This window comes from Bos mutus, chromosome 2 (assembly GCF_027580195.1).
Source record: "Bos mutus isolate GX-2022 chromosome 2, NWIPB_WYAK_1.1, whole genome shotgun sequence".
NCBI classification, from domain to species: domain Eukaryota; kingdom Metazoa; phylum Chordata; class Mammalia; order Artiodactyla; family Bovidae; genus Bos; species Bos mutus.
The window spans coordinates 131,342,981-131,487,159 of NC_091618.1; the positions used below are offsets into that span (position 1 = coordinate 131,342,981).

Genomic DNA, 144,179 nt, shown 5'->3' on the forward strand with positions numbered 1-144,179 from the left:
GCTTGGACATCCAGATTTTTTTTTTCTTCAGTGTATAATTTTCCATTTGCCACAGCAGGTCTAACTAATAAGGCTTTGAATCTAACTTCAAACCACATTATAGTTTTGAAGTATTTTTCACTATGCTACAAAAGTAAGTGTGACAGAATGGCTAGATAAGAATTTGTTTAAAAACAAAATTCACAGATGAGTTAATTTAGATGACTTAGAGATTCCCATCAAGGATGTTCACAAATGTAAGCAGTAGTTGTACACCTCTCAGCAGACCGGATGCGACGGAAACTAAAGGTTTCCTTAAGGCAAGCACTTGACGACTAGTTGTTTTCTGTTAATTCTTGCGTAAATCACATTCTGTATTCATACAAAAACAACTTAATGTTTTTTCTCTGACAACTGTACATATAGAAACAAATTTTCGATTGGACATGAACTTAAATTTGTGGAGGTGCTCCATGTCTCGTGACACTTAAAAAAAAAAGATTCCAGCTTTTATCTTCACAAACCCATGTGGGATTTCGGGCAGTGAGGGTGGACAGGACAAAACAAGGCCAGCTACTCTGGGTCGCCAGCAGCAGTCTCTTCATCTTGAAGACCTCGGTAGGGGCTCCTGGGATTCAGCTGCCCAGAGAGAGTTCAGGGCCACACGGTGCAGGTCTCCTTTTCTTTCTCTTGGAAAGTCCGCAGAAGCTCTTAAATACTGTCCAGAGAGGCCTAGGGGGTTTGAGCCCCAACTTCTACCGACCCCTCCCACCCCCCCTCGAAGCTCCTCGCCTTGGTGGGCCAGAGTTCATGTTACTCCCTCTACCCCAGTTACTGCCACTCCGGCCCCCTCTAGAAGGGGTACCACTGCCTGGAGGGCCCCCAAAAGGTTCATCTCTGTGGTATCCATCATGGTGGTCTCCATCCAAGGAGCTGGAACGTCCGGACTTAGGCACTCTCTGAGAAGGTCCTGGGCCCCCTCGGCCTGAAATGAAACAGTGGTTTTACATGTGACTTTTATTTCAACTTTTTAGTAACTCCTGGTACAAACATTTACTCTACGATGACAGACACTGCAACATTTCTGGTTTTGTTTGTTTTTTAAACAGAGTTCTGAGAACATTAACACGGTACTCAGAGCAGTAGAAGTTGTGCCTCCACTTCTCCTTTTCTCATCCCCGTCCTGGCCTGTGGCTGTGCCCCTCAGCATCAGCTAGACGCAGTGTTCCCCAAGGCTGTGATGGAGCCGCTGGGGAGCCAAGAGATACATACAGAGCCCCATGCTGGACTGTGCCTACAGCCTATGAGAAGTGTATCTTCACCTTCCTATGCCACCACAGCTGTTCTGGGGGAAGGTTTGAAAAGCACTAACAATATTAGAAGCAAGTAAGAAATACAAACTGCTGATGATGTTAATTACAAGTGTTCTACAGAATAAGTATTTACTATGATTATCCTACAACTATATGGCACTTTTGATTTCTTGTTAAAATACAAAAAGAAAAACACTAGCTTTTAGTGCTTCTCCCAGGGATAGTTTTAGTTGTCCCAGGATTAGACACACAAACCTCTAGGTATCATTAAAATTCTGACTTTTAAAATTTTTTTCCTGAGATGACAGCGTTTAGTCACATCTCCCATCATGCACTATCAGAAAACTATTGCCAACTTTGTCTTAAATTTTTGAATGGAATCTGAATCCAGCTAAGACGAGGTGAGGAAAGATAGCCAAAGGAATTCTGGCTTCTTTTCTTACAAAGCTCAGCCTAGGCCCCCTCATGGTACCCTGGCAGAGAAGCTGTCAATTAGGGTATCACTTCCACACTAGCCATGTGGCCGCAGCCTGGGACCTACAAAGTGCGTCCTGAGTGCCCACCCCAGCCAGCAGCAAAATGTGCATGTGGGTGGGCACTGGTGACACGAAGTTATTTCTGAGAGCTTTGCACTTAGAAGAACCAAACTACCAAGAACGAAAGGCAGAACTCTGTAAAGAAGGGATTCAACAGGAGGCAGGTGAACTGGAGTGGAGCACAGGCTGCGGCGCAGGGGCACTCTTTCCAGCAGCCTCCAAGGCACACTCCTTGTCTGTCAGCCCAGCCTCACCTGAGCCCACAGCTGTAGTTAGCATTCAATAGCTACCACTCCGGGCTGAAACTCATTGCTGCCTCTATAAAATAAAGATCCAGAGTTTCAAGTGGCAGAAATAATCCACTGCCCTCATGAAAAGAAAACCACTTCCAGACCATGTTCCCCAAAGTCTTTGTGACTCTGGCCACAAGCAGAGCTCCTTCTAAAAACAAAGGCACAGAACCTGAGAGAAGATAATCCTCCCTGCCCCTGACAATGGCCCCGAGGGCTCAGAGCAGTCTTTACCAGAGCACGTCTGCCAATCAGAGCAAGAGTCTCACAGATCAGCAGAGAAAGTGCTGGGACAGTCTGAAAAAGAGCCGTAGTGGAAAACGTGAACAAACCAGGCACTCCTGGAAGCAAGTGGAGGAGACCTGTGCAGAGACTGAGCTTGCAGTCATCCACTGGCTGCACCACAATTGGGAACACGTATCTCTGCAGTCTAAGCCCTGGAGGGTAAAGGACCCCTAGTACCCCAGTGTGGGGTGCCCCAGTAGGGACAGACAGAACAGGCATACACTGGGATGGGGCTTCCAGTAACCCTGAAGCCTTCCTGGCAGGGCTGTAGCACCCACAGCTCCCAAGCTGTAATCACCAGCCTCACTTACCTTTGCCTCCTCGATCCTCAGAAGGACCTCCTGGGGCATCCATTTCTCTGTGCTCAGAGGTTCCCGGCCCATCATGCCAGGGGCGCTTTCGGGGTGGTAAAGATGCCATGTCCATGCCTTGGAGAGAAGAGGACCGTTCTCTGCTAGCTGGGGAATGACCGTCGTGAGGGGGATGATCAGGGCGGGGAGCATCACGGAAATGTTCATGTCCTGGCCCTAAAATAGGAAGCACAGATCCACAAGGCTAAGAATCTGACAATCTCATTATATTTAAGTACATTCACGCATGCTCAACTGCTCAGTCATGTCCAACTCTTTGCGACCCCATGGACTAGCCCGTCAGGCTCCTCTGTCCATGGGATTCTCCAGGCAAGAATACTGGAGTGGGTAGCCATAACCTCCTCCAGGGAATCTGCCCAACCCAGGGATCGACCCAGATCGCCTGTATTGCAGGTGGATTCTTTACCGCTGAGCCACTGGGGAACCCCATATTAAAGTACAATGTGATCAAAAGACGACAGAAATTATACTGTTAAGCAGCAACTTGAAAACAAATATTCATTCACGCAAGAAACATTTCCTAAATACCCGCCGTAGGCCAGTGACATCATGAATACACAGAAAGGTCAAGATTAGGAATCAACACACCCCCTAAAATAAGAGGAGTTGGGAAGGTCTACAAAAGTGATTCTCAGATTTTTTAGTTTCAGAACGTCTTCACACTCTTAAAAATTATTGAAGACCCCAAATAGATTTAATTTATGAGAGTTCTAACAACATCTGCCATGTTAGAAATTAAGACTGAGAAAACTTTCGTTCATTTAACTATATTTTCCAAAAACAAAACTGTTTAGTGAAAAGAGTGGCATTTTGACAAATCTCTTTAATATCTGGCTCAGCAGGAGAAAGTCCCCACCTGCTCCTGCATTCAGTCCACACTGTGGGTTGAAGATATGAAGACAACCCAGCCTCCCAGGGAGAGGTGAGCTGCTGAAGAGAGAATGCAGTGGACCCCTGGGAGAGTCCTCAGACCACACTCTGAGAACTGTTGGTCAGAGGAACCCTAAGGCACAAGCAGCTCTATTGCCTTACCTGGCTCTCTATTTCCATCCCAGGAGTCTGGTTTCCGTCCTCCTTCAAAGCGAGGGAACTCATCAGGAGTGGGAAGCAAACCCTTCCTTCCTCCTACACAATGAAACAAACCACCACCACAGTCACAGACTATTCCAGGCGTGCTCACAACCACCTAACTCTTCATCCCTGTCCTTCCCAGACCCATGGTTCTCAGCTCACCTCGGGGGGTACCCCGACCTCGACCTCTGAGATCCCTTCCTCGGGCTGTTTCGTCAGTAGCATCAAAATTCTCCTCTGGTCCAAAGTCTTCGGGCCCAGGAAAGCCATCTCTTCCTCTGGGGGGAGCACGGCCCTCATGTCTTGGGGGTGCTCCTCTTCTGAAGCTGTTAGGGAAAATCAACAGGATATCCATCTAATGGAATACCTTGTAGGTCGAAGTTCATGTTTCAAAAAAGCCTAATTATGTGAGGAAATATGATACAATGTTGAATGAGAGAAAAACAAAACAAAATTAAGTATTTTTTAAAGTACCCATTTTATAGTATGGCAGGTAAATATGGGCAAGAGGGCAATGTACTAAAATGTGGGGTTATTTTAATTTTCTTTTAGGCTTTTAGGAATAATAACAGTGAGCATTTTTAAAGTGCTTATCTCATGCCAAGTGCTTTACAGTGTATTATTTCATTTGTTCTATCGTCACAACCACCTTATGAAAGTGACTATTCTACCCTTGAGTATTTATTTACACAGGACTCAGAGAAGTTAAGTCACTTATTTAAGGACACATGGTTAAGTGCTGGGATTTAAACTCAGCCAGTTTTGACACTCAGTGCAGGCTCTTTACCTCTGCCTCCCAAATATTTTTCATTTTACCATTCACATTTTTATATATAAACATGGCTTACATAATCAGAAAAAAAAAGTGGGGGGAGGGGGCAGAGATCACTAGAGATCATGCCTACTCACTGTACTTGACTTGTTTGGGGGCATCTGTTCTGCCATGTGCCCTGGTCCACCTCTCTACTCAGGGGCAGGCCTAGGGGCCATAACCTGCACCAGTGGCCCCAGCCACATCTGACCGATGGACAGGAAGGCATCTGGTTTGTGGGTGGCTCACCACTGCCAAGGTGACCATCTCATGCCTGGGCTAGTGGACCATGTCACCACCTCTCAAGAATTCTGAACTGGGAAACTAAGTGGGCCAGGAGTGCTACTGAAGCAGGACCATTAATGAGGGGTGCCAGAGCTGCAGCAGAAGCCTGTGAGGAAGCAGAAAGAGGGGCCTGCCAGTAGGAAAGGTGCGTGAGCAACCAAGATAGGCCACAGAAACTGGAGAAAGGATCAGAGAGGGGCAAGGGCTTAGGGCCCACCAGGCCTTCTGCTTTCTCCCGAGTTTCCATTTGTTTATCTTACACTCCAACATTTTGAAAAATTTCATACAGAGCAACAAATGCCCAGACATTCTTCACCACAATTCATTAATCGGTTCTTAAGATTCTGCCACACAAACCTTGTCTTTTCACTATCTATTTACTAATTCACTTTCTAAGCCTTTTCAAAACCAGCTGTGACATAATGCTTCACCTCTTCATCCTTCAGTAGATTTCTTCTAAGAATAAGGACTTTCTCCTACATAACAACACTACTATCATTCTAAATAACATGTAATAGTATTTAATACACAATCCAATTTTAATTTCTCTGTCCTCAAAATGTCCTTTACAGGTGTCTTTATAGTTTTCAATCATACACTGTTTTTCAGCGGTCCCATCTCTTTGGTCTACTTTAATCTACAACAGTCCCCGTCTTGTGTTTTATCTTTTGTGACCTTGACTTTTTAATTTTTATTGGAATAGACCTTGACATTTTTGAAGGGTCCATACAGGGGTTTTACATAACATTCCACAATTTGAATTCTGATTTTCCTATGATTAGATTCAGGTAAAACGTTTCTGGTAAAACTTCTTATACCTTCACAGTGATGCCAGTCTGTCTCACTGTTTAGGATGTAAAAGTGATATGGCAACCAAATTTCACTGTTGTAAAGGTCCACTTTCTCCTTTGCAATTAAGTAATCTGTGGAGTGATACCTGGGCAGTGTGAAAATATACTGATTCTCCACAATCCTTTTATTTGATGATGGCTTTCCGTATCTGCTGAGGATCCTTCCCTGAATTAATTATGACACTGGTTGCTTAAAATAAGTGATTTTCTAAGTCTGCATCTGTAACTTGCTGTTTTACTGTAAAGAGCTTTCCTTGTTTCACTCCACCATTCCAACGATCTAGATGTGTTCTTAACACCTGTTTTGTAACTTAATGAGCCATGCTCCTGCAAGCCAAGGAGGGGTACTCCAGATGCTGGGAATTTACCACTCAGGGTGAGGGCAGAATTGACAGGGGCGAGAAGTGGAGCAGGAGTGTCAGCAGAGGGCGCTCCTCCCCCGAGGCAGATTCAGGGAGGAGTCCCCACACATGGCAGGACTCTTCTCTTGTCCAGGCATCCATTAGACAACTGCTCTGACTACAGAAGGACAGAGGGAATCTAATCTGCCCTAGTTAGAAAATAGTTCCTGTTACAGACTAAATGTTTTTGTCCCCTCCACAAAATTCATATGCTGAAGCTCCATCCCCCAAAGTGACTTTGGAAATGGACCTCTGAGAGCTATTTAGGTTAGATGAGGCTCTGCAGGTGGGACCCCATGATGGGATATATGCTCTAATAAGAAGAGATACCACAAAGAGCTTGCTCAGTCTCTTTCCATCACGCAAGGACAAGGGGAGACGGTGCCTGTACGCAAGCCAGGAAGAAAAATCTCACCAGAAACCTACACTGCTGGGCCTTGATCTGGGACTTCTAGCCTCCAGGACTGTGAGAAAAATCAATTTCTGTTGTTGAAACCCCTCAGTCCGTATCTGTCAGCTGAGTAGTGTATCTGCTAACAAGCTGACCCCTCTAAAATATATCTCCCTCTGTAACAGATTCATGTATTCAACAGTCACTGGGCACCCACAGGGCGTCACCACTACTGCGCTAGGCTCTGAGGACCTCCCTTCAGGAATGTGCCACGGTTCTGAGAGATACAAGTGATACACAGATAAATATATCACTTCATGTCAAGGACTGCTAAGTGCTCTGAGGAACATAAAGCAGAGGAAAGGGACAGGAAGAAAGAGCCAAGTGCAGTGAGCCACAAACACCTAGGAGACTGTATTCCTGGCGAAGGAAAAAGCAAGCACAACATGAGCAGGATACGCCTGGCATGTCAGAAGAGGAGTACAAACTGTCAACAGCACGGTGTCTAGGTGTGGGTCTGTCACTGACAAATGAAATAAAACACAAACAGAGTAAAATCTAAAACTGTGCACAGACAGAGATTCAAGAAATCAGTGAACGTTATGTTGGTGCCAAGGCCACTGGAAATGGGGCTCCTGCAGACATAAAAAGCCACTTCAAAGAGTGAATTCTTGGATATCATTTAGTGAGCTCTTAAATCTTTTTATTAAAAACTCCCCTCCAAGAGCTGCTTCCCTTGACCCCTCCGTTTCACCCTCCCTGGACGTGTTATCAGCCACTCTTTTCTAACATACCCATGAGAACGGAGATCACCAACCTTCACCTCAATTACCTACTAGCAACAATCATAGAGTGATGAGAAAAGACGTGGGAGAGATGACTGAGGCAGGAAGACAGGGGTGCTGCGCAGCAGAGCATGGCTCTGCCAACTGGATGGCCAGACCGGGAGCTGCTCTTACACGTACCATCCATGGGACCTCCCAAAGTCAAGCAACTGCTCTCTCAGTGGCATCCCTCACCTGTGCAGGCTGACAGTAACACCTAAACTCACAACTCACTGCAACAACTGAATGAAGTAACATCTGGCAGACAGCAAATAATTATTATCATTGATTATTTTGAGTCTCACTTGAGATTTCACTAATTCTTTTTACTCCCTACTTCCTCTATTCCTTTTTTTACCCCAAACAAGTCAAGTGTCCAAGCCTGACCTCAGCCTATTTGAACAGCAAGATTATTCTTCAGCTTGATTGCATTTTGTTAACATCTTTAAGCAATTACACAAAAACTATCTACTCAATAATTCCTTTATTCTCTGTCTAGATGTCTCATATTTCATCATTCTAACCAAGAGAACCTGGAGATTTCTATTCAAATCCAAGTAACTTTATAGTACACAGGCCCACCCATCTGTTTAAAAGGACCAAGAAATAAGCAAAAAGATTTCTAAACTGCAGAGATAATAAAGAACCACATAGATGTTAAAAGGCATATTAGGTCTAAACACAAAACCTAGAGAGGGGAGGGCACTCTTCCCCCAGTGAAGGAGGAAAGAGATCCATGTGGACAGAACAGATGGGAAGCTCCAGGGAGGAGGACATGGACCCATACAGTGTCTGGCCCACCTTTCTTCTCTGCGCCCTCGGAACCGCGGGTCCTCAGGGTCCCGGGGGAAGCGGTCGTCTCCAGGTCTGCGGCCTTCCCACGCCCCTGGGGGGCCCCGGGCTGCACCCCGGGCATCCCCTTCACTGAACTCCCTGTGGTCAGGGGGGAATGGAGGCCCAGGGCCCCCACGCCTCCACTTCTCTTCTTGTGGTAAAGGGCCTCCTCGCCCCTCAAATTCTCGTAACCGGTGGCCAAAGCGCTTGTCGGGGTGGAAGTCGTCTGGTCTGCTGAAGTCATCAGGGAATTCGGGGTGAGGGCCACGCCTATCAGGGGGACCCCTGCAGTCCTGGCTGCCCCGGAAAGGCCCCCTCTCGGGACCGTGCTCAGGGCCGCTGCTCTGCTCGTGCCGCCTCTCTGACATTGGGCCCATGTGATGGTTTGGAGGGCCGCGCGAATCACCTAAAGGAAACAAAACTGATGTTTACCTTGTCTTCCAGGAGTCCTGTCAACACAGGTCTGATTTTCAGCATCTTAAAATTTCAGAATGCAGTCTTTTATTGAGAGTGTTTTCCCTCCTTGGTTCCCAGCGTACTTAGGAGACAAATGTCTCTAAGGCATCATATAATGAAAAGAACAAGGGTTTGGGGATACAGATTTCAACTTCATCAATTCACTGGCTAAGCAACTCAACAGCCGCAGTGAAGGCTCATTTAGAGCACAAGAACATCACAGGTATAAGGATAAGCCTCCCTTCCTGCCCCCATTCCTTCAGAGTGTTGCTGGGCCCACTGCTCCACACCCAGGGAACTCATGCTGAAGGTCGGCCAGGAAGCCAAGTAGACAAATTCACCTCTGCACTCGTAACAGCCTGCAAAGCCCACCACAGGGCCACTGGGCCCACACTGCCCTGAGGTCTTTCCTTTAACTCCTAGTCCATCTAACCTGATTTGTTAGCTGATGCTTTGATTCTTAACAAAATCCTCTGTAGTGTACGTGGAAGCATGGGCTTCTCTAATAACTGCTGGGTGCCCTGCTGTCCTTCAGTTTCAGGGTTTATATAAACACTTTTTCTGGATTCTTCATCACAGTATCATCACCATTCTTCACAGTGTTTGGAAATTAAAGATTTCTTTTAATAAATATTTTAATATATGCTGTATAGTTACTGAATAAAAACGGAAAGAGACCAATTACACTTAGTTTATCTCCCAACTGTAAAGGGGTTTGTTTTCCTGGCTACTGAATGATGACTGCAGCCATTGTAAATGTGCATCTCTTTTCTGTCAACATACAATTTAAATCAAATATTTTTTTAAGGTACGTAGCTAAAGGGACACTCTTGCTTCTAACTTCTAAAAATGTCATCCCTGCACTTTCCCAGCTCATGACTTTTACTGTTTTTTCCCAGCAATAAAGACAAACTTCCTTTCCTTACGTCACAGTCGTAATCCTTACCCTCCCAACACCTTCCTCTTTCATTTTTACTCATCTCTCTTAGCCATTTCAATTCCTCTTCATCATTCAACATGGGTAAAAAACTTGGAAATCTCAGTAGAAAAATACACCATGAGAAGTGTTTTCCTTCTAAAAACATCATTAGACAAGTCTCTTCTCTTTAGCTTTTTCCATCCCCTCTGCCTACTTTCCTTCCATTAAGCCAGTCCTCCCACGCTGAGGAAAGTGTCTTCTAAGCTGCCATTTTGTTCAAATACCTCAAGGCTCATTTCCTCCTGGTAAACAGCCCCTCACTTCCCAGTGTGATCCTGCAGCTAATGGCTCATTCTCTGACTTCATGTAGAGTGGTGTGACCTCAGACACTGCAGACCTTTGACCTGAGGAAGCTGAACACATCCCATTTGGACTTACCCATGAATAACAATCCTCCCATTACCTCTACCATGCTTAAAAGTACCCTGGCTCCTCCAAGGAAAGAAACCCACCACTACAAATAAGAAGGGATGTGGCCGCCGGTGAGCGGGCGGCGGCGCTGGTTAATCCAGTGGGGGATGGCAGGGCCACTTTCTCGGCTCCCCCTTCTCCCTTTGGTCCCTGGGAGGAGAAAGAGAGGAGGAAGAGGAGAGGGGTGGGGGTTGGGGGGGAGTGAAGAGAAAAGGGGAAGAGCAAGGAAGAAAGGGAAGTAGGTGGAGACAGACACAGGTAGGGGAGAGGGAGAGAGGCAGGCTCTCAGTTTGCTGATGGCTGTACCTTGTGGGTAACAGACTTCTTTTCTCAGGGTCCCCAAATCCAGAGATTGGCTCTTGATGCTTTCTTTTTCCCTGGTGGTCACCACTTCCACTTGGTAAGACTAGAAGAAACATTCTCCTAATTCTTTTACCTCTCCCTTCCTATTTCTAACAAATCGCATAAATTCACAGCTAAGCTTTAAATTCCCAAAGCCCCGGGGTTGAATATGCTGACAAGGACTTTGCCTAATCTGATCAAATCGGGGCAGAACCTCACATGTACTACAAGGTGCTGTGGGCTTAGCCAATTACAACTGAAAAGGGGTCTCGTTCTCTGCAGTGATGTCTCCACGATATTCATGATTCTCTGGTGTGTTCCTCCGTGAAAAGGCAGCAACTCCATCCATCCACGTCCCTCCCAGCCCCACCCTCTAACTGCCTCCAGCGCTGCCCCTCCCCACTACACTCCTGCTCTTCCCACACTCCTGGGAGAGCTGAACACCTTGCAAAACAAGACGGTGGCTCCTGCACGTGCCCCCTGTTGATACTCAGGGTTGATTCTTAATGTCCACAGAGCCTACACTGAAAATTCTTAACTCTGCTTTTCACAGTATCCACAACCTGGGGCACAACACACTGGAACACAGCTTTCGTCCTCTCAAAGGTACAGAACAATGCCACCAGGAAACACTGCCTGACACAACTTGAGGGGAAGGAGGATAATACTAGAAACACTGCTAAAACTGAATTCCTTATCCCATCAAAAACTCAGACCGAAACAGTTCAGTTTTCTGGCATGCTAATAAGATACACTTGCATTGGATTAACACAGGAACCACTCCCATTCCCAGGAGGACAAGGCTGGCTTGCAGCACAGGCCCTGCTCTCCTGGTGGCTGTCCAAGCGGTTTCATCTCCCGCCTCTGGTAGTGAGGAGTTGTGCCCTCTGCGCAGCATTCAGGCTAACCAAAGCAAATCTATGAAGACAGCATAAGGCAAAGCTATGACCGAATTGACTATGCTCTTATTTTTCCTAGAGGTTCAAATGATCACATTCTATCAATTACTTACCAGTAAAACTATTGAAAAATTTACCCAAAGGAGGTAGAATATAATCTCTTATTCAGCCGAGCAGATATTTACCTTTGTTAGGGCCAGGTCCTTGTCCAGGGTTAAGAGGGGGGATGCGACCTTGTGCTCCCTGCTGCCCTAGTCCTGGTATCAGGGGTGGGGGGCCTGCGTTCTGTCCTTCCTGAAAAGATGTGTTTAAAGCGGGGGTGTGAAATCAAAGGCTTATGCTTCATGAACAGCAATTTTATCATAATGTGACAAGATAAAAATACTACGTTGCCGCAAATCTTCCAGCAATACATAAACAGCTAGCAGAACCGTCCTTATATCGGGGGAAAGAAGATATTTCTCTGACCATAATAAAAGGAAACATATATTTCAAACCTGCTGATAGGTTTATTTAAAGCTAGATCTTCAGTTGTAATTCCAAGCCAAAACCTCAATGGAAAGTCGGAAATCATAACATAAAAACAACACTGCACAGAGATGGAATTTCTGGCAAAAGTAAAGACCTGGAGACCTTCCAGGACAGGTAAATTCTGCTCTTGCATCCATAATCCCTTTCCAGCTACAGAAAATAATTCATCCTCTCAAAAGGTTATGAGTAGGTTTAAAAGATGGGGGCAGGAGCATAGGAAAGGGCCCCTGCTGAGCAAGGCGCTCACTCACTGCTCTCTCCTTTCACTGCCTTCTCTCTACTGGCTAACTCCCCTGAGCCCAGCACCCACTGCTCGCTAGGGCTCCTGGGTTCTCACAGCTTCTGTCTGACATGTACTTGCTGCTCTGATCCTCATAACCTCCTTGCTCTGCAGCCCCAGAGCTCAACCTTAGCTTGTTCCTAGTCCTTGTTCCACAGAATAAATAATATTCTGTATTTTTACCTAGCCATTTCTAAATTCTGATTCCCCACACTGTCCAGTGATCTTGGATCTGGACTCTTGACAAATAATCAAATATACATCTAGTCATTCCTTCATATAAAAAATGCATTAGTGACTGAACCTACCATCAACAGCAAAACTGCGTTCACATTCCAAACTAGCTACAAGAGCAGCCTCGGCAGGACTCACTCAAGCTCCGCAGTTAAACACTGCCACCATGGACTCAGTACCACTAACGTCCACACGCCTTTGTGTCCTGCGCCTTTTACTGGAGGGCAGCTCTTTTCAACATCTTTCATGTTATCACCTTAACACTTGAAAGCAATTCCATTAAATTTAACCAATTATAATGATTGGCTTAAATAACTGACCTGATCAAGGTGAAGAAAGTCAGATATCAGCATAAGAAATATAAGCAAAGCTTTTCATCAGACAACTTCTGAGACGTGAAATGCCCTCTAATGTATTAATCCTCCATTTTCACTCCAGTATTTCTACAGGTAAATTAAATTTTAGAGCCATTTTGCTTTTCATGTCTAAAATCTTCTACTATATGATACAATAAAAACATTAAATTGTTCCCACAGACCTGTCCTCTGGAATCTGACACGTTTATATAATTTCAGTCGCAAAGTGATAGCTAAAGTTCATCATATTTTTAGCCTACAAAATGAAAGCTGTTCATTCACTAACATAAGGTTAGGTAGGTAAATATTATAAATATTTATAATATAAATATAATATAAAAACTCCGGGAGTTGGTGATGGACAGGGAGGCTTGGTGTGCTGCAGTCCATGGGGTTGTAAAGAGTAGGACACGACTGAGCAACTGAACTGAACTGAATATAAAACACACACACAAATATACACTGTATTAATAAAATATAAAATATTTTTAAGTTTTAGGACAGTTCTGGATGGTAAACTTAGATTTATTAAACATCCTAAGTTCTGAAATGTGCCCAATAAATTCTGGAAATAGATTCAAATGCCATCAAATTCTTCATTGCTATGCCATTTTTAACTTCTGGAAGATGTGCTGAAGAGGACCATAATCTAGTTATTTTAATTCGGTGAATCCACTGGTCACCTTCACATCACAGACACTCAGAGGTGGTGTATGTTCTACACACAGCATCCACAACAGGCCCTCTTCGGCGGGAATCAAGTGCTTTTCAAAAGGTGAAGACCCAGGGAATCAACAGTGGTTCATTCACTCACTTTGGTCCATGACTGACTTCAAGGACACAAACAAAGTTGTTCTTACCCAAATAATTCTTTCAGACTATGAAATTCAGTAAAACATAAAAACCCACAGAGCCAAACAGTGCCCATGCATTCTTCTGTAATTCGGCCCAAGAAAACTGAACTTCCACTACCTCTCAAGCACAGCTCAGCAGATGGGTTTAAAAAAACTTGGCTGACAGTAACAGAATTCTCTAAAGAGAGCCAAGAAAATTTCTGCAAAAATACTTCCTCTTGAAAATATTCTTATACGTGAACTAAAAACAATTTGAATAGAGTTTCATCCAAAGGGTCACCATTTGAAAACATGCAATTCTGAACTCATATCTCTAAAAGTATTCAACGAAATGAAAATAGTGAGAACATAGTCTACAGTATATTCAAGAGTTAAACATCCCAGACTATCTTAAAAGTAGAGCTGGCAGGCAGTGGCTCAGTTGTCTGGAAGCCCATGAAACACCAGCCTATGAAATAAAGAGCCCAGAAAAGGCAGCAGAATAGACCTGGAGCCCCCATGCTCCCTCCTCAGCACCACAGCTCTTTTAGAGCCCTGAGACAAATATGAACTGTATTCAATCGGGAGTTCTTCTGGAAGAGGCTGAGAGTAAAGATTCTGTTGCAATATATTTAATGATCTACTTAATTACTCTTTCTTCCTTCAGTCATGATGCTATTCTCAAGCCACTGTCACTACTTGAGACGTCTACACCAGCTGTTCCTTCCTTTCACAGCATTTTGAAGTGCTGCCTCAGTGTGGAGTGTATTTTCCCAAAGTGTAATGTCTACAAGTTGGAAATAAGTAATACCTGGTTGAAGGGGGCCCGGGGCCCATCACCTAGCAGAGCTGTTTTCTGCTGCTGGAATGGTATTGGCCCTTGAGATGGATGTGGCCCTCTTGCCGGGTTCTGCTGTCCCTGAGGTCCAGGGGGCCCTTGCATGCCACCCTGGGGTGGAGGTCCCAAAGAGCCCTGGGGCGGCCCCTGCTGACCTTGTGAGCCTGGAGGCCCCCTCAATTCCTGGGGAGGGCCCAGCATCGATCCTTGGGGTGGAGGGCCCTGCATGCCTCGCATCTCCTGAGGACCTCGCATCTCCTGAGGGCCATGTCCCAGCAGTCCACTTGGAGGATGAGGACCTCTCATCTCTTGAGGTGGGTGACCCAGCATCATCCCTTGGGGAGCAGGACCCTGGTTCTCTCGGGGGCCTGGAGGACCCTGCATTCCTCTTGGATTCAATCCCATCAGAGGTCCCTGAGACACAGGACCTTGGATCCCTTGAGACCCTGGCCCGCCTTGTATCCCGTGAGGATGGGGAGGTCCTTGCATTCCTCTGGGACCAGGTGGTCCCTGCATACCTTGAGTACCAGGAGGTCCCTGAGGGCCCAAGTGACCCTGGGGACCAGGTGGGCCTTGGGGGCCTATGTGACCTTGTGGGCCAGGTGGGCCCTGAGGACCCATATGACCCTGAGGACCAGCATTACCCTGGGGTCCAGGTGGTCCTTGAGGTCCCAGAGGGCCATGAGGTCCAGGATGCCTTTGTATTCCCTGGGGCCCATGCATGTCCTGAGGCCTTGGCAACCCCTGGGGCGGTCCCTGGGGCCCTTGTGGTCCCATGAATCCTTGCGGCCCCCCACCCCCTGATGCAGTGGAGGGCCTTGTGGTCCCATTTGTCCCTGTGGTCCAGGGGGTCTAAACTGTCCCTGTGGACCTGGAGGCCCCATTTGAGCCATGTTCATTGACAGCTGCTGAGATGGATGAGGCTGTTGAAAACCTTGAGGAATCTGAGACATTGGACCTTGTCCTGGAAAGGGCTGGGGTCCCAGGAGAGGGGTGCCAGATGAAGGAGGAGGCTGAATCTGCTCAGCCTGTTTCTGTGCAAGTCTTTCAATTTTAAGTTGCTAGAAAGAAAGAGAGAAAAGGCATGCTAATAAATATGACATTATTACTATCACTTATTTTGTTTGGGGAATCTCAAAACAAACATAAAGACATTATTGATTGACCTCTTAATGCCCCAACTATAACTAGAATCCATATGATATTCATATGTTCTGAAGGTACTCAGGCTTCCAGACTCTAAAATGCTTCTTTCCAGGTGCTGGGAAACAGCAGCCAGGACTATTCATATCCATCTTGATCGGGGAAAGCACAACAATTTACTAGTGTTTTATCATTCTAAGTAGCTTCCAAGGTAGAAAAAAAAAGAACAAACCACCTGCTCTAAAGCTAACAGAAAATTCTTTTATCTATGGATAAATATGTGACTCCAAATTGAAACTGTTGGTTTTACCTTGTCTATTAAAAATGTATGTTCAACTGAGGTCTACTCATTGCTTGACTGGTCTGGTTTTAAAAGTCTTAGAAACAGGATTCTGCTAGAAACTAGCTTCCTAATGTAGCAATAAGAAATTATACTGCTCATCTGACCCATGTAAGAGTTCCTTTCCTTCTCCTCAAGGGCAGATCAATAAAAAAACATTAACCACTACTTTCTTAGATCATCTTGAATTCCCTCAAAAGTGTCACGCACCTCCAGAAGTTGTGGGTTAGTATACTGTAATGTGGCCATCTCTTGTTCGATTTCTGCTTGTGTTTTTTTCTTCTCTTCCAATTTAATGTCTTCTTTTCTGTCATTCAATACCTCGTTTGGGGCAGGAATTGGAACTTTATTTTGCATCCATGCCTTGGGAATGAAGAGAACATTAAAGTATACCCTAAGTGTGTAAATTATAATGACAGAATGAGAAAACCTTTCTATAATATCACCAGCTCATTCCAACCTGGTGAATACAAGTTCATGCAGCTGGTAAATTATCTTTATTTCTAACTCTAATTCTCTAATTCTTAGTGACACAGGAATAGAATTAGGCAAAGCACATTACTAGGTAGAAACTGCCAAGTTGAAAAAGCTGCAAGATTTCACATGCTATTAAGATGCAAAGCCTGCCTGCCTCTTCAAAAGGGCGTGTACACTTTTGCACGTTGTGTGAGGGACAAACAAAGTGGAAGACAGAAAAAATATGCTGAAGAGTGTCAACATACTCTTTCCACTCCAAGTCTCTTTTCTTCTTCCAATAGCTTGGATAATAACAAGGTGAGAATAAAAGAATATCCAGAGAAGATTCATGACAAACTCAGCACTAACTGCAAAGCAGCAGATGGAGACTATGTCTAATAATGCCTGAAATACGTGAAGAAAGCTCCAGAAAGTCTATAGTACAGACAGACATACCTTCAACAGATGAGATAACATAAGGGAGACCTATCCTTGCACATCAGTGAGACTCACCAGTTCCCCAGCGCATGAGGAGGGCATAGGGAGGGGATGAGGGTGCCCTTGGAGTTGCTCACCTGCTGGAACTGAGCAGGGATAGGTTTTGCATACGGAACCTTCTTCTGAGGCACTTTTTTCTGATCCTTCTGCATTACCTCCTCCATTCCCCAATCTAAACCTGGAATTGTCATTTCAATTTCATTTGATTCATCTTTCCCTGCAACCAAGAAGAGAAGCGGTTAGCCAAGGAAATGAAAGAAAATGGCCACCTCACCAGTGAATGTATTTTTGAAAGAACAAATTCTAAATATTATACAGCTTATATCACTTTTATCAATGCTTCTCAACATACATCATTTTGACATTTTCAAAATAACTTACTATCACAATTATAGGAAACAGGTAAAATTACAGAAAAAGTTAAATTTATAGCAACAACTTCTCTTACCCATCTGTTCTTGTTCCATAGCTAATTTTAGTTGTTCTGGTATTCCCATCCCTGGAATTACTGCCAGACTATTAGGTTCAAGGTCATCTATAAATAGGAATATAGCCATTGTCAATAGAGATTTCATGAATGTAGTGGGCCAATAAAATTAACACTTGATAAAAATTGTTAGAGATTCATAAATCAATAAACTATAAAACTAAAATTCATTTTACATAATCTTCTCAATACTTAACACTTTTATTACAGAATATCATATTTCAAAGAAGAATAAACATGCAAGAACCTCACCATATTCCACTCCATCTTCAGACATTCCAGGTAATAGGTTGAGGTTGTATCGATCTCGCATTTTATCACCTGGTCGGTTTCGGGTCCAAAATTTGCTGTCAAAATAAAAGTATTTGGAGGGAGGAGGAGAGGAGCAGAGTTTCAGTGTATCTCTGGTTTTTAACAGTAGTAGTAAGCAGTCCTCTGGCAAAAACAACAAAGTTTTAAAATGCCCTATTCTAAAAATTTTTAATGTAGAGAGTTTTTTTCAAATTAGAAGGTAAAACAAAATTCAAATAACAAAGTCATATTCAATACTCAATCTCCTTGTAATATGTGTATTTATAAACCACTGCGAACATGTCCTTAAAAGTAAGTTAGAAAATAAATAAATACATTCATCTATGAATGGACTAAATATGCATTTATCTCCAGCTGCTCCATAAACACAGCAATTCCTTGTTACTTTTGACATAAAGCTTACCTAGTATGGTCATTTGAGCCTGAGCAGAGAATATGTCCAAGGGGATGCCAAGCCAGACTCCAGATCATTCCTTCATGGGCCATCTCCATTCCACCCACTTCTTTCTCTACTCTGTAACGGCACCACAGAAAGCAGTCTTTTTCACAAAAGTTACTCAGCTTCTCCTCTGCCAAAGAAGGTACTTTCTTTTAGCGTAATACAAAGCTACCAAACTTGGTAACTTTGAATCTGGTCAATTCCACATGTTTCAGAGGTACCCAGTTGTGATCAATAACATTTTTCCAAAGAGCACTTCAGAGGGGAAGTGCCTTAGAAATTACCTTATCACAGGAAACAAGGAAGTTGGTCTTCCTCTCCCTTTATGACTTCCATAGCCAGAAAGAGAAGTGCTATGTTTTCTATTCCAAACTGGGTTTACAGATACAGGACATATGAACACTCAGAGAAAAATACAACACACTATCATTTTTTTCACTTTCGGGTGTGGTCTTCATATAATTTACAACTTCTTTATGTAGTGAGTGCCACATACCCAACATGCCAAAATAACAAAGAGCCATCAGACCCTCCACTGGCAAAAAGTCCTTCATGAACAGGATGCCAGGCCACAGCTGTAAACAAAAACATAGAGAAAAACAAAATTATTAGGATGTCAGAATTCTACAGTGATAGAATGAGAAGCATATCATAGCTACTGACCTGTAGCTTCTTTCTTATGACCTCGGAAGACTTGAAGCTCTTCTTTCAGATTTCGGATGTCGAAAAGTTTACAGAGGTGGTCACGTGATGCTGTGAGTAGCCAGTTGCCATTGAGATTTAATTTCACTTCCATTACTGTGTTTTTATGGGCATGACTAGAAACAAAGTACCAAGAAAATAATCCTTGGTCAGAATTCAAAACAAGTGTAAATCAATGGTCATTTTCTTGAAAAGCACACGGTAGTCAAGATGGAAGAAGTTTGGCCTAGAAGTAAAGCGCATGTAACATTACAGGACTACCGTTAAAATATACATGAAAGAAATAGGTCAAAGACAGAAATAATGTCCATTATCTAAGCAGTTTTTACTGACCAATTTAAAACAGCAGCAGAACTTCAACTGGGTAGAAAATTTTATCTGTGAAGCAAGGAAAGCACTTGAACACATAAATTAATATACAATAAAACTCATTAAATTTTAGAAATTCAATAACCTGCTCTTATTAAGTCAAACGTTAAAAAAGAACTTGAGACAGTTTGAGGGTTAATTTGAACTAAAGACTCTGCAACTGCTGAGGCCAGGACAATACACGTCTCCTAGGAGCACCATTAACAACGTGTTCTATTTGCTCGTGGCCACTGGAGCTGTGCAACAAAGCAGCCTTGCTGCCAACCAGCTCACTCTGGACATGGCTCAGTTCTCAATCAGAGGGACTAGGAAACAGCTGCTTAGTTGGAAAAAAAAAATCAACAACAATCAATCAATATTAAATGAACTGTGAATGTTCACAGATGAGTCAAAGAGAAAATTTTACGATGTGGCTGCATTGTAACTAAACACCTCAGAAAAAAAAAATTAAAACTGATTTAAAAACAGAGGGAAAACTTCTCTGTTTCCCTCTGTTTTTTCCCTCCCTACCTCTGAAGAGCTGTAGGGAGAAGGAGAAAGGGGGCTGTCTCACACGTGGCACACATATCAACTCTATATAGTGCCAAGTGTATCAGTGTTATGAGTAACCTAGAGTGGTAGTAATAACCACCTCCTCCCTACCCCTCACCCCCACGATACCCAAATTAAATTTACATGTATGTGGGAGAACAAACATCAAGCCTGACTTGATGAGGAATTCAGAGAGAAACCATATTTAATAAATAAAAGGCCTATAGATAAGAATCCATCTACTGTCTACACTACTTTTTCAGGAATACATGAAAGGAAAGAAGGCTAAGAGTTAACAATCCAGTCAGCTGTGCTCCCCTTTTTTTAAGGATCAAGGTGGGGTTCCTATCACTTACAGTGTTGCAAGACTCTGCCCAGTCTTGGGATCCCAGAACTTGATTGGCTGTTGACTATCTTTACTTCCTGAAACAACTAACCCTTTCGTTGGATGCCAGTCTACACACTTCACATCAGCACCGTGCCCTGTCGGAAACAAGTTAAGATAAAAACCTAATCAGCATAGATATTTAAAACAGGACTCCATTCTAATTTAAACCAAAGTAGAGAAATCTATTAAATGCTTTGATCCTAGTGCTCAGTCTTCTTAAACTTTAAAATGCAACCTGTCCTATGCCACAAGGCACAGGAACCATTTCTCTTCTGGAACTATTCTCACTTACTTGCTGGTAGGCCAGTCAAGACTTTTTGGAAGCTTTACCTCTCAGGCCCCTGTATATAAAGCTTTTCAAACTTTTCATGATCTTCTGTGTATTATCCTAAGTATTAGAAACAACTCTTGTTCACTTTAGCTTTCCTACTTTGCAGCAGTCCCTACAGATCTTAAGTTATAAATCCAGACATCATCACTTTCTAGACGTGACAATAGGAAAAGCATTCCATCTTTCTGATATCATTTCCTGAAATATAGAATGAGAAAAATAATCCCTGTTTCACTCACACTTATGTCAGATGAGATGATAATAAAAGCTAGACAATCAAGTGCTCACTATATGATAGGCAGTGTATGAAGCACTTACAATCATCACCTCTTTAAATCCTCACAAAATCCTGAGGAAAGCTGTTCTCTTCAACAAGAACAGGAGCTAGAATCTGAACCCAGTCTCCTGGATTAGGGATAGTAGTTCTCTTAACCACTGTAGTTACTTCACACGCGTAATAGACTAAGCTTACTAAAAATCACTAAAGCAAAAATCAGAATTTACAAAACTGAAAAAAAAAAAAAGAGCATGATTTTTGAAAACTTGGTTGCCATACAAAAAGAGCTTCAAGAGTATTTTATACAGCAAATGCACTAAGAAGCAAATGGAGAGAAGTAAACAGCATTTGAAATAGCTCCTTCTCTAACCTGGATCAAATCCAGCTTCTATGAAGTGGGAAGGAGGAAGGATACAGAAGAACAGAAAAATCGGGAAGGAAGGAAGAAGAGATGGTTCTAGAGGCACTGGAGAGAAGGGGAATTCGCACCTCAAATAGGCAAGGACTTAACTAAAGACCATCCCTGTGCTAGTAAGCACTCAGAAGGTACCAACTATCTGGAGAGCAGTTTGGCAATGTGTATGAAAAAGCATGAAAAAAAGAGTATGACCTACAACCCAATAACTCCATGTCTCAGAAATGATCATAAGGATATAATGTGTGTCCATAAAATTTGATTTGTAAGGATATTTACTGATATAGTTTATTTTTAAATGCTCTTGAGTAGGAAATATACTACAAATTAAATTTTAGTATGGCATATGTGCTCAATAGAACATGATACACCTATTATAAATGATTTTATAGATAACAGCATGATTAAAGTGATCATGATACTAAGTTTATTAAAAAAACAACTGTGTATAGCATTCCTGATGCTATCACTGTAGAAAGCAAACAAATTAATAACATGAGGGACTGTGTGTCCAGCTACATAGAGGAAAAAGGCAAGAAGCCTCGATACCAAGCTGTTACAATATTAAACTGAACAGTAATTTCAAGGTAATTATTTCTCTGTCTTCTGCTTTTATATTTCCTACAATTAATATATATTATTTTGTAACCAACAAAGGGAAAGGGAAAAGAGGTTTTGTTGTTCCCTTAATTTTTTTCATTAAGAGCTAAGGATGGAAAAACTGGATAGAAATATAAATCAAGCTCCCAGCCCCTTGCTTGCCTTAAGAACTTTAAATCTTATTAATAACTTTATCCTTAAAAGATATGACCAGAGAATTTTAAAACTTTATGGGTCACTATCACCTAAAATTTCATATTGTATAGATATGTATTTTCATATTGTATTTTTATCAAATTTGAGTAGAAAGTGCATGAGAAAGTATTTTTTTAAATGTGATGCACTATGCAAAAAAAGTTCATATTCTCAGCAGTCACCTCTACCTCACTTTCTCTGAGACACTTTTACTACATAAAGAAAGTATATCTGTTTAAAAACGTACATGCAAAAACAAACCCCCCCTAAAAAAAACCCTATCAACCCATAAGAAAGGAACAACAAAGTATATTTTAGTTGCTTTACTTTTGTTTTTGGAATTTTTCTGAAATATTTAAATAGAATTCAAACAAGTGAGAAATCCCATTCATCCCTTTTTGTTAAATGAACTTGAAAAGAAAGTGAAAGTGAAGTCGCTCAGTCATGTCTGACTCTCTGCGACCCCATGGCCTGTAGCCTACCAGGCTTCTCGGTCCACGGGATTTTCCAGGCAAGAATACTGGAGGAGTGAGTTACCATTTCCTTCTCCAAGAGATCTTCCTAACCCAGGGACTGAACCTGGGTCTCCCACATTGTAGGCAGACGCTTTACCGTCTGAGCCACCATATTCATATATATCACTAATATAAGTCAAATTGGTCTGGACTGATTCTTGAATATTATTTTATTGGTCACTGTCCCTAATAATAAAAATAATAGCAGTAGCAAACACATATACTCCTTATGTGTGGTACTACTCTAAGCAGAGTATGTATACTGAGCCATAATTTTACATCTGATTACAAAGCACAGATAGGCTAACTAACTTGCCCAGAATTATACACTTGATATGTGGCAGAGCCGATATATGAATGCAACAAGCTGGCTCCTAAGCCACTGCTCTTGTCGTCTACTCCATACTGCCTTATTACATGTGAAAGGTCAGCTTGAGAGTTACAGAGGAAAACAAAAATATGTACCTTACTACTGAATATCTGCTTTTCTATGCATAAAGACTCACCAAAGGACGGTATATTTCAGACAGGGTACTGAAATACAAGGGGGACTATGCAAATCTTTTCATTATTTTATCTTTGAAAAACGTACATATATTATCTACTTAAAAAAATAAATACAAATAATCTAAGAAGATATGTACAATAAGTATGTGTAGCTTGCTAACCTTTGTGGCTTAAATAGACACACACACACAGAGGACACACACGTGCTGAAAATACAGACCATGTGTCTGAGAGGACACGCGAGAGTGTGGTGACAGCAAGTGCCACAAGCGTGAGGGCTGGGCATGGAGGGAGCACGGGCAAGGGCAGCTCGCTGTGTGTCATCTGCTAACTTTAAAACACTGAAAACAAATGGTCTTTGGAGAAAAAAAGTCAATTAAAAATTTTAATTTACTTAATGGATTGATTACCTTTATGAAATCTTTACAAGTAGTGTAAGTCATTTTCATAATTTTTCATGAAAAAGGAGAAAATAGATTGAGCTGGCATAGAAGGAAACTAATATGCAACTGATTCCTTCCCCAGGAAAAAAAGTTACTGAATTCCCAATGAAGAGACAAAAACTACTTCAAATGATGAAATTCTACCCTCTCCTGTCAATATGACACATTTAAATCCAGAAGAATCAAACAAGTAGAAATTTATCCTAAGAAAATAATTTTAAAGGATTTTTTAAAACTTAGTTTCAAAACATGGTATTTGAAGCCTTGTTCATAATAGTAAAAAAGTATAAAATAGTTTAGAAGTGGAATGACTAAATCAACTGCGCCACAGCCCCCAAACAGAAGAAACGTACAACTACTGCAATGAAGCTTCTGGGGACAAAGACAAATGCCCTGAAATAAAGTGGACTTTTAAAAAGCAAACTATACATGCACAAACTATGCATATGCTGTAAAGATGATTATAAAAATGCACATAAACAATTATTATAAAAATGTACATACAGATAAGCGGGAAAGGAAAATTATACTGGAAATTGTGAGAATAAAGGTAAGATTTTTCTATCCACATTTCCTAAAATATTGTGGTTTTAGTCATAAACAACATGGGTAGATACTGTGTGTATGAACTTTCTGATGTGCTTTTAAAATGAGAAAAAAATGCAAGCTACTTTGCTAGGTAATATCTTATCCATCAAATTGGCAAAAATTAATTTTGGTGACACAGTGTTAAGATGGTTGTTTAGTCACTAAGTTGTGTTCGATTCTTTTGCAATCCCATGGACTAGCTCTCCAGGCTCCTCTGTCCATGGCACTTCCCAGGGAAGAATGCTGGAGTGAGTTGCCGTCTCCTTCTCCAAGGGATCTTCCTCACCCAGGGGTTGAACCCATGTCTCCTGCACTGGCAGGCGGATTCTGTTAATGAGTTATAGACATTTTATACACAACTGGTTGAAAAGGAAATTAGCACAACTTTCTGGGGGCTTTTGGCCCAATCAAAATGTTTTAATGCTTACAGCCTTTAATTCTGTAATCCCTCTGGTAGGAATCCACCATGTTTGCAGCTGTAAAAAGCACACCAAGATTTATATTTAAAGGTATTTATTGGACCTTATTTGAATTCTAAAACTGGAAACAATCTATATCAATAAAGGGCTATTTAGAAAAATTTAGGTACATCAATATAATTCAATACAATACAGCTATTAAAATTGAGGTTGGAACTGAAAGAGGAAACGTTTTGGAGTGACAGACTTTATATCTTGATTATGGTGATGGTTACAAAAATGAAGCAATTGGAAGGAACTTTTTGGAGGGACAAAAATGTTATATATCTTGATTATCATGCATATATTTGTTAAAATTCATAGAACTGTACACCTAAACAGGGTAAATGTTACTATACATAATTTATATCTCAATAAACCTGATTTCTAATATCTTAAGCAGATTTTAGCTCCATTTGTAAAGAAGAAAACATAAGCTGTTAATAGTGTAGGGAGAAGAAATGGTACGGGTTTAAGAAGCAATTTACTCTTCTATACTGATTGAAATCTCCAACATGTGCTTTTATTACTCTATATAACGGCAACTGCCTCTGGTTTCCTTCTATTCAAAACTCAAGGACTGACTGACGCCAGTTAGCACTTGGGTTTGCCAGTACAGAACTAACCAGTGCCTAGGGTCCCAGGGAGATACACTTCAGAGCCTCGGTGGGAATGCAAGTTTTCATTGAAAGCTTTTGGACTTGGTATGACTGAATTAAGTTCAAAGATATTAGGTTTTGTGACCTAGCATGCCATATATAAAAACTTAACCTTATATAAATTATTATCTCATGGAAAAATGACTTGAGTCCCAAACACATGGCTTATCAATTTCAACCATTATTCCTACAGAATGCCTATAAAATAATTTTTATTATTTCAAAGATAATTTCAGGATAGAATCATTCAAAGTGCTTTGTTATCCACAAACATGGAAATTTCAAGAATGCAGTATTTTTAATGCTAAAGCAATTAATATATATATATATCCACATGACGAATTTTTATTGGCCTAGTGACCTAGATATTTTAGAAGTAAAAACATCTTGCTAATGGCTCAAGATTTTAGGACTAAAAACTTCTTAACAATGAAAGACCAAATATTTTTTAAAGCAACATTTAAATGTTTCAGGTTTAAGCTTATAAAAAATACAAAGATAAAACTCTCAACAACACCAAACCTGCTCCAGATACTATAAAGGAACAACGTGTAGATCTGTAGGGTACTGATGGGAGTCTACAGGTAGATTGTAGCAAACACATACAATCATCATTAGGATGGCAGAGCTTTAAGAAGCCAGTGATGCAGGCACATGGTTGCCAAATAAGAACTCTAGGATCCCTGAGAAAGGTAACAAGGATCTTGGTTGTAGTAGCAGTAGTAGTGTTAGTCGCTCAGCAGTAGTGTTAGTCGCTCAGCCGTATCCAACTTTTTGCAACCACACAGACCACACACAGACAGAGTAGCCTGCCAGGCTTCTCTGTTCAGGAACTCTCCAGGCAGGAATACTGGAGTGGGTAGCCGTTCCCTCCTCCAGGGGATCTTCCTGACCCAAGGACAGAACTCAGGTCTCCCGCATTATAGGCAGATTCTTTCCTCTCTGAGACACCAAGGAAGCCCAGCTTGGCTGTATTTGACAGCAACTAGAAATGGAGGCTGTGCTTGAAGAAAGATTTCAATATTGATACTTGGAGGTACAACTGCCAAATTCTAATATATCCCAGTTGCAACTCATCAAATGAAAAATAAGACTGTCATGATAAATCTACATGTGAGACTCCTTTTGAATGCTTATAAACACTTAAGAATTTAACCTGCACTGTTCAACATAGTAGCTATTAGCCACATGTGGCTATTTAAATGTTTTTATACATCCCTCAGTCACACTACCAACATGTCAAGTGCTCAACAACCCCATGTGACTAATGACTAGCATATCGGAAGCATAAATATAGAATATTTCCATCACCACAAGAAGTCCTATCGGACAACACTGATTTAGACATTTATTTTTTAAAAAAACTTTCTTCTTAAATCTCCATAATCACATTATTTTTATTTACTATCTCAGTTACAAAATGATAGCAACAACAAAAAATTATCTTCAATCAATACTTGAACTAGTGAAGACCTGCAAAGTTATAAAGTCTTGTAAAAGTTTTACAAGAGAAAACTGAGGCCTATTTGGGTTAGTCCACTGACCACTGGTAGCCAGGACTGCCTCCTTCCCATGTCCAATCTTCCCTTCACCTCACCAAATATAAAACATCCATATAAAGGGGCAAAGAGTTTCTTTTGTTTATCAAATTTTGCTTGCACAAATGTAAATGAGGAGGGTGCAGAAGGAAACCTTCTAAATATCTTTCCATCTTGAAAATATGGAAAGAATTTAGGGGTGAAACCTAAACACAAAAATAAGAATTACTTTTACCTGAGAAGTAATCACATTGACCTTGAAGAGCAAGGTCCTGTTAAATGTGACAACCATGACTCAACTCCACCCAAAGAAATTCCATATTAATCTAATCATACATTATCAAACTTAAGTTTTGAGGGCAGTGAGTTCTGCATCATTTCTTCGGTAGCTAAACATTCCTTCAGGATCCTCGCTAAACGAATAGTGACAGAATTAGCATCTCTGGGAGACAGGTAGCATTTGCTTTGTGGGTTAACCAGTGTCTGACACCCAGAATTGTTTAGCTTATTACTTCATACACTTGTTTGCAGAAAGAAACCATTAATTGTGCATTAGAATTTATACTGAATGGGGAGATTAATAACTTTACTTATTCCACCTGATTACTCTTTCACGCATTCATCTATCTTTCACTTGTTCACTAACTCAAAATAAAGGTGCTCAACAGTACTTATTGGGCTCCTATTACAGGGGCTCAATCTCTAAAGTAGGTGATTGGCAAACAAACAGAACTGAACTCTGGGGAAGTATCTGTGGAACCACAAAGTCCAGGCACAAAAGCTTTTAAGAAAGTTAATGCTTAAAAAAGTTTTCTGAATATAGATGGAAATTAAGCCAGCAAAAATTAATACAGGTTTTTTAGAGATAGCTGTCCACAAAACAAATAAAAAACCTTTTTAAATAAGTGTCACGTAACTATCTTGAAATAAGGTGCAGAATGCAGGAAAAAAAACATTTTCCTAATGGTAAAATGTTTAGATGTTATTGTTTTTAAAGGCTATCCTAGAAATATAACGCGGAGACTCTTAATAAATCCTAAAATTTTAGGAATAACAGGATAGATGTCCTTAGCTATTTGGTGAACAGCTCTAGGCTTATTTTTGTAGAAACTGGAGGCTTCCTGTTTATTAATAATTTCCTATCCCAGAATCTGGCGTGCTGCAATTCATGGGGTCACAAAGAGTCGGACACGACTGAGCGACTAAACTGAACTGATTCCAGAACCATAAAGTATGGTGCAGTGAAGGCTAGAAGCCAACAAAGGACTAAGGTCTGTTTTTGGATCTTCCCTTATAGGAGCTTCCCTGGCCTCTGTGAAACTGTGTGTGAATTTAGTACCCCTATGCATTTTAAGAACCTCATCTCTCTTTCACAGCCTCACCAGACCCTAAGGGACCTATTAGCCCACATGGGTAAACAGCCCTGCCTTAAGACAGTGCATATGTCCCAAGGCTTGGTGAACAGTCTGAAAAGCAAGATACAGAATTTTATTTGAAGGTCAGAAATAGCGTCCATTTCCCCATTTTATTTTTCCTGGATCAGATCATTATGTGAACAAATCTTAAGAAAGTTTTCTTTCATACATAGCTTACAAAACACCAAGATTTTCTAATACAGGAAGGGAAAAAAGCAAACAAAATTCAAGTACCACTTTGCACAACATTAACAGTTGAAGAACTGCTATTCAAGAAAGTGTGTCAAACATTAACAACAAACTTAAGCTACTTTCAGCCACAAAAACAGAAAATATAACAGTTCAGTTTAAGGCAAAGGGAATGTGTAGTCATGGTCCATAGCCAGACATTTCAGCAGATCAGCAGAATTAAGAATTTTAAAAATTAAGGAACATTAAGTTACTTGTACATTGGTCAATGAATATGCGATTTATTAGCACTTTTACCTTCCTTTTTTGTAGGATGATTTTAAACTTGATCCAACACTGAACATCAATTGGGAGTAATTACTATCTTTGTCTTTTAAATCTAGAAAGGTATGTTAGTTTAAAAAAAAAAAAACCTATAAAATTAAATGGAAAAATAAATAAATTAAAATTAAATTAAATTAAATTAAATGGAAAATAAATTTTGGAAAGAGTACACCTCTAGGCAGTGCTTACACAAAGCATCTCCTAAGCAGCAACAGTGTACATAATCATGGGTAAAGGGTTTCTCTGGTCAAATAGCTGGGCAATGCTGAATTTTAAAGACTGACAAGTTTCTTTCCATGTCTGAGGGCCTTACAAGGCTTTCAGTGTATATGACACATCTGTAGGTGAGAATTTGACCATGAGTCTTTCTTCCTGAATACTTCCAATACTTCCAAGCCCCTCAAAAGACTAATCTGCAAAATTCTGAAATGCTAGCTGAAATGATGAATGGAAATTCAGGTTAGCAGACAGTTTTGGAGCAGGAGAGGAACAAGTAAAAGGCCCTTTAACCATATCTGTAATGTGTACTTCTTTTTAAAATTCATAAATATGTAAGCCAAAAGGTAAGGGTTTGACAGAGCTGAGTGGTAACACAGAAGTGTTTATCAGGTTATAAAAAACTGTAGAAGATATAGTGTCAGAAGAGCATCGGGTGTACAAACAGAAAAACTCATACGGAATAGGAAGTAGATACATCATAAATTTGCCAAACTTCTACTTAACGTACATATTTAATTTGCATATGCAAGGAAAATGGTTTCTGTATGTTTGTACCATGTGCTTATATAGTACTGACAAAAGCTGACCTAAAAGAAATTGTCAAGTACTTTAAAAATTGAAATCAAACACACATAAAATTAATGCCATGTAACTACTTCTGACAAAATGAAAAAAAAAAAAAAAAAGAATATATGACTAAGTGCATAATTTGAGTCCAATTAAAAATTTAAAGTATTCAAAAAAAAAATTTAAAGTATTCAAAAAATACAAGGCTATTTTGGAGAATATTTATCAAAGAAGATTAAAGAGAAGGAATGCAACAACCAAATATTCTTTCAGCCTCATTGCTGATATACTCCCCCATTGATGAATGTTAACAATAAATATTATAAAGCACTTCAGCCATTTATTTGTCTAAGATGGGAGATAACTGGTGTCTCATCCAACACAAAAACCAGCAGCAAAGTCCTTTATAAGAAAGGGTACACTGGGGTGGTGTCTGTGTGTGTGTGTGTGTGTGTGTGTCTGTGTGTAATTAGCTAGTCAAAGGTTCTCTAGCAAACATTTCTATGCATATACCCAATTCAACAGTAATATACAGATGGTACAATATTCTTTTAAAGGGTCAAGAAAAAAGCATAGTCATTGTTTGAAAAATTGAAAGAAAATGTAAAAAAAGAAAAAAAAACTTTAAAAGAATCAATAGGACTACCAGAAAGAGCAGTCCTATGCAATATTAATAATAAAGCTAATTAATGCCAGAAGATACCTTGGCCAAGAATGAAGATAACTCCTAATTGAAGCTCCTAATAAAGAAGAAAAAACAAAACCATTTACAATGATACCTTTGGGTACTTCAAAGGTAAGCTTTCCTTCTGAAAACAGGTAAAACTATGATTCACCCAGCTGAATGAGACCATTTAAAGAGACCATTTTTTTTAAGTTGAAAGTTTAGATAGATAAACACAACACATAATCCAGGTCAAAGTACAGTTTATTAACCCCAGGGCAATCATAGCCATGCACAGTATCAACTGTACTCTGAATCTCTTGAGTTTTGCCAGAATCTTTTTGGGAATATTTGCACACTTTTGGTAAATGTGGTTCCCTATATAATTCTGCCCATCTACTACTACTCATGCCTTGGAAGAAAGGAAGGTAACAATGGCAAAGTTAGAGAAATTTATCTATATCAGAACAAAAAGGTTATGTGAACCCCTAAATACTGCTGGGGTAAGTGTATATCACATGAGTCCCAGAAGGCTGTGTAATTTCTAACTACAATTAGGAGTTTTTTCCTACAAAAGAATATTCAGATACAGCCGTACACTCTAATTGGATCTTGATCATTATTTTCATTTCTATTTCAAAGCAGAAATAGATAATGGAGAAAACCTCAACTGGAAGCTTGGTCATGTTATCTAGTTTCCATCATAATGAAAACATATTCCAATAAAATAAATATCCATTAGTTCACAGTGATATAAATAAGAGGAGGAGAGCAGCTGAATCACTCATACATGAAAATTCCAAACAACTTAGGTTTACCCTCAAGGATGTGGAGCATAATTCCCAATGCTTTAGGTGTGGGCTGTGCTTCATGACTTCCTTTCAAAGAGAACTGTATGGAGAAACGGGAAAGAAGTCGCCTTACACTGGAGAACTCTGACAAACACTGCTTCAACATGGTGATCAAAGTCAACATTAAGTCATGCTGACAGTATACACCTCATATTCTGATGTGACAGAAGTGGCACTTTACCTCTGTGAATCTCCTCCCCAAATTCCAGAACACCACACCAAAACCAGTCATGAGAGAAATATCAGATAAATCCCAATTGAGGGCCATTCCACAACTACCATAAAACTTCTCATCAAAACATTGGCAGCAAGAAGACACAGAAACAAAACCTTGATAGTGCTAAAATGAGAGGGGCAGGCAGCTTGGAATCTAGGATTCTGTATCTAGCCAAAGACTCACTATAAATGAAGACATATAATAAATTTTCAGAATTTCACTCATAGATCTCAGAAGTAAAAAAAAATTAACTATTCCAGAAATGTGGAAACCAAGTAATGCTTATTAGGAAATGTGAAAATCCAAAACAGCTCAAATTAAATGTAACATATTATAAAGAACACCATGATTTCCTCATGGAGGTGTTTAAAATTTGCCATCTTCTTGTACTTGAATGAATGATGAAAAGCTCAGAGTTCAAAAACAAACAAAACAAAAGAGTGTTCTTGGGGAAAACAACAGATGAGTGTTTTATTTTGCCTCCCTCTCTGAGCAGTGTCAAGAGTGAATTATACAGATTCTCAACTTCACGTACAATCTACTATATTTACTTCCCTCTGGAAGAAATAATCAAGAGATAAAATGAGATTTGTCCAACAGGCCCACAGGTACAGTGTCAGAACAGTTTCATTTGGAATCAAGGACATATTAAATATAATTTATGTAGGTACTATGTTTAGTGTTCATGTGCTATACAAGGGTTAATAGTGAAAAGATTTGTAGTAAACCATCTGTTTAAACCTCAGATGTCATTTACCAGTTCTGGCCTTATATAATTTACATAACCCTTGCTAAACCTTAATATTTTCATGTGTAAAATGGATTACTCAATTATTGGGGGCAGTTTCAAGAATGAAACGAAATGTATGAAGCATTTAGCACCATGCCTAGCACACATTTTGAATAGTCAAATTATAAAAGTTCTTTATTTTGATTCAATCTCTTCCTGGAAAAAGCTCACCACAAGGACAGATTTCCATGTAGAGTTAGTTGTTCAGCAAGAGCTGTCACTACCATGGACAGAGTACGGGAAAGCAGAAAATGGTCCACTGGAAAGTACTTCCCAAAAGTCAGACTTCTTAAGATTTTCCTAAATTTCAATCTTCAAATAACCCATGAGTTCTAATTACCAATACCCAACCTAAGTATTAGACTTGATCTAATGCCATTATTTTCTCAGAATTGGAAGACCTACAAAATTGAAGTCATCATTGCATTTATTATATTATGACTGTATTTTAATTAACTAAGAAAAACAGGTAATACATTTGATGACAGATAATAGAATAAGTAAAATTATGTACCCAAGCTCCTTCCTAAATTACTTTTAAAAAATTTACAGTGGATGTACTTATTCCAAGACTGTCACTGACTACAAAATTTATGAAAATTTCAAAAAACTTCAACTTAAATGTTGACATGCTCCAAAAATAGATGGGTTCATGATGAATAAACCAGAGCAGAAAATAAAACCCATAATACAGAATGGGCTGCTGGGGCCTTAAAAAAAAAAAACAAAACAGGCTCTAGGGACAGCTCAGTGACAAAGGCTGTGATACTATAATGAGGGTAATTACAGAACTCTCCATAGAGCAACTTGTCCAGGCTCTCCTCCTGCCTTCCCATTTATATAGAACAGCTGCATTCAACTAAAGCCAGACAATGGCTTTCTAAACAAAGCAAAAGGTAGCTGGGAAGAAATCCCAGACAGGACTTAAAGTTGGAGAGGAAAGCACAAAGCTTGTGCCAATGCCACACTATGACCCTGGAGAGAGGAAAAAGAAAGGAGAAGTGAAAAAGAAAGAAAGGGCAGGGGAGATTAGATAGGAGAGGAGGAGGAAAGGTGAGGGGGAAGAGCGGAGGCCCATCCAACCAAGAGTGAAATAAACTGAGGACTCCATCTCAGAACACAACACACTTACTCTGGCAATTGTGGTAGTTGCCTGTTTACGCCAAGACTGTTCTTCCCCATTTAGTTCACTACCCACAAACATACACCCGTGAGTGTGGCACACACAGAGTCTATAGTGAGGTCTACTATGGACAGAGGAGTGTTCTGGGCAAGTCGACTTTCTCAACTGCAAAAGAAATAAAAGACTGACTTTTACTAACCAACATAAATTTTCATTTAAATATTTGGCCAACTAAGGATCACTGGACATTTGAGAAAAATCAAACAGGAAGAAAGACCAGGAAAAAGAAACAAACTCAAGTGATTCTAGGGACAACACAGGAAGAACAGACCTAATCGAACTAAAGACACATATACACACACCTGAGTTGTTATGTGAAGAGTTTTAAGGGTACATGCATTTCAAATAAACAACAAAACAAGACTACCATTAAAAATGGAAAGGCCAGAGAGCAACGAGGTCTTGAAACTAAACATGAAGTGGATAAAATAAACATTTCACCAGAAGGGTTGAGTATCAGATTGGGCATGAATGAAGACTGTATTCTGGAAGATAAAACAGAAGAAATCCCCCAGTTCTTAGAGCAAAGGACAGAAGCAGAAAATATGAAAGAAAAGGTAATACAAGGCAGATAGCTCCAAGAGGTGAACACTGAGATCCCTAAGACAGCAGAGATATTGGGAAATGATAATCAAAGAAAGACAAAAATTGTTTGAATGGAATAAAGATTTGAGATTGCACATCAAAGTGAGAGAAAGAAATGAAATTTAAATTAAAAAAGAAAAAAGTCCACAGAGAAAAAGAGATGATTTAAAAAACATTCAGAAGGGAAAGCCAGGTTACATACAAAATAATGAGAACTGGAATAGCATATGATTTCTAATCAGCAGAACTGAGAGAAGGTAGTGGAGGCCTTTAAAATTCTGAGGGAAAAGGATTTCAAATTCACAATTCGAAACCCAAACTATAAGTCAAGTATGATGACAAATTATAGACCTCTCCAGATGTAAGAAATCTGGTATTTACCTCTCAAGCACTGTTTGAAGGTGGTGAACAGAGTATATCTTTTACTAAACTGGGAGGCAGGGAGTGGACTTAATAAGGAAAGGCAAAGAAGTCCCAGTGTGTCTGCAGTTGCAGGCACAGAAGACAATCAGTCCAAATCAGAGCAAGAAGTCAGAGAAACAGGTGAAAAGTATCTTCAAAAGCAAAAACAAAATATTTACTGTCATCGCAGAATTTAAAAACTTCCTATGATAAAGGCTTTTAGTGCCATTAAGAAAAGAAATTAGAAATTTTCAGAAAAACTAAATTATGACATTATTTTAACAGTTTATAAGACAACAGTTAAGAAAACAGACTCACTTGATCTTGACATTCAAGTAGGACAACTTTTAACTGCCCACACAGTTTATTATAAATCTGATAACACTGAGATCAGTAGGATCATTCATAGTCACAATTCTACTTATTGGTTTCTTTTTTTTTTAAGAATGTTCAGTAGTTAAAAATCCTTGGGAGTGTTTGTTTGTTTTTAGTGTTTATTTTTAAATAAAGACAGATAAAAAAAGGTAGAAAGACATTGAGGGCATAGATTTCCTTAGGTAACAAAATGGTGAGTCAAGGAATGTTGTATAAAGGTCACGGCCCCAAAAAATAAAGAACTAAGAACATTTAAAGCTATATGAGAAACTATCAAAGCAACCATAATTTAAAGGGTACATGCATTTCAAATAAACAACAAAACAAGACTACCATTAAAAATGGAAAGGCCAGAGAGCCAACAGGAGGTCTTGAAACTAACAAAGGCATGACTGGTGGTGTCAATACTTGAAATTCTTCACCTTTCATGATAGGAAGTAAACAGGTACTGTGTCAGGCAGATATACCAAGAAATGTATTATTTTAAATTCTGATGGTAACCACAGAAATAAACAGTTTAGGAGGACTGTCCAAATTCCATCCCTCTGTGGTGCCGGAGAAAATTCTACAGGTGCATTTTATTTATAAATTTGTAAAATAAGGTTAGGAATTTCCCTGGTAGTCCATTGGTTAAGATTCTGAGTTTCCACTACAGGGTGAGTGAGTTTTATCCTTGGTCAGGGAACTAATTAAGAAACCACCTGTCTCGAGGCACGGTAAAAAAGAACTCCCAAAATAAACGTAAATAAAATAAGCTTACATTTTTAAATGGTAGAAATTTTCTAAAATGTTAAGCCTACAGAATCTATAATTTTTGGCTGGACCATAATAACATTCTTAATCATTAATGATTCGAAGATGGTGAGGAATCTCAGAAGTATCTTTCAAAAGAAAGTTTGAATGTTATCCATTAAGTTTCCTGTTAGGATTCTATCATAAAGGAAAATTTACATAAGTGGGAACAACCAAAAGGTACAGAAAGCTTGGTGCACAACTATGGGAAAACTTCTTGCAATTCCTAAACGCCTATCAATGATAATGGTGAAATTAGCTATGATCGACACATGCTATGAAATGTTATAGAGCAGTTACCTGAGAAAACGGGAATAGTAACAACATGAAAACATGATCATGATATACTGTGTTGTGAGGAAAGCAAATAGCCGAATAATACATGTAGTATAACCTCATTTTAGTAGGTTTTCTTCAACGTCTTTTTATAGATGCATAAGAGTTGCAGAAACATTCACACCAAACCATGAAGGAAATAGTGATTATCTCTCGAGGAGGGGGAAGACACTGACTTTTTACTTCTAAGTGCTTGAATGTTTTATGAACCTTTATTACCTTTGTAAAAGGTAGAAAATTCTAAAGAAAAGTTTCAAAATTAATCCCACCCAATTCTTTCCTTACCTGTCCACCCCTCCCTTCCCCCAACACTGATGTATCATAGATCTCAGCCTTCCATGTGGCACAGGGTGGGAATGTGTGAATCCAGACATTACAGTTCTCTCCAAAGCTCACCTCCATGTGTTACACAGAATATACTTGTTGCCATGAACAACTGATGGAAAAAAATGCATCGTAATGTTGCATGTGGTCTTCAGCCTGGTTGGTTAGGGAATGGTGCGGCTAACAAAGCCAAGGTTGCAAACGATATCCACATGTAGGTTCAGTAAGTGTTAGGAAGTCAGCCTGAATTTGTATTCATCATTTGTAATCTTTCTGGTGACAGGACAAGATGTGGAAAAGTCAACATAAACCCATATTAACTAGTGAGGACACCTCTTAAAAGGTAAATACTGACAGTGGGCTCCAGTCTCTTGATTGTATTTTGAACACACTTGTGTAAATGCATAACCACAGTTTATGTATTTCTTTGCCAGTCAGTCACACTAAGTTGAGTCATCAATGTTTCCCAGAGAGAAAACGTAGGTTAGCCAGGTATTTGCAGCAACACCGCCTGTCTGCACTCTGTGGGACCAGTGTGATGGTGAGGAGTGTGGGACCACGCAGTTCTCAGTTTCTGGTATTTAATTCTCATCTTCAGCCATCACACCAAACACAAATAAAAGTAATGTGGCAGAATGAAGGTTTCTCAACCTTACTGTGCTTGAAGAATGACTTTTCATTTACTAATTTTCAGAAAAGGCAAAAATAAAAGGAGAAAATCAAAGACTGAAGAAAAACAGAATAAGGACTTATAATGTGACCACATTGACAGTTATATAAATATCTCTAAAACTGGAGAATGTGATTTCAATCTAAAGTAAAACGTCTATTTAAAATGCTCAAATAACTCACACCACAGAGATGTATCATTTTTTTGGCCTTTATATTTTTTCAAGATATTATAAACCTAGTAGTAATAAGATTGGGACAGAATATTCTGCTGTATCTATGGAATATCTCAGTATATTTTATATATTCACCAAGTATAAATTTACCTAACCAGAACTCAAAAAACCAGCTAGTGATTCGTGTCTGACTCTCTGCAACCCCATGGACTATACAGTCCATGGAATTCTCTAGGCCAGAATACTGGAGTGGTAAGCTAGTCCCTTCTCCATGAGATCTTCCCAACCCAGGGATCGAACCCAGGTCTCCCGCATTGCAGAAGGATTCTTTACCAGCTGAGCCACCAGAGAAGCCCAAGAATACTGGAGTGGATGGGTAGCCTATCCCTTTTCCAGGGGATCTTTCTGACACAGGAATCAAACCGGGGTCTCCTGCATTGCAGGCGGATTCTTTATCAGCTGAGCTACCAGGGAAGCCTAGTGATTCTCAGGAAAGATTCAAATATAGTATCTATTCAAAAGCCAAACAAGCAACCAAAAAAAGGAAAAAAACAGAACTTTGGACACAGTGCCTGGGGAATAATGGAAGTGAACAACTGCCTTAAGGTAGTGCTGTGGTTCTAAGATGACAGTGGAAATAAAGTATGAGGACTTATATAAATAAAGCTTCAAAAAATAAGTCATACTTCCATTTCAGTAGAATGTTATTTATTTAAATATGGCTTACAATACAATTAATTTTATCAATGACACTTCTAAACCTAAGAATCACTACCGAAATAGGATAATCTTATATAACCCATCCCAACTCTTGATCTAGTAATCGCCTCATAAATAAACCCTTTATTTAATCTTTCCTAATCAATTTCAACCTCCTCTTAAATCAAATTAACTTAAATGTTACGTTCTTTATATCCTCCACGCTTTCCCCATCTTTCCTAGCACATATATGATTTAAGCAACAAACATTTGCTTCAAGCCTACAACATGAGAAGTGCCTTCTGTGTACTTCTGGGACCCTCACAACAACCCTGTGAGGTAGGTATCATTAGCCCCACTTTACAGAGGAGGAAACACATACAGAAGAGACTGACTTGCCCAGTAGCAGAGCTGGGATTCAAAGCCAGACCTGCTGCTCTTAAGTGAGTAATGTTTAAGGTACTCTGGAGGAAAAACGAAGACTGCCCAAGTAGAAACTGTGAGTGTACCCAGAATTTTGGAACAGCTAGAAGGAGGTTCAGTAACATTAATGATTTCTTCTTCCTTGTCCCTTAACCACTGGAAATAGCAATTACACTATACTGTCCTATATTTTAAAGGTAACAATACACATAGCAGAGAATTTACCCCTCTGTTTTTTTATAGAAAAAAATGACATTACAAATAAGATTTGCACACATCATTGACTATGAAAAGACATAGTGTACTTGTACTATTCTGGTACTTCTGTTAAGTGGACAGCTACAAAGAAAACATAAACGCAAATCTACTGGTTACAGTAAATAACAGTAGAGTCAATTTTGTGGAGATCATGAAAGTGGGATGCTGCCCAGATAAATTATAAAACCTTTAAATCAAGGTTACTTTAAATCAAGAGAACATATCATAAACCTTTGTGCCTAAATTACAAGGAGATATATTCTGGCATCTACATGTAACTTACACACAGATTAAAAATGGTACCATAGTAAGTTCCCTATCAATCTTGAAATCTGTGATAACTCTGGAATACTCTTTCCCATGCAAAAATATTTATTGTACTTATTAAATAAAATCTAAATAGTTCATTATAGAGTGTTTAAAACCACGATTAAACACATTTTTTTTTAAATACATTTTTTTATGTTTAATGGTCTTTAAGAAAAAACCTTATTTTGAAAAGTTATCATCCTTAGTTTGGTCCAAATCAACCATATTTTTTATGCTACTAGTGTTCTCCTAAAAGCATCAAGATGTCAAAAGTTTTGCAATCTAAATTCTTTCTTAAAGGTTTTTGAGATTCTCATAAACATTCAAAGCTAGCATGAAGATTTTAATGACAAAATGTGATTATATTCTTTTATCTATAGGAAAATTCTATACACCAATGGCAGAACTAGTGATATCACATGAAGAGACTAGTTTACCTACAATGTGTCTGCTTGTCTAATGGAGCTAAACATTTTGAATTCTATCATGTGACACTACCCAAATGTGCTCTATACTTTTAATAAAGTCTTAATTACAAACCTAACTTTTCCAGTATTAAAACTTACTAAGCTGTTATCAAATGATAAAAAGATTCAGTGTTAAGGCAAATACTCTTAGTTTACTGTTCAAGGTAAAATACAACAGAAAAAGCCTATTCTGCAGTTTCCTAGGAGGCAATTTTGTTCTGAAGACCTTCAAATTTTAAAAAGATTACCTCTAGACTTGCACAAGATGTTCTAAAATATCTGATTTTAAAAAGTTACCACTTTAAAAACTGCAAACCTGTAAGAACTACCTCATGAATTAGAGTGATACTTTTTTCTGCACTATAACAACACAGTGCTTACAGGGAACTCAAACAGGGACTCTGCAACAATCTAGAAGTGTGGATGGGGAGGGAGACAGGAGCGAGGCTCAGGACGGAGGGGACATGGGTGTGCCTATGGCTGGTTCTTGTTGATGTTTAACAGAAAACAATAAAATTCTGTTAAGCAATTATCCCTCAATAAAAAAATATATTAAAAAAAAAACACTTGGAAGAGGAAAAAAAAATAATGCAGTGCTTACTTTAGGATATATATGAAGATATTAAAATAGATGCTTTTAAACTAAAAATCTCCAGCTATCACTTGTACTGCTCATGAAAACAGGAATGAATAAACGGATAAATATAAATTTCTTTTCAGTGACCTTCAATGAATATGACTAGAGTGGAGTTATGAAAAACATGGTCCTTTTATTTTTGCCTTGAGAGTTCATAAAGAATTTTACAATTATTTTAATTATTAATTGTAAGGTTTCAAACAGTGTCCTTAAGTCTTAAAAACCTTTACAATCCCTTTGATGTATATGGCTACGTATTAACACAGACAATTCAGAAAACAGACAGTTGATTCTTCCCAGATGTAAAGAAAGAACTCCTGAAGTACAAAAAGCTAATATGAGATGCTAAATTTAGTGGAGTAAACCCTTAGGATTCCAGAGAGATTAATAAAAGTGTATTGATCTTATTTCTTAAAAAGAACATGTTTTTACCCACTACAGGTATCCCCTGCTTTTCCAAAGTTCACTTTACACCGCTTCACTTTTATGAAAGACCTACATTAGTACAGGCATACCTCAGAGATGTTGTGGGTTTGATTCTAGAACACCACAATATAGCAAACTACACGAACCTCTGGTGTCCCAGTGCTTGTGCTCACACACACTGTGGTCTATTAAGTGTATAAAAGCAGTGCACCTAAAAACACAGTGTACATACCTTAATTAAAAACAGATGCTGTTGGAAAACGGCATGATAGGGCTTGTGCAACACAGGGTTAGCAACAGACCCTCAACTTGTGAAAAATGCTGACAGAAGGAAATCCAAAGAGGATTTCTGCTTTTACAAAAAAGGCAAAAGCATTCAGGTTTTGCAGGAAAGCCAATATAGAAGAGTGGTCTTCCTGAACAACGAAAGTGGTGCCATCAAGCTCTTTCCTTGGGAATTACACTCAGCATCTCTGCATCAAGCCATGGTAGCTGTGCACTGCAACCGTAAGCATCCATGCTTTGTCTCAATTTATTTTGTACATCTGTTCGTAAGCTGTGTCCTACTTTAGGATAGTGGGGGAAACCTATAACTACTTATAACCAGCTGAAAACTGGCAAGCTTCCCAGTTGCTGTTTTATAAAAATGTCCCTGTCAATATCATCGCAGCCTGTTCAAGTGACAGACCAAATATGTCACTGCTATTAAATCTTGGCCTCCCCATCAGCTGGTTCCTACATAATCAAAGGCCACTTGGACTTAAAAGCTATGGTGGGCAGGGGGCGGGGGGGCGGAGCAGTCACTTCCTCTGAGAACTAATCTAATGCTCACAACTAAGCCTCAATGTTATTACAAACTGATCTGACAATTACAGCTAAACCATTCTGTTCTGTTGGACAATCTCACTAAACATCTATTAAATTAAGTCATTCTGAGATCATGATGAGGTGAGACAAAAATAAGGTCCTGCACAAAGCACAAAATATCAAACGTCTCTCTTATGCTAAAAGAATGACAGCCCTCACGTCCTTAAACCCTCGTCCCAATGATCCAGTCCAAAGCCTATAATATAATCTTCATAAGATCCTCTTACTGAGACACCTCAAATTCCCTAAGGCCTATGTTCTTTGCTGTGACAAGTAATAAACAAACTTGTTAAACTACAAGTATGTTTCTGGTGGTCTCTGACTGCAGGTATACTTGTCAATACTAATTGCAGAATAAAAACAGACTAAGTCTTCTAGGGTTACAAAATGACTCTAAAACATGGGTATTAAACACTCTAAAACATGAGTATTAATACTCATTTCATTATTCTTAAGGAAGGCCACTTTGGATGATTTTGGTGTAAGATTTCTTCCATTTTGCTTTTAATGTCAAAACCATGCTAAAATGTGTTGAAGAATTCAGATGAAAAGCAGGTATTACTGCTAGTCATACTGAAAAGGCATAGGAGAAACCCATCTAGCCAAGCTGTTTAGGAGAATGAACAGGAGTTTATCAAGAGTCATTTCAAGTAGAGGCATGTGCAAAGTGTCTGCGTACATCCAGATTCAAAGGCAGTTTAAAACCAAGGATCCCATGGAAATACACAGCAATAAAACCAAAGGTATATAAGGAAAAGGTGAAAGAAAATAACTCTTGCTTGCTTTTTTCTTACACAACAGTGCTCATCATAACTACTGGAAAGACCTGGATAACAGGTTAGCTATGAGAAGAAAATGAAGATTTTAATATGTACTTTCTCACTGAACGTTTTTTTTAAATGTGCGCAAAACTCTCTCTTCGCAGCTGAATGTTTTTTTTGTAAGAATTAATCTGCTAACTTAGAACAAACAAGTTTCTATAACAGAACCAAATCTACTACAGACAGTAAAATAAGAATTCTGTCAAAAAATATTTTAAAGTTAATCTACTCATAACTGTATGTTTAACACAGAAGTTAAAAACTATTAAGTCTTGAAGAACCTGAGGATAATAATAATAAAAAAGAAGTTTCTGGACCAAAGGAAAAAACAAAATATCTTCTAATTTGTCAACTATAAAATTTGCTTTTCAAAAAAAAAAAAAAAAAGCCCTATATACCAAAACAAACAAAAAAAATCACCCATTACTTACTTTCCAGATAAAACTGGAAGATTATCATGTCTAGGGTTGGGGACAGAGGTGAGTGCATGCAGTTCCCCAGGTGTCTACTGTGTCCTCCCTGGCCACAGAAGACATGCCAGGAACTTCAGTCTGGAGGTCTCAAACATGGAAGTCGCTGTCTGCAAAGGCACGTCGTTCCTGAGGAACGTGCACTGTGTAGGCATTCTGGTTGAGAAGAAACACCTTCACCACCACTGCCGTCTATCCGTGTGCTACACGCGTTACAATCTGATTCCCCTCGTCAGATTTACTTTTTGCAGGCTATGAATACCCAGTTACTCAACAAGCAGGACAAGCAATGATTTACACTTATATGAGGGGATCATATATGGATGTGAGAGTTGGACTGTGAAGAAAGCTGAGCGCGGAAGAATTGATGCTTTTGAACTGTGGTGTTGGAGAAGACTCCTGAGAGTCCCTTAGACTGCAAGGAGATTCCACCAGTCCATTCTGAAGGAGATCAGCCCTGGGATTTCTTTGCAAAGAATGATGGTAAAGCTGAAACTCCAGTACTTTGGCCACCTCATGCGAAGAGTTGACTCATTGGAAAAGACTCTGATGCTGGGAGGGATTGGGGGCAGGAGGAGAAGGGGACAACAGAGGATGAGATGGCTGGATGGCATCACTGACTCGATGGACGTGAGTTTGAGTGAACTCCGGGAGTTGGTGATGGACAGGGAGGCCTGGCGTGCAGCGATTCATGGGGTCGCAAAGAGTCGGACATGACTGAGCGACTGAACTGAACCGAACTGAGGGGATCATGCAGTTAAAAACCACAACTTCTATGTATCAATAAAAAATGTTCAGAAGCATGTAATGCCAGTGTTAACTTACAGTAGGAAAAGGAAGCTTGTGGTCTCCCTTGAGTCCACATGGTAAATGAGTCCACAATGTTTAGAGAGTATTGGTAAATACTCATGTTACATTTTATTTAGTTTTATATCCTTCCACCAACATTTGTACCAGAGTATTAGAAGTAATCCAAGAAGGCTGACTGTTCTGCTAAATTCAACCTCCTCTGTAAATCTCTTCTACATTTAATTCTTTCAAGAAATGTGGATTAATCACCCATTGGATTTTAACACATTTATTCAAATGTGACTGTAAAATAATGATGAAGGAAACATCACAATACTGACTACTATTCTTTTTACAGTCTAGACCTTAACAACAGTGCCAAGCCTTGTCCCTTTCAAGCATCACAGTCCTTGGCAAGCCTCCACCAGGACTAAAATTCTCCTCTAACATAGTGAGTCTGTTAATACCCATCATACCACAGGCTTCAATTTCTAATATCCAATTCCCCAAATCAGAACTGTATCATCTTATTTCCTCATGGTGGGATGACAGAAACTTTTCCTTTTTAAAAATATGGTCCAAAATATAAAGGGAAAAACATTTAAAACACATAATTGAAAAGGTTAATTACAGTAACATTTATGTAACATTTAATGATGTTTCTGCTAGAATTTAATAAACCAAATAACTTGCCTAGCATATACTCTTGAATGTTTGTGTCAATAAACCTTTTATTTTTACCCAGAACACCCTTGGTGATTTATATTTGTATGATATATTAAAACATTAAATCTGTAAAACTAAAAATATCCTCAAAAATTAGATTGACAAGCCACTTGAAAACTATGTAAATCAAATAGTTTTCCTAAATCTCTGAGAACTAAATAAAATGACCTGACTTGACCATTACAAAAAATATGTAAAATATTAAAAACACAAAACTTTTGGTTGAAGTATTTCAAAACATTCAGGGCCTACTATCCAGCATTAGTGGCTCAGTCATGTCTGACTTTTTGCAACCCATGAACGGTAGCCTACCAGACTCTTTGTTCCATGGGATTTTCCAGGCAAGAATACTGGAATGGGTTGCTATTTCCTTCTTCAGGGGATCTTCCCAAACCAGGGATCAAATCAAACTCCCCCACTGCAGACAGACTCTACCGTCTGAGTCATTAGGAAAGGCCCAAAGTACAGGCATTAGCTGGGAAAGAACACGACAGGGCCTACAGAGAACATTACAAGTGAGCACTGTACTATACGACCTCAAGAGGGAAGCAGGGTATACATTCATAAATCATGGAACTTACAATGCTCTTTACCATCTAGTATGTCCTATAACATCATGCTGTTGGCTCACTTTACCAGCTGGGCCCATATCTGCTCCACCTTATATAAAGATTTAGCTCCTACCCAGCAAATAAGCCTTACCCCAGCCAGTCTGTTGTCACCTGCCAAGTTGGATGGGACAGGGACAGAACATGATCAGGAAGCCCAGACAGATGATATTAGATTTCTGTGTTTAAGTCTTGTCTACTGTGACAAAAAAAAATATGTGGAATATTCAAGACTTCTAACTTAACTGCTGGTCACATTACTCATCAAAGATGACCAAAAAATGACATTTTACTGGGGCTATCACTAGCTCGCCCAACTTTATTACATTGCTAAATGGAGTCTGAAGTTTAAAACTGTGATCAATTTGGTCATTACATAAAATACCTGTTCTTTTCCCAGAGAAAAATAAATGTTGTCTTGATGAAGCTGTCTAGACACCAATTACCACAGTCTACTGCAATGTGATAAACAGTGAAGACTGAATAGCTTCAGTTATTTTTCAGTTATTCAGCACTCTGAATTGGTTCACCATGGGACTAGGCCAATTTACAAAACATGTGAAAAAATAAAAACTAGGGAAATGTTGAAAATGCAGCTTAAGTGTAAAGATCGTGCCATGTATCCACAGAAGAATCAAGCACAGAATCTTGAACAGTGGGTAGTCATTAGACACTCAGGTCATCTAACAAAAACAGAACCTTGAAGTGTCTTCATGTGTTCGTGCTCAGTCGCATCTGACTCTTTGCGATGCCACAGACTGTACCTCACCAGGCTCCTCTGTCCGTGGGATTCTTCTGGAAATAATACTGAAGTGGGAAGATTTCCTCCAGGGGATCTTCCTTGACCCAGGAATTGAACCTGAATCTTCTGTGTCTTCTTCACTGGCAGGCAGATTCTTTACCACTGAGCCCCCTGGGAATCCCTTGAATGTTTCCATATGAGATCCTAGAAAACCCAGTTCTAAGTGCTGAGTTTTTTATACCTGAAAACATTAGAAAATCATGACAACTGTGTTTAAACAAGTACTCCTATTTACGGATGACCTGTAAATAAAACCTGTACTAGTGAAACACCAATGACAATGGTTGAAAAACATTTAACAAGTAAAATACACTTCTGAAACAACCATTTTTGCGCTTAACTAGGCAGAGCTAGGGAAACAGGTTCTGAAACTGGCTTTGAACCTGACAAATAGCATTCACTGAACACTTGTTATGGCACTAGTTAAGTGCTTCTTCTGAATTAACCCATTTAATTCTCACAGCTTAGTACGGTCGGCACTATTATTAATCCCCATTATATACACGAGGACATACCAAAGCAATGTGACTCACACAGCTGCTAACAGCTAAAACTGTGACCAACATTCAGATTCCAGAGCCTGTGATTGTGGTAATACGTAATACTATCTCTTTATAAACTAAGTTTTATTATGTAACAGGAAACTAATAAATGAAAAATTAGTAAAAATGAAAAACTAGTAAAATCAAAATAAGTAAACAGACATTTTCAAAAGGCTACAGAAACAAATCAAGGAAAGGAAATTAAGAAAGCTATACACAAGAGAAGGTGAGATGACAGAAACTACAAATCGACAAAATAATAGTGGGGAAAAAAGGAAAAATAATTGAATGAAAATATCTTTGACAGTCTAAACTACTTAATAAAAGGCATAGGGGGAAAAGAAGCATGAAGGAAACATTAGAACGCTGAAAATACTCTGTATCTTGATCTAAGAGGTAGTTACAGATGAATGTTTAAGTATGTAAAAATACCTCATACTGTAAACTTAAGATTTGTATATTTTACTGTATACACGTATGTATAATGATGTAAGAGTATAAATACTTTTAAATATCTTTAAAAACATGAGGTGGCTTTGAGGCTCTATTTACTACTTCAAATAATAGGATTAATTAAATGATCTACCGTCTTACCAAAAGTATTTTTAGAGCAAAGTGGCAGTATCTCATGGGACTTACCCTACCCATTTTAACCCTTGATAATAAATGTATCCACATGCTTGACTTTTCAGGCTTTTGGGTCTGCCTTAAAACAAGAAACTACAGGAAACAGACAATCTAATCCAGGTTAATTATTTTCAAATAGAACCATCCAATTGAAAAAAGCAGTGCCTTCTCAAATCTCCCTAACAGCTGGCAAAGCTAAACATGGCAAAATCTCAGCAAAGGAAAGCCTGATAGCTCACATAATAGCCTATTATCTTATCTTTCTAAAAAAAAAAAAAAAAACTTCCATAATTAACTCCACATATGAAGTCCTAGGGCTTCCCAGGTGACACTACTGATAAAGAAACAGCCTGCCAATGCATGAGACGTAAGAGATCCAAGTTCAATCCCTGGGGTTGGGAAGATTCCCTGGAGGAGGGCATGGCAACCCACTCCAGTATACTTGCCTAGAGAATGCTATGGACAGAGGGGCCTAGAGGGTTGCAAAGGGTCCTTAGGGTTGAAAAGAGTTGGATACTTCTGAAGTGACTTAGCACACATGATGATGTCCTAATTTTCTCCCTGGCTCCTTTATAGAGCTATATACAATAAATCCAATCCTCAATTCAGTTCAGTTCAGTCGCTCAGTCGTGTCTGACTCTTTGAGACCCCATGAATTGCAGCATGCCAGGCCTCCCTGTCCATCACCAACTCCTGGAGTTCACTCAGACTCACATCCATCAAGTTGGTGATGCCATCCAGCCATCTCATCCTCTGTCGTCCCCTTCTCCTCTTGCCCCCAATCCCTCCCAGCAATCAGTCTTTTCCAATGAGTCAACTCTTCGCATGAGGTGGCCAAAGTACTGGAGTTTCAGCTTTAGCATCATTCCTTCCAAAGAAATCCCAGGGCTGATCTCCTTCAGAATGGACTGGTTGGATCTCCTTGCAGTCCAAGGGACTCTCAAGAGTCTTCTCCAACACCACAGTTCAAAAGCATCAATTCTTTGGCACTCAGCTTTCTTCACAGTCCAACTCTCATATCCATACATGACCACTGGAAAAACCATAGCCTTGACTAGACGGACCTTTGTTGGCCAAGTAACGTCTCTGCTTTTCAATATGCTATCTAGGTTGGTCATAACTTTTCTTCCAAGGAGTAAGCATCTTTTAATTTCATGGCTGCAGTCACCATCTGTAGTGATTTTGGAGCCCAGAAAAATAAAGTCTGACACTGTTTCCACTGTTTCCCCATCTATTTCCCATGAAGTGCTGGGACCGGATGCCATGACCTTAGTTTTCTGAATGTTGAGCTTTAAGCCAACTTTTTCACTCTCCTCTTTCACTTTCATCAAGAGGCTTTTGAGTTCCTCTTCACTTTCTGCCATAAGGGTGGTATAATCTGCATATCTAAGCTTATTGATATTTCTCCCCGCAATCTTGATTCCAGTTTGTGCTTCTTCCAGTCCAGCGTTTCTCATGATGTACTCTGCATAGAAGTTAAATAAGCAGGGTGACAATATACAGCCTTGACGTACTTCTTTTCCTCTTTAAAACCAGTCTGTTGTTCCATATCCAGTTCTAACTGTTGCTTCCTGACCTGCATATAGGTTTCTCAAGAGGCAGGTCAGGTGGTCTGGTATTCCCATCTTTTTCAGAATTTTCCACAGTTTATTGTGATCCACACAGTCAAATCCAATCCTACTCCCATACAAAAGCCTTTAAATATTTGAAGATGACAAAATTTTTCTTCAGATTCTCTTGTCCAAGCTGAATACTAAACTTCGCTGTACTTTTCCTCATGATTTCCAGATCCTTCTCCATTCTAATCATCTCCCATGATAACTATGCCCCATCATTCTGAAGGACTTCACTGGTGACTCAGTCACAAAATCTAACTACAAAGCCTGCAATGCAGGAGACATGGGTTTGATTCCCATGGGTCAGGAAGATACCCTGAAGAAGGAAAGGGTAACTCACTCCAGTATTCTTGCCTGGGAAATCCCTTGGACAGAGAAGCCTGATGGGCTCCAGTCCATGGGGTCACAAAAAAGTTGCACACGACTTAAAGAGACTAAACACACACACTCATATCATTCTGAAACATACATTTTTTACAAGTGAGGGATGGGATGACACCTCAAGAATTCACACCTATCAGCTAAAACCCATGGTTATTTTTATATGAACTCTCATATACCAATCTAGTAAACTCCAGAATTGAGACGGAAAATCTAAATACAGAACTTCACATTTATCTCTAATTAAAATTTTATACAATAATATTCTATTCACAAGGTTTAAGATGACACTATCCATTCTAGATGAGAATTTCTGCTTATAGTTGTGAATCACCTGTTAACTTGCAAAAGCCATCTTTAATAAAAAATATTAAACAGGAGAGAGGCCAAGTAAAGGATCTTGCAGCACTTTCTGCATACATGCCTCACAGGTAACAAATATCCAATGAACTTTTCTGGAAATAACAGTCAGTCATGCAGCTATAATGCCACAATCTACCATGACCTACAGATTAATTCAAAAGACTGACTATGGTTTAAAACAATTCCTTTATCTCCCCCTCTGGTAATTCTATAAAACTAGGGTTGTTTTAGCATGACCTATTTCTATTCCAAACCACTGGTTTTCAATGGAAACAGTAATGTCCCTTAATAAGCATTCTGTAAAGACTTTCCTTCTCAGAGTCTATTTGGATGTGCACTGGTACCTTTTTAAAAAAAAGTTTTATATGTATGGGTTATTATCAATAAATTTCATTTCAGAAGAGTAAAACAATTTTTAAAAAGCAATTAGTAGGCTTTACAGGACTAAGACCAACTGCTCTAACCTTTGGTGACTTCTGTTATCACAAATTACTTTTGTTTTATACAAGAAGTTTCTGTTGCAGATAAAATATTGAGCTCCCAGGTACGAAGTCTCCTGGACTCACCTTAATACTCTTTGGGCTTCCCTGATAGCTCAGTTGGTAAAGAATCCACCTGCAATGCAGGAGACCCTGGTTCAATTCCTGGGTCAGGAAGATCCGCTGGATAAGGGATAGGCTACCCACTCCAGTATCCTTGGGCTTCCCTTGTGGCTCAGCTGGTAAAGAATCCACCTGCAATGCGGGAGACCTGGGTTTGATCCCTGGGTTGGGAGGATCCCCTGGAGAAGTGCAAGGCTACCCACTCCAGTATTCTGGCCCAGACTTGGTCTGCATTCATCTTGATTTCCCTCAGTACTTCCTAACTGTTTTAATGTGGCAGAACACTTATGATTTAAACAGCAGCAACTTAGCCACTTTTAAAGTTATATAACCTAAATTGGATCTCAACACCATGTCTGTACCTTTGCCTGTTGAGAACTACAAAGAGGCATGCACAGTCAGGGCAGGGCTATCACACAGCAGCACACTGGGCTGCACACTGCTAGAGGAGCTCTGCCAATCCCTGTGCAAAGGCGTCTTGTGGTGGCTGGGCCCTTCCTGGGGTTCCCTAGAAACCAATTCAATAGTTAAAAACATCAAATTAAGGTAGATACACTTCACTGGGATAATGCAAGTAATGTGACATTCTAAAACCAGGCTAAGAAGGTAAAGTTCTCTCAGAGAGAACTATATTAAAATATATTCACTGAAAAAGAAAAAAAAAAAAAAAGAAGCCTCAGCAGATTGATTTTGAGTCATAATAGTGTGTTTTGGACAAATTAAGACTATTTTATGACACGATTTGTTAAAAAAAAAAAAGGATAAATGACCAAGAAACTACCATTTCTTCCTTTAAACAGAAATTCTTAGTCTCTTATAACTAAAGAGATCACACCACTGTAGGTGCTTCTTAGAAATTCCCATGATCTGATTTAAATCAAATTTTAAGATGGCTTTCAGATACATAATAAAAGTGAACAAAGAAAGTGACTATGAAAAAAACAATATTTGTTTTGGTACTTAACCTCCTTCACTGTCAAACAACTTACTTGTGGTGATACCATATTTTACCTATACTATTTTTATTAAAGGATCTACCCACTGAAAATGAAGATGCCAAAAGCATACTATACCTTTACTTTTATCAGCTCTTTCCAATGTCCTGAATTTTAATTTTAAAAACTATACAAATCTTCATCAGCCGAGCTCTAGAGGGTAACTAATTCACTGGCAAACAAAAACTTAAGCCTCACTCAAACTGAAGCAGACAATTACAGAATATTTATTAAATGCAAAGATAAAAACTGACTGCCTAGATGACAAGTCATAGTGATCTGTTGCTGTCAAAAAATTGGAATCTCTATACACAAAAGAATGTCTGGAAATTGCTCTTAATTAAAACAGAATGACTGTAACAGTGTGCAGCCCTGGCATCCCAAGAAAGCCAAGATCTATTTTCAACAAGTTTTTGGAACATATGTGCAATATTTTAAATAAGTACATAGTTAAAACAAAGCTCAGTATAAAAACCTAAAATGATACTGTAAAACATGAATGGACCATAGTAAATGAATATTTCAGGATGCTACTACACTAATTTCTTCAAATAATTTGCTTTAGACATACATATTAAGTCTTCTTCCCTCTCATGATATACTCAGATAATTATTTACGTAGGAAAACATACCATGATCCAGTCTGTTCAAGGGAGCAGGGGGAAAAGAGCCTTCAATAAACGCTTCCTCAAAATAAGGAAACACAGGGAAAACAGGTTATCAACCAATATATTTATGGGCCCACATGAATGACTGGACGATTATATAAGATGTGCCCTAAGTTCTTTTAATATTAAAACATGCTATGTTAGTGAAAGGGGTTATTCTGCTACAGGCTATTTTAAAGGAAGCTGAGTATTTGCTTTTCATCTTGGGGAGAACACAAAGGATTCTGTGGAATGTTTTGTACAAATACATTAAGGTCCCTTAATCGCAAACTTCATGGTTTGCCAATTTTAAATAAAACATTACCAATAAAAAAGCATCAGAGACTTTTGAACACTCAAGACTTTGTAAATATTTCTTCACACAGTTCAGAAACACACTGCCAAACCAAAAGATCTTCGCAGAGGGGCTTATCTCATTAAAGAACCACAGTCACATTCAGTCAGGCAGAGATACACAGAGACTTATCAAAAATACTAACAGTATTATTTTCTTATGCTGTGTGTACTCAAGGGTTCATTTCCTCTCCATGAATGGTGTATTTTAAAACTGAAAACAGATCTTACCTCCTGAGTAAGCCTCAGTATAACTCCTTATGTTCATGTTTATTTATTTAACCCAGTATATAGCTTGTAACTCATTTGCAGTTTGAACTATTCTGTGTGATTGAAAACCTATACCCTATATGGACAGCTTTAAAGTAGAATGGCAAAAAAAAATTGAGAATCTACAGTTCTCTCTACCCAATACTTCTCTTCTCTCCCTACAAAAACCTTTATTCTACAATTTGATCATCACAGCTCAGGAAGACATTACATCTATGCTGATGATACTTTTAAAACATAAAAGAGGCAGTTTAACATAACGCTTCAGAGTATGAACTCTAGAGTTGAGAGGGGTTCAAATCTGAGCCTCACCTCTTACAAGTTATATGGCCTTGGGGAAGTTCACTTTTTCTAAAACGTGGAATAAACTATATTTATCGCATAGGGGTAATGGTAAGATTAAATGAACTACTTAGAATAAGTGTAATGTGTCAGTTATTGTTGCTAAAATCAAGAAGGTAAAACAATTCATACTAAAGCTAGTAAATTGGATTCTTTTTAGTATATATTATGTTGGCAGACATGGGGTCACTAAGAGTCAGATACAACTAAGCACAAAAAAATAAAATTTCACTTCTAATTAAAATTAACTACAGTATTCTTATTGGTTCTGTATCTCCAATCTTTCTTATTTTCATTTTAGTCACAAATGATCTGTTTCTAACTTTATATTGATAAAAGCACACTTCTAAGACTCTCACTGACTCTTTCCCCCAATACCCAACATTTTAAGTTTGTGAAAATAAACTTTAAGAAGCATGAGGGTAGGAAGACATCATACTTTATTTTTTAAAAATGTGTTCTACCTATGATAGCATGAATACAATATATGCTCACTAATAAATGGATCTTAATGCCTCTATTTCACTTGAAGTCAAGTGCATAAACACCTACAGGCTCATTTAGACTTATGTATTCTTGGTGCTTAAAGGTTGTTTTAATCCCAGTCCCTAAACTGAGTGCTGTAATTCATACTAGAAAAGAAAGATAAATGTGTGTAAATTATGCTGATTTGCATATGCTTTGGAAATGGGTGGGCATACACATAGTATTTCTCAATGCTGCAATATATTCAGCTTCACAAGTGTGTCCTTTTCCCATCTATGGAACAAATACGACAACCTCAAAGTAGCAAATCTGACAATAGATCGATGCTCATTTAAATATTAAAAATACTGAGTATTTTCTCTTGTGTAACGTCTTCTTTTTCCAAGAAGCATAAGAACAATCTCAGTAAGGACACTCACTAAAAAGCAACTGTAAATTCTGTACTCAAAAGTACCATATAATGGCCTCTGCCACACACAGGGATCCTGTAAGCTTACAGCTACAAGACATTAAGAAGATATGAGCGCTGTCTTCAGATACTTGAAGAGCTGCCATGTAGAAGAGTTCAGATTTAATTTTTTGTGTTCCAGAAGGCAGGACAAGTTATGAGAAAGAAGGCTTCTGATTTAAAGAAAGAACTTTCTGAAAATTAGAGCTACATAAAACTGAACCTCTTTTGAGAGGTTCATGTGAGGTAGTGAATATCGTATGGGCTTCTCTGGTGGCTCAGTGGTAAAGAATCTGCCTGCCAATGCAAGACACTCGGGTTCAATACCTAGGTAAGGAAGATCATCTGGAGGAGGAAATGGCTACCCACTCCAGTATTCCTGCATGAGAAATCCCATGGGCAAAGGAGCCTGGTGAGTTACAGTCCACAGGGTCGCAAAGAGTCGGACACAACTGAGCGAGTAACCACGCACGCATAGTAAATACTGTATCAATAAAAATGTTTTGTGAGTAGAAAAATGGTTTGGGGGAGTGATGTGGGAAAGTATTCGATAAACAGCTGGACTACGTGCTCACAAATATCCCCTTCAATCAAAATGTTGTTGGATTTCCTTAACTTAATCCCAGGTGATGGTCTGATGCACAACACTAACACGCCGTGGAAGTGTGCTTACCTGCCTGACGTCATAGAGCCTATCGCACCTTCATAAAGGGCAAGAGGCATTTTAAAAGCCTCCTATTTGCTTAACTTGGGGATTCCATTTTCTATGAATAGAACTAAATTAAATTCACTTCACTTTGTTAAGAATTTCACCTCATCCCTTGAGACAACTTGAGTGCCATAGTGCCCTGATCCCAAACCCACCAAGTGAATAGGAAAATTATAACAACACTGGTTTCATTACTTTATAATCATGTCTAAAATTCAGAAAATTTAGAAAAATGAGGAATGATAGTTTTCTGTCAGATAATTAGACCCTAACAACCCATCCACTACACCAGATCCACTATCAGAAGTACTACTTAGGTGGTATAATTAACTTGGTTGACTGTATTTCTATTTCTTATGTACTCACTAAGGTACTAAGAAAACAGTCATGACCATAAACCAAATATAACACTGTTTACAGGAAGACAACAACATGAGTAAGCTACAATACTGATCCTAAAAGCACATGGAGGTTCACTGCATTTTTGTTCATTTTTAAATATTCATAGTAAAAACTTAAAAAGAATACCCACAGCAAATATAAAATTCAACTCTCAGTTAATACAGACATGATATTGGTCTGTTTTTTAAGCTATATGAAGAACAGGTTATGATTCAGCATTCATGTAATTTTATCCAAATTCACCTGGACTCAAATTTGAAAATATTTACCTGCTAATTAATACCTAACTTACACTCTAAATCTCAGAAGAATCAAGTTCTTAAGCACTGTTTAGAAATAGTTTCATTAATATAACTGAAAAACACTTCATTGGCACTTGGGGTTAAAGACACTATCTTATATTAGTTTTTCTTCTTTATTTAATACAAGATGCATAGTCGTATTATATCAGACTTCATGGTTATTATAGTCTAGGCCATTGTAAAATTAATGGTTTTGATCCTTTAGAATTACATCAATACATAAAATTATTTGGTTTCCTCTATATTTCTTAGGATTTTCAAAGTCTAGAAAAAGCTATCATTGTTTAACAGCTAAGACTTCTCATAGTAGAATTAGGATAGGTGTCAAGTGATAGGAAGCTAGTCCTGGCTCTGATCTTATTTTACCTTGACTATTTCACTTAATCTCCTGGGTCTTGGTGCTCATCCATAAAAGAATGCAGATTAGATGATTTCAAAGGCTCCATCTAGTTTCTGGTTGTCAATATTATGACCTCATCCTGAGTATACCCCTTCAATAGGACAGGTATGATATCCTTATTCTAGCTATCACAATACATTACTGTGGATAAAACCCACAAAATGTGTAAAGCCAGGAATGTTTAAAAATTGTGATTAAAAAATACACTGGCTTGAAATACGGGTTAAATATCAAGAACACTAAACTTCTTGTCTAGAAAGCATAAACTCTATATGCTGTAAATAAAACTCTGAAAAGGTGTGAGAAACAAGTCAAGCAAGATAACTCACTCTACCAACTCTTGAACAAAAAAGGGCAATCTCTGAATAGTAATTTCTTGACACGCAATGTCTGTGGCACCCATTCTCTCTCTACGCATGTATGTGTAAGAGGAAGATGATACTTTTATGGCATAATGGAATCAAGAGTATGGAAGACAATGTACTCTTCGTTAATACCTGAGGAAACTACCTTCCTAGTTAATAATAAACCAAGATGTACGTAAATGTTTTTTGTGTCAATATTTATATTGAATATATAAAACACACAGTTAATTCCTTAACTCTAACACTATTAAATTCACATCAATAGTGCTGATGTACTACTGTGAGTTATTTCAACAGCCCCATCTTAGAAAACTAAGTTAATCCAAGTGAAAATATGGATTTCTTTTCTAGGATAGAGTAATTCACAGATGTTAGTTTATAACTATGAAATCAATAAAAGTAAATAAAAATCCCGCCAATATGTAGTAACAAATGGCCCATGTAGTATAAATGTGGTATACTGAAAAACCACCTCCTTTCAGAAATACCAATATTGAGAAGTGTAGCTACTGAGACTTTGGTTAATGCCTATTGAAAAAGCAATGTCAGAAGAATGTGAGTTATATAAATAAAATTATAGCGTCAATATGTTGGAGAAAGCCGTCCTGGGTACAAGGCAGGAAATGTGTGTGTATTTAATTTATAGCTCAAAATATTAATAGTAAAAATAGACAAAAAGTGATTGTGAACCAGAAAGAGTTCAGGTTTCTTTAAAGAGCCTGGTTGAGATGGTGTGTATGTAAAACAACTGAATGAAGATGTAAGCTGGTATTGTGGTACTGTGATGATTTAAACCACAAATGCCTTCCCTATTTAAATATTCCAATCAGTACTGTTAGGACACGTACCTCGGAGAATTCTTTCCTCATGGCAACGAAGAAAGTCCCAGATTCTAACAGTGCCGTCATCAGAGCATGTAGCAAATTTATTATCCGTGGGTGAGAAACTGTTACGTGAAGACACACAGCAGGGGAAAGAAGTCAGCATTTCACAGGTTATCTGCGCGTCTCAGACAGGGAAAAATAAAACACTGCGCTGCGCGATAAACAGGAGAGGGAAGCATCCAACGTGAAGGGCCTTAAAGAGACTGCTGTTAGCTAACAACCTATCTCAACAAAAGAATAATTCACAGTAGTTGCTTCTTAGTTTTCAATCATCAATATTCAGAGAACTTAATGAGGGTATTATTAGTACTAATGCTATCCAGACTCCCCACAGTACAGTATTTCCTATGGTATCAACAGAAAACATAGAGCTGATTAAGTATAGAACTAAACAAATTCTCTTTGCAATATTCCTGTAAAGTCTTTTAAAATCACATAGGAATACTGCTCAAAAAAAACCAGCATCAGCTTCTGCTTTGAACTTCATATAATGATAAGCTGAAAAGTTTCAGGCAGGCTGTTTTAAGACTAGTTGTTAAAACATTCCTTCATATGATGTTTCTCACTTATGTAAAAGGTTTGTGGAAAATGTTCACACCTTCTTTTCACGCAAGTTATCCCATGAATGTTACACTTTTTGAAGGAAACTAACATGGGGACATGCCGACTGTTTAAAGCCAAAGAATATGCTGCAAAGGAGGGATCCATTTCTTCCTCCCTGTAAAAGACCATCAAGTTTCTCATTTAACTCTAAGAACGCCCCTGAACTTCTGAACCTTATGCTTAAGAAAGGACCACTTTTGAAAATTCAGTGTATAGTCAGGAGAATAAGGCACAGTCTTTGCAGATGTGTGTTTATCCAATAAGTCTTTGTTAAGATTCTGAAAGTAGAAACAAGTGACTACAGTGGACGATGTTTCTATAAAGATGTCAACCTCCTCCCTCGTGTGGGTGGCACAACCATAAAGAACGCTGCTTAGCTTTCTTCTGAAGCTGCAGCATTTCTTCAAGCTTGTTTTTGAAACTTTTTCTTTTCCATTTCTACTATACATATCTCACTGATATGTAAAAATATACAACTTAATGAAAATATTTTAAACTCCCACTTATCATACATTTGCATTACTGATGTCAACAACAATGAATCAGAAGGAAAGTCCTACAGTCTTCTTGACAATGGTCTGCTCACAGCTCCAAAGCTTGAAAGAACCCGCTCATTAATCCATTAATGTTTGCCACATCCAGAGTTACTTGGAGACTTTTTAGCCCTACTATACTTTCCTTTTGAAGTCGTGGCATAACCAAGCCAACCAGGTCTTCACTTAAGCCTTTTTTTTCTTGTATTTTGTGAGAACTCTGAAGGTGTTTTCTGTAGGCTTTAGATTTTATTCAGTTGTATAATTAAAGACTGAATTCTTTATTTGGAATTAAATATTCTTATCTTACATAGTAGGTAATAAAAATGAATAACGTATACACATTATTAACCATAAATGAAAAGAGAAAACCAGTGCAAAATGCGGCAGACAATACATCTCTAACATATTGCAAAGGCTCATATCGGGACAACACTACTTCAGAAAAGTGCCAGCAAAATGGTGAATGTGTGAAAACAAAGAAAAATATTGTGTTTATAGGGTGCAAAAAGTTTCCCAGAATCTGACAGAACCCATGCATCTCTGCACCCAGAATACACTTAGAGAATAATTTAACCATGACAATAGGGACTACAGAAAATGGTATATTGTGTATAAACCTGGCCTCTCTAATCGCCTCCTTATGTGCCTGGAACATCTTGACGTTGTTCATGTTCGACTGCCAATATTTCACATATCCTCCGTGGTCTGCTGTCAACATCCACATGTCATTATGTGACCAAGTCATGGCTCTCACTGGGCTATCATGAGCCTGTGAAAACACAAAACATTTATAAACATCATATCAAAGACAATACAATGGAAGGCAATGATCTGTCCAATTATAAGTTTTAAAACGCCAGTAACACAGAATGATGCTACCATCTGATGATTACTGTTACCTGTAATATTGTTTCAAAATTGAAAGTGAGTCCATTCCACAAGGTGAACTCCCCACTAGAAGCTCCAGTGACCAACCTTCTTCCTTCTGGAGTCCACTGGGAAAGAAAAAGACATTATACAAGGTCACAAATCCACAACCTTAATTAATTTTTAAAACACTCAGAAAGTCTTTAGAAAATATCCAACAATTGACGTTAAGTGGACAATACTTTCACTTCAGAATATGGCTCAGATTTATAAGCAAATACTTAGCCAGAAAAGAAATTAACACAGTCCAAGGAAAACTCTAGCACTTGGCTCATTAAGTAAATTAAAAAGAGTAAGTGCATTACAATAACCTGTTAAGTTACACACACCTAGGCACCCTAAAGAGCATTTCAAAACAGAATATCTGAAGATCTACTTTTTCTAGAATACATGGAAGATCATCATACTAATAAATAAGATCGTCAGTCACCAGAAAAACTCAGAGACTGAATGAGTGAAAGATTTGGTTTATTACAGCTGCTAGTGGACCTTTGGGCAGAAAAGTTACCAGTGTTTTATGAAAATAACAAAACAAAACAGTATAACAATAAATATCAATTTAAGGAAATCAAGGCTATCAAACTTTTCCTGGAAACTAAATGTACAATACATATAAAGTTCTTCTTCATTCACAATATCAAGCAGTGACAAGTCTCATGCTAATCTAGCATCAAACAAGAAAAAAGCAATACAACAGAGGCATGACTAACAGTACCCCAGTATTTCAACGTCACAATCTGCATTCTGAAGGAATCTGTGGCATATGCTTATCAACTCAAAACACAACGTACTTTTTCTTTTATTTTCAAGTTTCTATGACAGATTACACACGTTTTCCATAGATGTAAACACAAGAAATATCAATACAACAATCCTACATTCCCCCGTAAAAAGTGTGACACAGGGCTGAAAAATACAAGGGTGCTTATAGGATGAGACATATGAAATCAAGTTTATTTGGTAAATTACACAGATACACATGACAAGCCAGCCTTTTACTGCTTACCTGAAGATCACGATTTTGATATCATTTTAAAAAACCCTTCTACTTTCCTAGTTTCTGCTATCTGCTATGGATCCCAACTCAGTAAAGACTACAGGCTACCACCCTGTAGACACAGGACCCACAGTCTTTATGTCTTTAACGCCTGTAATCTGGACTTGTCTTCACTATGTGCAAATTTCCTAAGACCTTATAGCTTGATTCCCAAATGAGCAATTTACCCATCTAACGAGATACAGCACATGGAATGCTCAGATTCTATTCACCTCAAAAAGGTTTTCTGTGTTATGTTAATGAGAAATTAAAATTAGCTGCACATCATACTCCTTTCACCAAATCCTCTGCCATACAAAATTACACTACAAATTGGTTGGCTCTACTAACACAAAAGCCATTCAAATAATGTTCCTTTTCTAATGTTTTCTACTGTAATAGGCCTCCGAAACAAAGAGGAGGCCTGACTGACTGTCACATTTGTATGGAGCTGAAGCCAGCATCTCTTTCAGCCCTCTGAGTTCTCTGGGCTGTCTATCACACCTCTCTAATAAGAAGACCTGCTTATTTTGCTCATTTGCCACAAATGTCTTTCCTCTGTCCCATTATTTTTTCAATTCTTATTCACTCAACTTTGACTATTAACTATCTTATGTTTCTGGACTTGATATACGGCTAACCAACAAGTACTTTCTTACTAGCAAAACACATACACAAAAAGATTATACTATCATCTATAGGAATATTAGCTGGATGCCTGGGACACAGAGATGGGAAGACTTCTTTATTACAAATCCTTCAAATTTTAATAATCTGAACCATGTCAATGTACTGTTTATTTTAATATTATATTTTAAAAATTTTAGCGAAAATGTATTGAGTACCCACAATGTACCTTCACCGATGACAACTATGGTCTACCTTTGGACTTCAGCTCTTCTTGGGTGTTTCCCTTCCCAGTAACCCTAAGAGTTTTGATTCACCTTGAGATGCTGTTCTCTCAACTGCAACAGAACATTTCTATTCAAGAGCAAGTCAGACACCTGCTGCAATATATATCCATGGCCAGCTCAGAGAGAATTCTACAGAAATTGCAACATAAAAGCAATCCAAAAGTACTACCTTACTAAACGTGGATATAATAGATAAACTGGATAGTCCAAAATAAAAATAAAAGCAATATACTGATTTTTATCCCAGTTATATATTTTAAACACTGCTTCATTTTCTTTGTCCTATTAAATATATTTGCAGGTTAATTTTTCAAAATTAATTTTTCCAAAAAGTATCAAACAGAATACTTACCCTGACAACAAATACTGGACACTTTACTTTATTTGTTGATGTTCGAACAAACTTTGTTGTTACTGCATTCATAGGATTATTCAACATCCCAATAGGTGGAACCAGCTACAAAAAAAGAGAATTAGATTTAAAGAGCTTCTGATCATGCACAGGGTATAAACCAGGGACATGGTAAGGTAATTATTTCAACATTTAAAGACAAATTCAGGACCATACAGGACAGTATTGTAATATATTAGTCTATAGTAATCAAATGAAGAAAATGAAAGTACAGGAAAGTTAAATGCCTATTATTTATTACTAAATAAACAATAAAATCAAGGGCCAGATTTCCCAAATTACTTCTCAAAGTCAACACACTTAAACATATTCATAACAAGCAAGGTTTAAAATTAACTTCTCTATTATAAGGACTCTTAGGCAGTGCAACCTTTTGCTGGACATTGCTTTAAGCCCCAAATCAAAAGTTCATCCATTATCAGATTAAAAGAAAAATTTAAATGCAGGTTAAAAAAAAAAACATGGTTTATGCAGATACACTATCCTTTCAGGAATGTTTTAATTATTAAAAAAAAAATGTAAAAAGAAAAGTCCATGTTTACATTAGAGATCTCATAGTTCCTAGGTCCAAGCAAAGAGGTTTTTATTAAACAAATATGACATATCTTATACTTACATCATTATAATAACCTGCATCAGGCTGAATTGCTCGCATATCTCTCTGGTCTCTTTGCCATATTCTATTCTGTTAAAAATCAATCAATCAATCAATCAATCAATATATAGTCTATACTCAACTTGAAACTTAAGTAAATATTTACAGAATGTAAGCTGTCATCAAATGGGGAAAAAGAAGAATAAAACTTTTTCACTATGTTCTAAAACATAGATAATAGTATTTATCTTAAGAGATTTCCCCCTTTTCCTACTGACATTGTTTAGAATTTCCTCTCTTTGCTCATATTATGCCCAACCAATCATCCAAGATGCTGGTGACCCCAACACATTCTCATAGACAGACATTCCCAATTCCTTCAAATTCCTCAGCACAAAACAATTCCTCTTATCCTGGTCTTGGTTTTCTTAACTCCTCCCAAACTCTCTTAGTCTAGTTTTTCAACTGAAACATCTGAAAAAGCCTTAATCTACCTTTACCTCTGAATGAATATTTTTCTGCTAAGTCCCTGCAACATACAAATTAGGCATATAGGTCTTTCAGCAATTTGTCTCAGGTAATGAGAAGGCAATGGCACCCCCCTCCAGTACTTTTGCCTGGAAAATCCCATGGACGGAGGAGCCTGGTGGGCTGCCGTCTATGGGGTCGCACAGAGTCCACAGAAGACACGACTGAAGCGACTTAACAGCAGCAGCAATGAAAAGCAGACAAATTTTCTTCATAGGAAGCAAAACAGACCAAAACCCGATTAAAGTGGAGATGGTAATAAAAAGCAAAGGGACTTAAAAAAGGTTAAGATAAATGAAGAACTCACGGGGAGATGTGTCAAGCTGACCCAGGCTTAGGTAGACCCCTACTCTGCCTTCACACGCCCTATCAGAGCCGTATCAGAGTTTCACCCGACAAGACTGTAGCACATGCTCAATCCTCTAAGTAAACAGAGGCCCTTTCCTTGAGGGCCTTGAAAAGTCCAGCGTACTGGACACACACATCACTACTCTGAACACATGTTCTCATACAAATATCCTTATATTGGTAATCTCTTAACATTTTACATACACTACAAGTTTAATGAGTGCTTTACAATTGGAACAAAAGTACTCTGATATATGTTGTGAACCTTTAGAACAAAGTGTATTTTTAAACTAGTGTCTTTAAAATTTTTTGAAATTATTCATGCATTCAAAGGGAAAAAAAAACCCACCCAGTACTCTACTTAATTGAGGTTACTGGCCTCATTTGAAATGTTATTTCATCCGCCTAATGCAAAAAACACAGGTATACTCATTACCCTACATTTTAAAACTTTTCTTCTTTTTAAAAAACCGAAGTTTGGTCATCTAAAGCACATTAACTGAACTTACCTCCAAATACTTAATTACAGATGGATTATAGTCTATGGTTTTTCGGTTTACTGCTTTTCTCATTCGTTTTCCATCAAAGGTAAGCTGCTGCATTGCTTGCTGCTGTGCAAAATCTGGTCGCTTATAAAACAGTTGTCGAGGTGCCTGGTGTTGGAACCTTGGCATATGGAAAAACCGAGGAGGAGAACCAATTTCTGTAGCCATGGCGATGTTTTCGTTCTATGACACCTGGGAAAGGAAAAAGTACTTTCACTACAAATATGTCAGCACTGTAACACTACCAGAAAACATTTTTAAATGAACATTTTTTTACACTCCTGTACCTTTTTCTAATATGCATCATTTCTAGCTTTTAGTCAACCTATTTACAAAACGAACAATTTGACTTAATGGCAGAAACCAGTTACAATTTGAAAAAAGGTCAATTGACAGATTAAGTGCTAATAAGTATTTGTTGTAGGGGTTTCCCTGGTGGTCCAGTGGTTAAGAATCCACTTGCAATGCAGGGCACACTGGTTCAATCCCTGGTCCAGGAAGATTTCATATACCATGGGACAACTAAGCCTGTGAGCCACAACTACTGAGCCCACGCTCCAGAGTCCAAGGACTGCAACTACTGAGTCCATGTGCTGAAATTACTGAAACCCACGCACCCTAGAGCCCGTGTTCTGCCATGAGAAGTCACTGCAATGAGAAGCCTGAGCGCGGCAACTAGAATAGCCCCTGCCTGCCCCAAGTAGGGAAAAGGCAATGGCACCCCACTCCAGTACTCTTGCCTGGAAAATCCCATGGACAGAGGAGCCTGGTAGGCTGCAGTCCATGGGGTCGTGAAGAGTCGGACACGACTGAGCGACTTCACTTTCACTTTTATGCACTGGAGAAAGAAACGGCAACCCACTCCAGTGTTCCTGCCTGGAGAACCCCAGGGACAGGGGAGCCTGGTGGCTGCCGTCTATGGGGTCGCACAGAGTCAGACACAACTGACGCGACTTAGCAGCAGCAGCAGCAGCCCCAACTAGAGACAGCACATGCAGAGCAATGAAGATCCAGCACACCAGCCCCCAAAAAAGAATAAATAAATAATTTAGTAAGTATTTGTTGTAAAATTTAGCCTCGTGGAAGGAAACATCTGTTTTTCAGAGCTTGGGGCAAGTGTATTTTGTACGTGTAGGGTGGCTAAACTGCAGGGGAAAGGAAGGTAAAATCACTTGAGAACTGTTCACATTTTTAAAATGAAGTTTTCATCAGATGTTTGATAATAAAACAGATCATTTTAAGTTTATTGTAAGACCCTCATTTTATACAAGTTATTTTAAAAAAACCTTAAGCTTCATTTCTATCCTCTTAAATTTCTTAGGACGAGTATAAAAAGTAGAATAAACTATCTTATTTCAAATGAATACTAAAAGTATGTCTATCTAATTTCAGGCTCAAAGTAACAACCACAGAAATGTATTTCTCAGTATGTACAGCTACATTTCTATACAGGCAATATTAGGCTAACATCTGAAGAAAAAATGTTAGGGGCTTAGTTTTTCAACTTTAGTGCTCTCCAATTAAATTTACATTCCAGTAATACAAATGTGCATGAATTAAAAACACATTTCAAGCATATTTTAAAAATCAGATCATGAAAAATATATAAAGGGTGTTAGCATTCCTGCATTTTTGTTTCAAAAAGAGCAATGATTATTTTTCTATATTCTTACATTTGCCTTTCTTAATTCCAGACACTAAATTAAGGACTTGAAAATAAATTTGTGATTTCCTGTGGATGAAAATCAGTACTACTTAATACATCCTTGTCACTTTACTGTCTCCTGAAACCATCTGATGATGGTAACAGAAAGGAAATGGAGGAGGAAAGGTGGGAGTGGGGAGATTAAGTCCTGACTCCCATGATACCAAAAATAAATAGAAACTTCCCTGGAGGTCCAGTAATGCAAGGGACTTGGGTTTACTCCCTGGTGGGGGAACTAAGATCCCACATGCCTTGGGGCAACCAAGCCCATGTGCAGAACCAGATATGCCCACGTGTCGAAATGAAGACCCAGCACAGACAAACTTTTGAAATTAATTTTTTTTTAATTTGAGAAATAAAACATGTTGTTGTGGTTGGTGTTGTTCAGTTGCTAAGTCATGTCCAACTCTTTTCAACTCCATGGACTGCAGCACATGAGGCTTCCTTATCCTTCACTACATTCCAGAGTTTGCTCAAACTCGTCCATTGAGTCAGTGATGCCATCCAACCAGATTATCCTCTGTTGCCCCTTCTCTTCCGGCCCTCAGTCTTTCCCAGCATCAGGGTCATTTCCAGTGAGCTGGCTCTTGAAGTTTTGGAGCTTCAGCATCAGTCTTTCCAAAGAATATCAGGGTTGATTTCTTTTAGGGTTGACTGGTTAGATCTCCTTGCAGTCAGTCCAAAGGACTCTCAAGAGTCTTCTCCAGCTCCACAGTTCAAGAGCATCAATTCTTCAGCACTCAGCCTTCTTTATGGTCCAACTCTCATATCCATACATGACTACTGGAAAAACTATAGCTTTGACTCTATACACTTTTGTCAGCAGAGTGATTCCTTTGCTTTTTAATTTGCTGTCTAGGTTTGTCATAGCTTTCCTTCTAAAGAGCAAACGTCTTTTAATTTAACTGAGGCAGTCATCATCCACAGTGATTTTTCAAGCCCAAGAAAATAAAATCTTCCACTTTCCCCCTTCTATCTGCCATGAAGTGATGGGATTGGATGCCACGATCTTAGTTTTTTGAATGCTGAGTTTTAAACCTGCATTCTTTCTTTCCTCTTTCGCCCTCATCAAGAGGCTCTTCAGTTCCTCTTCATTTTCTGCCATTAGAGTTGCCGGGAGAAATATCAACAGTCTCAGATACGCAGATAATACCACTCTAAATCTGAGGCTGTTGATATTTCTCCTGGCAATCTTGATTTCAGCTTGTAATTCATCCAGCCTGGCATTGTGCATGATGTACTCTGCAGAGAAATTAAATAAACAGGGTGACAATACACAGTCTTCACATACTCCTATCCAGTTTTGAACCAGTTCATTGTTCCATGTCCAGTTTTAACTGTTGCTTCTTGACTGGCATATAGGTTTCTCAGGAGATAGGTATGGTGGTCCGGTATTCCAATTTATTTGAGAATTTTCCATAGTTTTTTGTGTTCCACAAAGTCAAAGGCTTTAGTGTGGTTAATGAAGCAGAAGTCGGTATTTTTCTGGAATTCCCCTGCTTTCTCTATGATCCAACGAATGTAGGCAATTTGAACTCTGGCTCCTCTGCCTTTTCTAAACCCAGTTTGCACACCTTGAAGTTCTTGGTTCACGTACTGCTAAGGCCTAGCTTGAAGGATTTTGAGCATTACCTTGCTAGTATGTGAAATGAGTGCAACTGTATGGTTGTCTGAACATTCTTTGGCACTGAAATGCGAACTCATCTTTTCCAGTTCTGTGGCCACTGCTGAGTTTTCCAAATTTGCTGGCATATTGAGTACAGCACTTTAACAGCATAACCTTTGAGGATTTTAATTAAACAGCTCAGCTGGAATTCCATCATCTCCACTAGCTTTGTTCATAGCAAAACAATAAGACATGAATGTAGTATTATTTCCACTACTCTGGAACAATTACGGAAGACCCTAACAAATGTTAATTTGTAATGAGATGAGACAGGGCTTCCCTGGTGGCTCAATGGTAAAGAATTCGCCTCTAAATGCAAGAGATGCGGGTTGGATTCCCTGGATTGGGAAGATCCCCTGGAGAAGGAAATGGGAACCCACTCCAGTATTCTTACCTGAGAAATCCCAAGGACAGAGGAGCCTGGCACGCTATAACACATGGGGTCACAGAGAGTCGGACACAACTTAGCAACTAAAAACAACACCAGTGCAATGAGAAACATTCTCTCTCTCTTTTCAAGCTGTGCACGTATGAATTAAACAGACTACAACTGCCTCAATAAAGCTGGTGAGGGAATCTGTTTATTCAGCTATCTCATGAGTCCAATTAAGTTTCAGCATCCAGACTTCAAATAAAGGCTTTAATTTCGATGCCTCTGTCAATAATTCTAAAAGAATGCAGCTTTGGTAAGTATACTTTTAAATTACTATTTTTTCACTTTATAATCATCAAATTTCTAATTTTATTAAAATAAAATTATCCTAATATTCTAGTTTCTATTATTGATATCAAATGAGAATAAAGATTTTTATACATATCAAAAGAGGCTTAATTATTCAGCCAAAAAACCAAGGGAATGAAGTGCTGACATATGCTACATGATGACTCTCAAAACCACTACATAAACAAAAGAAGCCAAAGATAAAAGGTCACGTAATATACGCCTTCACGTGCACTCAAATCCAGAACAGGCCAATACACAGTGGCAGAAGCGCACTAGTGGTTGGCAGGCAAAGGGAGAATGGGGATGGAGCTTCCTCTGATGATGGTGGAAGTATCTGGAACTAGGAAGAGGTGGCAGCTGCACAACAGAGAATGCACTGAGTAGTACTGAATTAGACACTGAAATGGTTAGACAGTGAGTTTTATGTTATACAACTTCTACCTCACTTAAAATATAGGGGTTTAGTCCACTGGAAAAAAATTTCATATGGAGTAAAGGAAACACTGGCAGGCTACAGACCATAGAGTCACAGGAGTCAGACGGGACTTAGTGACTAACCCACCACCACAGATGAGACATTTACAGGAAGCTGACGCTATTAAAGTTGGGTGATGGGTACACGAATATAAAGCATTAATCAAGAGCCAAACCTAGGATCTACTGTACAAATACGAGAAAATATTTGAAGTCAATGCTGAAGTCAAATGCAAACCAATCAATATGTTGTTACTAACACTTTTAAATAATTCACTTGTTAAAGCTAGAAAATAAAATTACTCTTTCATTTAAGACATCACTGCCAGGTACTTCCTGGCAGTCCAGTGGTTAAGATCCATGCTTCCAATTCAGGGCGCCCAGGTTTCATACTTTGTTGGGGAACTAAGACCCCACATGCCACGAAGTATGTCAAAAACAAGACTAAACTAAACACAGTTCAGCTCAGTCACTCAGTCGTGTCCAATCCATGGACAAATAGATATAAAGCTTTCAAAAAGACTTTACAGAGGGTGGGAGAAAATATATTTCCACTTACTGATCTGTTGATAAAACTTGTTCAGAAAAAAAAGGCCTTTCACTTTTCCGTGGATGGTCAAGTACCATTTGTATTCTAGAAAGAAAGGTCCAGCATGAAGAAAAAGAGAAAAAAAAAAGTATATTCCAAATCAAAATCCAGCCCTAAAATAAAACATAAACAAACCTCCTGACAATACAGTAATCAATCTTCATAAATGTCTTAACACATGTCAGCATCACTTCGTGCAAACCGCTATAACTTGTCCAAAGTCAAAAGCAAAGCCATTTAGTAGCTGCTACCTTCACAAATTCCCATGCGAAGTCCTAACCTCCAATACCTCAGAATATGACTGTATTTGGAGATAAAGCTCTGACCCTTATGACTAGTACCCTAATCAGAAGAGATTATGACACAGACATGCACAGAAGGAGAGCCATGTGAAAACAAGGGAAGACAATAGCCATCTACAAGCCAGGAAGAGAGGTCTCAGAAGAAACTAACCCCCTGCTCACATCTTTTTTTTTTTTTTCTGTTTTTATTTTTATTTTTTGGGGGGGGAGTTCTAAATTCACTTTTTTTTTTTTTTTACATTTTTTTCTTATTAAGTAATTATTTTATTTTTAAACTTTAAAATATTGTATTAGTTTTGCCAAATATAAAAATGAATCCGCCACAGGTATACATGTGTTCCCAATCCTGAACCCTCCTCCCTCCTCCCTCCCCATACCATCTCTTAGACTTCTAATTTGCAAAACTGTGCGAAAATTGTTTGCTGTTTAAGCCACCTAGTCTATGGCACTTTGTCCTGGCAACCCAAGCAGATTAACACAGAGGCAAAGCAAAGCACCTAGACCTCCTGATCCTCCTTCAACATGGGTTGCCAAAAGATGTCTACAATAATGATATAACAGCTCTCTTTGATTTCAACAGCAGAAAACTTGATATATGAGGTTAAAACTGAGTGGCCTAGATAGAAAGAACCATCAATCAAATCACTGAAATTATTCTTTCCAAGCTTCACTCAGTAGACTGTAATTTAAGGAACCCTATAAATAACCAAATACAAAAAAAGAAGAGCTGTACTTTTCATAAAAATAATTACTGTAATTTCTACTCATTGCAGTATTCACTTTTGAGCTACACTAACAGAAACGACAAATTTAAACTAGTAGTCAGGGTCATCCCCAAAGCGTATTTATCTCATATCTGGGGTGGAGCTTGGGGTAGGGGGAAGGAGGCTGTAGGCAAGACAGAAACTGAGGTAGAATGAGAACAAGAAATTTGTGTATGATTATTAAATACATACCAACAACAGAACCAAACTGCTAAGGAAAAAAAAACTCCACCTGAAACACTGAATTCATTGTCTTTCTCATACACACTAACCTTCAACATTGCAAGGAACCGGCACAATTTTACCAAGTGCCTACTTTTTATTGTACCTTACATCAGGTACAACGTATTGTTCTGACTCAACGAGTATCACTTCTGAGTTCACAGAACCGATTTCGTACTTTGTGGTGTCTGGTCCCCACGCCTATTTTTGGCAAATACAAAGACTCCTGAATCCACAAAAGCAAGCAGCTTCAAGCTTTCTCCAAAATTAGGCAAGTCATGCAACTTCTCTCCATCTGTTTTCTCAACCTGGACAACAGTTTAATGTAAGTAACTCCAAAGATACTTTTTGCTCAAAGATACTATTTTGTATGAAATATATTATTCCTTTAGCCAATGTACTGATTAGTCTGTGAACAAACTGGAATACCCAGACTTAGTTCTCAGATGCTTGAGCATGCAAATCCATACAAGCATTCTAATTCTGCTTCTTGTCCCAACTATTACAAAATAACCTCTTTTATAATCTTAGTCATCTGATGTTACCAAGATTACAAATGAAGATAGGGAAAACAAACAAATGCTCTTTTTTTGGCCACACTGCACAGCATGTAGGATCATAGTTCCCTGACCAGTGATTGAACCATGCCCCTTTCACTGGAAGGCAAAGTCTCAACCACTGGACTGCCAAGCAAGTCCCTAAACAAATATTTTTCTTAAAGAAGTCACTACAAGTTTCATGCTGAATTGTGTGAAACAATAACTCATTTCACTGAGACTGTCTGATTAAAGTAATAAAAACTATAAAAAATGTAAAAATAAAAACTGTATAAACAAAAACATGATCTGAAAGGATATATGCACCCCAATGTTCATTACAGCACTGTTTACAATAGCCAAGACGTGGTAGCAACCTAAATGTCCACCAACAGAGAAATGGATAAAGAAAATGTGGCATATAGAAAACGTAGACAATGGAGTATTACTCAGCCATTATAAAGAATGAAATAATGCCATTTGCAGCAACATGGATGGTCAAGTGGGCCTTAGGAAGCATCACTATGAACAACGCTCAAGGTGATGGAATGCCAGTTGAGCCATTTCAAATCCTGAAAGATGATGCTGTGAAAGTGCTGCACTCGATATGCCAGCAAATTTGGAAAACTCAGCAGTAGACACAGGACTAGCCGCCATTCCATCCCCAAAGAAAGGCAATGCCAAAGAAGGCTCAAACTATCACACACCCGCACTCATTTCAAACGCTAGCAAAGTGTGCTCAAAATTCCCCAAGCCAGGCTTCAACAGTATGTGAACCAAGAACTTCCAGACGTCCAATCTGGATTTAGAAAAGGCAAAAGAATCAGAGATCAAATTGCCAACATCCATTGTATCATTGAAAAAGCAAGAGTTTCAGAAAAACATCTCCTTCATTAACTATGCCAAAGCCTTTGACTGTGGGGATCACAATAAACTGTGGAAAATTCTTCAAGAGATGGGAATGAATACCAGACCACCTGACCTGCCTCCTGAGAAATCTGTATGCAGGTCAAGAAGCAACAGTTAGAACGGGACATGGAAGAACAGACTGGTTCCAAATCGGGAAAGGAGTACGTCAAGGCTGTGTATTGTCATCCTGCTTATTTAACTTCTGAGCAGAGTACATCATGAGAAATGCTGGGCTGGAGGCAGCACACGCTGGAATCAAGCTTGCCAGGAGAAATATCAATAGCTTCCGATATGCAGATGACACCACCCTTATGGCAGAAAGCAAAGAACTAAAGAGCCTCTTGATGAAAGTGAAAGAGGAGAGTGAAAAAGTTGGCTTAAAGCTCAACATTCAGAAAACGAAGATCATGGCATCTGGTCCCATCACTTGATGGCAAATAGATGGGGGAAACAGTGGCTGACTTTACTTTTGGGGGCTCCAAAATCACTGCACATGGTGACTGCAGCCATGAAATTAAAAGACGCTTGCTTCTTGGAAGAAAAGTTATGACCAACCTAGACAGCTTATTAAAAAGCAGAAATATTACTTTGCAAACAAAGGTCCATCTAGTCAAAGCTATGGTTTTTCCAGTAGTCATGTATGGATGTGAGAGTTGGACTATAAAGAAAGCTGAGCACTGAAGAATTGATGCTTTTGAATCGTGGTGTTGGAGAAGACTCCTGAGAGTCCCTTGGACAGCAAGGAGATCCAACCAGTCCATCCTAAAGAAGATCAGTCCTGAATATTCATTGGAAGGACCAATGCTGAAGCTGAAACTCCAATACTCTGGCCACCTGATGAGAAAAACTGACTCATCTGAAAAGACCCTGATGCTGGGAAAGATTGAAGGCGGGAGAAGAAGGGGACGACAAGAGGATGAGATGGTTGGATGGCATCACTGACTCAATAGGCATGAGTTTGAGTAAACTCCCGGAGTTGGTGATAGACAGGGAAGCCTGGCGTGCTGCAGTCCATGGGGTCGCAGAGAGTTGGACACGACTGAGCAACTAAACTGAGCGACTAAACTGAACTGAACTGTCACAAAACTTGGAGTTTTCTACGCTGAGTGGTTAAAAAAAAAAAAAGACCAATAACAAAATGAACATTGTATTCTCTCTTGGTTGTCCAATCACTGATAAATATGAATCCTGAACAAGTCAGGAGACATTATACTGAGACCATTCCACAAAAAAACAAACAGGAAGGAAACTGTTTAAGTAAGTAGTTTATAAAAGTTCACATGATTCTGGACTTGTGGACACGGTAGGGAAGGGACAGAGTGGGACAAAAAGAGAAAGTAACATCAACATATACACACTATTAGCTGTAATGGATGTGTAATGGATGGCTGATGAGAACGTGCTGTGTAGCACAGAGCCCAGTCTGGCGCTCTGTGATGACCTGTAGGGATAGGATGAGGGGAAGGAAGGGAAGCTAGGGAAGGAGGAGAGGTATGTACAATTATGGCTGATTTGCATCATCATATGGCAGAAACCAACAGAACACTGTTGACATTTTAAAAATATATTTACATTTAAAAATGGGAAAAAAAATAAAATCAACTCTCCATTAGAAAAAAAACTTCACGTGACTGTATCTTGTTGATAACTAAATATGACATTAAAAATCAATTTCAGTTAATCCTCAGTGCAGGAGTTTTCCAACTTTCATTGCTTTCAGCCTCAGATTTAACTACACCATTTTTTGTACTTACTTGGGGTAAGCAGCTTTGGTTGTGTACCTAGGTACAAGGTAACTGAGACATTTTAGTGGATATTGAACTGGATCAGCTTAATGAATGTTTCCTGATACTGTATTTGGGCTTTTACATTCAGTTTTCTGTGCCATTTTAAAGGCACAGAAATATTAAAAATAACTGTAATGCATATGACCACAAATCTGTCTACTTAATTAGACAGTACAACTTAGTATTTCAAAAGTGTGATTCTGGGATAAGGAACCTGTACCATCAACTGTTTTCAATGGAAATAAAGTCAGTGGTTATTGGGTGTGTTTCCCCCGCCCCCCGCTTGTCATTACCATAGAAAGAGGGTTTTCCCGTTATTACAGTTTTTAAAACTGAATTATACATTAATTTATTAACTGTTTAAATCAATAAAAACTAAACAAACAAATTCTCACTGGATTAGTGAATCATCTTTGCACAAGTATACAAAAGCTATGCCTCAGCTAAGGTAACCATAAAGTGACCTCCCAAATTAAATTAAAGACAAAGAATTCAAACATTCAAGGATGAGCTCAAGTCAGCAGTTCCTAAGGTTAGACTTTACGGCTCTCAACGTCATTCAGATTTTATAGTATGGGATATGAACTGGGCAGCTGAGAGTTTTAAAAACTTCTAGGTGATACTTTAGTGTGGCAAAGTTTGGGAACCACAGAACAAAATCATTTGGATAGCCTAGTTATAAAACAGCTGCTTGCTCTTTTTTTAAAAAAGCCATACTCAGCATCTTGTGAGATCTTCGTTTCCCAACAAGATCAAATCCAGGTCACAGCAGTGAAAATGCCAAATACTAACCAACAGACAGCCACAGAATTCTCTCAAAGAGTTTCTTTACAGTAGCAAATTCTTATTTCAGGGCTCATTTACTCTTAAAAATTGAGGCTTCCTTTCCACCCAATTTTTGTTTATTGTGGTATTTATAGCTATAGATACTTACCATATTAGAAATTAAAGAAATTAAAATTTTAAAATTAGAAAAATTCAAAGTATTTAACCTATTTTAGAACAAAGATAAGCTCATAATAACTATTTTCCCTTCACCAAAAACAACCAGTGAGAATCACATTGTGTTTTACATTTCTGCAAATTTCTTTAATGTCTAGCTTAACTGAAACAGGCAAAATCTCATGTCTTTTTTTTTTTTTTTAAGTTGGACCTTTTCAAAAAAAATTCTTTATTTTATTTTTGGCTGCACTGGGTTTTGTGAGGGCTTTTGGAGGGCTTTCTCTAGCTGCGGTGTGTAGGCTCTAGGGCATGGGGTCTGTGGTTGTGGCGCACGAGCTTACTCGTTGCTTCGTGGCGTGCAGAACATTCCCGGGGCCAGGAGGCAAACCTGTGTCCCCTGAACTGGCATGTGGGCTCTCATCCAGCGTACCACCACAGAAGTCCTCTTGTCAGCTTCTGTATTCAATCTGTTACAGTACGTTACTTAAAATACAGGAAAAATGTCTGGGCACACAGAAATATATATTAGGAAACAGGAAGAAAACTATAGGTACTTTTTGATATTCCAACAAAACTTGATGTGATAGTTTATTAAATATTAACTGTAGTGCAACATCAATAAGCTTTTTGTACTATTATGTTAAAATACACTGGTTTATTTTGCACTTTGAAACTTTAAACCATGGGTGATTTTACAACATGATGTACTGATCACTTGGAAAGCAATGGTTCCACAAAATTAGGTATTTCATCTGTCACACTTCTTATAAACATATGTAATTTTTATTAAAATCACCACTGACCTCATCATAAAAACTACTAACTACTGGGAAAGTCAACCTCATAGACACAAGTTTTCCGAAACTGTAATTCTTGCTTGAAAACTAAATTTTTATCACTGGCAACAAATACTAACAGTTGTTTTCCTTGAAGCAACAGTCTACTTACATTTACTGTCAAGAAAAATATTTAACACATACTCAAGAAGTCTGAATGCCATAGCTCGTCACCCTTTCCATTTAAATTTAATACTCTATATACCTTTTATAGTTGATTTACAATGTTGTGCTAATTTCTGCTATACAGCAAAGTGATTCAGTTATACATACCCATATATACATGCTTTTTAATATTCTTTTCCATTATAGCTTATCACAAGACATTGAATATAGTTCACTGTGTGATATAGCAGGAACTTGTTTATACAGTCTATATACGATAGTCTGTATCTGCTAACCCCACATTCCCATTCCATCCCTCCCTCTCCCTCGGCAACCGCCACGTCTGTACTCTCTGCCTGTGAGTGTTTCATAGATAAGTTGAGTCATAATTTAGATTCCACAGAAGATATCATATGGTATTTGTCTTTTTCCTTCTGACTGAACTTCACTTGGTATGATAATCTCTAGATCCATCCATATTGCTGCAAACAACATTCCTTTTTATGAATAAATAGCATTCCACTCTATACAAACAAATCTTCTTTATGCATTCATCTGCCTATGGACATTTAGGTTGTTTCCATGTCTTGATTACTGTAACGTATGAACATAGGGGGGTGCAGGTACTTTTTGAATTATCATTTTATGCAGATAATATGCCCAGGAGTGGAATTGCTGGATCTATGGCAACTCTATTTTTAGCTTTTTGAGGAAGCTCCATACTATTTTCCCATAGTAGCTGCACTAGTTTATATTCCCACCAACAGTGTAGGAGGGTTCCCTTTTCCCCACACCCTCTCTAGCATTTTTAAATTTGTTCAGTTCAGTCACTCAGTTGTGTCCGACTCTTTGCGACCCTATGGACTGCAGCACGCCAGGCTTCCCTGTCCATGATCAACTCCCGGAGTTTACTCAAATTCATGTCCATTGAGTTGGTGATGCCATCCAACCACCTCATCCTCTGTTGTCCCCTTCTCCTCCCACCTTCAATCTTGCCCAGCATCAGGGTCTTTTCAAATGAGTCAGTTCTTCACATCAGGTGGCCAAAGTATTGGAGTATCAGCTTCAGCATCGGTCCATCCAATGAATATTCAGGACTGATCTTCTTTAGGATGGACTGGTTGGATCTCCTTGCTGTCCAAGGGACTCTCAGGAGTCTTCTCCAACAACATAGTTCAAAAGCATCAATTCTTTGGTGCTCAGCTTTCTTTAGAGTCCAACTCTCACATCCAATGACTACTGGAAAAACCATAGCTTTGACTAGATGGACCTTTGTTTGCAAAGTAATGTCTCTGCTTTTTAATAAGCTGTCTAGGTTGGTCATAACTTTCCTTCCAAGGAGCAAGTGTCTTTTAATTTCATAGCTGCAGTCACCATCTGCAGTGATTTTGGAGCCCCCAAAAGTAAAGTCAGCCACTGTTTCTCCCATCTATTTGCCATCAAGTGATGGGACCAGATGCCATGATCTTCGTTTTCTGAATGTTGAGCTTTAAGCCAACTTTTTCACTCTCCTCTTTCACTTTCATCAAGAGGCTCTTTAGTTCTTCGCTTTCTGCCATAAGGGTGGTGTCATCTGCATATCTGAGGTTATTGATACTTCTCCCAGCAATCTTGGTTCCAGCTTGTGCTTCTTCCAGCCCAGCATTTCTCATGATGTACTCTGCACAGAAGTTAAATAAGCAGGATGACAATACACAGCCTTGACGTACTCCTTTCCCGATTTGGAACCAGTCTGTTCTTCCATGTTCAGTTCTAACTGCTGCTTCTTGACCTGCATACAGATTTCTCAGGAGGCAGGTCAGGAGGTCTGGTATTCCCATCTCTTGAAGAATCTTCCACAGTTTGTTGTGATCCCCACAGTCAAAGGCTTTGGCGTAGTCAATGAAGCAGATGTTTTTATGAAACTCTCTTGCTTTTTCAATGATCCAATGGATGTTGGCAATTTGATCTCTGGTTCTTCTGCCTTTTCTAAATCCAGCTTGAACACCTGGAAGTTCACAGTTCATGTACTGTTGAAGCCTGGGTTGGAGAATTCTGAGTAGATTTTTTAATGAAGGCCATTCTGACCAGTGTGAGGTGATACCTCATTGTGGTTTTGATTTACATTTCTCTAATAATTAATTAGCAATGCTGAGCATCTTTTCACATGCTTATTGGTCATCTATGTTTTCTTCAAAGAAACGTCTATTTAGATCTGCCCATTTTTTTGATAGGGTTTTTTAATATAACTTTATTTTACAAATTAATCCCTTGTTGGTCACATCATTTATAAATATTTCCTTCCATTTCCTAGGCTGTCTTTTCGTTTTGTTTATGGTTTTCTTTGCTATGTAAAAACCTGTAAGTTTGATTAGGTCACATTTGTTAATTTTTGCTTTTATTTCTATTGCCTTGGGTGACTGACCTAAGAAAATATTGGTACAATTTACATCAATGAATGTTTTGCCTATGTTCTCTTCTAGGAGTTTCATAGTATAGTCTCTTATACGCAGTTTTAAGCCATTTTAAATTATTGTGTGTGATGTGAGGATATGTTCTAACTTTATTTACATGAAGCTGTCCAACCTTCCCAACACCATTTGCTGAAAAGACTATCTCATCCCCATTGTATATTCTTGCCTCCTTTGTCAAAAATTAACTGACTGTAGGTGTGTGGGGGTGTTTCTGGGCTCTCTATTCTGTTCTATTGATCCATATATGCTTTTGTGCCAGTACCATGCTGTTTTGATTACTATAGCTTCACAGTATTGTCTGAAGTCTGGAGGGTGATTTCTCCTGCTTGGTTCTTTTCCCTCATGATTGCTTTGGCAATCCTGGGTCTTTTATGGTTCCATGTAAAGTTTAGAATTCTTTGTTCTAGTTCTGTGAAAAACATAATGGGTGATATGACAGGGATCATATTAAATCTGCAGATTGCTTTAGGCAGTATGGCGATTTTAACAATATTAATTCTTCCAATCCAAGAGCACGGGATACCTTTTCATATCTCTGAGTCATCTTCAATTTCCTTTATTAGTTTTACAGTTCTCAGCATGTTAAGCCTTTCACCTTCCTGGTAAATATACTTCTTTTTTTAAGCAGTTTTTAGCTCCACAGCAAGTTAGCAGAAAGCGCAGAATTCCTACACACACACACACACACACACACACACACACACACACACACACAGTGCCCCTCCCCCACAGCATTCAGCATCAGAGTGAAAGTTAAAACCAGTGTACCAACATTAATGCATCATTGCCTCTCAAAGCCCGAAGTTTCTATGAGGGTTCATTCTCAGTATTGTACATCCTATGCGTTTTCAAAGACGTATTCAGATTGGCTTTTCACATGGAAATATGTGTTTAAACCCCTCTAGGTCTTTTCCACAATAGGTTAGCTCGTTTCTTTTCAGCACTAACATTTCATTGTCTGGATGGATCATATTTATCCACTTACCTATAAAGTACAACTTGGTTACATAAGTTTTGGCAATTATGAATAAAGTTATTGTAAATATTCATATGGAGGTCTTTTCGATGCACTTATTTTTAACTCATTTGGTTAAACTCCAAGGAGTGTGATTACTGGGTCCACTGATAAAGAGTATAATTCCTTTTGTAAAACAACTAACTGTCCAGAGTGGCTGCACCATTTTGCATTCCCACCAGCAGTGAATGCAACTTTGTGTTGCTCCATATCCTCACCAGCTGTTACTGTTTTGCTATGAACATTCACAGTAGTTTCTGTGTGAACATAAATTCTCATTTTTCTTGAGTAAATATCTAGGACTGAAACTACTGGGTCATGTAAGTTTAATTTTATGGGAAACAAACTGTTACCCAAAGTGGTTGTACCATTTTTGCATTCCCAACAGCAATATGTAGAAGTTTCAGTTGCTCTCTGCTGTGTGCTCAGTAGCTCAGTCCTATCCTACATCCTCACCAACACTTGGTATATAGTCCGCTAAGTGGAGGACAAGGCTGTCTTGCTTCTTAGTCATTCTAATAGTTGAGAAGTAGTAAAAGACACACACACCTCTCAGGTGGTTCAGGGGTAAACACACCCACATCCACCCACACCCACCCCCATCCACACCCACACCCACGGGCTTCTCAGGTGGTTCAGGGGTAAAGAAACCACCTGCCAACGCAGGAGACGTGGGTTTCACTCTTCGTCGGAAGATCCCCTAGAGAAGGAACTGAAATCCCACTCCAGTCTTGCCTGGAAAATCCCACGGACAAAGGAGCCTGGTGGGCTACAGTCCATGGCGGGTGCAAAGACTCAAACATGACTTAGCAACTAAGCAGGCATATAAATAAAACTATGTATATAATTTTGGTTACTTTTGGTTGTGCTGGGTATTCACTGCTATGCAAGCTTTTCTGTAGTTATGGTGAGCAGGGGCTACTCTACGGCATGCAGGCTTCCCACTGCAGTGGCTTCTCTTGTTGTGGAGCATTGATTCTAGGGTACATGGACTTCAGCAGTTGCAGCTCCCAAGCTCCAGAGCACAGGCTCAAGAGTTGTGGTGCTTGGCCTTAGTTGCTCTGCTGCATATGGGATCTTTCAGGATCAGGGATCAAACCCATGTATCTCCTGCATTGTCAAGAAGATTCTTTACCACTGGGCCACCAAGGAAGTCCCAAGAAGTAGCATCTTGCTGAGGTTTAATTTGCATTTCCCTAGAGACTAATGATGTTGAAGTCTTTTCAGGTACTTACTTGTCACTCAAATCTTTTCAGCAGAGCTTTTGTTCAAATCTTGCCTACTACTGTTAAAGTGGACTGTTTTCTTTCCTTCTTTTATTTTTTGGCCCCACTTGATGGCCTGTGGGATCTTAGTTCCTCAACCAGGGATTTAACCAGGCCCTTGGCACTGAGAGCAGGGAGCCATAATCACTGGACTTCAATGGCCTGGGGCTGTTTTCTTACTGCTGAGTTTCTAGAAAGTTCTTTCAACAATCTACAAACAAAATCTTTATCAGATATATGATCTGCAAGTATTTTCTGTCAATCTAACACTTTTCATTCTCTCCATTTCTTTCAGAGTAGAAGTTTCCATGTTAACTAAATCAAATCAATTGATTTTGTGCTTTTGATTATATCTAAGAAGTTTCTAAGTCAAGGCTACAAAGATTTTTCTGTTTTCTCTCGTGTCAATTTTACTGTTTTACATTTCTCGATTATTCTGTAACCAATTACAAAAAACTCTTTTTTCTACTAAACAGCCTTTTGCATTTTCCAGAGGTCTACCTTGACACCCTGATTACTCTAACTGTAAAGAACGCCTTGAAATCAGCTAAATTTCATATCAGATTCTCCAATGATGTTGTTCTTTAGCAAAAGCCTTTTAGCAATCTGTGTTTCTTTGCCATTCTATGATTTTCTAAAAGCAGCTTATCATTCATTATCTACAAAAAATGTTTCTGGGATTCTGATCTGGTGGATCAATTTGAGTAGAAATTACATCTTAATGTTTAGTCTTCAAAACCACAAACAAGTAAATTCTCTATAATTGGACCTTCTTTAATTTCTTTCATCAGTGTTTTATACTTTTCAGCTCAGAGATCCTGTACACATTTTGCCAAACTTACATCTATTTTTTTGGTGCTACTTAAATGTTAACCAGTTTTGACCTAATTCCATTGCTGGTACACAGAAATACAACTAATTGTATAAATTGTCTATATATGCTGAAATCTTGCTAAACTCACTAGTTCTAGAAGCTTTCCTGCAGTTTTCTTAGGGATTTCTGCATAGACAATCAAGTCATTTGCAAATAGAGGCAATTTTATTTCTTCCTTTCTGTTCTGAAAGTCCTCTGTACTTTTTTTTTCCTGTCTTATTACATTGTTCTAAATTTTAAGAGCAAAAGCACTGTCTTTCACCATTAAAGTATGTACCATTCAATACGACATCGTGTTATGACACTCAGCTGTGTTTGACTCTTCATGACTCCATGGATTGTAGCCCTGCCTGGCTCCTTGGTACATAGGATTTTCCAGGCAAGAATACTGGAGTAGACTGCCATTTCCTTCTCCAGGGACCTTCCTGACCCAGGGATCAAACACAGGTCTCCTGCACTGCAGGCAGATTCTTTACTGTCTGAGCCACCAGGGAAGCCCAAATATGACATTAGTCATAAACTTTTACAGCTGCCGTTCATGAGTGAATGGTGCTTCCTAGGTGGTGCCAGTGGTAAAGAATCCACCTACCAATGCACAAGATGCAAGAGACAGGAGTTTGATCCCTGGGTCCAGATGATCCCCTGGAGAAGGAAATGGCAACCCACTCCAGTATTCCTGCCTAGAAAATCCCATGGACAGAGGAGCCTGGTGGGCTACAGTCCATAGGGTTGCAAAGAGTCAGACACGACTGAGTGTGCACACATTTCATGATAAAAGAAAATCCCTCCCATTCCTTCCATGGCATGCCAGAATGCAGTTTGTAAGAATTTTTAGCAGGAAAGTATGAAAAACTGTATCAAATGACTAACCTCTACAAAGACTAGCCTATTAATATGATAAATTATCCCTAACTGATTTTCAGATGTTGAACAGCCTTTCATTTCCAGAATAAATCCCATTTAGTCATGACTTACTATTTTATAATTGACTATATGTGAATCACTAATATTTTGTGACTTTTGCATCTGTGTTTACAAGGTGTACTGATATATTTTACTTTCTTGTATTTGGTTTTTATATTAAGCCTTATATACTGAGTTGGAAAGCGTTTCTTCTAACATTTCCTGGAAAAGACTATAAAACCTGTATCATTTCCTCTCTCTCTTTTTTTTTTAATTGGCTGCTGGCATGCCAGATCTTAGTCCCCCAACCAGTGATTAAACCCATGCCCTCTGCAGTGGAAGAGCAGTCTTAATCACTGGACCACCAGTAAAGTCTAATGTATTATATCCTCCGTAAATGCTTCATAAACTTCACCTGTAAAACCATCTGAATCTCAAGTTTCCTTTTTTGAAAGGATTTTTAACTAAGAAAAAAATATGTTTCTTTCAAACACATGGACTATTCAGTTTATCTATTTCTTCTTGAGTAGGTTTTAGTAGTTTGTGTTGTCACTGAAATTGATCATTTTCACTCAAGCTATCAAATTTAGGGCAGAGTTTTCCTAGTATTCCCTCATTGTCATTTAATGTCTGTAAACTGTGGTGATAGCCCTTCTTTCATTCCCGATGGTTAATTTAGGCCCCTGCCCTCTATACTTGCCACACTTCTCTATGAACAGCCCGTCATTCTTTCATGTAAAAAACGGGTTCCATGGGAAAAACTGAGTATAATCATTACATAATTTTCCATCAAGAGAAATGCCATACTTTCCTAAGTGGGAAAAACTGCTTTATCTGTACTTCTCATTTCATTACACAGTGTACATCGTCTGCTCAGGCTGCCATAACAAACTACCACAGACTGAAAGACTTAAACACCAACAATTTATTTTCCCACAGTTATGGAGCTGAAAATCTGAAACCAGGGTACGAACACCGTCCAAGTCTCAGTGAGGGTTCCTTTCTGGCTTGCCAGCGGCCACCTTCCTCCTGCTTCCTCATGGGGCAGAGAAGGGACAGGAAGTTCTCTGATGTCTCTTCTTGTAAAGACACTAATGCCACTACAAAGGCTCTACCTTCACGATTTCATCTAAACCTAACAATCTCCCAAAGGCCCCATCTCCAAATGTCATTACACTGGGAGTTACTGTTTCAACATACGAATTTCACAGGGACACGATTCTGTCCACAGTACACTACACAGTATTTAAAAACTAACATTCAACAATTAACATTTAAATAAATTATTTTTACTGCTTTCCAATGCCATCCTTGAGCTTTCTTCACTTTAACTACCAGTGTAAGGAGACAGTAAACATGAAATGACTACTAACACAGTTGGTGCCACTGCCTTGAATCATGTTAAGGAGTCAGCATGTTTATCCATTACTGCCTTTTGTACCAGAACTGCATATGTCAATATAGGAAAAAAGCCTAGTAATATCTTGTGTGCTAAGTCGCTTCAGTCGTGTCCAACTCTTTGTATCCCCATGGGCTGCAGCCTGCCAGGCTCCTCTGTCCATGGGATTTTCCAGGCAAGAGTACTGGAGTGGGTGCCATGTCCTCCCCTCTAGGGGATTTTCCCCACCCAGGGATCGAACCAGAATCTCTTACACCTATTGGCAGGGGGATTCTTTACCACTAGTGCTACCTGAGAAGCATTAGTAGTTCTGACTTCTCTTTGAGAACTCACCACTGCCTTACAGACTTGAGTTCAAATAACTAGCATAGAAAAAAATTTTATAAACTGCAAAAATTATTAGGAATTTAAGGTATTCACATAGTACTCACAGCAGACAACTAATACTAAAAAAGTGATCCATTCTTAATTCCATTTTCAAATTCACTGATGAAAATGATCAAGTTACACTTTCATCTGATGAAATAAACCTTAGAAGGAAACAGAAAGCTCTACAGGATCTAAAAAAGAAAAAAAACTAAACTTGGTTGTGATAAAACAAATAAAGAAATAAAGAAAGCCAGCTATTTTATAAGTGCACTCATGTTTTTATAGGATTATATCACTTACAGACAAATACACCAGAAATATTATGAGTGATGACCTCAGGAAGGGAATTAGATAACTCGGGATAAGAAATTTAAACTATGCTCCCTTTAAGTTTTACAGGGTCATGCCTTACATTTAGAGCTTACATTTTGAGTTTATTTGTGTATACGATGTGAGAGAATGTTCTAATTTCATTGTTTCACACACAGCTGTCCAGCTTTCCCAACACCACTTGAAGAGACTGGCTTTTCTCCAATGTATATTCTTACCTCCTTTGTTGTAGATAAGTAACTGCAGATGCATGGGTTCATTTCTTGGCTCTCTATTAAGTCCCACAGAGCTATCTATGTATGTGTTTTTGCTCCAGTAGAATACTGTTCCGACTATTGCAGCTCTATAGTATAGGTTTAAGTCTGGAAAGGTTACACCTCCAAGCTTTGTTCTTTTTCCTCAGGATGGCTTGGGCAATTTGGGGTCTTTTGTGGTCCCATAAATTTTAGGTTTATTTATTCTAGTTCTGTGGAAAACATCATCAGTGTTTTGGTAGGGATTACACTAAATCTGTAGATTGCTTTAGGTAGTATGGCCATTTTAACAATATTAATTTTTCAATTCAAGAGCACAGAATATCTTTCCAATTCTTTGAATCATCTTCAATTTCTGTCCTTAGGGTTTATAGTTTTTGGCGTATAGGTCTTTCACCTCCTTCCTTATATCTTTTCCTAGGTATTTAAGTTTTCTGATGCAACTTTAAACAGGATTTTTTTCCTGACAGTTCATTATTAGTGTACAGACATTCAGCAGATTTCAGTGTATTAGTCTTAAATCCCATTACCTTGCTGAAACAATTTATTAGTTCCAATACAGTTTTTCATGTAGAGACTTTAGGATTCTGTATATATAGTGTATCATGTCATCTGTAAATATTGACAGTTTCACTTCCTCCCTTCCAATTTGGATACCTTTTATTTCTTTTTCTTATCTGATTGCTATGGCTAGGACTTCCAACACTATGTTAAATAGAGGTGGTAAGAATGAGCATCCTTGTCTTGTTCTGAATTTATCAGGAAGACTAAACTCCTAGAAAAGAACATAGGCACAACATTCTTTGACACAAATCATAATAATGTTTTCTCAGATCAGTCTCCCACAGCAAAAGAAACAAAAGCAAAAATTAAAAAAAAAAAAAAAAAAACCCACACAGGACTCTAATCAAACTTAAAGGTTTTGCACAGCAAAGGAAATCATAAAGCAAAACAACAACCTAGGAATGGGAAAAAAGATTTATAACTGATACAACTAACAAGGGATTAATTTCCAAACAGCTTATACAATTCAGTATCAAACAACCCATCCCATCCAAATACTGAGCAGATCTAAACAGACACTTCTCCAAAGAAGATGTATATGGTCAACAGGCACATGAAAAGATGCTCAACATCAGCAATTATTGGAGAAATACACATCAAAATCACAATGAGGTATCACCTCATACCAGTAAGAATGGCCAACATCAAAAAGTCTACAAATAAAAATTGCTGGAAGAGTGTGTGGAAAAAAGGGATCCTTCATACACACACTGGAGAAGCCAATGGCACCCCACTCCAGTACTCTTGCCTGGAAAATCCCATGGACGGAGGAGCCTGGTAGGCTGCAGTCCATGAGGTCGCTAGGAGTTGGACACGACTGAGCGACTTCACTTTCACTTTTCACTTTCATGCACTGGAGAAGGAAATGGCAACTCACTCCAATGTTCTTGTCTGGATAATCCCAGAGATGGGGGAGCCTGGTGGTCTGCCGTCTCTGGGGTCTCACAGAGTCAGACACGACTGAAGAGACTTAGCAGCAGCAGCATACACACACTGCTGATGGGAATGAAACTGGTGCAGTGACTGTAGAAAACAGTTTGGAGGTTCCTTTAAAAACTAAAGACATCGTCACCATATGATCCAGCAACTCCACTCAGGTATATATACATCTGGAAAAAATTTTAAAAAGATACCTGTACCCCAACATTCGCAGCAGCACTACAGCCAAGACATGGACTCAACTCAAGTGCCCATCAACAGACAACTGGCTTAAGAAAATGTGACAGGTTACCCAATCATAAAAAAAGAAGGAAACATGTTGTAGCAACATGGACAGACCTGGAAAATATCAGCCTTAGTGAAATAAGTCAGGCAGAAAGACAAATTCTATATGATAAACGTATAGGTGCAGTCTAAAAAATAATACAAGTGAATCTATATACAAAATGGAAACAGATGTAAAAATCAAACTTATGGTTATCAAAGTTATGGTTATCAAAGGGAAGGGTGAAGGGACAAATTAAGAGTACAGGATTAACAAATCCAAACTACTATACAGGACTCCCCTGATGATCCCATGGTAAAAAAATCCACCTGCCAATGCAGGTAACATAGGTTCAATACCTGGTCTGGGAAGATTCCACGTGCTGCTGGGCAACTAAGCCCATACACCACAACTACAGAAGCCCACGTGCCCAAGAGCACATGCTCTGCAACAAGAAAAGCCACCACAGTGAGAAGTCCAAACACTGCAACCAGAGAAAGCCCAAGTGCAGCAGCAAAGGCTCATCTCAGCCAAAAACAATTAAAAAAAAAATTTTAAGAACTACTGTACATAAAGTAGATAAGCAACAAGGATTACTGTAAAGCTCAGGGAATACCCAGGATCTTGTAATAACCTATAATGGAATATAATCTAAGAAAAAAATTGAATCACCATGCTGTGAATCTGAAATTAACACAATTTATAAATCAAATTTTTAGAAAAAAAGAAATTCAGTTAACACCTTTTGAATTTTAGACTATATGTGTATCACCCCAAAAGCAAATGAAGTTTCTTTCACAGTTAAATATATAATGATTTGGTACATTAAAAATTCAATTTAAGGGCTTCCCTGGTGGCTAAGAATCTGCCTTGTAATGCAAGGGACATCAGTTTGATCCCCAGTCCCGGAAGATTCCATATATTAAGGAGCCACAAAGCCCATGCACCACAACTACTGAGCCCATGTACTGCAGCTACTGATGCCCATACATCCAGAGTCTGTGCTCAAGGAGCCACCACAACTCGGCAACAAACAGCAGCACCGTAACTACAGAAAGCCCACATGCAGCAACAAAGATCCACCAGAGCCAAAAAATAAACATATACGTCTATTTTTTTTAATTCCACCCTCATTCAACTTGGGAAGCAGAAGACAATTCATTTTTTTTTTTTTTAATATTTTTCCATTCCAGTATATGGTATGTATGTCACCGACTCAATGGACATGAGTTAGAGCAAACTCCAGGAGATAGTGAAGGACGGGGAGCCTAGCGTGCTGCAGTCCATAGAGTCGAACAGAGTTGGACATGACTTAGCAACTGAACAACAACATAATCTTTCTAAAACAAAAGAAATCTAACTAAATCTCGTTTAATGACTGGATGGTATCAATTTATGTGACAGAAATATAAATTCAGTTGTGAACTCTCTATTGGATTGAGTTTTCAATAGAAAACCTGAGATAGTTCTTAGCTGGAAGCTCTGTAAGACTGAAAAACAACATGCATGCCATGTACGGAACTAGTCCCTCCAGATGAAGAATTCTGTCCAATACAGGATTTCTAGAGAACTGACAATCAGCTTCATTACAACATTATTTTAAATGAATAAGGCACAAATCTAATATCTAGAGTTTACCTGAAACATCTGTAACCAAAATTAACTTAAAACAGGAAGTACAACTTTCAAAAAAAGTTGTCCTTTCCTATGTGCTTAAGCAATTCTTTCTATTCCCAAACTGTAAGATACTAATTAGAAAAGCCTCTGGAGATTGATGATTATCACTACAAGGTAAGTAAGCTACAAAATGGTATGGAGGTTCCCCTCAAAATTAAAAACAGAACTACCATACGATCCAGCAATCCCGCTTCTGGGTATTTACCCAAAGAAAACAAAAATATTAACTGAGAAAGATATATGCACCCTCATTAACTGCAACATTATTTATTATAGCCAGATACAGAAACAATGTGTCTACAGACACACACATATTATGTATCAGTATTATTCTCAATCACTAAAAAGAATGAAATCTTGCCACTTGTGACACCATGGATGAACCCTCAGGGCATCATGCTAATTGAAATAAGTCAGACAAAGACAAATAATGTATGATCTCACTTATATGTGCAATCTAAAATACAAACAAAAAACAGAACTCATGCAGAAAATACATTGGTGGTTTCCAGAGGGAGGGAGTGCAAAGTAGGTGAAATGAGTGAAGAGGTCAAAAGGTACAAACTCTCAGTTATAAACGTCATGGGAATGTAATGAACAACACTGCGGCAGCAGTTAATAATCCTATATTGCATACTTGAAAGCTGCTGAGAGAACAGACCTTAAAAGTTCTCATCAAAAGAAAAATAACTTGTGACTAAATAAGGTAAAAGATGTTAATCAGACTTATTGTGGTGATAATTCTGCACTGTAAACATATATGAAATCATTATGTTGAACACTTGAAAATAATAAAATGTTATGTCAATTATACTTCAGCTTTTTAAGTGCCAAACAGTTATATAAGATAATTTATTCAACTGATACAATTCAATTAGGCAAATTTGGTAAACAGACCTTATTAGTTAAATTAGAGTAAGAATTAGATAATGAGGTAATTATTCCTAATTTTTGTCTGATAACACCATTATAATCATTTAAGAAAATTTCTTTATTTCTACAGATGATGAACACTGAAATTTTAAAAGTCTGTATCTTTCAGAGTTCAGGAAAAAAGAAAAACTAAACAAATAAATGAAAACCATGCTGCAATACGTAGCACAATTTAACCTCGCCCTATGGGAAACAGATGGGGAAACAGTGGAAACAGTGGCAGACTTTATTTTTTTGGGCTCCAAAATCACTGCAGATGATGATTGCAGCCATGAAATTAAAAGACGCTTACTCCACGGAAGGAAAATTATGACCAACCTAGATAGCATATTCAAAAGCAGAGACATTACTTTGCCAACAAAGGTCCGTCTAGTCAAGGCTATGGTTTTTCCAGTGGTCATGTATGGATGTGAGAGTTGGACTGTGAAGAAGGCTGAGTGCCGAAGAATTGATGCTTTTGAACTGTGGTGTTGGAGAAGACTCTTGAGAGTCCCTTGGACTGCAAGGGGATCCAACCAGTCCATCCTAAAGGAGATCAGTCCTGGGTGTTCATTGGAAGGACTGATGCTGAAGCTGAAACTCCAATACTTTGGCCACCTCATGCAAAGAGCTGACTCATTGGAAAAGACCCTGATGCTGGGAGGGATTGGGGGCAGGAGGAGAAGGGGACGATAGAGGATGAGATGGCTGGATGGCATCACTGACTTGATGGACATGAGTTTGAGTGAACTCTGGGAGTTGGTGATGGACAGGGAGGCCTGGCGTGCTGCGATTTATGGGGCTGCAAAAAGTCGGACACGAATGAGCAATGGAACTGAACTGAACTGAATGACTATTAGAAGGCACTTGAAGATCCTGTTTCATCTTAGTGTCAAATTAATACAGACACTAATGATATGTTAATACATACTGTAACCCAAACCTGCAATGAAAGTGAAAGTCACCCAGTCATGTCCAACTCTTTGCGACCCCATGGACTATACAGTCCATGGAATTCTCCAGGCCAGAATACTGGAGTAGGTAGCCTTTCACTTCTCCAGGGGATCTTCCCAACCCAGGGATCAAACCCAGGTTCGGGTTTGAATGGGGGAGCATTGCAGGCAGATTCTTTACCAGCTGAGCCACAAGGGAAGCCCAACCCAAATCTGCATTTCTTATCAACAATTTACATATTTTTAAACCTTGATCCACTGTAAAACAATATAGGGTGATGATAGAAATCTGGGAGAAAAGGAGAAAGTAAGGAGAGAGGAAGTAAATCCGTAAGTTCTACACCCCCAGATTCAACCAAGTGTGGATGGGGAAAAAACTTTTTTTAATTCTTGAAAGTTTCAAAAAACTTGAAATTGCCACATAGTAGGAACTACTTCTAAAACATTGTTCTTGCATTTACAACTATTCATATAGCATTTACATTCTGTATAAGTCATCTAGAGATGATTTAAAATATAGGGGAGGATGTCTGTAGGTTATGCAAACACTATGCCTCTAACCAATCCTTCAATGAGACTTAGAGACAACTATATAGCCCCATTGTTGCTTGTTAATTGTACGTGAATCATGGATTATACCTAAATTATTTACTTTCTCCCCCTTAAAAATTACAGGTTAAGAGTTTTCCATGTTACAGAAGGCTTTGCAAATGTTTTTAACAACTTCCTAAATGTTCCATTAAATATGACATGATTTACTTAAGATAGCAAAAATGTAGAAAAAGACCAAGCTGGTTTTTGGGGCACCATTTTTTAAGCAGTTCAAATCTAAGCTTAGAAGAAAAGTTTAGCATCACGTACTTTACCTTCATGGGTAAGTTTCAGCTGGCTCTTGCCAAGAGAAGAGTGTCTTAGCTGGAGAAGGCATAATTAGTTTGAAGAATTCAGCCTTTCTGCAAACTTCAGAGTTTTTGTACATTTCAGAAAATACAGTTTGATATATAAATGACTATTGTGAGATGCCGCTGTCTCTGTATCTATAACCATTTCACTTGGACCATCTAATCAGTCCTATGAATGTATCCCTAAACATGGTTTTTGAAAACCTAATTGCTGTCTCATGACAATTATGTATGACAAATTAAGTATTTACGGAGGAAAATACATTAAATTTTGAATTGAGTATGCAAGCTCCCTAGTCAATTACTTTAACCTTAACTGTGTATGTTTGTAAAGTGTTAATTCTCCTGCATTAAACACATTAAATAATGCCATCTACTTTGAAAGAAGAGAACAAAGAAGAGGCAGAAGCTGGCATTCCTTCATATGCCTGCACAGAGTCAGTCGTGTCCGACTCTGTGTGACCCCATAGACGCCAGCCGACCAGGCTCCCCCGTCCCTGGGATCCTCCAGGCAAGAATACTGAAGTGGGTTGCCATTTCCTTCTCCAATGCATGAAAGTGAAAAGTGAAAGTGAAGTCGCTCAGTCGTGTCCAACTCCTAGCAACCCCATGGACTGCAGCCTACCAGGCTCCTCCGCCCATGGGATTTTCCAGGCAAGAGTACTGGAGTGGGGTGTCATTGCCTTCTCCACCTTCATATGCCTATGAGTCAGTAAAGATTGAAATAATGTCCCATATAGAGACAGTTATTTTGAAATATGATAAAGATTATCATTGAGGTGGGCTTCCCAGGTGGTGCTAGTGGTAAAAAAACCCACCTGCCAATGCAGGAGACATATTAAGAGACTAAGGTTCAATCCCTGGGTCTGGAAGATCCTCTGGAGGAGGGAATGGCAACCCATTCCAGTACTCCTGCCTGGAGAATCCCAGAGGCAGAGGAGCCTGGAAGGCTACAGTTCACAGCATCTCAAAGAGTCAGACATACCCAAAGCGACTTACCATGCGTATGCACATTACTGAGGTAAAATAATTCTATTACCTATGGTTACAGTTGGTTGGCAAGAGGTCAGGAGAAAATGGCTGATGAGAAAAAACTTCACAGCCCAATTTGTTCAGCTTTGGAAGCACTGGTTGTGTGATGTCTGGTCAGGAGTTGTCATGACCTCTTGCCAACCATCATTTATTTCTTCAAGCATCTCGACAACTTTTTGCAGGGAAAATGCTTCCACAACCAGAGGGAGGCAGAAAACGCGTCCCAAGAGTTCATCAAACCCCAAAGCATGGATCTTTATGCTACAGGAATAAACTTATTTCTCACTGGCAAAAATGTGTTGACTATAATGGTTTCTATTTTGATTAATAAAGATGTGTTTGAGTCTAGTTAAAAGGATTTAAAATTCAGTGTCTGAAACCAGAATTACTTTTGTACCAACCTAACATATTAATAACTAAGGTTATCTTTAAGGGCTTCCCACGTGGCTCATTGCTTAAGAATCTGCCTGCAAAGCAGGCGACCTGGGTTCAATCCTTGGGTCTGGGAACATCCCCCAGAGAAAGGAATGGCAACCCACTCTAGTATTCTTGCCTGGAAAATCCTGGCAAGGGATTTTCCCTAGCAGGGATCCCTAGCAGGCTACAGTCCAGGGGATTGAAGAGAGTTGGACATGACTGAGTACAGCACAAGGTATCTTTAAACAGAAGCACATATAAACTAAGGATATGCTTTGGTAGACTGATTGAACTAGTGTCACAGAGGCTCACAGGAATCTAAAGTTCCGAGGACCAATGGCACAGTATTTGCCAGTCCAGTGTTTGTGGAAACTTCAAAGAACATAACTTTGATGAATTAGTTCAGTTCAGTTCAGTCACTCACTCGAGTACATTTCGCAACCCCATGGACTGCAGCATGTGAGGCTTCCCTGTCCATCACCAACTCCCAGAGTTCACTCAAACTCATGTCCATTGAGTCGGTGATGCCATCCAACCATCTCATCCTCTGTCGTCCCCTTCTCCTCCCATCTTCAATCTTTCTCAGCATCAGGGTCTTTTCAACTGAGTCAGTTCTTCGCATCATGTGGCCAAAGTTACTGGAGTTTCAGCTTCAGCCTCAGTCCTTCCAATGAATATTCAGGACTGATTTCCTTTGGCATGGACTGGCTGGATCTCACTGCAGTCCAAGGGACTCTCAAGAGTCTTCTCCAACACCACAGTTCAAAAGCATCAATTCTTCAGTGCTCAGCTTTCTTCGGAATCCAACTCTCACATCCATACATGACCACTGGAAAAACTATAGCTTTGACTAGACGGACCTTTGTTGGCAAATAAATGTCTCTGCTTTTTAATATGCTGTCTAGTTGCTCATAACTTTTCTTCCACGGAGTAAGTATCTTTTAATTTCATGGCTGCAGTCACCATGTGCAGTGATTCTGGAGCCCCCCAAAATTAAGTCTGTTTCCCTATTTACCATGAAGAGATGGGACCAGATGCCATGATCTTAGTTTTCTGAATGTTGAGTTTTAAGCCAACTTTTTCTCTCTCCTCTTTCACTTTCATCAAGAGGCTCTTCAGATTTTCTTTGCTTTCTGCCATAAGGGTGGTGTCATCTGCATATCGGAAGCTATTGATATTTCTCCCGGCAATCTTGATTCCAGCTTGTGCTTCATCCAGCCCAGCATTTCTCATGATGCACTCTGCATAAAAATTAAATAAGCAGGGTGACAATATACAGCCTTGATATACTCCTTACCCAATTTGGAACCAGTCTGTTCTTCCATGTCCAGTTCTAACAGTTGCTTCTTGACCTGCATACAGATTTCTCAGGAGGTAGGTCAGGTGGTCTGGTATTCCCATCTCTTGAACAATTTTCCAGCGTTTATTGTGATCCACACAGTCAAAGGCTTTGGTGCAGTCAATGAAGCAGATGTTTTTCTGAAACTCTCTTGCTTTTTCGATAATCCAGCGGATGTTGGCAATTTGATCTCTGGTTCCTCTATCTTTTCTAAAACCAGCTTGAACATCTGGAAGTTCATGGTTCATGTACTGTTGAAGCCTGCCTTGGAGAATTTTGAGCATCACTTTGCTAGCGTGTGACATGCGTGCAATTGTGCAGTAGTTTGAACATTCTTTGGCATTCCCTTTCTTTGGGATTGGAATGAAAACTGAACTGTTCCAGTCCTGTGGCCACTGCTGAGTTTTCCAAATTTGCTGGCATACTGAGTGCAGCACTTTCACAGCATCATCTTTCAGGATTTGAAATAGCTCAACTGGAATTCCATCACCTTCACTAGCTTTGTTCCTAGTGATGTTTCCTAAGGCCCACTTGACTTCACATTCCAGGATGTCTGGCTCTAGGTGAGTGATCCACATATCGTGATTATCTGGGTCATGAAGATCTTTTTTGTACAGTTCTGTGTATTCTTGCCACCTCTTCTTAAGATCTTCTGCTTCTGTTAGGTCCATATCATTTCTGTCCTTTATTGTGCTATCTCTGCATGAAAAGTTCCATCTCTAGTCTTTCCTATTCTATTGTTTTCCTCTATTTCTTTGCACTGATCACTGAGGAAGGCTTTCTTATCTCTCCTTGCCATTCTCTGCAACTCTGCATTCAAATGGGTGTATCTTTCCTTTTCTCCTTTGCCTTTTGCTTCTCTTGTTTTCATAGGTATTTGTAAGGCTTCCTGAGACAACCATCTTGCCTTTTTGCATTTCTTTTTCTTGGGGATGGTCTTGATCACTGCCTCCTGTACAGTGTCATTGAACCTCCATCCATAGTTCTTCAGGCACTCTTGTTTATCAGATCTAATCCCTTGAATCTATTTCTCACTTCCACTGTATAATTGTAATGGATTTGATTTAGGTCATACCTGAATAGTCTAGTGGTTTTCCCTACTTTGTTCAATTTAAGTCTGAATTTGGCAATAAGGAGTTCATGATCTGAGCCACAGTCAGCTCCCAGTCTTCTTTTTGCTGACTGTATAGAGCTTCTCCATCTTCAGCTGCAAAGAATATAATCAATCAGATTTCGGTATTGACCATCTGGTAATGTCCATGTGTAGAGTCTTCTCTTGTGTTGTTAAAAGAGGGTGTTGGCTATGACCAGTGCATTCTCTTGGCAAAACTCTGTTAGCCTTTGCCCTGCTTCATTCTTCACTGCAAGGCCAAATTTGCCTGTTACTCCAGGTAACTCTTGACTTCCTATTTTTGCATTCCAGTCCCCTATAATGAAAAGGACATCTTTTTTGGGTGTTAGTTCCAGAAAGTCTTGTAGGTCTTCATAGAACCATTCAACTTCAGCTTCTTCAGCATTACTGGTCAGGGCACAGACTTGGATTACTATGATATTAAACAGTTTGCCTTGGAAGCAAACAGAGATCATTCTGTTGTTTTTGAGAATGCATCCAAGTACTGCACTTCAGACTCTTTTGTTGACTATGATGGCTACTCCATTTCTTCTAATGGATTCTTGCCCACAGTAGTAGATACAATGGTCATCTGAGTTAAATTCACCCATTTCAGTCCATTTTAGTTCACTGATTCTAAAATGTTGATGTCCACTCTTGCCATCTCCTGTTTGACCACTTTCAATTTGCCTCGATTCCTGGATCTAACATTCCAGGTTCCTATGCAATACTGCTCTTTACAGCAATATTGCTCTTTACAGTGCACCGCTGGAGCGACTGTGAGGAGATTTCCCACCTCCAAGGGCAGAGAAGCCCCAGCAAGACGGCAGGAGCTGGAACAACTTTTAGGAGATACCCCACATCCAAGGACAAAGAAGCCCCAGCAAGATGGTAGGAGGGGCAAAATCGTGTTTAAACTCAAACCCTATATCCCCCCGAGACGCTCAGAGGGCTCAAACAAACTGTGCGCATCAGGACCCAGAGACCCCACAGCGACTGAGACAGAACTGTGTCTGAGTGTCTCCTGTGGAGCTGCGGGTCAGCAGTGGCCTGCTGCAGGGGCAGGGGCTCTGGGTAAAGTAGACCTGGGTATGGCATAAGCCCTCTTGGAGGAGGTCGCCATTAACCACACCACAGAGCCACCAGAACATACACAGGACTGGGGAAACAGACTCTTGGAGAGCACAGACAGAACCTTGTGCGCACCAGGACCCAGGAGAAAAGAGCAGTGACCCCACAAGAGACTTCCCAGACCTGCCAGTGCTATGAATAACAAGAATCAACTGGAGTTGGCAGCACCTACCATTCACAAGTGAAAAACAGAAGACTGAATAAGACAAAGAATTCAAAGATGTTCTCAAGGACGTTCTCATTATCTTTTTCTCTCCAAGAACTGAACCTGGCCCCTCAGCAGTGAAAGCACAGAAACCTAATCACTGGATTACCAGGAAATTCTCATTTTTTATAAAACTCCTTCAACTGTAGATCCCTTTCTTCAAGCTACATCTTAAAAGTAAGTTCAAGAAGGACTTCCCTGATAGTCCAGTGGTTAACCATCTGCCTTCCAATGCAGGGGACACGTAAGTTCAATTCCTAAATGGGGAACTAAGATCTCACATGCTGCAGGGCAATTAAGCCCGAAAGTGTCACAACTAGAGTCCATGAGCCTGAATGAAAGACCCAATATGACAACTACTGAGCCAACGCACAGCAACTACTGAAACCCACACACCCTGAAGTCTGTGCTCGGCAACAAAAGAAATCCACTGCAATGAGAAGCGTGCACACCACAACTAGGGTAGCCTCCACTCGCTAGAACTAGAGAAAACCCACACACAGCAACAAAGACCCAGCGCAGCCAAAAATAAGCAAATGAAATTAAAAAAAAATATACAACAAAGCTGTACCACTGTAATGCTATTCACAACTCCTCCCTAGAACCCCTAAGCCTTGGGGGAAGGGCATACCGTATCATTAGAGTGCAAACAACAACCAAGTGGAGAAGATAGGACTCTATTTAAGGCTCTCCTACCCTGAAGAAATCTGTGATACTTCTGGGTCTTTTTTCCCTTAATTTTGAAAATGAAGGAATAGTATTAAGAACCATTAATATTACCCAATAGTTAAAATTTGTAAAGCACAGAATGACTTATATCTTCTATCTGAAATGCAAGAAAGCTTCTGCAATTTTTAAAGCATGCTGCACCTAGCTGTGCCAGGAGTACCTTTATATATTTATAAATTTCAGAGAACCATTCTATGATTTAATAGGGATTCACGTAGCCAACTAAGAAATTCTGTCTTACAACAAAGTTTTTCAGTTCAGTTCACAAGCACAGTAAGCAACCTGAGTTATCAATACTTCTGCATATCTATATTATGAAATTTTAGATAACCATTAAAATACTTGAAATATTTTTAAAAATTGCACATGATCTAATATTAAGTGGAAAATTCAGACTGTGAAACAACTGCAATTATTTTAAAAGAACTGTACACTTTTCCTCAAAAGCCAAAAAATGAGAAGGAACACATAACGAAGATAACAGAGCATGGACTCATGGTAAAATTCTGTTGTCTTCTTTACACCTTGAGTTTTTCCAAGTTGTCCACAATGGACAAGGAGATCTATGGAAGCAGCTAGGGGTGGAGCTTTTTCCTTTCACTTTTTTCAATGCTATTCTGAAATCTCTAAGTCTGCCAAATACTCTCACATCCTTTGCTGGTGTATTTCTATACCAATGTTCTCAATTACTTTTGTGAACTTATGCTTATTTATTACACTTAAATTTATTCAGCAGTCTGCATTTCCAAAGTATACTATGCCATAATCATGGAAAAGCATACATTATACTGGTAAAACCTGCATGTCTGCCTATTTAAAATATAAATTCCTTTTAGGCAAGAACTGAACATTTTTTAATCTCTGTATTCCAGTGTCTAGCATACAACCTGGCACACTAAAAATGGTAATAAATATTGGGCTGGCCAAGAAACTCATTCAGTTTTTTCCATAAGCTATCTCTAGGATCATTTAGCTGTCTTTAACTTCATTGAAAACAGTCTTGTTAAGACTGTATTGTGACAGCTGTCATATCAACGTGCATTTAAAAAAAATCAACACTGGTGAATTTTTGTGTAGCTATTTTAATATTGAAGATGAAAGAAAAAAGCAACATTTTAAACATGCATTTTTGTGTAGCTATTTTAAAACTGAAGATGAAAGAAAAAAGCAACATTTTTGGCATGTTATGCTAGTTAAGTAATTCTCCAAGCCAGGCTTCAGCAGTACGTGAACCGTGACCTTCCAGATGTTCAAGTGGTTATAGAAAAGGCAGAGGAACCAGAGATCAAATTGCCAACATCCGCTGGATCGTCAAAAAAGCAAGAGAGTTCCAGAAAAACATCTATTTCTGCTTTATTGACTATGCCAAAGCCTTTGACTGTGTGGATCACAACAAACTGTGGAAAATTCTTCAAGAGATGGGAATACCAGACCACCTGACCTACCTCCTGAGAAATCTGTATGCAGGTCAAGAAGCAACAGTTAGGACAACTGGTTCCAAATAGGAAAAGGAGTATGTCAAGACTGTATATTGTCACCCTGCTTATTCAACTTCTACGCAGAGTACATTATGAGAAACGCTGGGCTGGAAGAAGCACAAGCTGGAATCAAGACTGCCAGGGGAAAATATCAATAACCTCAGATACGCAGATGACACCACCCTTATGGCAGAAAGTGAAGAACTAAAGAGCCTCTTGATGAAAGTGAAAGAGAAGAGTGAAAAACTTGCCTTAAAGTTCAACATTCAGAAAACAAAGATCATGGCATCTGGTCCCATCACTTTATGGGAAATAGATGGAGAAGCAGTGGAAACGGTGGCTGACTTTTATTTTTTTGGGCTCTAAAATCACTGCAGATGGTGACCGCAGCCATGAAATTAAAAGACGCTTACTCCTTGGAAGGAAGGTTATGACCAACCTAGCAGAGAGACATTACTTTGCCAACAAAGGTCCATCTAGTCAGGCTATGGTTTTTCCAGTGGTCATGTACGGATGTGAGAGCTGGACTGTGAAGAAAGCTGAGCGCCAAAGAATTGATGCTTTTGAACTGTGGTGTTGGAGAAGACTCTTGAGAGTCCCTTGGACTGCAAGGAGATCCAACCAATCCATCCTAAAGGAGATCAGTCCTGGGTGTTCACTGGAAGGACTCATGTTGAAGCTGAAACTCCAGTACTTTTGGCCACCTGATGCGAAGAGCTGATTCATTTGAAAAGACCCTGATGCTGGGAAAGATTGAGGGCAGAAGGGGACGACAGAGGCTGAGATAGCTGGATGGCATCACCAACTCAAAGGACACGGGTTTGGGTAGACTCCAGGAGTTGGTAATGGACAGGGAGGCCTGGCGTGCTGCAGTTCATGGGGTCACAAAGAGTCGGACACAACTGAGGGACTGAACTGGAACTAAACCCCAACACAAAATGATTTGAGTGTTAAAAAAAATTAAATTTAAGAAAAAAGGATTTCAATGACCCTCCCACCTCATAATTACAGGTAAAATTCTAATATGGATATTCACTTTTTTTCCTAGGAAGAAATATGTAAGTTTTATCAGATTCCTATGGGGTCCAAAAAGTATAGAAAGCACTACTGTAGGTAACGATAAATCATCCCTGGAACATATATCACATGAAAATTATCAAAAAGGGACAAATTAGTGATTTTAAATTCCCCTTGTTATTCATGCTGAAAATGACTCATCATTTACTAGGAAGCCACATCATTCAAGAAAGCAGAAACTATGATAGTAGAAGTGACAGACTGGTGTGAGAAAAAACACCCTATTCACACACTGACAGTGCACATTCTTTGACCAAGCACTTCCATTCCACGAGTTTATCCCTACATGTGTTCACACATGCGCCAACACATACCCATAAGGTTATTCAATGGAGCACTGTTTTTAATAACAAAAGACTGGAAACTACCCACGTCTATTAATTAGAGAACTAGTTAACATGAAACACCCATACAATACATATTAAGCAACTATTATAAAGAAGGTAGTTCTATTTAGAATCTCCAAGATGTATTAAGTGAAAAGAAGTACAAAACAGTGTACAGACTACCACCATGGATGTGAAAAGCAACAAAAAAGGAACACACACACATCTGTAGGAAATACATTTGCTATGTGCTGTGCTTAGTCCCTCAGCCAGGTCTGACTCTGTGATCCCACGGACTGTAGCCCACCAGGATCCTCTGTCCATGGGGATTCTCCAGGCAAGAATACTAGAGTCGGTTGCTATGCCCTCCTCCAGGGGATCTCCTCAACGCAGGGATCAAACCCAGATCTCCCACACTGCAGGCAGATTCTTAACCATCTGAGCCACCAGGGAAGCCCATGAATACTGAAGTGGGTGGCCTATTCCTTCTCCAGGGGATCTTCCCAACCTAGGAATAGAACCAGGGTCTTCTGCATTGCAGGCAGTTTCTTTACCAGCTGAGCTACCAGAGAAGCCTCACATTTTCTATATATATAACACAAATTATCTCTGGAAAAAAATTCACAACGAACTGATAACTCTAGTTACTGGATAAATGAAAGAGGCTTGGAGAACAGCCACAGGGAAGAGACAGATCACTGTATATCCTCTTATAGTCTTCACTTTTTTTGGCAATGAGGCTAGTGGTAAAGGATCCACCTGCCAATGCAAGAGACATAAGAGATGTGGGTTTGATCCCTGCGTTGGGAAGATCCTCTGGAGAAGGACATGGAAACCCACTCCAGTATTCTTGCCTGGAGAATCCCACAGACAAAAGAGCATGGCAGGCTACAGGACATGACTGAAGCGACTTAGCACGAATGCAGTATAAAAGTAAATGTATGAATGAACAAATGCATAAAGATAAAGTAACTTATAAAAGAAGTTACTAAGTAGGGTTATGAACATAGGCAATGAACTGGAAATGAATATTCTGGGCACGAAACCTGTAAAAAACATAGCCGCAAATGAGCACTGTGGGTAGAAAATGTGGGCGGAAAAAAGAAAAACTCCTTCATATTATAAACTATAATTTGAGAACGTGACACATATGAGGGAGGAACCTAGCTACTCGTTTGGGATGTGGCATGTTTGGATAACAAATATCTACCAAGAGGGAATTCCCCAGCGGTCCAGTGGTCAGGACTCTTCGCTTCTACTGCAGAGACCTCAGGTTCAGTCCCTGGTCAGGAAACTAAGATCCCACAAGCTTCCCAGCACGACCAAATAATATAATTAATTTCTAAAATATCTACCAAAAACTATTCTGTCAAATACTAGATTTAAAGGCTGAAATCATTGTTACTAAAATAGAAGTATACCAAAGTCCAAGGTGGTAATCAATTTTGAACAAAGCTAGATATAACAACTTCAAGACCACAGAATAATATGATCACTTATTTCCTGATGGAAGATCTTCCTATTTTAGACTTTTCTGGCTACGCAAACTTATAATTTTAGCTCTCTCACAAAGACAGTGAACAAAAAAGCTCTTCAAAGTTACACTGAAATGTTGATGGGTTTTGGGGGGTTTTTTAAGGTGGAGAAAAAACACTACACAGGTATTCAAGTGACCTGCATTCTTCCACTGTGTGACTTCGAACAAATTCAATCTCTTCAATCCTGCTTTTTTAAGAGTCTAGATCTTATGGCCTCTAAAGTTAAAATAATTCTAAAATTTCAAGATTATACAGAGAGCAGGTGAGAATTTTCCAGTTTCTCTTCATCTCATTTTTAAATTTAGCTTAACAACTAAACTGAATGTAAAAACATTTAACAAAATACACAATCATTACCAAAGGCAGAATCCTAAGCAGATGGTCCTGACTATTTCAAATTTGTCAACAGCAAGATAAAATGAAAAGCTTGAGGTTTTGGGTGCCTCCTGCTTTTGGCACAGTGATTCTGCTTCTGCTTTTATTACCCACACTGGCCTACAAGCCTAACTAGTTCCTCAGTCACTGGCATTTGTGGTGTCTTTACTCTATGACACATACTGTCTTAGTTTGGTCCTTCCCTTCAAACTAATCAGTCAGAATTTCAAAAATACAGTGGTTATTAAGGTTATAATTACCGAGTTAAAAAGTAAAGTTTAAAAATATTTCACCAATGAAACACATGTCCTTTATTTTTTATGTGAATCTCCCCTTTATAAAGGTTCAGTATAGTTACGTAAAATTGCTTTTATTACAGCTAAAACTAAAGCTTATTAATTTCTAACTGTTAGGTAGTTAGAATAGGGAAAAGGAGTCCAAAATGGCAGTGGCTAAAAGACAAGGAAGAGAAAAGCCCACGAAAATAGAACAGAGGAAGGTCAAAGGAAGGTCCAGGACCAGAGTGAGGACTTCAGGTAGAACAGCACTCCTGACTAAGCCCAATTTGCATGGGGCAGGCCCAGGGGGAAGAAAAAAACATATAAAAAGAGGAGCCAAAGGGCTCTCTCTCTCTCCCCTGCGCTCCTGGGCGCTCTTCTCTTCACATCTTTGGATCGACGTGCCCTCACACCTTGAAGATGGATTTTCCTGTTTTCTTCTAAATAAAATAGAGCTGATTTGTCTGAGAGCTATAACACAGTCTGTCCAAGACCCGAGAGCTGTGACACGCCAAGGGGGCTTTAATGTCCGTCACTCCAAATCTTTGCTGTGGCGAGACAAAAACCAAGGAGCATACACTCGCATGACATAACCACAAAGGCAAACTCACTAGAGCTTTCTAAACAGTCAAATTCATTTTCTTAGGCATACTCATGGACAACAATCTACATTTTTCATTGGAAAAATCAATTGCTTGACCAATTACTAACTGCACTAAATACAGCAGATATATATATTTGTGACTCAGGTTAGGTGAAGCCTTTTTAAGATACAACACCAAAAGCATAATCAACCCAAGAAAAAATGGACAAACTGGACATCATCAAAATTACAATGTTTCTGTGCTTCAATAAAACCATCTTTAAAGAGAAAAGACAGGGCTTCCTTGGTGGCTCAGTGGTAAAGAATTTGCCTCCCAATGTAGGAGCCACGGGTTTGATCCCTGATTCAGAGGGATCACACACGCGATGGAGCAACTAACCTCATGCACCACAACTACTGAGCCTGTGCTCTAGAGCCTGGGAGGCCAACTACTGAAACCCGTGCGCTCTAGAGCCTGTGCTGCACAACAAAAGGCACCGCAATGAGAAACCTGAGGACAGCAACCAGAGGAGCCTCCCCCCACCCCGCTTTCTGCAACTACAGAAAGCCATCTCAGCATCCAAGACCCAGAACAGACAAAAATAAACAGAAGTATAAGAAAAAAAGAAAATGAAAAGACAATCCACATCATTAGAAAAAAATCCTACAAATCACGTATCTGATAAGGGACTGGCATTTAGAATATATAAAGAACTCTCACAGCTCAATATTAAAAACACAACCAATATTTTAAATGGACAATAGCTACTTCTCTACAGATAACAAACGGTTAATAATCACATGAAAAGATGCTAAGCATCATTAGGAAAATGCAAATCAAATCACAAAGGGAAAACACTTCATACCCACTAAGGTGACTATAGTCAAAAAGAAGAAAATGACAAGGGTTGGTGAGAATGTGGAGAAATTGGAACCCTCATATACTGTTGGTAGAAATGAATACAAAATAGTGCAGCCTCTTAGGAAACCAGTTCAGAACTTCCCTAAATTCTAAGGATATAATTATAATTCTAATCCTAGGTACATTCCCACGGAGAAGGCAATGGCACCCCACTCCAGTACTCTTGCCTGGAAAATCCCATGGATGGAGGAGCCTGGAAGGCTGCAGTCCATGGGGTCGCTGAGGGTCACACATGACTGAGCGACTTCACTTTCACTTCTCACTTTCATGCATTGGAGAAGGAAATGGCAACCCACTCCAGTGTTCTTGCCTGGAGAATCCCAGGGACGGGGCATCCTGGTGGGCTGCCGTCTATGGGGTCGCAAAGAGTCGGACACGACTGAAGTGACTCAGCATTAGCAGGTACATTCCCAAGAGAACAAAAAGTATTATTATCCACACAAAAACTTGTACACGAATGTTCATAGCAGTATTACTTGCTATAATCAAGAAGTGAAAACAACCAAACATTTTATTTACTAGGCTACCTCTTTATTATAAACAACAGAAATCAGAAAAAGCCGGGTAGAAGAGATGCACAAGGTAATGTACGGAGGAAGGGTCTTAGAGTTCTCAGAGCCCACCAGTCTTCTTGAGAATCTTCATGCGGTCACCAATCCAGAAGCTCTCTGAACCATGAGCCATGTTCTTTCAGAGTATTTATGAAGGCTTCCTAAACTGGGCATGTTTGACTAAATAACTGGCACTTAATTCAACCTCCAGCCCCCCTCCTCTCCTAGAGGGTGGGACTCAAAGTTCCCTTCACCCCTAGGTGCTTTCTAAAAGTCACCTCACTAACACAAACTCAGGTGTGATTTCAGGGGTTTGTCATGAATATCAAAACACCTTTATCATTCTAACCATTTAGAAAATTCCAAGAGTTTTAGGAGTTCTATGCCAGAAACCTGACAAAGACCAAATACACACTTCTTACTATAAATCACATTGGGGATGGGGGAGCACTGAACTGATATAGCATGATTTCTTGGATACACTGTTAGGAAAAAATAAGGGTCCCACACACACAAATGAGAATATAATCAACCTTAAGCACTTGTGTGCAGCAAAGGACACAATCAACAGAGTGAAAAGGCAACCTACAGAATGGAAGAAAACGTCTGCAAATCCGACAGGGGTTAATATTCAGAATAAATGAAGAACTCCTACAACTCAACAACAAAAATCAAATTACCCAAGCTTCCCTGGTGGTTCAGTGGTAAAGAATCCACCTGCCAATGCAGAAGACACAAGTTCGATCCCTGGTCTGGGACGATCCTGTTGCCGTAGAGCAAACTAAGCCCATATGCCACAACTATTGAGGCTGTGCTCTAGAGCCCAGGAATCACAACTACTGAGCCCTTGCACTACTAAAGCCCCCAAGTCTTAGACGACGCAGCAACACGAGCAGCCATGGCAACGACAAGCCCACGCGCTACAACCAGAAGGCAGTGCCCGCAGGCCACGACTGCAAAGACCCAGGACGGCCAATAAATGAATAAAATTACTAGGAAAAAACAAAGTTCACAAGTTGTTTACAGTATGCCTCTTTTGTAAGAAAGAGAAAATAAGGATGCAGACATAAACACGCCATACTTTGGATGGGTGAGAAAGGAATAGACAGCTTAGAAACAGAAGCAAGATTTATATACTCTTTCAATATTGTATCACGTTTTAAGCCACGTAAACATTTACTATGTTAAAAAGTAAAGAAAAAAACACAATCATGAACAAAAAGCAAAAAGTCTGACTTGATAGTCAAAACTAATCAAATTGATCAAATAAACAAAAAGGTGTCATTTCAAGCAACTTTTGAACACAGTTCTTTTTTGGCGGGGTGCAGCGGCTGTGCTGGGTCTCTGCTCCTGCAGGCAGGCTTTCTTTCGTTGCAGTGATGGGGGCAGTGGTGGGCTGCTCTTTGGCTGGGGTGCGCAGGCTTCTCGCTGCAGTGGCTTCTCTTGCTGCCGAGCCCGGGCTCTAGATCCCAAGGACTTAGCTGCCCACGGCACGTGGGATCTCTCCAGCCCGGGGACTGAGCCAGTGTCCCCAGAACTGGCGGAAGGACTCTCAACCACTGGCCTACCAGGGGACGTCCGCTAACTGCTCATTTTCAGTGGAATACAGTCTAAGGAAAAAGGACTGAAAAGAAATCAACTGCACTCAGTTGAATCTACTTTCTTTGTAACAAATCCCAATAATAATGCTCACTTTAAACTACCCCTGGAGGATTCATGTCAATGTATGGCAAAACCAATACAATACTGTAAAGTAATTAGCCTCCAAGTAAAATAGATTTATATAAATAATAAAAAAATAAAATAAATAAAAAATAATAATAAATTGGAATTCAAAATACTAATATAAACAGATGGTTTCTGAAAACATATTTTCTAGCTCTGTCCAATGAAGGAGGCCTAGAACACAGACATTCTAATAACAGTATATATATTACCAAGCACCCAAATCTTAAATTTATAAATATCATTTTCTATCAAAAGAAAATAAGACTTTTTGGAGAAATAGAAAAACATAAAAAACAAAAAAGGAAAACAGAGAAAGACATGGGTTATTTTGTTTTGCTAAAAAAACAAGAAAAAAGCTCTCAAAGATTAATTAGGTTCAGCCAAAAGGGACACAAGAGAGAATTCCCTGGTGAATACAGATCTTCCACTGCAGGGGGCATGGTTTCTATCCCTGATCTTGGAATAAGTCACGTGGGATGACCAAAAAAAACAAAAAAAACCACGGGGTGGGGGTGGGGATACAAGAACCAGCTTAAAGAGGGACTCACGCTGGCCAAGTCTGCAACAACTTAAGCATGGAAAACAATAACAACTACAACTAACACATTAAAAATAAAAAAGTAATACTCCAAAAATCAGGAGAAAACAAAACTAGTAGACTAGACTCTTAAATAAAAGTTACTCGTTAAAGAAAGAAAGGCCATAGAAATGACTGAACAACCAAAGACTAAAGAGGGCTTCCCTGGTGGCTCAGTGGTAAAGAAATCTGCTTGCCAATGCAAGAGACACAGGTTGATCCCTGATCTGGGAAGATCCCATATGCCTCAGAGCAACTAAGTCCATGTGCCACAACTATTGAGCCTGTGCTCTAGAGCCCAGGAGATGCCAACTAGAAAAAAGCTCACTCAGCAACGAAGACCCAGCATAGTCAAAAACGAATAAATTTTTTTTAAGTTTAAAAAAATTATAAAGACTAAAGAAACATGACAACTAGAAAAAAGCTCACTCAGCAACGAAGACCCAGCATAGTCAAAAACGAATAAATTTTTTTAAGTTTAAAAAAATTATAAAGACTAAAGAAACATGACAATTAAATACAACGTTCAATTCTAGACTGGAACCTAAATTACAGAGGGAAAAAACTCTGTAAGGGATGTTATTGAGACAACTGGAGAAACTGGAATATGAAATCTGAATATCAGATACTGTACCTAGTTACAGTTCAGTTCAGTCGCTCAGTCGCGTCCGGCTCTTTGCAACCCCATAGACTGCAGGGGGCTGCAGGCTTCCCCTGGACTGCCAGGCTTCCCTGTCCATCCCCAATTCCCAAAGCTTGCTCAAAACTCCAGTCGGTAGAATCTATTAATATTCTGGGTATTTAAGAGAATGGTGTTCTTACGGGAAAGATGCACAGTGGCTATCAAGGACTCCAGATGTTTCAGGAAAAAACACACGGAATAGGCGGAATTCCCTGCCAGCTGCAACTACTGAGCCCAAGGGCTGCAACTATCGAAGCCCGCATGCCCAGAGCCCGTGCTCTGCAAGAAGAAAAGCCACTGCGATGAGAAGCCTGTGCACCACGACCAGAAAGGAGCCCCTGCTTGCCACACTAGACAAAGTCCACGCACAGCAACAAAGACCCAGATCATCAAAAAACGTAAGTAAATAAAATTTAAAAACTATAAAGGAGGGGGAAGCACTTTTTTTATTAACAGAAAACAGCCAAGAAATAACAGAGCCGTGAGGAGAATTTTTATAGAAAGTTCACTTATTCAATTTTTATAACTCCAAATTAAATGACTAGGCCAAAAATCATCAACCATTAGGTGACAGGGGAAAATGTACCTTTTCAATGAAGAAATTCAATGGACACCACACCAACCAAGTAAATTTAGCATTGGAAACAGTGGGGCAAACATCTGGAAGTCCTCACCACCTTATTAATAGATCACTAGAAAGAGGAGAACCAGAATTCTGTTTTTCCTGATGCAATGCAATGTAAATTACATACTACCATCTAGGAAGTATTTGTGCCAAAAATACTGACCCAAATTTAATTAAATCTCTCTAGATCTTTCAATTTATAGGAAATTTAAAAATAGAGAAATAAGTTAAATGACATTTTAAGCATTCAGTCAGAAAATCCCAAATATGGCATATTCTTTAAAAAGTCCATGCCAGAGACAACATTAATTGAAAGTGAAGTCGCTCAGGTGTCCAACTCTTCGCGACCCCATGGACACCAGGCTCCTCCGTCCATGGGATTCTCCAGGCAAGAATACTGGAGTGGGCTGCCATTTCCTTCTCCAGGGGATCTTCCCGACCCAGGGTTAACGTTAACTGACTAAAGCATTCAGCCGGAGGCTAGTTTGCAATAACGATATATAAAGTGTAGAAAAATGGCATTAAAGAGGTATTTAGGGAACAAATACAGAGAAGGCAATGGCACCCCACTCCAGTACTCTTGCCTGGGAAAATCCCATGGACGGAGGAGCCTGGTAGGCTGCAGTCCATGGGGTCGCTAAGGGTCGGACAGAACTGAGCGACTTCACTTTCACTTTTCACTTTCATACATTGGAGAAGGAAATGGCAACCCACTCCAGTGTTCTTGCCTGGAGAATCCCAGGGACAGGGGAGCCTGGTGGGCTACCGTCTATGGGGTCGCAGAGTCAGACACGACTGAAGCGACTTAGCAGCAGCAGCAGGGAACAAATAGCATGATATCAGCATTTACTTTCAACTGGTTGTTGAGGGGAGAGGTATGCTGAGAGTTAAAGCAAAATGGTCAAAATGTTAGAAACAGATAAATCTAAATGAAAGGCAATAGGTGTTCACTGCATTCTTCTTTCAGCTTTTCTGGATGTTTGCGATTTATCCCAACACACAAAGAAAAAAAAGTTACCAGAATACCCTACACACAAATAAAGAGAAATTGCTCCTAAACCGTATCTTACTAAGTGGGACAGTAAACAGAGCAGGTGGTTATATTACAAAGTCAGCCTTAAAGCACAGCTGTGTGTTTGTCAACACACCCAAGGACCTGCTCAAAAGGTAAGGCACAGTGTCAGGTGCTAAAGTAATAGACCGCAGTCACACAGACCTTAGGTTAACCAGAGGCACAGTTGAAAATAAACAAATATTCACTGAAGACCTCACTAATGAGACAAGACATAGCTGGACTTTGAGAAATGGACAGGATATGCAGTATGAAAGGAGGGGGATGGGCAAACAGGTCACCAGTAAGGGCAAAGGAGCAGAAATAAACCCAGTCTGTGTGAAATACAGATCTCAGGAGAGTCATGATGGGAATTTTTGTAGAAAAATCATTCACTCAATTTTTATAATGCTTTAGGCTTTATGAGCACACAAAATATATAAGGCCCTGTGGCATCTGCCTTCTAAGAGCTGACAAAGTAGTGGAGAAGTTATGCTCCAATCAAAATACATTAAATAGGACTTCCCTGGTGGTCCAGTGGTTGGGAATCTGCCTGCCAATTCAGGGGACCCAGGTTCCATCCCTGGTCCCAGAAGATGCTACATGCCATGAGACAACTGAGCCCTTGCGCCACAACTGAGGCCTGCGCACCCTAGGGCCCACAACTAGAGAAAACCCACGTGCCCAGAGTAGCCAAAAATAATTAAGTAAATTTTACAAACACATTAAGAAGAGATATACACAAAACTCTTTAATAACACAGGGAAGGGAGTATTTACTTTACCAGAGGAATGAGGTTCATCCAATCTTTGTTTCCAACAAAGACATTTGAGTTAATTTTTTAAAAAGTAAAAATGGGGAAGGTAGAAATGGACAAAATGGATGAAGGGGGTCAAAAGATACAAATTTCCAATTCTACAGTAAGTTAAACATAGCAACTACAGTTAACACTATATTGCATATTTAAATTTTCTAAATGAGTAGATCTTAAAAGTTCTCATAACAAAAAAAAATTATAACTGTATGGTGATGGACTTATTGTGGTGATTATTCTGCAATATATACTAACAGTGAAGCATTATTGTATATATGTACACCTAAAACTAACATCTCAATTTTAAAAAAGAACTTCATCAAATTCAAGTCACAAAAGAAAAACGCCAAAATTTGCTGCTTACTATGTACTAGACTCTTTTTTTTTTACCTTGGAGATAAGTACTATAACTAACATTTCTAAACTGAAGTTCAGCATGTAAGTGCCCAAATGTAAAAAACTAGGTAGTGGTGAGACTAACCAGTAGACAGACCTTCAAACCTAGGTCTACCTACTGCTAAAACCCATAGCCTTTCCAATACTACCTAGATCTTAGAAAATAACAAGCACTCAATTATGATTATAAGGTACTATACAAACATTATAAAGTCAGTCACTACCAGAAAATACTAAAATGTTCTAAGGCCAGAAAGGATGAGAGTAATGTAAAGATTTTCCAATACAATGCCATATATGAGTCTCAGAGAAACTTTCACTCATCTAAAAGAAAAAAACAATCTCTTATAAGCAAAAGTTACAACACAAATAAAATCCTGGAATAATGTTTGGCAGAAAACTAGGACAATTTGGAATCTTATAAAACAAATCTGGAATACTGAAACAACTGGTGAGCTGGACAACTAAATGTACTTTGATAACAAAGATTTCTAATCTTCGGGCTCTAATTAATACTACTTTATCTAAAAGTCCTATTTTTTGCTAAGCAACCTCAAAAGGATTACATAAACAGATTCTTACGTGAAAAGCTTTCACTAATATCTTTGTCAAAATATTTGTGACAGTTATAAAACTTTACATTGCCTTACTTTCTTCATTCTTATTCTGAAATATGAAATAGTTTCAGCATCAATTAACATTTTTCCCTAAGTAGTGTGAAAAGTATACAGAACTTGTTACTTAGCATGCAGAGCTCTGAATAAGCACCTTAAATGGTTACTAAAAGTGTAATTAAAGCCTTAGGTCAGGGTAAAATCTGCGTTTTAATATTTTTCACCAACCAAAGAATACAAGTTATGCCATCAACTTCAGAGATAAGGATTTATCTTTTTCCTAAAGCACTGTGATTTAAGGCCAACTTTCTACTAAAGTTCTTCCCCTAAATACCAAAAGTTAAAAATTTTCTCTAAACTTCAAGAAAAAAGGCCAAATACAGAAAGTAAGGCCTCAACATAAATACAAATCGATACAGTATTTTGTCTTCTTCTAGGCAAGGAAACCAATTAAAAAGTGCAAAAGTACTGTATGGTAATAAGAGAGGCCAAATGCAATTAAGATTAGCTGGGAAAAAATGCCATCGGGGAACAACGAACACGTTTAACTAAAAGTTTTTGTTTGAATTAAATAGGTCTACCTCTGCATCACTTTCACAGGCAAAAAATACTGCGTGTGCTAGATCTCCAGAGGGTACTTAAAAAAAGTCCACTCAGGCTTCGTAAGAGGTATTCCTTTTACACAGGCTTTTTGTTCATTTTCTAGTCTTCCAAAGTTCCCGGAACACTCAACATAATGTCATCTGAGTAGAAAATACTTCAAATCATTCATGACAGGTTTTCTAGAAATAATCTATGCATTTCTGATTTGATTTAAACATGTCCAACTGCTGAATTCCCTATCGACCCGCCTCCTCCTTTCTCCGGAAGGACCACCAATTACAAGGGTTTACATGCACGTATCAACAGTTTTTATATTTCCTCAAAAAAAAAAAAAAAAAAAAAAAAAGAATGCCTTCTATGATCCTAAGTATCTAACTGCCAGAACTCAAAATCAGAAATGTGCAGGGAGTTACTAACGGCCACCTGCAGAGAGCACGATCTAAACCAAACAAAACAATAATAAAGCTATTCCGCAGGAGCAGAGGTTTTTTGCGTATCTAGCTGTGGACTTATACGTGTTAAAATTACAGACTTTAGGTCAAGATAAAAACGAGGCTAACTAAACCTTCGCCGTTTTACAGGTTTCGTATTAACTAACTTTCCATGACCTCTTCAACCAACCACTCAAACCATTCAATTCTCGGCCCAACCCCTTCCACTCCCGCCCCCAATTTCAGTTTTAAGGCGCTTCACTCCTCCAAACTTCAGTGTTTTCCGCGGCCTACCCTACCTACGTCTTCGCGTCGCCACAGGTCCCAAGTCAGGGCCTTAGCCTTACCATGTCCGCCCTTCCTGGTCTGCCTCAAGCTGCTAGCCCCCTCCCGTAAGGCCCAAACCCGCCTCAAAGAGCCCTCGGGAGGTCGATCCTCCCAGCTCTTCCAACTCGTCCACAGGCACCCCTGAGGTCCCCAAAGCACGCAACGGCCGAGCACGAAAATGGCGGAGTGCGGCCGCCTGCTGCAGGTGACCGGTCCCATGCCGCCGCCGCACTCACCCTCGGGCGCTGATCAGAGGTCCTAACGACTGGCGAGCGATATGTTCGTCTTCACAATCAGGAATGTCTCTCCCGTCGGGCCCCCTCCCTCCTCCCCTCTCAATCCCACTCCTCCAAAAGAGCAGCCGCCATCTTCCCCTATGAGCCACCGAGCGCACGTCCGTGTGTCATCACGCACCGGCGTACGCTTCTACGTCACGCGCGCCTGGGCCGAAGGGCTCCGTAGAGCTGACTCTGCGCATGTGCTTAGCTGAGAGGCGGGGCCTGACCGGAACCTCACGCGGCCTCTAGGAGCGACTTCTTTGTTCCGGCTGAGAGGAGGTCCGCACTCCTTGGGGAGAAGGAACTAGGGGAGGTGGTGCCGCCTTACTTTCTTCACCCTGTGAGCTAACCCTGGTCCTCTTAGAAATACCCCTTTTTGGAAAATTTGAATGAGAAATTTGTTCGTGGGCGGTACTGCAGTTGCTAATATGTTTATTCATCCGTGAAATTAGGGGGTCTGGCTGACAATATCTTAAGAATTTGAAGAAACGCACCGAGCTGAGTCAAGCACGTTTGTGTCGTTTGTGCATTCCCAGTGCCTCTTAAAGTAGCTCCTTTCTAAATGAGAGTGGATAGTGAGTCATAAAACTTGAGCCCTAGGGTACAACCAGTTTAGAAAACTGTTTCCACAGTGTCTATTAAAGCTAAGCATACACTCACCCTAAAACGCAGCAGTTACCCTGCAAGAGAACTGAGTGCACGTGTCCACCAAAGGTTTACATGAGAATGTTCATAGCAGCTTTATTTGTAATAGGGCTTTCCTGGTGATTCAGACAGTAGAGAATCCACCTGCATGCAGGAGACCTGAGTTCAGTCCCTGGGTCTGGAAGATCCCCTGGAGAAGGGAATGGGTACTTGTCCCAGTAGTCTTGCCTGGAGATTTCTGTGGACAGAGGAACCTATGTACCAGAAAATAAGTTGTGGTGTGGTCATGCCATTGATAGGGACAGAGTCAAGGGACAAGTGTGCTCACTCAGTGGTATGGACTTTGCAGTCCCAAGGACAATAGCCGGACAGGCTCCTCTGTCAGCGGAATTTTCACAGTAAGAACTGTGGAGTAGGTTGCCATTTCCATTTCCTTTTCCAGGGGATCTTACTCACCCAGGGATGGAACCCTTGTCTCTTGCCTCTCCTGCACTGGCAGGTGGATTCTTTGCCACTGCGCAACCATGTAGGTGATTAAATAGTTAATCCCACTAGAGAATTTTAAGTAGAAAAAATAGGAAAGATCCCTGTTAGTTAATGATTACTAAAGAGAGTTGGTTTGCTTAGCAACAAAACCATGCTACAGAAGTGGGAGACAGGCCTGAAAGCAATAAAACAATGGTGGCATGAGACCCATATCCTACCTAGTGAGCCCAGTAAATTAATGATCTCTAGGACATGCTTTCTGCACATATAAAAAATAATTTGTGGACCTAGCTGGACTATGTAGGGATAAGAAAACCCATGCCCAACCGGCAGAAGGAGCGGATAATGAAAGCATAACTTGTACTCAAGACAAAGTTCTTCTCCCCCTCCCCACTTTTCCTTTGATTATAAAACTGTAGCCCACTAAGTTCTCAGAGATGGCATCCCCTTGCCCGCCTGTTGTAAACCTCAGGAGCATCCTGTTCTAATTAAGTCACTTTTCATCTTCCTCTTTGCCTCTTGCTGAATTCTTTCTGTACTGAGACATAAAGGACTGTGGTACCAGAGCACTTCAGAGCCCCTGAAACGACACCTAATAGTTTGAAAAGCAATTAACCAAGCTGATGCAAGTGATTTTACAGTGCTTGATTTAGATATTTTGAGTATTTTGGCTGTCTTTCTCATGGTATAATGTTAATGGTTCTCGATTACTGCAACTGGTCTACCTGACCATGAAGCATCATGCAGCAAGAAAAAATCTCCAGCATGAAACTTGGCCAACCACTTTGACACGTTTGATCAGTCACAGCACCTTCACCATACATTGCACAATCCTTTTGGGTTTTTTTTTTTTTTTTTTGCATTTCAGTTGTGCTTTTACCTTTGTTGAAATAATAAAGCATAATATGCCAAAAAATGTTGCTTTTTTCTTTCCATCTTCAGTATTAAAATGGATACACAAAACTCACTAATTTTGATTTTTTTTAAACACGAGGCTAATATGACAGCTATCACAATATAACCTAAAAAAATTGTTTCAAATGAAGTTAAGGACAACTAAGCACTACTAGAGCCATCTTACAGAAAAAACGAAATGAATTTCTTGGCTAACCCAGTACATACCTTACTTATAAAATTTTTTTTTTTTTTCTTGGTAAAAAGTGCTAACCATCATTTGACAATGCACAAACTTGGAAGCAACAAGCAAAGATTTAGGAAATCTACACTACTCCAGAGTAGTGTTAAAAAACAAAATTGAGTGAATTTTAAAGATTTTGATTGACTTTATTTAATGATTCATGAATCAGGCAGCACCCAATCTAACAGATGGAAAGGTGCTCCAAGGAGAGTGTAGGCAGAAGGGACAAGGACGTTCTCCTAAGAAAAAGTAGAACGGTGGCAAAGTCACTTTCCTTTATGGGATGAGGTCTATCAAGTAGGTTACTACTTAACTAGAGCTGTTTATGCAATTCTTGGTTGACTGACTTAGGATTGCATTCCTGGGAGAGCCAAAAGTATAATTAACTCTCAGTTTGGTGCTGTGAAACTTAGCATAAGTGACTCCATTTGGGGCCTGTTGTCTTGTTTTTATCAATTTCCCCCTTTCAGTGAGATGCTCAGGCTAACTGAGATGTGATCAAAGGAATTGGCATTACTCCCAACTATTGCTCTGAAGTTCTCTAAGTTTTTGCTGAATCTCTCTGTGGTGTCTACAGGCCGAAACGTCAGATTCACATACTTTAAGCCAGTCATTCTCGTCATTCCTTTTCTGATGCTCTGGTTTTAGGGAGATCTTTTGCTAGCTCATTAGTGGCTGCAAATATGCATTTGAAGATTTTCAGAGAACACTGAGCCCTGGGGAGACTACTATGATTACCACAAGCAGGATAATTCCCAATACTTGTCATGTACTTTGGAGCTGCAGCCCCCAAGACCCAAATCAATCAGAATCAAATAAGTCAGAGAAAGACCACAATTAAGGGGTCATTTTCTTAAGATAACTGGTTTGTTCGCTGATCTTACATAGCCAAATCTTAGCTTCTTGAGAAGCATCAATCCAAGTGCAACAAGTCACATTAGCCCTTACACAAACTCCTCCTTACTCAAGAGATAATCAAGGATTATTCTAGTATCAAAAACCATTTCTGCCAGAGAGTCTAGGGATTTTTATCGGACAGCTATGGCTTTAGCAGAAGATTCTACAATATCTTCAAGAGTTGAGGAAAGGTTCCTGGTCACAACCTCATTTGCACTTACCCGTAGCCAAGGGAGTAGGAACCTGCCATCAGAAGTGAATATGAATCATAAGTGCCTTCTGGTAATTGCCATTTGGGTCTGTGGCTCAGAACTGAAAAAAATTATGACCATGGAGCTCAGTAAAATTTGAGGGTGTTAAAGGAGCTTCCCAGGTGGCACAGTGGTGAAGAATCCACCTACCAATGCAGGAGACACAGACGCGGGTTTGATCCCTGGGTCAGGAAGATCTCCTGGAAAAGGAAATGGCAACCCACTCCGGTATTCTTGCCTGGAAAATCCCTGAACAGAGGAGCCTAGTTGGCTACAGTCCATGGCATCACAAAGAGTCAGACATAACTGAGCATGCACCCACAAAATGCACAGGCAGTTCTTTTAATCCATTCTGATGGTCTGTGTCTTGTAACTGATATATTTAGACCATTCATATTTAAAGTGTTATTGAGATAATTGGATTAATGTATACCATATTTGTAACTATTTTCTATCCTTTGCCCTTGTTCTCCCTTGTCTGTGCTACTGTCCACACCCCTTGAGCTGAGTGGCCACAGGAAACTTTAAAACAGCTCTGACTTCCTAATCATCACTCTTACAAGTCAGTGTTTTCCCCATGATCTGCAAAGTACAAACATGAGAATTATGAAAAACAACAAGAATAAGGCTTGATTGTAAATCATGAAGAAGACCCAAGGGTTCTGAGACAAAAATGGGGAGAGGGGTTGAGAGAGGGGATGAACCTGTTGGGGCTGAGAAAGGGGGTGAACCTGTTGCACTTGATAAGAGCATGCCTGCTGCGTGCCTGGAGGGGACAGGGCAAGGACTTCTGTTTACAGACAACAGCCACAAACTACCCACTTTTGTGGGAAACTGCAGAGCAGGGAGAGGGAATGCTGTATCTCTGTGTGCCCACTTTGCTCCAGTATCACAGAGGTCACACCTACACATGTGTATCTCATTGAAATGGGGCTCATACAAGGTCCAGCCTGGAAGGAACATAGACACTGACTACTTCTCTAGGAAGCGCTATTCACTCAGGCTAGCATTCATCTCTTAGACCCCAAGAGAGTGACTGGATCCTAACCTGGGGGAAAATGACTTGGTTGGCCCAACAGTTTTGTGTCCAACCAAACCCTGGCAGGTGATGAGGGAACTGTTAACAACAAGGTTACTCCTTGTGCCGGCCTCATAGGCAGGGTTCCCAAGGGTAGAGACTGGGATGAACATGCCCCTAAAGGCAGTGTTGCTGGCAATGCTACTCGGCTCTTGGCTAGAAGAATGGGGGCTCTACCAGGGCAGGCCCCTGGGGATGTGACTTAAGGTAGGGGAAGCAGTGCGTCCAAAAACGGGGTTACTATTATTCTAGTGCAGGGTCCTGTGGCCGCCATGGGGGTTCTCTGACCAAAGAAACCCTAGGTATTGAGGCCAGAGCTTCCCCCATAGCAGTGTTTTATACTCAGCCCCTTGACCCATTGTCTCTACTACAATGTTGAGTGTTGCAAATCAGTCCAGATCTGGGGTAAAGCCCATACGTGTTCCTGAAACCCTCAACTTGAAGGAAGCTGGGCTTGTGCTGCCAAGCTCCTGGCACATGCTGGCCCCCAGTGCCTTTCGTGGGGGTGAGGGGCAGAGTCTGCTCAGGTAATTGCCCATTGAACACTTGAATGAGGCCAGTCCTCAGATAGAGAACTGGGCTTCAAGCGCTCTCCTCCAGTTCCCAACCTCTACAGGCGACACAGGCCCTGTTTGGCCTGCTTCTGGGATGCAGCTCTTGAATACAGGAGCCAAGAACGGGTGCAGGCGCATGGGACTGCCCCGAGCAAAGGTCCTGCAGAGACAGCATGTGTGCAGAGGGCACTCGAGGACTGGAGGCAGCACAAGCGCAGTTCACCTCAGACTCTCTAGCGCTTCCCAATGTCCTGGGGTCTAAGAGCTGGAGATGTTTGCCTTAAGGGTAATGAGCTTATTGGCAAGGCAGTGGCCCTTCTCCCCAGGCCAGGCCCCAGAGCTGTGGGGGAACTAACTGTACAGGAAAGAGTCCTCAGTCCCCACCCAGCAGAGAGGGAACTCAAAAACAGGTTTCCTGGTTCAGCACCCCTAAACAAAGTGGCAACTTTGGGATCACCAACTGTGTGTCCTCCTGCCCTTTCCCTTGGTGCCCACACCATCAAGATGCTGCTGGTGGGGAGGCCAACTGAAGTGGCAGCCAGGCAGGCAAGGAGGGACATGTGTACCACATGTGTCTGTGAGAGGGTAGGAGCCTGACTTTAAATGGTACTAAATAGCACACACAGGTGTCCTAATCACAGAGAAAAGCCATTGCAAACTCAAGAATGACACAATGACCTGGACTCACCCCATAGATCAACATTAACCTCAGCACTTAAAACTCTCCTACCTTTGGATTCAGTGAAACCGAGCTCAGGCTGAGTTCTGCTCTCTCTCTCCCTTACTGCAGGAATCTTGAATGACATCTTCCTTGCCTATTTAACATTCTTGGGTGCAGTTTTTGTTTTGACAATAGTAAAATGTAGGCCTTACAGCAATATAGTCTTTTACTCTATTTTTTATGTTTTAGTTGTCATATGTGTAACATCAACATGAACTGAACCCCACCCTCTGAGATTATGGTATAATTTTTTTTCCTGCAAAAGTTTTATATATATATATATATATATATATATATTAAAAGAATTTAAGAGGAGAAAATAATAGACTATCACATTTATCCAGATACTACCACTTCTGTTCCTCTTCCTTTATCCCTGAAGTTCCAGATTCGGCACTTTTGTGTGTTTTCACTTTAATCTGAAGAAATCCCTTTGATATTGTTTTATATCTAGTTGCCTGGTGATTAATGCCTCTAGGCTTTTTTTCGTCTTCATCACCCTTTGTTCTGCCTTCGATTGTAACTATATCTTTGCAGCATATAATGTCCTGGATTGGTAGTGTTTTCTTCCAGTATTTTAAATATATTTTCTGGCCCCTGTTTCCTGATAAATTGCAGGCCTTTGAATTGACATTCTTTTACATATAGTGTGTCATTCTTCTCTGACTTCTTTCAAGATTTTTCTTCACCTTTGATTTTTAGCAGATTAATTATGACATGTTAGGTTCAGGGTTTTCTGAGGTTCCAAGATCTATGTTTTACAAATTGTGAAGTTTTTGCCATTTTCCCTTACGTATTTTCTTCTATGCTAACTTCCTTCCTTCAGTGGAATGGAAATTATACCATATTTTTTAACTGAAGTACAGTTGCTTTACAATATCACATTAGTTTCAGATGTAAAGTATCAGTTCAGTTCAGTTCAATTGCTCAGTCATGTCCAACTCTTCGCGACCCCATAGACTGCAGCACTCCAGGCTTCCCTGTCCATCACCAACTCCGAGAGCTTGCTCAAACTCATGTCCATAGAGTTGGTGATGCCATCCAACCATCTCACCCTCTGTCATCCCTTTCTCCTCCTGCCTTCAATCTTTCTCAGCATCAGGGTTTTTTCTAAGAAGTCAGTTCTTCATATCAGGTGGCAAAATATTGGCATTTCAGCTTCAGCATCAGTCCTTCCAATGAATATTCAGGACTGAATTCCTTTAAGATTGACTGGTTTGATCTCCTTGCAGTCCAGGGGACTCTCGAGAGTCTTCTTCAACACCACAGTTCAAAAGCATCAGTTCTTCAGCTCTGAGTTTTCTTTAGAGTCCAACTCTCACATCCATATATGACCACTGGAAAAACCATAGCTTTGACTAGACGGACCTTTGTCAGCAAAGTAATGTCTCTGTCTTTTTAATATGCTGTCTAGGTTGCCCATAGCTTTTCTTCCAAGGAGTAAGCATTTTTTTTTTTAAATTTCATGGCTACAATCACCATCTGCAGTGATTTTGGAGCCCAAGAAAATAAAGTCTATCACTGTTTCCACTGTTTCCCAATCTATTTGCCATGAGGTGATAGGACTGGATGCCATGATCTTCATTTTGTGAACGTTGAGTTTTAAGCCAACTTTTTCAGTCTCCTCTTTCACTTTCATCAAGAGGCTCTTCAGATCTTCTTTGCTTTCTTCCATAAAAATAGTGTCATCTGCATATCTGAGGTTATTGATATTTCTCCCAGCAATCTTGATTCCAGCTTGTGCTTCATCCAGCCCAACGTTTCTCATGATGTACTCTGCATATAAGTTAAATAAACAGGGTGACAATATACAGCCTTGACATACTCCTTTCCCTATTTGAAATCAATCTGTTGTTCTATGTCCAGTTCTAACTGTTGCTTCCTGACCTGCATACATATTTCTCAAGAGGCAGGCAGGTCAGGTGGTCTGGTATTCCCATCTCTTTCAGAATTTTCCACAGTTTGTTGTGATCCACACAGTTAAAGGCTTTGGCATAGTCAATAAAGCAGATGTTTTTCTGAAACTCTCTTGCTTTTTCAATGATCCAGTGGATATTGGCAGTTTGATCTCTAGTTCCTCTGCCTTTTCTAAATCCAGCTTGAACATCTGGAAGTTCACAGTTCACGTACTGTTGAAGCCTCGCTTGGAGAATTTTGAGCATCACTTTGCTAGCATGTGACATGAGTACAATTGTGTGGATGTTTGCGCATTCTTTGGCATTGCCTTTCTTTGGGATTGGAATGAAAACTGACCTTTTCCAGTCCTGTGGCCACTGCCGAGTTTTCCAAATTTGCTGGCATATTGAGTGCAGCACTTTCATAGCATCATCTTTTAGGATTTGAAATGGCTCAACTGGAATTCCATCACCTCCACGAGCTTTGTTCATAGTGATTCTTCCTAAGGCCCACTTGATTTTGCATTCCAGAATGTCTGGCCCTAGGTGGGTGATCATACCATCGTGATTATCTGGGTCATGAAGATCTTTTTTGTATAGTTCTTCTGTGTATTCTTGCCACCTCTTCTTAATAACTTCTGCTTCTGTTAGGTCCAGACCATTTCTGTCCTTTATCGAGCCCATCTTTGCATGAAATATTCCCCTGGTATCTCTAATTCTCTTAAAGAGATCTCTAGTCTTTCCCATTATATTGTTTTCCTCTATTTCTTTGCACTGATCACTGAGGAAGGCTTTCTTATCTCCAATACTTTGGCCACCTGATGCAAAGAAATGACTCATTTGAAAATATCCTGATGCTGGGAAAGATTGAAGGTGGGAGGAGAAGGGGATGACAGAAGATGAGCTGGTTGGATGGCATCACCGACTCAATGGACATGAGTTTGAGTGAACTCCAGGAGGTGGTGATGGACAGGGAGGCCTAGAGTGCCGCAGTCTGTGGGGTCGCAAAGAGTCGGACACGACTGAGAGACTGAACTGAACTGAACTGAGAGGAAGAGCATGTTTGGGTTTATACAGGACCCACATCTCACTACAGAACCATCCTAGGTGGCTATGCATGATCCAGATACACCACAGGTTACTCCTGAGAAAGTAGTACCCTTGTGGATTGGATAAAAGGCAGGGTAAAATGTGTGAATCTTGAGAAAGGGGACTATCGGACTCTGCCTATGAGTGCCAAGTGGTCCATCTCAGATGAAGCAGCTGATATCCTTTGCTTGCTGGACTAGCTTTATGATGGTCACAGTTTCAGTGCACAGAGTATGCCACTTATCTAGGGCATGGCAAGTGCTGTGATTATCTAGGGTAAGTGCCCCTATTGCATGGGCTCATCGTGTAGACTTACAGCTGTAAAAGCAAACACAGGCCCCCAAGTGACTTCCTGGATTTTTGAAAAATATTGATTTATTTATTTGGCTTTGCTGAGTCTCAGGTGTGGCTCGCTGGATGTTTTGTTGTGGCATTTGGAATCTAGTTACCTGACTAGGGATTGAACCAGGCCCCCTGCATTGGGAACATGGAATCTTAGTCACTGGACCACCAAGGAAGTCCCAGCTTATTGGATTTTCCTCTCTCAGTCTCACCTTATGGGTCTTAAGGATGTGAATTAAAAACAGATTAATTAGAGATTTCCCAGGTGGCCCAGTGGCTAAGACTCAGAGCTCCCAATGTAGGGGACCCAGGTTCAATCCCTGGTCAGTGAGCTAGATTCCACATTTCACAACGAAGATTGAAGATCCTGGGTGCCTCAACTAAGACCAGGAGCAGCCAAATAAATAAGTAAATTTTAAACCATAGATTAATTAACAAAAATATGTAGAGAGGCAGAAAGCAGTATAAAGGGACTCATCCCAACAGAATGGAAACCCCTACATGGCTTGAATGGAATGGGCTGAGTAAAGCAGACGTTAGTGGCACTGAAACAAAGGTCTTCATGGAGCCCTGTCGAAGGATGGTGGACCATTAGGACCTCCTCAGGGTCCCCCCCAAAAGCCTGTCCATTCTACTTAACCCAGTTTGGAGGAATTTTAAAAACCAGAAGGCACAGATTACAGTTGATTCCAGTTTCCAAAGATTCCAGTTGATTAACCTGGAATCAACTGGGGCAATTGTCAGCAGATTTATCAAAATAAAGATTGACAAAAAAGCCAGGGTATCTTGGCTCCTCCCTTTGCTGGGACATAAAGCCTTATGCTCCTGAGTTTTGGAATGATAAGGGAGTGGAGAAGTTTCTCAGACTCCTTGATAAGGGAACCTCATAAACTCTGAGCTACTAAAATCTGTTGGGAAAATCCTAATGGAGCCTACAATTAAATTGAAAAATGTAGAAATACAAGAGTTGGTAGGATTAAGGTGAAATTTTGGGGTAAAATTTGAAATGTTTTTTCAGGCTCTGTGTGAGGTGGCTGTGTCTGCTTCACTTGAATGTATTATGGGGATAGTTATTGTGTCTGACTACAGTCCTTTCTTAAGGAGATCAGCCTTGGGATTTCTTTGGAAGGAATGATGCTAAAGCTGAAACTCCAGTACTTTGGCCACCTCATGCGAAGAGTTGACTCATTGGAAAAGACTCTGATGCTGGGAGGGATTGGGGGCAGGAGAAGAAGGGGATGACAGAGGATGAGATGGCTGGATGGCATCACCGACTAGATGGACATGAGTTTGAGTGAACTCCGGGAGTTGGTGATGGACAGGGAGGCCTGGCGTGCTGCGATTCATGGGGTCGCAAAGAATCGGACACGACTGAACGACTGAACTGAATTGAACTGAACTGAACTGAGAAAATGTTTCCCCTCCCTGCTAGGATAAAACAAAGGCACAGAAATCTACCCTTCAAGCAGTATTAATTGGAAATGCTAATGAGAATTCTTAAAGAGATGGGCATACCAGACCACCTTACCTGTCTCCTAAGAAGCCTGTATGCAGGTGAAGAAGCAACAGTTAGAACAGGACATGGAACAAAGGACGTGTTCAAAATTGGGAAAGGAGTACATCAAGTCTTTATATTGTCACCCTGCTTATTTAACTTATATGCAGAGTATATGATGTGAAATACCAGGCTGGATGAATCACAAGCTGGAATCAAGATGGCCAGAAGAAATATCAACAACCTCAGATATGCAGATGATACCACTCTCATGGCAGAAAGTGAAGAGGAACTAAAGAGCCTCTTGAGGAAGAGGAAAGGAGGATGAAAAAAGGTGGCTTAAAACTCAGCATTCAAAAAACTAAGATCATGGCATCCAGTCCCATCACTTCATGGCAAATAGATGGGGAAACGATGGAAACAGTGACAGATTCTATTTTCTTGGGCTCCAAAATCACAGCAGGGCTTCCCTGTTGGCTCAGATGGTAAAGAATCTGCCTGCAATGAAGGAGACCTGGTTCGATCCCTGAGTTAGGAAGATCCCCTGAAGAAGGGCATGGCAACTGACTCCAGTATTCTTGCCTGGAAAATCCTATAAACAGAGGAGCTAGTGGGCTACAGTCCATGGGATTGCAAAGAGTTGGACACAAATGAGCAACTAACACACAAAATCACGGCAGATGGTGACTGCCACCATGAAATTAAAAGGCGCTCCTTGAAAGAAAAGCTATGACAAACCTAGACAGCAAATTAAAAAGCAGAGAATCACTTTGCCAACCATGTTAAGTATAGTCAAAGCTATGGTTTTTCCAGTAGTCATGTACACATGTGAGAGTTGGACCATAAAGAAGGCTGTATAGACTGCAGACTGGGGATTACGGCAAAATCCTCTGGGCCCCACCCGCTGCCCTGCAACAGCTCCTGGCATCTTGGACTAAAGAATTTCCATTTGAGGAGCAGGTATAACTTGAATCAGATATTTATTGACTCTGCCCTACAACTGAAGGATATAAAATAGTTGAAACCCGAACTATCCATAATATCTTGAGAGATCAGAGAGACACTGTAATATGAAGGGCAATGCCCAGATGCTGCAAGGGGAGTGTAAAGAGTTAGCACATTTGTGAGCAAGTACGATCTTTTCCTTTAGGACTGCCTTGAGAACCACATGAGGGGCTGCCTGAATCCACTGCCACTTGGACAGCGCCCTATAAACAGCTCTTGATTGACCAGCACAGAGCTGCTTAGCTTTTGGATGGCAGTTCTAAGGTCAACAGAGTGTGTTCTGTTTGGAAGACTGTCATGTTAATCAAAGAAAGTAAAAATAAATTAGCTCAGCAGACTAAACCGAATGGTGTTTGCCCCTGTTTTTTACTAATGGGATGTGACCTAGAGCCAGGGCAATATAGTCAGACATGAGAGTACTGGAAAACAGTCCTATTAGAAGGATGCTCATGGACTTCCCTGGTGGCCCAATGGCTTAGACTCCATGCTCCCAGTGCAGGGGGCCCAGGTTCGATCGCTGGTCAGGGAACTAGATCCCACATGCTGCAGCTAAGAGTTTGCATGCGGCAACTAAAAAGATCCTGCATGCTGCAACAAAGACCCAGTGTGCGCAAATAAATAAATAGATATTTTAAAAATATATATCTTTAAAAAGGAAGGATACCCGAACAGGATGTAGCCCTATGGAAATCACTATGGAAATTTGAGGAGTGTTTGAAAGGCGGGTGTCTCAATGCCCATCAGAAAAACCCTTTTCTTAAGGCTTGATTGGAATAGACGAGTGGATGTATCAGTGTGCTTGCTTGAGGTGGCCATCTTGGCCCATGGACTGCAATAAAACAGAAGTGGATGAAGCTACGTGTTTTCTTCTTGCACCCTTTGAGACATGAAATGCCAATAAGAACTGTTCTGTCAGCCAACAACAGTGATGGAAACTGCAGATGGCCACAGAGCAGAGTCCCTAGGGGGAAAGCTGGTATGGGACCAATGTCAGAGTCCCAGGGGCTCTCCTCGCATCCTGATGGGAATAGACCCTGACTTTGGACCAGACTATAAGTACCAGCTGGTAAAGGCAGATGCTCAGTGTACAACAAAAGAATGAGAACAGAAGGTTCTGGACCAATTTAGAACACCCAGTTAGATTTTCTTAGACCAAGGAACACACACTCATTCTCAGAATAGTGATCTGATAGAGAATTGGGATAGGCAACTAGATCATTCATTTCTCTACAACAAGGGGCATGCATGCGTGCTAAGTTGCTTCAGGTATGTCCAACTCTGTGACCCTATGGACTGTAACCCGCAAGGCTCCTCTGTCCGTGGAGTTCTCCAGGCAAGGATACTGGAGTGGGTTGTTGTGCCCTCATCCAAAGGATCTTCCCTATCCAGGAATCAAACCTGCATCTCTTATGTATTCTGCATTGGCAGGTGGGTTCTTTACCACTAGCTTCAACTCGGAAGCCCAAAACACAGGGAGATAGTTAGGACAGGCTTGCTTACTCACCTTTACAAGGGTTTGCTCACACTCACCATGACCGGTGCTGAGGATGTGTCCCCACTAGATAGATCCTCCTACTTTTCTGATGGATCTGGGAAGAGGTTGTGGGAGAGGATGCTGGTATGACTACCAAGTTTCTTTTATTGTTTTGGCTGCACTGGGTCTTCATTGCCGTGCACGGGCTTTCTCTAGTTGTGGTTCATGGGCTTTAGAGTTGAGGGCTCTGTAGTTGCAGTGTGTGGGCTTAGTTGCCCTGAAGCATGGGGGATCTTAGTTCCCAGACCAGGGATCAAACCCCTGTCCCCAGCACTGGAAGGCAGATACTTAACCACTGGACCACACAGGAAGTCCCTGTCTATGCACTTCTTCCCACTGGGGAAAGATGATGGCATGTCTATATACGTTTCTTTCTTCCCCCATCACCTCAATTTTTTTTATCCTACTGACCCAGTAGTTCCAGGATTGGGTTGCAACTACAATTGTCAGAATCAGACATGGTTTCTAGATAAGAAATTGTAACTATACCTTTATATTTTTATGTCAGAATCCTTAAGGGCCTGATTGAATGAGTTGTGCTTTCACTTCCTCTGGTCAAAATGGGAGTCACAGTAAATGCACCCGTATTGTCTAGTGTAGAAATAGCACATTGGTTCTGTATCAGAGGAGAGACGGGGAAGTAATACTGAGGGTAAAGGAATGAATACATGGATTATGCAATGGAATAAACCTTGTATTCGTCCCAAAAATAGCCCTTAGTCCAGTTATTCCAGATGCCAGAAAGAGTGAAGCATATCGAGCTGAGACAGCTCCTTTTTGTGGAACCTGACAATCTCAAATGGAAGTCTGCATGGTTGTGTGACCCTGGCCCATGGGGACATCTTGGATATACACCATGATGATGGGCTGAACTAATTATGAATGACTGAAAGGAACTTTAGTAACATGTCAGTATCTCTTGACTTCTATTTTTCAGTTTATATCTGCCATTTTTCAATATGGTCTAACACTGGCATTATTAGTAAAATTATAATTATGGTATTGATAGACACATGTATTATGAAGTACACTGGAGGCAAAAAACCTGTGCCCCACACTTGCTCCTCCAAATGTTATATTCATGCTGGTACTCTTGCTGTATTTGTTATATAAATGCTATAGCAAATGTTGATGCTCAGACAGGTATGATCATATGATCATAGATCATATGATCTTTGACCATGGTCAAAGACTAGGAGAGGGGAGGGCAGACAGCGCACAACTTCAATCGTTTGGGCAATGCTTTAGTCAATTATGCCTACATAATGAAACCCCAGTAAAAATTAGAGACACTAAAACTCAGTGGAGTTTTTGTTTGGTGAATACATGAATGTACTGGAGGGTGGTATACTCTGACCCCACAGGGAGAGGCGATGGAAGCTATGCTTCCAGGATCCTCTCACAGACCTCATCCTATGTAATAAATATATAATAGTAAATAATAAAATAAAACTTCAGTAATAAGTATAGCCCTTTCCTGAGTTCTGTGAATCATTAATAGTAAAGTATCAAACCTGAGGGGGTCATGGGGACCCCTAAATTTATCTCCAGTCTTTGGGAAGTACCAGTAGTCTGGGGACCACTGAATTGTGACTGGGTATCTAAAGAAAGGACAGTCCTGTGGAAGAATTTATTCTTAACTTTGGGGTCTAATAGTAACTCTGAGTGGTTACAGTCATAATGGGATTGCAAGGCACCCAACTAGGGTGGAAAGAGGATGCACTCATACCCACGAGGTAATGGTAACAGGATTTTTAAAAATACTTTGTATATTCATGTGTTTGTTTATGTGGCTGTGTAGGGCTTTAGCTGCCACACGCAGGATCCCTGATGTGTGGTGTGGGGTCTTTCATTGCAGTGGCACGGATTCCCCAGTTGTGGCTGTCAGGCTTACTTGCTCCACGGCGGGTGGGATCCTAGTTCCCTGACCTGGGATCAAACCCACATCCCCTGCATTATTAAGGCAGACTCCCAACCACTGGACCACCCAGGGAAGTCCCAGGTGACAGAAGTTTTTACTGAAAAAGTTGACACTTGCAGTTTTGCTGTGGAAGGGAGATGTAATCTAGGGGAAAGACACACCACACAAAGTGACGAGAAGATGTGTCCCAGACCCCACGACAAACCTGTGCTATCTAAAGGGAGTGCAGCAGCTTACAGAAACACAGCCACAGTTCTTTACCTAGAAAATCGTTTTCTTCTGCCTCCTCTCAATCCTCACTTCCACCAGAAAGTTGGAATAGGGCTGGTTGTCTAGATAAAAGCCAGAAGGAAAAACCCACCTTTCTTATCATCTGGATTTTTTTCCCCAGCAAGTAACTGACCCAGAATGTGTACAGTTCGTTTGTTTGTTTTTTTGCTTTCTCTTGAAGCCACCTGCAGTTACAGAAATGAAAGCACCATGAGGATCAGGTCACAGTGTGTTCACACAGATAGTTTGCTCTCCTTCTGACTTTAGAGAATCAGATGAGAAACAGTGGTCAAGACTAGAAAACCTATAAGCAAGAATAGCAGACACCTACAAATACCAAAAGACATAAATGTTTCCTGGAGGATGTGTCTCAAGTCTGTCCTGGTTGTCAATTTCAAAAGTCTTAATTGAAGAGGAAAAATTGCTGCTGGAGAAAGGTCCCCTACCAACAGTTTATAACCTGATACTCCCATATTTTAGTGCCTCTTAAGTCAGAAACCGGAGAAGGCAATGTCACCCCACTCCAGTACTCTTGCCTAGAAAATCCCATGGATGGAAGAGCCTGGTAGGAGTCTAAGAGCTCAGAAAAAATCAAGAGCCTCTTAGCCTCGCTAAGAGTTGGGCATGACTTAGTGACTTCACTTTCACTTTCCACTTTCATGCTTTGGAGAAGGAAATGGCAACCCACTCCAGTGTTCTTGCCTGGAGAATCCCAGGCAAGAACTGGTGGGCTGCCGTCTCTGGGGTCGCACAGAGTCAGACACGACTGAAGCGACTTAGCAGCAGCAGCAGCAAGTCAGAAACAGTTGACAAAAGACGGGGGGAAGAGTTGACAAAAGGGAAGAGGGACTTTGGGGTTAGTAAATGCAAACTGTTACATTTAGAATGAATAAACAAGGTCCTAGAGTAGAGCACAGGGAACTATATCCAATCTCCTGGTATAAACCAAAATGGAAAAGAATGTAAAAAAGAATATATATGTGTATGACTAAGTCACTTTGCTGTACAGAAGAAATTAACACAAACAACATTGTAAATCAACTATACTGTGATAAAAAGAAAGAAGGAAACAGCTGGCAAGAGACTACCCTTCCAGTCCTCCAAGGAAACTGTAAATAAACTCTATGATGTGCCTGATCAGGTCATATCTGAGCTAGGCTGATTAAGAAAAAAATCAAGAAAGCAACATTTCTGCCTCAGACAAAGACAATCTTAACTTGGCATTAGATGGCCCCCCTTTACCTGCTCTGCTCACCGGTCCTCTGGGGGAACTCAGAGGATGCAGATGAACTTGTAGTACACTGATGGGCCGGCTCACTCACTGCTTTTGCTTAGCGATATGAGGGAATTGCAAAAAGGGACGCCAGTGTTCCTCTGAGCGTCTATTTGTCCTCATGTTTTGTATCTCCCACTATTTGTGCATTTCCAGGGCTTGTGGTGGCAGTGATATCAAGTAGCACCAAACTATCTCCCAGTTCTTTATTTTGGATGAGATGCTAAGGAACAGCCCCAACAGTGGCAGAGGTTGACCAGATTGCCCTTCTTGCCTCTGCAAACTGTCAGAATCTGCAAACTGACTAGAAGCATCTGAAATTTCGATGTGCTTTTTGAGCATTCCCAGAATGGCTGATATAACATTTCCAGAAAATACCAATTGTGGGTGAGGCTAGGCAGCAACCAAACCAACCAGATGCTCTTCGACAGCCAGTGTGAGGGTTAGATGTACACTCATTCTATCTGGAAAAACTCTCGGTCAGTATCCGAGGATGAACATAGGCATTGCTGTGTCCCAGTGGTTCTTCCTGGCAGAGGAATAAAGAATACACTAGAAATGCACACACATGTTCCCAGAAGACATTTACAGGACGGTACATAGCAGCTTTATTCTTAAATTTCCCAAAGGCATAAACCACCCAAACCCTCCTAACAGTAGAATGTGTGAACCAGTTCTAGCATATTTCAGCAAGTGTATGCTATCGTTTCATAGGGAAGAAGGATCCTTAAAGTATATGGTTATATGAGTGAGTTCACAAAATGTAGAGCAAATGAAGTTGACACAAAAGGAATTATTATTTTCTTTATTTGCAAGTAGTTGACAATGGTGACCCCCTGGTGCATAATGCGAAAGAGGTCTGAAGGAACTTTGGGGTGCTGGGTTCGAGTCATGTATTTTGGGTTCTGTCTTTATTTTTTAATCTAGGGGGTGATTACATAGTTTGTGGAAATTCATTGAACTAATCAATCATGTTATGAAAGATTTTTCGATATGTTTATAATACTTCAATTTAAACATTTTTTAAAAGTATGTTTCGAAGATACTTTGAAAATCTCAGCAGTGACATGTTTGTTTCATGTATACTGCACTTTTGAGGAATTCTCACACATGCGGAAAATGAAAACTCAGTACGGTGGTGGACGTTACACCAGTGGCTTACTCCTTCCTCCGTCCCCTCTTCTACCTTAATACGAGGGTTCTAATTCTATTTTAGGTCAGCCATGTGCTCATCTGAAATAAGTACTGACACATAACTAAGTTTATTAAAGGCTATAATCAGACTGTTTATGATGTCAAGAGCAAATAATTTGTTTGGTATGTTCAAATATGAGTAAACACACACTCTGTAAAAGGTACATTTGTAATTTCATTCTACTTTATGAGACAAAAGTAATTAAAGGAAAGAAATGAGGACAGGAAATGATTAAGATCCAGATACCAGAAGACAGAGCCCATACATTTTCAAATACCTAAAAATACCTTGTTTCTTCTGTCAAGGGCTGGAGATTCTAGAGTTGTTGGAATCACAGGTATATTTAAAATATTTTTAAAAGTAAGTGTAGAACTAAAAGCATGGTCACGGAATTACAGATTATCAAACATGTCCTGACAGATTATTAAAGGAAACAATTGGAAATATTAGACATAAAAAAATACAGAAATTAAAACTAAAAACTCATTTAATGAACTATCAAAGATTAGAGATAGGTGGAAAAAAAAATAGAAATGGAAGTTAGATCTGACATATTTTCCCAACCCAGCTATACAAAGAAATGGAATACTCAGTTAGGGAGGTTAACATAATAAAAACAAAAAGACAAACAAATAAAAAAAGAAAGAAATAGATAAATAAATAAAAAGGTTAAATAATATGAAACAGGATGAGATCTGATAACCTTCTAATTTTATTCCAAGAAGAAAGTGAAGAGAATGGAGAAGAGAAAACATTGAAGTGATTACAGCCAAATATTTCTTAGATTTAATAAAATGTATGAATTCTCAGCTTTAAGAAACAGGATGAAAACCATGGTGGGTGGAGAAATTAAAAATTCACATACAGCTATATTGAGATGCAAAGAAAACAAAGGGAAAGATGAACTGTTTTTACCCCAAAAGAACAACCAGCAACAGTAAAAATCAAAGGAACTAAAATAACACCTTAATGTGTCAGACTTCAAAAGAAGATCAGTATAGAATCGTGTACTTCAACGTGTACTCAAATAACAGTAAAAATAAAGATGGTTTCTCAGAGACAAACTGAGGCAATTAAAGGGAGCATGATCTCAGAGGGAATGTTCAGCAAATATTGATAAACGTACATGTAGGCAGAAATGAGATATTCACTAGCAAAAAAAACCCCAATGATTCCTAGGCTTACCTGGTGGCTCAGTGGTAAAGAATCCACCTGCCAATGCAGGGGACACAGGTTTGATCCTCGGTCTTGGAAGATCCCACGTGCCTCGGAGCAACTATGCCCGTAAAGCACAAATACTGAGCCAGTGCTCTAGAGCCCATGAGCCGTAACTACCGGAGGCCCACACGCTCAGAGCCTGTGGTCTGCAGTCGGAGAAGCCACTTCAGTGAGAAAAATGGTAGAATGTATGAATTCCAAAATAGCACAATGATAAAAATTACAAAATAATAACAATCGTGAGTAAATCTGAAAGAAGGAGAAAGGAAGCATGAAACTGCTGTCAACTAAAAAAAGGGGCACAACGTGAGAGTGTGAGTTAAGTTTTATTTGGGGCAAAATGAGGACTGCAGCCTGGGAGATAGCACCTCAGATAGCCCTGAGAAACTGCTCCAAAGAGGCAGTGGGGAAGGTCAACCTATATGATGTTGGTGAAGGGGGAGTTCAGTGTAACCAAGCACTGGTTTTACAAAAGGTTTTCTGCTAGTCACAAGCAGCTGGTGTCACCATGAAGGGATTTAGTGCTTTTTGGATATGAGGAGATGCAAAGATTGAGATCATGAAATCAGTTCCTAAAAAATATCTATTTAAAGACTTATTCCACCAGTTTCCTTGGAGCACAGAGTGCCTCATTCTCCACACTCAACTTCCCTCAGGGCTTGTCGAAGGTCAACAGCTGCCGCAGTACAGGGTTCAGTCTCCACAGAGGCAGATGACAAATGCCCTTGGCAAGTGCCAATTTGTAGTTAACACTATCAAGACAAATAGCCCCCCCCCCAAAAGTTATATATATATACACACACGCTTGCTGTTATTGGTTAGGTGCTAAGTCATGTCCGACTTTTGAGGACAGAGGAGCCTGGTGGTCTACAGTTCATGGAGTCTCAAAGAGTCAGACACAACTGAGCGACTAACACTTTCATTTCTTCACAGTGGAGGTTTGGAGATTGATTAAAAGGATAGGTAGAGGGGAAAAAAGGATAGGTAGGATTTGAATCACTACAGACCGTGACTGCAACCATGAAATTAAAAGACACTCTTCGGAAGGATGTAAGAGCTGGACCATAAAGAAAGCTGAGTGCCAAAGAATTGATGCTTTTGAACTGTGGTGTTGGAGAAGACTCTTGAGAGTCCCTTGGACTGCAAGGAGATCCAGCCAGTCCATCCTAAAGGAGATCAGTCCTGGGTGTTCATTGGACGGACTGATGCTGAAGCTGAAACTCCAATACTATGGCCACATGATGCGAAGAGCCAACTCATTGGAAAAGACCCTGATGCTGGGAAATATTGAAGGCAAAAGGAGCAGGGGAAGGCAGAGGATGAGACAGTTAGATGGCAGCACCAACTGTATAGACATGAATTTAAGCAAACTCAGGAGACAGTGGAGGACAGAGGAAGCAGCGTGTTGCAGTCTGTGCGGTCACAGGAAGTCGGGCATGACTGAGCGACTGAACAGCAGCAGGCTTTGCATTGCTTGTAGAGCTGCATTTCTGTTTCTGTAAAGGCTCAGTTTATAAAATGGATGGGAGGGAAGGAAGAGCTAGATGACAGGAATGGGCTATGTGACAGGTAAATGAGAGCTCATAAAGCTATTCTATTTTTGTGTGCATTTGAAACATTCTTTAAGGAAATATTGAACAATTGCTCCTTATAAATTGGGGGGAATAGGTAATACATTCAAATGTCACAACATCCAAGTTACAAGAGGGAAAAAGGAGGAAAAGAGAACTGCTTTCCCATTCAGTCGCCTCTCTGAAGGCAGCCACTCTTACCAGTTTCTTATGTGTCCTTCAAAGATGAAACTGCACACCTCAGACTGCAGTTCTGAGCCCAGTCACACTTCAGACTGGACTTAAACCCACAATCTCCCAGCTGAAACAGCCCACCTGATCTCAAGAAGCTCAGATTCTTTACATCTAAGCACCAGAGGCATTTAGCAAGAGACAAAGGGATAAGTAGATGTTAATATAGAACCCTTGTGAAGGATACAAGCAGAGTCAAGAGGGCTTTGTCCTGAGAACTAAGTGGGGTAGCAGGTTTCTTTAGGGAGATATACGTGCCATAGTCAGAGTGTGGGCCATCTCAGACCCAGGTGAGAGGCCCTGGGAGAAGAACACTCCCCAGAGTGTGGTCCACCTCCTATGGCAAGAGCAGTCCCGAAATCTGGGGTGGTTAGAATTACGGGCTGGGTAATATCATAGGCTAACAAGTGGGATGATTATTCCAGTTATTTGGGGGAAGGGTCGAGGATTTCCAGGAATTGTGCCACCACCCACCTTTGGCTTTTCTTGACCTCAGAGCTCACGGGGGAGCTCTGCGGGTGTGTCGTTTAGCTGATGTATTACAATGAGCACATAATGAGGCTCCATGTCTACTGGAAGTCAAGTCTTCCACCATGTTGGGCCTAGTTGTTTTTTTGTTTTTAATTTTTTTCTTTTGGCTGCATCAGGTCTTAGTTGTGGCACGAAGGAACTTTGCTGTGTCATGTGGGATATTTCTTTATGGAGCACACTCTGCAGCTGCAGCGCGCGCCTTCTGTGGTTGCAGCATGTGGGCTCTCTAGTTGTGGCGTGCAGGCTTCCTTGCTCTGCAGCATGTGGGATCTCAGTTCCCCAGCCGGGGGTCAAACCGGTGTCCCCTGCATTGCAAGTCAGATTCTCAATCACTGGACCACCAGGGAAGTACCCTCTAGTTGGTTCTAACCAGTTTTTGTTGTATCATCTATGTCCTTCTTTTAAAGGCTGTACTCTGTCCCCTTCCATCCTGTGTATTATATAATATATGGAAATAGTATATAGACATTATTTTTTCCTACGCAAGAAGGATGTGATACAACGTTTCTTATCTTGCTCCTTTTGTGGCAACATGTCTTGGCACTTTTCTTAGTCTCAGTTCAGTTCAGTTACTTAGTCGTGTCTGACTCTTTGCGACCCCATGAATTGCAGCACACCAGGCCTCCCTGTCCATCACCAACTCCTGGAGTTCACTCAAACTCATGTGCATTGAGTCGGTGATGCCATCCAGCCATCTCATCCTCTGTTGTCCCCTTCTCCTCCTGCCCCCAATCCCTCCCAGCATCAGAGTCTTTTCCAATGAGTCAACTCTTCGCATGAGGTGGCCAAAGTACTGGAGTTTCAGCTATAGCATCATTCCTTCCAAAGAACACCCAGGGCTGATCTCTTTTTGAATGGACTGGTTGGATCTCCTTGCAGTCCAAGGGACCCTCAAGAGTCTTCTCCAACACCACAGTTCAAAAGCATTAATTCTTCGGCACTCAGCTTTCTTCACAGTCTGACTCTCACATCTATACATGACCACTGGAACCACTGATGGCACTTGCGTTACTTTTAATCTTTTGCTAGTACAACTAATGCTGCAATTGCCATACTTGTATGTTTTTTAAACATCTAAACACAGCTTCATATATCACCTCCCACTGGATTAAATTAGGTTATTTCTAGAGATCCCTCTAGATAATGCAGAGTTCTAGATAATGTTGTATGGCACATGGGATCTTAGTTTCCTGGCCAGGAATCGAATTCATGCCCCCTGCATTGGGAGCGTGGAATCTTAATCACTAGACTGCCAGGGAAATCCCAATATTTTTCTGAGAGGCCAAGAAAGCAAGGCTTTTCAACACAGCAACCACAACAACAAATCAGAAACGGAACAAACTATGTGCCTGAATTAAAGACCAAAGAAGACAATGCATATAATGTCTTTGACTACTCAGTTCTGACGTTTAGAGAAAATAAAAATTTGCATTTAGAATACTGTATACACAACTCCAGGTTTGGCTTATAAAGCAAGAACACTGGACCCCAGGTCAACAGGCCTGGGTCAGAGTCCTGGTTCTGCCACATGGTGAACTGATGTTGGCCTGCACTGCCTCTGTTTTTTCCTCTAATGCCTGTTAGAGAATTTAAGGAGCACTTGGCAAATTCAATCCCCAGCCCAGGGTTTGCCCTTTGGACATACACAAGCCTCATACCATTTGTGTCATGAATATTTTCTATCACCAGAAATCCCTTGGGTCACATAGTCCTGGATTCAAATAGCTTCTGGAATTTACATCTTATCTTTGTGATTTACTGCTTGCATAATATTGAGTTTTCTGAGTTTCAGTTTCTTCTTTGGTGAAATGAAATGCTCTCATGGAATGTTCAAAACAAATTGTAAACCTGACCACATTTCCTCTCCACTGCTGTCATTCTAGTCCAGATATAGGCAGAATGTGCCTGTATCTAGTTGAGAAGAGCTTTGCATTTTTAAAGGATTAAGGAAAAAGACAAAGAATCTGGGGTGATGATCATATGTAACCCACAATGACTGAAGTATTCTCTGCTCCTCTACAGAAAGCGTGTTGACCTCTGCTCTAGTCCAGGCCGTGTTTGCTTGGACTATTGTGGTTGCCTCCTAACTGTTCTCCCTTCTCTCCTTTTCCATCTTAGTTTCTTCTTCCACCCAACTCCAATCCATTGTCTACACTGCAGCCAGAATGACCTGTTTCAGACACAAACCAGAGCTTGTGTCCCCCTTACTTGAAGCCTCCAAATGGCTTCCCAACGCACAGAGTATAAAATCCAGACCCCTTGCTGCCACCTCGGTTCCTGCTGGTTTTGCCCTAGTTGTTGAAGCGCCAGTCTGTTTTCTCTGCGCCCACACCCCTGTCCCCACCCCATGCCTTTCCACTTTGCATCCTCTCTCCTTATCTGGAACTCTTTCTCCCCCGCTAGATTTCATTATCTTGGCAGCTCAAATTGCAACTCTTTAAAGAGGCCAGCCCCAAGAACCATATCTAATCTGGTACTCTTCTCAGGCTAATCTGCTTCACTGCTTTTCTTGTTCCTTTCTCCCCACTAGAACGTAGACTCCAGGAGCACTGGAACCTTCTCATCTAGCTCGCCTTTTTGAATCCAAGTCTATTTGGTGGGTGCTCAATAAAATATGTTGAATGAATGAATGATCAGATATGGAGAAGGCTATAAGAGCATTCAGTTCAGTTGAGTCGCTCAGTCATGTCCGACTCTTTGTGACTCCATGAATCGCAGCACGCCAGGCCTCCTTGTCCGTCAGCAACTCCCGGAGTTCACTCAGACTCATGTCCATCGAGTCAGTGATGCCATCCAACCATCTCATCCTCTGTCATCCCCTTCTCCTCCTGCCCCCAATCCCTCCCAGCATCAGAGTCTTTTCCAATGAGTCAACTCTTCGCATGAGCTGGCCAAAGTACTGGAGTTTCAGCTTTAGCATCATTCCTTCCAAAGAACACCCAGGGCTGATCTCCTTCAGAATGGACTGGTTGGATCTCCTTGCAGTCCAAGGGACTCTCAAGAGTCTTCTCCAACACCACAGTTCAAAAGCATCAATTCTTTGGCCCTCAGCCTTCTTCACAGTCCAACTCTCACATCCATACACGACCACAGGAAAAACCATAACCTTGACTAGATGAACCTTTGTTGGCAAAGTAATGTCTCTGCTTTTGAATATGCTATCTAGGTTGGTCATAACTTTCCTTCCAAGGAGTAAGCGACTTTTAATTTCATGGCTGCAGTCACCATCTGCAGTGATTTTGGAGCCCCTCAAAATAAAGACTCTCATTATTTCCACTGTTTCCGCATCTATTTCCCATGAAGTGATGGGACCAGATGCCATGATCTTTGTTTTCTGAATGTTGAGCTTTAAGCCAACTTTTTCACTCTCCACTTTCACTTTCATCAAGAGGCTTTTGAGTTCCTCTTCACTTTCTGCCATAAGGGTGGTGGCATCTGCATATCTGAGGTTATTGATATTTCTCCCAGCAATCTTGATTCCAGCTTGTGCTTCTTCCAGTCCAGCGTTTCTCATGATGTACTCTGCATATAAGTTAAATAAGCAGGGTGACAATATACAGCCTTGACGTACTCCTTTTCCTATTTGGAACCAGTCTGTTGTTCCATTTCCAGTTCTAACTGTTGCTTCCTGACCGGCATACAGGTTTCTTAAGAGGCAGATCAGGTGGCCTGGTATTCCCATCTCTTGAAGAATTTTCCACAGTTTATTGTGATCCACACAGTCAAAGGCTTTGGCATAGTCAATAAAGCAGAAATAGATGTTTTTCTGGAACTCTCTTGCTTTTTCCATGATCCAGCGGATGTTGGCAATTTGATCTCTGGTTCCTCTGCCTTTTCTAAAACCAGCTTGAACATCAGGAAGTTCATGGTTCACGTATTGCTGAAGCCTGTCTTGGAGAATGTTTGAGCATTTCTTTACTAGCATGTGAGATGAGTGCAATTGTGTGGTAGTTTGAGCATTCTTTGGCATTGCCTTTCTTTGGGATTGGAATGAAAACTGACCTTTTCCAGTCCTGTGGCCACTGCTGAGTTTTCCAAATTTGCTGGCATATTGAGTGCAGCACTTTCACAGCATCATCTTTCAGGATTTGAAATAGCTCAACTGGAATTCCATCACCTCCACTAGCTTTGTTCGTAGTGATGCTTTCTAAGGCCCACTTGACTAAGAGCATTAGTGAGCATTAAAGTATAAGGGCATGCCCTGGAGTGTTTTTAAAAATTCCCCAAGGGTTGTGCTGAAGTTTCGATAAGATATATAAAACACTTAGCATCTAGCCACAAACACCTGGGCTCAAGGGCAGTCTGCCTTCGCCCCTTCTCTGTTTCAAATGCAAATAAACCTGGGAGTTACAAGACATCCATGGGTAGGTGTGTGTGAGAGAGACATAGAAAGGAGAGATTCAGCTGAGATAACCCCGGGACCATACTAGTTACTAAAATACTGAAATATTTCCATAAGTGACCTTGAGCATGCCTATCTCCCCAGGACCTCACTATGATCTGGCAATTACAGAGTTACTGCCTGACAACATCCAGGTCATCAGCCTAGCTTCTAGATCATTAAATGTTTTGAAAAGCACCTGCTTATTGAAAATTTATAACTGACAGGAGTAAGTTATTGGAGAATGTGAGTTCTGACTAGCTGCTGAAAAGAACATTTTTTACCAAGAACTGCCTCTGGTAAAGGCAGAGACCTCTGTATCTTGTCTTATATAGAAAAGCAAGATAGTATTATTATTAAAACTAGCTCATTTTTTCCCACCAAGAAGGATACATTGATAACGGTTTTTCTACTTCACAGAGGCATATCCAACTGTGAGCTCCTTCACGTGATACTGAAATGCCAACTGCGTGGTTTCCCCAGCTGTGAGTTTGCAGTAAAAAGGGACTGTGTGTCAGACCGGCTCCAGGCGGTACTGGGACCCTGCTAGGGAGTTTTCAGGAGCCCTGAGTGTAGCCAAAGTTGGTTGACACAGTCTGTCCAGGGGTTAGCAGGCCTGCACACTCTGAGTTCGCCTGTCCACACAGAGAAGAGGAGGGCGTTTGGCAGACCTCTGTCCATGCTAAAGTACACTGACCTGAGTAAGGAGGCAAGTTCAGTTCTTAAATGCTCCGTAAGGAAGGGAAGCATAAATGGTCACCTCTTTTGTGTCTGTTTACTCAAGCATCTAATTTTTACTTTAAGTAAAGAAAAAAAAAAAAGTAAGTTTCATGTATTTCTCTAGTTTTATTGAGATATAATTGACACGAAATTTTGTATTAGTTTATGGCATCACCAACTCAATGGACATGAGTTTGAGTAAGCTCCCGAAGTTGGTGATGGACAGGGAGGCCTGGTGTGCTGCAGTCCATGGGGTCACAAAGAGCTGGACACGACTGAGTGACTTAACTGAACTGAACTGATGGTGTATAACATAATATAACAAAATGACCACCACAATAAGTTTAATTAACATCCATCACCTCACATAGTTACAATTTTTTTTCCAGTGAAGAGGACTTTTAAGGTCTCCTCTCTTGTGTATGTGGTAAGTCACTTCAGTCACGTCTGACTCTTTGCGACCCAGTGGACCCTATGTAGCCTGCCAGGCTCCTCTGTCCATGGGATTCTCCAGGCAAGAACACTGGAGTGGGTTGCCATGCCGGGAAGATCCAACCTGGGGATTGAACCGGGTCTCCTGCATTTGCAGGCAGATTCTCTACCATCTGAGCCACCAGGGAAGCCCCTCTAATAGCAACTTTCAAATATATAATACAATATTTTTAACTCCAGTCATCATGCTGTACATTATACCCCCAGGACTTATAACTGGAAGCTTGTACCTTTTGCTCAACTTCACCCATTTCCCCCACTCCTGACCCCCTACCTCTGGCAATCACACATCTGTTCTGTTTCTGTGAGCTTGGTTTTTTAGATTCCACATATAACTGAGATCATGTGGTATTTGTCCTTCTCTGTCTGACTTATTTCACTTAGCATGATGCCCTCAAGGTCCAGCAAAACCAAAAATATTTTGATTACAAACCATTTAGCTCCTGAAAAACTCACCTGTTTAACAGATGAGTATAGTCCACAAATAAGTGACCATAACATACTCTGCCAATTTCTCTACTAGAAAAAGTGAGAATCAGCTCTGGATAGAGAGCTTTTTCTGTACTTAAGATACTTGTTTTGTTTTTTGAGAAATAAGACTCTGTGTTTTCAGCAACATGGATGGACCTAGAGATTATCACATTAAGTGAAGCAAGCCAAAGACAAACATGATTTCACTTGTATGTGGAATCCAAAAAAAAAAGGATAACAAATGAATCCATTCACAAAACAAAAACATATCCACAAACATAGAAAACAAACCCCTGGCCACCAAAGGGGAAAGGGGGCCCAGTAAACTAGGAGCTTGGGATTAAAACAGACACACCACCATACACGGAGTGGACAACCAACAGGGATCTACCGTATAGCACAGGGAGCTATACTCAATATCTCATAATAACCTATAATGGAAAAGAATTCCTACAGATGCCTCAGTGAATTTCACCTGGGAGGGGATTGGGGCTACAGGGCATCAACTTGGTGGCAACTTTGCACACATCCTAGCAGTGTACCACCTTGGCATGCTAGAGGATAGCGATGGTGTCGCCCACCACAGTCACACCCAGTTCATCCATGATTTCCTTGTTGAGATCCAGCAGCACGCTCTTCTGGACCCTATTATCCACAAACATCACTGCATAACTGAAAGAAGGACCTGGAGGAATGCCAGCTTCCTTAGAGAACAGGGTCCATTCAGAAAGGACCATAGTCATTGAGACTGTTGTCTCCCTGGCCTTCACACTGCTCCCTGGAGCTACCTGTGTGGCCTTGGCAAGTGACTTCACCAGTCGGGCCTCTGTGTCCTCATTAGAAGCCTTTAAGTGCTGGTGTCTGCCCACTATAGCTGCAGAGTTTGCTGCATGTGTGCATGCTAAATCACTTCAATTGTGTCCAACTCTTTGCAACCCTATGCACTGTAACCCACAAGACTCCTCTATCCATGGGATTCTCCAGGCAAGATTACTGGAGTGGGTTGCCATGTCCTCCTCCAGGGGAACTTCCCAACCCAGGGATCGAACCCAGGTCTTCTGTGGCTCCTGCACTGCAGGCAGATTCTTTACTGCTGAGCCACCGGGGAAGTCCCACAGAGTTCCCTACTGGACTCAATTCCGTCTCTCTACCATTAAAGCCCATCTCTAGTGCTGACTTTCTTTCCCTCTGAGCCCATGACTACTTATGCCACTCACCTTCACTTCTGGCAGCACCCAAGATATTTGCTATACAGTAAATCCCCTACATATGAACCTTCAAGTTATGACTTTCAAATACGTGAACATGCCTTGACAACCTGATGGAATTGGAGGCCCAGAGTAAGGACAAAGGAGAAGTAACTGAAGAACTAAAGAGATTCATGATGCAGGAAATGGCAAGGGGGTTTTCTTTTTTTGACAAGGTGCCGGGGTCCATCCCCAGCAGGATCCAGGGGTACGCTCGGGATGATGGCGTCGGCGATAAGGAAAGTAAAAGGGAAGAGAAAGAGGCTTGATCTTCCTTGGTTTACACAGAAAGCAAATAAAGCTCCTGGCACGGAACTTGCTCTGTTCACGGAGGCCACAGGCGCCCTCTCGGTGGGGTGAGGATGCAGGATGTCCCCTCCCCGGTGAAGAAGCAAGACGCCTTCCCAATTGGGTCTTAGAAACCCAGGCAAAAAAGTGAACTCAGAGAGCCCCTGTGCTCCAAGGAGTCATCCTGAAAGAAGAACAGAGAGAGAAAGAAAGAAAAGGAAAGAAAGAATGACACGGGAGACCAAGCTTCGGTGAGCGAGGCCCATAACTTTATTTTCAAAAGAAACTTTTATACCTTGACTTGTACATAGAAGGAAATGAAAGATGCAAAGTCATGCAGAGTCAGCCCAAACATTACATCTGTTTTGTCTTTATCAAAACCAGGACTTTTTCTGCATACCTTTCCCATAAACAATGTTGTGTACATTATCTTCTGGCCTTGGAGTCCTGTGGACATTTTATGACCCTTTTTTGATAAAGGCTGCTCAACCAGAAAACTTATTTTCCCTTGAAGTGTTTTTTCTTTATATTTCTAATCTATGTCAACCTCAGAAAGTGCTAAACAGAGTTACATTCTCACGGAGCAAAGGTGCAGTGGGTCACAACAAAGAAAGAACCAATTAGCTCAAAGGTCTGATGTGGTTAATTCCAAGGCTGCTGCTTGTTTTTCTTATATTCCAACTACGTTAACTAATGCACTCCCAGGTGCACAATGGATAAGGGATATGGGAACCTGGCAGCAAGCATTGGCTCAACAATGAAATCTTACACCAGCACCACTCTAATAGTTTTTAACTCTAAAAGGCTCTATATTTTTAGAATGTTTTAGGCTTCCCGTGTCTCTCACGGTTGGAAGGCTGTGAACGATCACATGCATAGCTGTAAGAGTCTGGATAAACCTGTCAGGCAAGCTAGAAAGCCATCAGAGGGATTTGAATTGAAACACTCCTATCACGCCCAGGAGACTTATTAACTAAAGCCCTAAGTTGACTTTTTCTGAGAAAGGTGGTTGGGGATGCTGCTGCTGCTGCTGCTGCTAAGTCGCTTCAGTCGTGTCCGACTCTGTGCGACCCCATAGACGGCAGCCCACCAGGCTCCCCCGTCCCTGGGATTCTCCAGACAAGATCACTGGAGTGGGTTGCCATTTCCTTCTCCAATGCAGGAAAGTGAAAAGGAAGTCGCTCAGTCGTGTCCAACCCTCAGCGACCCCATGGACTCCAGCCTTCCCGGCTCCTCCATCCATGGGATTTTCCAGGCAAGAGTACTGGAGTGGGGTGCCATTGCCTTCTCCGTAGTTGGGGATAGCCCCTGTTAATGTCAGAAGAGTTGGTGAAAGGCACAAAATAGTAACACAGACAGATTCTGGTTTGGGGGTAGATGCTCGAGCAGATCCAGGGGTCCCTCGAGTCATGATCCGCCTTGCTCGTCATGGCTCTTCCACATGACCTTGTCATGGGTGGGATCTCCCGTGCTGGCTCCCGGCAACAAGGCATTGTTAGTTTTTTTTTAATAGTAGATGTTTACCAGTTTTCACAATCAATAGCCAGACAAAAAAATAAAAGATAATTACAGTTGAATGCCATAATGGGAACATGATTAACTTAACAATATGAAATAACTATACACAGTTTGGGACATCAAGCAGAGTGACATGGTAAGTGGAAATGCATATACGCACATGTTTTCATTTGCCCCACCAAGCTATGTCTTTTGGTTGGTGCATTTAATCCATTCACATTTAAGGTAATTATTGATATGTATGATTATGGCACCCCACTCCAGTACTCTTGCCTGGCAAATCCCATGGACGGAGGAGCCTGGTAGGCTGCAGTCCATGGGGTCGCTAAGAGTCAGACACGACTGAGCAACTTCACTTTCACTTCTCACTTTCATGCATTGGAGAAGGAAATGGCAACCCACTCCAGTGTTCTTGCCTGGAGAACCCCAGGGACGGGGAAGCCTGATGGGCTGCCGTGTATGGGGTCGCACAGAATTGGACACGACTGAAGTGACTTAGCAGCAGCAGCAGCATGATCCTATTACCATTTTTTTAATTGTTTGGGGTTTATTTTCAGGAGGCCTTTTCCTTCTCTTGTGTTTCCTGATTAGAGAAGTTCCTTTGGCATTTGTTGTAAAGCTGGTTTGGTGGTGCTAAATTCTCTTAGCTTTTGCTTGTCTGGAAAGCTTTTGATTTCTCCATCAAATCTGAAGGAGAGTCTTGCTGGGTAGAGTATTGTTTGTTGTAGGTTTTTCCCTTTCATCACTTTAAATATATCATGCCATTCCCTTCTGGCTTGTAGAGTTTCTGTTGAGAAACCAGCAATGTCAAGGGGGTTTTCTTTTTTTGACAAGGCATTGTTAGTTTTTTTAATAGTAGAAAATGTTTACCAGTTTTCACAATCAATAGCTAGACAAAAAAAAAAAAAAAAAAAGATAATTACAATTGAATGCCATAATGGGAACATGATTAACTTAACAATATGAAATAACTATACACAATTTGGGAGGTCAAGCAGGAGTTCTACTGGGAGTTCTCTTGTATGTTATTTGTCATCTTTCCCTTGTTGCTTTTAATGTTTTATCTCTGTCTTTAATTTTTGTCTGTTTGATTATTGTGTGTCTTTGTGTGTTCCTCCTTGGGTTTATACTGCTTGGGACTCTCTTTGCATCCTGGACTAGGTTGACTACTTCCTTTCCCATGTTAGGGAAGTTTTCAGTTATTATCTCTTTAAATATTTTCTCAAGTCCTTTCCTTCTTCTTCTTCTGGGACCTCCTATGATGGGAATATTGGTGCATTTAATGTTGTCCCAGAGATCTGTTAGGCTGTCTTCATTTTTTTTTTTTAAATGATTTTTTCTATGTTCTGTGGCAGTGATTTCCACCATTCTATCCTCCAGGTCATTTATTTTCCATTTTTCTGCCTTAGTTATTCTGCTCTGGGTTGCTTCTAGTGTATTATTCATCTCTGTTTGTTCTTTAGTTCTTGTAGGTCTTTGGTAAACATTTCTTGCATCTTCTCCATTCTTTTCACAAGATCCTGGATCATCTTCACTATCATTATCCTGAATTCTTTTCCTGGAAGGTTGCCTATCTCCACTTCATCTAGTTGTCTTTCTGGGGTTTTATCTTGTCCCTTCATCTGCTTTTTCACCCTGATTAACATTTTTCATCCTGATTAACTGTAATGTGGTTTTCCTAGCTGCTGCAGGATTGTGCTTCTTTTTGCTTCTTCTATCTGCCCTCTGATGGAGGAGGCTAAGAGTCTTGTGTAAGCTTCCTGATTCAGGGGACTGGCAATGTGAAAAACTGGGTCTTGCTCTGATGGGCAGGGCCTTGCTCAGTAAAGCTTTAATCCAATTATGTTGATGGGTGGGGTTGTGTTCCCTCCCTGTTAGTTGTTTGGCGTGAGGTAACCCAGTCTTGGGGTCTATGGGCACTATGGTAGGGTTAACGGTGACCTCCAAAAGGGCTTACACCAAGGGGGAACTTCAGAGCCAGGGCCCTGTGGTGAGCCCCTGCCAATGCACGCCTCCACAGGAGGCCCTCCAACACTAGCAGGTGGTTTGGTTCAGTCTCCTGTGGGGTCACTGCTCCTTTCCTCTGGCTCTTGGTTTGCACAAGATTTTGTTTGTGTCCTCCAAGACTGTAGTCTCTCTTTCCCTCAGTCCTGTGGAAGTCCTATAATCAAATCCCACTGGCCTTCACAGATTCCCTGGGGATTCCCAGTCCCTCTGTCAGATTTCCAGGCTGGGAAGACTGATGTGGGGCTCAGAACCTTCTTAACAGTGGGAGAACTTCTTTAGTATTATTGTTCCCCAGTTTGTGGGTCACACAGTGGGTATGGGATTTGATTTTATCATGATTGCACCCCTCCTACCCTCTTGCGGCAGCTTCTTCTTTGTCTTTGGAAGTGAGGTATCTTTCTGGTGGGTTCCAGCATCCTCCTGTGTTTGTTCAACAGCTAGCTGTGACTTTGGTGCTCTAGCAGGAGGAGAGGAGTGTTTCCTCCTACCCCACCATCTTGAACAGGAATCCAAGGCTTTTCTGGTTTTGAGGCACAGGACCTGAATGTAGAGTGGTAAATGAAGGTAAATGGCAGGAGCCGTCCATAATGCAATTCAGTGCTACCATGTCTTCTATGATGAGAAAAAAGAGTTACTACCCAGATATCACCAGATTGTTCTTTCATTGGGGTAGATAGAATTGAATCCAGTAAGGAAACAGAACTTGTGCTGTCAATGACAGGCATGAGTGAAACTGCAGCTTGCCCTCCATCTCCTATTGCTGACAATCATTCAGCTCTACCATCTCCCACATCATCTTTCTCCTGAGTCCCCTGCATAATGCCAGGAACCAGAAGGTCTGTCTCATGAGTGAAATCTGTTGTTTTTCAGTCGCTAAGTCATGTCTGACCCCATGGACTGCGGCATGCCAGACTCCTTTGTCCTCCATTATCTCCCAGAGTTTGCTCAAATTCTTGTCCACTGAATCGGTGATGCTATCTAAACATCTCATCCTCTGCCAACCCCTTCTCCTTTTGCCTTCAATCTTTACTAGCATCAGGGTCTTTTCCAATGAGTCCAGGTGGCCAAAGTACTGGAGCTTCAGCTTCAGTATCAGTCCTTCCACTGAATAATCAGGGTTTATTGCCTTTAAGATTGACTGGTTTGATCTCCTTGCAGTCCAAGAGACTCTCAAGAATCTTCTCCAGAACTACAATTTGAAAGCATCAGTTCTTAGGCACTCAGCCTTCTTTATGGTCCAACTCTCACATCTGTACCTGACTACTGGAAAGACCATAGGTTTGACTACATGGACTTTGTCAGTAAAGTGATTTCTCTGCTTTTTCATACACATTCTAGGTTTGTCATAGCTTTTCCTCCAAGGAGCATCTTTTAATTTTGTGGCTGCAGTCACCATCCACAATGATTTTGGAGTCCAGGAAAAAATAAAATCTGTCACTGCTTCCATTTTTCCCCTTCTATCTGCCATGAAGTGAAGAGACTGGATGCCATGATCTTAGTTTATTGAATGTTGAGTTTCAAGCCAGTTTTTTCACTCTCTTCTTTCACCTTCATCAAGAGACTCTTTAGTTCTTCATTTCCTGCCATTAGAGTGGTATCTGCATATCTGAGGTTGTTGATATTTCTCCCAGCAATCTTGATTCCAGCTTGTGATTGAAATGTGGGCTCTTCCAAAATAACCAGGTGAACAATGATGCTTGTCCCTCATTCA

The 144,179-nt window shown here is 40.1% G+C and overlaps 1 protein-coding gene across 1 annotated transcript; it reads right to left on the reverse strand.

Moving 5' to 3' along the window:
• Nucleotides 1-332: 332 nt before the first annotated feature.
• WDR33 (WD repeat domain 33) lies at nt 333-110,127 on the reverse strand. Its single transcript, XM_070359878.1, is given in 24 exon segments — nt 333-964; nt 2,715-2,930; nt 3,807-3,899; nt 4,008-4,171; nt 8,210-8,648; nt 11,515-11,623; nt 14,375-15,204; nt 15,207-15,462; nt 16,095-16,247; nt 16,916-17,055; nt 17,287-17,373; nt 17,578-17,672; nt 18,041-18,151; nt 18,573-18,651; nt 18,740-18,894; nt 20,035-20,161; nt 55,672-55,769; nt 57,464-57,615; nt 57,746-57,841; nt 60,076-60,180; nt 60,752-60,820; nt 62,116-62,343; nt 73,113-73,275; nt 109,963-110,127. Coding segments are annotated over 22 exon segments (4,008 nt in total). The 5' UTR covers nt 62,320-62,343; nt 73,113-73,275; nt 109,963-110,127; the 3' UTR covers nt 333-734.
• Nucleotides 110,128-144,179: the final 34,052 nt, after the last annotated feature.